The sequence below is a fragment of the Melanerpes formicivorus genome, unplaced genomic scaffold, assembly GCF_026170545.1.
Source record: "Melanerpes formicivorus ecotype bairdi unplaced genomic scaffold, bMelFor1.0.p_v2 SCAF_3, whole genome shotgun sequence".
NCBI lineage: Eukaryota > Metazoa > Chordata > Aves > Piciformes > Picidae > Melanerpes > Melanerpes formicivorus.
In genome coordinates, this window is record NW_027142355.1 from 38309155 (window position 1) to 38428223 (window position 119069).

At 46.7% G+C, this 119069-nt stretch overlaps 1 protein-coding gene across 2 annotated transcripts; it reads left to right on the top strand.

Moving 5' to 3' along the window:
- The first annotated feature begins 884 nt into the window (after positions 1-884).
- RASSF3 (Ras association domain family member 3) lies at positions 885-107138 on the top strand. Of its 2 annotated transcripts, none has more exons than XM_068170498.1 (5): positions 885-953; positions 98814-98921; positions 101345-101612; positions 102735-102850; positions 104079-107138. In XM_068170498.1, the coding sequence occupies exons 1-5, from the start codon at positions 900-902 to the stop codon at positions 104226-104228; spliced, it is 696 nt and encodes a 231-aa protein (XP_068026599.1). In that variant the 5' UTR covers positions 885-899; the 3' UTR covers positions 104229-107138. The 2 variants fall into 2 exon arrangements, with proteins under 2 accessions (XP_068026599.1, XP_068026592.1); XM_068170491.1 differs by lacking the exon at positions 885-953 and adding an exon at positions 31578-31901.
- The last annotated feature ends 11931 nt before the right edge of the window (positions 107139-119069 follow it).

The following is a 119069-nucleotide window of genomic DNA, read 5'->3' on the forward strand; positions in this document are numbered from 1 at the left end:
GTTGGATGTTAGGAAAAAGTTCTCTACAGAGAGAGTGATTGCCCATTGGAATGGGCTGCCTAGGGAGGTGGTGGAGTCACCATCACTGGAGGTGTTCAGGAGGAGACTTGATGGGGTGCTTGGTGCCATGGGTTAGTTGTTTAGGTGGGTTGGATTGGTTGATGGGTTGGACACAATGATCTTGAATGAAGGTCTCTTCCAACCTGGTTGTTTATTATTATTATTATTATTATTATTATTACCATCCCTGGATGTTTTTAAGCCCAGGCTGGTGTGGTTCTGAGCAACCTGATCTAGTGTGAGGTGTCCCTGCCCATGGCAGGGGGGTTGGAACTAAATGATCTGTGGGGTCCCTTCCAACCCTGACAACTCTATGATTCTAAAACCATGTAGCAATGGTTGTAGGTGGGTAGAATTTTGTATCTGTAAACCAGGGTCTTTTCTGGGAGCAACTCCTTTCATATTTGCATTAAATCAGCTAATACCTAGCTTGTGGCACGGACCTTTTGCAAAAACATCTCAATGAGGCAGCCCTGACCTAGCTAGCAAACTGCATTGCTGCAGCCATGCCACTGTGACACTGGGATGTGTGTGCTGCACTGTCACCTTCACTCCAGTGAATTTACATCTCCAATACTGTGTGACTATTATTATCTTTACGGGCGGGTAGGGAGACTCAGTTGAGAGGTGGTGGTTTCTCTGAGGCCATGTAGCAAAATGAGGATGTGTCTCACTCCTAGCTTCTGCCTGCAGCAACTTCCTTTCTAAACATTGCTCCTGTTTCTGGTTTCTCTTGTGTGTGTGTGTGTGTCTGTGTGTGTTTTTCAGATTGCAAGTACACCTGCCATGCTCACTGCCGAGATCTGGTGCACCTGGGCTGCCGGCAGAATGGAAAATTGATGGACTGCCTCACTCCATACGACACCTTAGATTCACCTTGCAACAATGGTCAGGTAATAGATCTCATGTTCATGTAATAGATCTCATGTTCATGTAATTGCTACATTCTGTTGTCAGCTCTGTAATGAAGTGTGGTCTGCTTGCCTCACCTGGCTGCTCGGGAAGAATGTGTCGCTGAGGCATGGCGAGCAAAGCTAAATTTCCCACCCAGAGCTGTGATTTTACAGTACAGCTGGCTTGAGCTGCAACTGCCTCCTGCCATCTATGGCTCTCCTGCTCCAATTAAATTTCAGCTAAACTGGCTGAAAAATAGTTCCACAAGATGGTATTTTTCCTGTTGTTTTGGGTCAATGTGGTGTCAGAGCAGGCATGATCAGTAAGACCAAGTGCAGGGTCCTGCATCTGGGTTGGGGCAATCCCAGGCACCAATATAGTCTGGGCAATGACTGGCTTGAGAGCAGCCCTGAAGAAAAGCACTTGGGGGTGCTGGTGGATGGGAAGCTCAATATGAGCCATCAGTGTACACTTGCAGTGCAGACAGTCAGCCTTATCCTGGCTTGCATCAAGGGAAATTCTAAAATGTGGCCAGCAGGTGGAGGGAAGTGATTCTGTCTCTCTACACTCCTCTTTGAGACTCCACCTGGAGTACTGTGTCCAGTTCTGCAGCCCCTATTACAAGAAAGATGTGCACATTCTGGAGTGTGTCTAGAGAAGGGCCATGAGGATGCCCAGAGGCCTGGAGCATCTCTCCTATGAGGACAGGCTGAGAGAGTTGGGGTTGTTCAGTTTGGAGAAGAGACAGCTCTAAGGAGACCTTACTGTGGCCTTCTGGTATCTGAAGGGGGCCTATGAGAAAGCTGGTGAGGGACTTTTTAGGATGTCTGGTAGTGATAGGACTAGGGGGAATTGTTCCAAGCTAGAGGAGAGAAAATTTAGATTAGATGTTAGGAAGAAGTTCTTCCCCGTGAGGGTGGTGAGACACTGGCACAGGTTGCCCAGGGAGGTGGTGGAAGCCTCATCCCTGGATGTTTTTAAGGCCAGGCTGGATGTGGCTCTGGACAACCTGATCTAGTTGTGTATATTGCTCAGGCTACCTTTAGGGAAATCTACTTGGCAAAAAGAAAAGCTTTGATAGATTATGTAAGCTAAAAATTAGCCCTAAGCTTTCAAATAACAATTTGAGAATTTCCATAGCAGATCTTGGGGCACTGCCATCTGCAGCCTTCCTTCACAGGCAAGGGATGTTTGCAGGGGTATTATTCAGATGAGCTTTGCACAGTAAGGACTTTAAGATGTATAAATTATAAATTAATTGCAACTTTTTAAAGAAGTCTAATTTACTATCTGAAGGGGGCCTACAGGAAGGCTGGGGAGGGACTTCTCAGGATCTCAGGTAGTGATAGGACTAGGGGGAATGGAATGAAGCTGGAGGTCGGGAGATTCAGGCTGGAGGTGAGGAGGAAGTTCTTCACCATGAGAGTGGTGAAGCCCTGGAATGGGTTGTCCAGGGAGGTGGTTGGGGCCCAATCCCTGGAGGTGTTTAAGCCCAGGCTGGATGAGGCTCTGGGCAGCCTGATCTAGTGTGGGGTGTCCCTGCCCATGTCAGGGGGGTTGGAACTAAATGATCCTTGTGGTCCCTTCCAACCCTGACTGATACTATGATACTATGGCAGATACTTGTACTTCTTTAGTACTCCCTGGCATAGTTGTCATGGAATAGTCTGGTTTGCTAGACCAAATAAATTCTTGGGCTACAGTATCACAGTATAACTAAGGTTGGAAGAGACCTTGAGGATCATCGAGTCCAACCTATCAACACAGACCCCATGACTAGACCATGGCACCAAGTGCCACGTCCAATCTCCTCTTGAACACCTCCCGGGACGGTGACTCCACCACCTCCCTGGGCAGCACATTCCAGTGACGAACGACTCGCTCGGTGAAGAACTTCCTCCTCACCTCTAGTGGTGACTGAGGTGGTAGTAGTTGGATATTACAAATAGGGTGATTTCAAAAGATGTATGCAAACAAGGAAGTGTGTGGGTTTTTTTTTTTGGGGGGTTTGTTTGGTTGTTGTTGTTGTTTTGTTTGTTTGTTTGTTAATTAAAAGTGGATCTTAAAGCCCAGTAAGTAAAGACTGGGTGAGACACATGGTGAAGTGACCTGTACCATTGTACCACCAAGTAACATAATACCAGAACTAATATTTTTAACATTGTGGACTTCAGCTTGTTGGCACCTGGGGGGAATTCTCAGCCTGCAGAAGCAATCAGTGCCACTTGGTTACACCACTGTGGGTTTTAAAGGGTATTAGAAAAAAATTGTACTGGTTAGGCCACGCCTTGAGTACTGTGTCCAGTTCTGGGCCTCTCAATTTAAGGACACTGAGACACTTGAACATGTCCAGAGAAGGGCAACAAGGCTGGGGAGAGGCCTCAAGCACAAGCCCTATGAGGAGAGGCTGAGGGAGCTGGGATTGTTTAGCCTGGAGAAGAGGAGGCTCAGGGATGACCTTATGCTCTCTACAACTACCTGGAGGGTGGTTGTAGCCAGGAGGGGCTTGGTCTCTTCTCCAAGGCAACCAGCACCAGAACAAGGGGGCACAGTCTCAAGCTGCGCCAGGGCTTGAGGTGAGGAGAAAGTTCTTCACCGAGAGAGTTGTTAGCCATTGGAATGTGCTGCCCAGGGAGGTGGTGGAGTCACCGTCCCTGGAGGTGTTCAAGAGGGGATTGGACGTGGCACTTGGTGCCATGGTCTAGTAGGCATGAGGTCTGTGGTGACAGGTTGGACTTGATGGTCTTTGAGGTCTTTTCCAACCTTATTGATTCTATGATTCTCTGATCACTAAATCTATCTTTTAAGCATTTTTTTCTTATGTTGGAATTGCTCAGGTTGTGGGTGGGTTTGTGTTGTGGTTTTTTGTTTTCCATTTAAAGTACTTAGATAATATAGAGGTCTGACCTTTCGAACAGAAAGGAAGCAAGCTCACTGCCTACAGAACACATTGCTGAAACCCAGAGAAGAGTGATTAGCAGTTGTTTAGCAACCTGAGCAACTACAGTCAAAGGGTTTCAAATTGTGGGGAAACATTGCTGTTAGGTGAGGGGAACATTTAAAATGCACTTTTGATTTCTGCAGTTTGTAGAGAGGTTTCCACAGTCTCCCTAGAAAACTGTATGTATTTCCCTGGTAATGTGGCCACATTCAACCTGTCATTGTAAGATCAATGTTCTTCCACCATTCACTACTAAATACAAACTATTTTTACCAGGTGCATTTATTCCACAATTCTTTCCAGTTTCTGCTCTCTGTGTTGTGCCAGGCATAGTATGTAAAATGCCTACTGCATTTTTGTCCTGTGGCTGTTTTCTTACTAATTCAAAGTTCACAGAGTTGTCAGGGTTGGAAGATACCTCAAAGGTAGCTAGTTCCAACCCCCCTGCATGGGCAGGGACTAGATCACGTCGCCCAGAGCCACAGCCAGCCCAGAGCCACAGCCAGTCCGGCCCTAAAAACTTCCAGGGATGTTGCTTCCACCACCTCCCTGGGCAACCTGTTCCAGTGTCTCACCACCCTCATGGGGACAAACTGCTTCCTTATGTCTAATCTAAATCTCCCCTCCTCTAGATTGGGACCATTTCCCCTAGCTCTATCACTCCCTGACACCCTAAAAAGTCCCTCACCAGCTTTCTTGTAGGCCCCCTTCAGATACTGGAAGGCCACAATAAGGTCTCCTTGGAGCCTTCTCTTTTCCAAGCTGAACAACCCCAACTCTCTCAGCCTGTCCTCATAGGAAAGGAGCTCCAGCCCTCTGATCCTCCTCGTGGCTGTTTTCTGGACATGTTCTAGCACATCCAGATCTTTCCTGTAATAGGAGTTCCAGAACTGGACACAGTACTCCAGGTGGGGTCTCATGAAAGCAGTGTAGAGGAAGAGAATCACCTCTCTCAACCTGCTGGCCACACTTCTCTTGATGCAGCCCAGTGTACAATTGGCTTTCTGAGCTGCAAGTGCGCACTGCTGGCTCCTGTTGAGCTTCTCATCCACCAGCATCCCGAAGTCCTTTTCTTCAGGGCTGCTCTCAAGCCAGTCACTGCCCAGCCTCTATCAGTGTCAGTGCTTGGGATTGCCCCAACCCAGATGCAGGAGCCTGCACTTGGTCTGGTTGAACTTCATGAGGTTGGCTTGGGCCCACCTCTCCATCCTGCTACAGTCTGTATGGATGGATCCCTTCCCTCCAGCTTGTCAGCTGCACCACACAGCTTGGTGTCATCAGCAAACTTGCTGAGGGTGCACTCAATGCCACTGTCCATGTCGCCAACAAAGGTGTTAAACAAGACAGGTCCCATTACTGATCCCTGAGGGACTCCACTTGTCACTGGCCTCCACTTGGACATGGACCCATTGACAGCCACTCTTTGGGTGCAGCCATCAAGCCAGTTCTTTATCCACCAAGTGGTCCATGCATGAAGCCCATATTTTGCCAGCTTGGAGATCAGGATGTGGTGTGGGACAGTGTTGAAGTTATTAATATCTTCCCAGTATCTCAGCGGGCTCAGCAGAGCACAGATGATCACACTGCAAATTTGATACAAGTAACACAGGCTGGCACGTCCTGTGCACGCCAGGCAGTTCTCCAATCTTCAGATAGCATTGCCTGATCGTGTTGGAGAAAAAGTTCATGGAGAGCTGATCCTCTGAAATGTGAAGTTGAATGTATTGTGGAGGTTATGAAGTGTTGATATAGCTGCACACGGATGTGGGGGGCGGCAGGCTCTGCCTGAGCAAGCAGAGGTGGGACTGGCAGCCGGCCAGGGTCCCAAGGGTTGGGCTTGTGATAAGTTTGCAGTGAAGAGATCAGAGCCTGGTTTCTTTCTTATCTTTGGGGTGGATTTTCAACACACAGATCAGAACAATGATCGCTAGAAGGATTGGTTTGGATGGAGCGTGTGCAGGCAGAGGGATGTTGGCTGCCTGCATCAAAACTGACATGCTAACAGAGGGGTCTTTTACTGTTTTGTGTTGTGGATGATGAATTCTACATGGATGTTGCCCAGTTGCTGGGTGCTAAATCACTAGCTATGGTAACCTCTTGAGTGCCTTACTCAACCCTCTGAACATACAAAGAAAATGAACACTAGCTTGCAAACTGGTAAGGGGGGCTGAAGTTGGGGGGTTGTCCTGGAGGGTGGTTGGGGCCCCATCCCTGGAGGTGTTTAAGCCTAGGCTGGATGAGGCTCTGGCTAGCCTGATCTAGTGTGGGGTGTCCCTGCCCATGGCAGGGGGGTTGGAAGTAGATGATCCTTGTGGTCCCTTCCAACCCTGACTGATACTACTATGAAGTCTGGCCCCTGCAGACCTGCTCCAGAGTGATCCTAACAGTGTTTTCTCTCAAAAAGTCACGTACTGTAGTTGACAGATGGGCAACTAAAAGTTACCTCTCTGTGAGAGTTAGGCTGGTAAACAGGGTGACAGTGTTTTTTACTTCTTCCCTTCATAGGCTGCCTGATTCTTTACTTTATATCCATAAACCACTTTGACCTAAATGGAGTTACCAGCAGCCACATCTGCTCTGTCCTAATCTGTTAATCCACAGGGGTGGCTGGTTTCCAAGTGGTATGAGGGTCCAAAGAAATCTGTAATATCACATGCTTATGCACCAGGCTGATCTTACTTTGCATTTGAATGTTGAGGAGGGTAGCTGGGATGGTGACATGACTGCAGACTTAATTCACTTCACATAGACCTGCCCTAAGCAAATAACAAGATGGCAGTGAGAGCCGATCAGAAAAGGAAGTCAGAACTGTTGTGAGACTTGCATCCTATTTTCTAATCCAGGTTGCCTAAAATATTCTCTGCTGTGACTTGCATGTTTGCCTGTTTGTTTGGGGGTTGGAGGCGAGTTCTTTACAATATCAGGCTTCTTTTCTTGGCTTATGGCATTAGCAGCTGTTGGAAATGTGCAGAGAAGGGATTGCCGCTGCCATTTGACTCCGTGCAGGAAGGGCATGATGCAAAACCTTCCCTGGTGGGGAAGGAAGGTGGGGAGTGGCTTTTGATTATTTTTAATGATAACATTGCTGGGTGAAGATATGAAAATATTTGTTCCCACTCTTTGATCCAAGTAACTTGCCAACTAGCATCTCCACAGACAGCTGTTAGGAAAACAGGTAGAGAACAGAGCCCTGTGTTGTTCTGATGCAGTCCTGTTTATCTTTTAGGAATGTAAAGCTTTATTTCCCAGAGAAGAGGAATCAAACAACAGGAGGTAGTGTTTTTCCTTACTGATTCATGGCTTCCTCTAACTGGGAATGCTGCCTAAAAGCTGCCCTCCAGACTCTTCCTCAGTGCAGAGGTGCCTGCCCGTTTACTTAAGCTCAGTTTCTCCCCAGCTCCACGTGTGCTCTGTGGTGGTGGTTCCTTTTCTCCCAGGGGATCTTGTTCTACAGTGAAGCTCCACTCTTGTATGTGTTGTATTGAGTCAGTCTGCTCTACAGGAAGTGTGGATAAGAACTTACATGTTCCCCATTTACTCTGCAAATTGTGTGTGGAAGCATGTAGAAATGCAGCTATGTAGTGTTAATGCTGCAATACACTTACTGTAAAGGAGCAGACTGTCACCAGTTATAGAATAGAATAGGATAAACCAGGTTGGAAGAGACCTTCAAGATCATCGCGTCCAAACTATCATCCAACACCACCTAATCAACTAACCCATGTAACCAAGCACCCTGTCAAGTCTCCTCCTGAACACCTCCAGCGATGGCGATTCCACCACCTCCCCAGGCAGCCCATTCCAGTGGGCAATCACTCTCTCTGTGTAAAACTTCCTCCTGACCTCCAGCCTGAACCTCCCCTGGCGCAGCCTGAGACTGTGTCCTCTTGTTCTGGTGCTGGCTGCCTGGGAGAAGAGACCAACCTCTGCCTGTCTACAACCTCTCTTCAGGTAGTTGTAGAGAGCAATAAGGTCACCCCTGAGTCTCCTCTTCTCCAGGCTAAGCAGCCCCAGCTCCCTCAGCCTCTCCTCACAGGGCTGTGTTCCAAGCCCCTGACCAACTTCGTTGCCCTTCTCTGGACTCATTCCAGCAAGTCAACCTCCTTCCTAAACTGAGGGGCCCAGAACTGGACACAGTACTCAAGGTGTGGCCTAACCAGTGCAGTGTACAGGGGCAGAATGACCTCCCTGCTCCTGCTGGCCACACTGTTCTTGATGCAGGCCAGGATGCCATTGGCCCTCCTGGCCACCTGGGCACACTGCAGGCTCATGTTCAGCCTACCATCAACCAGCACCCCCAGGTCCCTCTCTGCCTGGCTGCTCTCCAGCCACTCTGACCCCAGCCTGTAGCACTGCATGGGGTTGTTGTGGCCGATATGCAGAACCCGGCACTTGGATGTATTCAATCTCCTGCCCTTGGACTCTGCCCATCTGTCCAGCCTGTCGAGCTCCCTCTGCAGAGCCTCTCTACCCTCCAGCAGATCAACTCCTGCCCCCAGCTTGGTGTCATCAGCAAATTTACTGATGATGGACTCAATGCCCTCATCCAGATCATCAATAAAGATATGTTATATGTGATTTAAAAGCAGTATCAATGAGGTCACCCTAGCTAAACTTCTGGGGAGTAGTGCTCTTGTTTCTGCTCAAAGCTTAAAGAACTATCTAACTCGCCCAGGATCAAAACTTACTGAATTCTCATGGCACTTGTGAGAGATCTCAAGCAATAGGCACTTTGTTGTGTTTTCTTCTCCCTTCCTTTAAGCTGTTGTAAGCCTTCTGTCCTGCAGCACAGCGCCCAGTGGCGATCCTGCACCTCTGGTTCCTGTGACCTTCTGATCCTTTACTGCCAAGCAAAAGAAGCTGCCCAGATTCAAAAGTCTGTCACGTTGTTTCTTCTGAATGCAGAGTCAGAGCTACAAAATGTAGGCTCCTACATGGTTTTAGATCTGGTATGTTCTACAGAGAATATGCTGGTGACCAGTTGGGTGTTTCTTTTTATTTACATGCATTTTTATTTCACAAATGATGTAACAACAATTTCAAACATCAGCTAAAATCCCTTCATCACTCCATTCAAGATACACACCTTATATTATGGTTGAGGTAATCCAGATAAGATTTTTGATCCAGAGGTAGTTTGGCATCTTGATCACCTTTTACCTCTGACCTTTAGATTTCTTATGGTGTGGTTCTTGATCCAGAGGCCTCTCCTAAGGAGGAGTTTTGAATCAGCTTCTGGCCCAAATGGTCTGTGAGCCATGCTGCTTGGAAGCTGGACAGTGCCCTGAGAACACAGAATCACAGAATTGTTTTGGTTGGAGGAGGCCTTTCAAACCATCATGCCCATCCATCAACTGAGCACTAAACCCAGCTGCTTGTCTGCATTCCTGCCCTATGTGGATAATCCCTGGAGAAAATTTACTTTCCAGAAGAAAACTTTTATCATGGGACTCCAAGAGATCTTCAAACACATGCTAGTCTCATGAACCAACAGAGAGCTGCAGGATGTCCATTTCAAGTATTTTGCCTGCTGATGTGCTGCAGTCAGCTGGATAACTGGGTACAATTATTTGCTTTGCCTAAATCATATCCTATACTTCTCCATCTTTTTCTCTGCCAAGGCTTGCAAGTGTGGACGTAGCCATGGTCAATCCCATTTTAAGGCTTTGTCTCCTCTGACAGAGTGTTTGTTTATAGCAAGATAAATACCATCATTGATTATTTTGCTTTACAATCCTAAGTGGGAACAAAGCAGTGGTGATAGTTACCATGGGGCAGCAGGATGAGGTCAGCACTGTGCATCCTGCCTGGGGCTGACCTCACCTAGCTGACTCCAGCATAGAATTATGTTGTCTTGATTTCACTAAGTTTTTCTGCCACAATGACCTTATTAGAGGATTCTGCAGCATTATCCTCTGTGGAAAGAAGACCAGCATATAGCAGGGCTGAGCACTGCTTTTAGATTTCCCAACGCTCATCAAATTTAGAGGAGCGCTGCTCAGTCCACACTACCTTCCATTTGCACTCTCCTCTCCCAACCTTCCTTTTTTTGCCATCCTGAGTAACATTTTCCTTTACAGTAACCTTGAAGAGAGGTTTCCTTATCTGCATATATGACTAATCAGCAAGGTCTTACAGTTATTATAAAGCAATTTGTTGGAGGTAGGAATTAGAGCGTGAAACTGGGACTGAGGAAGCCAGATTTGCAGTCCTTGCTCTGCTAATGACTGATTAGATATGGCCTTCAGCAAGTCAGTTTGGCCTTGGTTTTCAGATGTGCTGATTTAATTTTTAGTCTTTTGCCTCCAGCTTTCTTTTCTTCCTTCTTCTATGGAGAGGGAGGTACCTACAGCATGCAAACCTGCTATTTCACCTCAGATTTGTCTGGGGAGTCAGAAGCAGAAGTTTTTCATCTGGCAGCGTCCTGAATAATGTTTGCCTATCTGCTGCTCATTGTCATATGGAGGATGAGTTCTTTCTTCCAAATGATTGCAGGCAACTCAATGCACTGTGTGGCACAGAGTTATATTGTGAGAACTTAATGTCACAGAATAATTTTAGTTGCAAAAGACCTTTAAGATCATGCAGTCCAACCATCATCTAACTCAGTGAAGTCTCATGCTAAACCATTCCCTTACCACCATCTATGCATCTGTTAAACACCTCTGGGGATGGTGATTCAACCACCTCCTTGGGGAGCCTATTCCAGTATTTGACAACCCTTTCACTGAAGAATTTTCTTCTAATATCCAATCTAAACCTCCCCTGGTGCAACTTGAGGCCATTTCCTCTCATCCTATCACTTGCTACTAGGGAGAAGAGACCAACACCCTCCTCACTACAGCCTTCTTTCACGTAGTTGTAGAAAGCAATAAGGTCTCCCCTGAGTCTCCTCTTCTCTAGACTAAATAACCTTAGTTTCCTCAGCCACTCCTCATTGGACTTGATCTTCAGACCCTTCACCAGCTTTTTTGTGCTTCTCTGGACTCACTCCAGGACCTCAAGGCCTTTCTTGTGTTGGCAACCCCAAAACTGAACTTAGCACTCAGGGTGTGACCTTACCAGTGCTGAGTAGAGGGGAACTGCCTTGGCCATGTTTATCATACCATTGCTGATACAGGGCAGGATGCTGTTTGCCTTCTTGGCCACCTGAGCACACTGCTGGCTTATGTTTAGTCGACTGTCAATCAACACCCCCAGGTCTTCAGCTGCTGGGAGGCTTTCCAGCCACTCTTCCCCAAGCCTGTAGCATTGCATGGGGTTGTTGTGACCCAGGTGCAGGACCCAGCACTTGGACTTTCTGAATCAAAAACAATTGACCACAGTCCATTGATCTAGCCTGCCTAGGTCCCTCTGTAGAGCCTTCCTACTTTTGAGCAGATCAACACTCCCTCCCAGCTTAGCATCATCTGCAGACTTCCTGGGGATGCACTCAATTCCCTTGTCCATATCACTGATAAAGAAGTGGCTCCAAAACTAAGCCCTGTGGAACACCACTTGTGACTGGCCACCAGGTGGATTTAACTCCATTCACCACCACTCTTTGGGCCTGGCCATCCAGATAGGTTTTAACCCAGTGTAGTATCCACCCACCCAAGCCATGAGCAGCCAGTTTCTTCAGAAGGATGTTGTGGGAGACAGTGTCAAATGCTGTACTAACATCCAGGTAAACAACATCCACAGCCAAACTTGATTGTTTCTTCCTGCAGATCTTTGTTTAAAGATCTGTAATCCAGGGATGGAAAGCAAGGATGAGTTCTTAAAACTGAAGACTACAGATAGGGTAAATTCAGAAGTAACTCAATATTAGAGTGGAAGGAATAAAATCTCTTGACAGCTCCATTTGATTTCACTGAGTTCTTTATAGTCTTTCCCCCACAATTAGATGATACAGCCAGAGACAAGAATGATTGATTGGATTGAATGAATACAAGAAACAAGAGCTTTGGAAATACCTAAGATCCATATTTCCAGTTGTAATTGGGCAGCTGCTCTCTGCCTGAGAAGTGTCCCTAGCATTTTCTGGGGGTAGGTCAGGAGCCCTCTTCTTTGACTGAACCATCTCTCTGAGATCCTGTGCTCTGTCTCCTAGGAGGAACCTCCCAAGCTGTGCCAGGCTGCACAGCTCCCACATCTTCTCCCACATGAACCTGCACCGCTAGAGCTGCTGGGATTCACCCCCTTGCTGTCAGCTCCTTCTGCCCTTGTCACACATACATCTCCCCCCATGGTGAAGCTAGAGTGAGGAGAGACTTTCACTGAGAGGAAGAAAGAAACAGAAAAGGGACAAGAAGGGCTGACAGGAGCCATCTGAAATTTTTTATTCTTGTCTTCCTGTCTTCTGTCATGCAGTCTTGACTTCCCAGAGTAGCCCAACTCTCGTGTTTGAGAATCATTGCATGAGGTTAGACTGTGAAAAAGCAGAGTTTAAGTGCAGCAGATCCAGTTTCACTAACAGTTTGTAAACATCTATTGACCATCTTCTTTTTTATTTAAAGTGTCCTCCTCTGGCAGTTCTGAGCCTTCTTTGAACTGAGATTGCCTACTGGGGAGTTAGTGCAGCAGGTCCCAGAGCTGGTGGCAGGAACTGTCCCACATTCTGATTCAGAAAGAGAATTTAGCTGACAGGCCTTGGATGTGAGGGAAGTGTTCATGCCTCCATCTCACCCACCCCTAGGCTGCCCGAATTTTAAGATGAGTTGGCCATGGTACAACTGTTGGCAGCATTTCACAGGCAAGTCCTCTAGACTGTGCTAAAGCGCTGTGCGTAAGAGCAATCTTTCCTGGTCATTCCACAGCCTTCCCCACACTTTCTTTTAAGTCACCTGTGGTTTTTGGCTGCAAGTAAAGGAAAAAATTTCTGGCAGTTCTGCTGGAGTTGGATTTGGCAGTTTCACCAGTTACTTCCAGTAATTATCTCCATGTCACTGATATGCCCTTGGTGCCAGTTTCAGGAAAACCTTCCACCTTTCTGCTGTTCAAGTAAGGAAATGGATTCCTTAGGAAATTGCTTTCCTCTGAGAACAGCCCCTCCTTTACAAATGCTCTTGCTGTGGTCTTTTGGAAAAGGCTGCATTTGAAATTTGAAATATGCTGATGTGCAAATCATTTCAATAGCTGACCTGCAGAATCTCTTGGCAGGCCTGATGGAGGCAGTTTGCTCTGCTTCCAGCCGCCTGCTTCATTTTGGCAGCTGCATGCCTTCTGGCCCAGATGCCTGCAGCCTCTTGCCCAAGTTAGGAGCTAGATGAATTTTACACGCTGTCCTGTAAATTCACCTCAGCTTATTATCTATGCAAAGAATTAGAACTAAAGCTTAGGCTGCCTTTTGCCTCCTAAAGTTATTTTAAATGGACCCAGTGAAAGGTGGATGATGGATTTATAGTGGTGGACGTGCCAGCCTTAGTCCCACCGAGCAGGGGAGCAAATCAGTGTGTTTCCTTGTAAGGGTATCTGCCTGAATGCAGAACGATGGTGAATCCTGCCAGCCAGCCAGAGCAATAGCAGGCAGGCCTTTGAGAGCAGCAAAGCACATAGAGATAGATTCTCCTGAAAGAGCAGATGCTAAAGCAGATGTTAAGGCAACACTGAAGACTGCTGAGTGCAGCGTGGTGGAGTTGTAGCAGGAGATTGATTCCAGGATGCTGATGTCAAATTCCTAGGTACAGCTCACAGTGTTGGTGTCCTCTGTTTCAAGTCCTCACAGCCCTGCCACAAACCTCCTTTAAAACGTTTTGCAGAGCTTTTCTAAGTCAACTTAAAAACAGGTCTTTGAAACAGGTAGTTTTAAAAAGACTTTCAGACTGAAACAAAATGCAGGTGGATGTCCTAATGCATACAGCAGAAAGGGTGAGCTCTTCTGCATTGCTCTGTTGTGATGTTACCTTCAGTGATGTTTCTGACACCTTTTGATGTCTGCAAATAGACTGCAAGTTCACTGATTGTTTTCTGACCTTGAGATGCACCCCATCCTCCAATTACCCCGTGGCTCTGCTCATTTGGGTGCATGTCAGGGCAGGGGAGGAGCACCCGCAGTGTTAAGTTACCGGCACATATGGACACATCTGTACATCTGTTGAGTCAGACATAACCTTTCTTTGTCAGGGTGCTGCTGCAGTTTCCTTCCAGGCCTGGCATGCCAGATACTGAGTGCAGGGAGGAAGACATGGTGCTGACACACAGTTATGTGGGAGCTCTGGTACTGCCCCTATGGGCAAGGAGGTAGAGGGTAAAGGAGACAACGTACAACTGATTAGAATAAGCACTGATAAGCACAACTTGAAAAGAAGATGTGAGGATCAAAGACCATCTCTTTTAAAATAAAAGTTGTGCACTGGTTTTGGTAGATGCAGCTTTTTAAGAGTGAGAGTTGGTAGGATTGCTTTTGTGATAGCAGCTTCCCAGAGAGATCTGAGGCCCAGTGGGTACACTGCACAAAAGAACGTGCTTGTGCGCAGGCCAGTGCTGTGTGCCCCAGAGTACTTTGTGTTCCTCTCCTGTGCGGAGCTGTCTAACCTCTGATCAGTGACATATTACCTTGGTATTACTACAGTAGTCCCCGTCTGCCCTGGTGCCCTATTTCCCTCTTGGGGAGCTCCATTTCGCCTGGAGGGATGGCTCAGCTAATGAAGCAGCTGCTGTAGTATGGCAGATTTCAGCTTAGTGCTACTGGAGAAAAAAAAAAAAAGAGATAGAGAAAAGGAAGAAAGGAAGAAAGAGAGAGAAAGAGAAAGAGAGAGAGAGAGAGAGAGAGAGAAAGAAAGAAAGAAAGAAAGAAAGAAAGAAAGAAAGAAAGAAAGAAAGAAAGAAAGGAAGAAAGAAAGAAAGGAAGAAAGAAAGAAAGAAAGAAAGAAAGAAAGAAAGAAAGAAAGAAAGAAAGAAAGAAAGAAAGAAAGAAAGAAAGAAAGAAAGAAAGAAAGAAAGAAAGAAAGAAAGAAAGAAAGAGAGAGAAAGAAAGAAAGGAAGAAAGAAAAAGGAATGAAGAAAGAAAGAAAGGAAGAAAGAGAAAGGAAGGAAGGAAGGAAGGAAGGAAGGAAGGAAGGAAGGAAGGAAGGAAGGAAGGAAGGAAGGAATAAAAGATTGGTTCCAGTTCATCCTAACCATCTAAGACCTAAATTGAGGCAGTTCAGCAGCTACTTCATGAACAGCTGATCCACCTGTGCAGAGGGACAAGGAACCTCTGGGAGAGGTGCAGCTTAGACTAATAGCTAAAGGCAAAAGCAACGACTTGTGTCCAACCGAGGTGCAGTGCCTGTGTGGCACATCTCCACTCAGCAAAGAAGATCAGAGTTGTGAGAGATGTTTTCCTGAGTCTGTAATAGAGTGGTTTTATGACAGTGACAGAAACGAGAACATGTTGAACCAAAGTGTTCAAATGTTGTAGGAAATCAGCTATATTTAGCTGCTCTAAAAATTGCTTAGTGGGAAATGCGAGGGAAATGGCTGTGGCAGCCTACACTCCTCCAGTTTCACCTGCTGAAGTGTTTCTTAAACCTAGAAATAAGTATAAAATAAGGAAGAAGGCAGTTAAAACTTCCCCAGAAGGGGCATAAACAAAGTAAATTCACTTGCTGTAGCAGCTATTGCTGAACTGTGAATTGACCTTGAGCTGTGTCGATTTGCTGTAATGCAAACCATCTGCACGCTGAAACAATTAAAGCCTTCAGATCTCCTGGAAGTTTCCTTCCTCTGATTATAACTTATGTGCTGTGGTAAAAGCAGAGAGGTAAACAGCTAGTTAGCATGGAACTCTGTGTCTGTGTAATTTTATGCTGCAGCACATACAAAACTATTTTTCATTTGAAGTGGCTGTTGGCTTTCAAGTAGAAAATAGAGCATATGCTTGGTACTAAACATTGGAGTCATAGCTTGTAAACCAGCCCAAGTTAGACACATCTGCTTCACCTCCTCTGCTTCCTTCCCCTACCTTCTCCTTCCATTTACTCTGATTTTTAACCAGGTTTCTGTAGAGCACAGGGCTTGCTGGGGAAGCAGGACTTAAACACTGACCTTTCTTGTGCAATGCCCCTGTGCATGTGCCTAGCTTAAAAGCTAACTTAAAGCTGCCTACCTGCTCAAACAGCAGTATGTAACTAGTGCTGCTGTGCAGAGTGTCTTGAGGACAGGCTGAGAGAGTTGGGGCTGTTCAGTCTGGAGAAGAGAAGGCTCTGAGGAGACCTTATAGTGGCCTTCCAATATCTGAAGGGGACACAAGAAAGGTGGTGAGGGACTTTTTAGGGTGTCAGGTAGTGATAGGACTGGGGGGAATGAAACAAAACTAGAAATGGTTGGATTCAGATTGGATGTTAGGAAGAAGTTCTTGCTCATGAGGGTGGTGAGACACTGGAACAGGTTGCCCAGGGAGGTGGTGAGAGCCCCATCCCTGGAATTTTTTAAGGCTAGGCTATATGGGGCTCTGAGCAACCTGATCTAGTGGAAAGTGTTCCTTCCCATGGCAGGGAGGGTTGACACTAGATGATCCTTGAGTTCCCTTCCAGCCCTGACAATTCTGTGATTCTGTGTGATTCTGTCTGATGAGAAAGGATTGGATAAGAATTGCAGGCAGTTTTATAAAAGTCTTGCTTGACACTGAAATTGGTTTCCAGAAGCTCAGAGTTTACACTTCCTTAAAGCCTTAAAAAATCAATCTACAGCCCTGGCATCAGAGTTTGGCCATTGCGGCGGTGGGAAAATACCAAACATTGTTTCTGTACAATTTAGTATATCCCACAACTGGCAACATTTCCTAACAAAAGGTCTTCAGTGTGGAACATCTTTTTACATATTCTTCCACCATTTCTGTCCATCCAGATGATAAAAGCACTCAAATCTCAGGTCATTCCTTTTCCAATCACAGGGAAGAGTAATCATGCAATCTTGCTGAAGTAAGAATTGGAGTGTGTGTGTGTTTGGGGTTTTTCCTCATTTTAGAAACAAACTTGTTTATAGAAAGCAAGCTTAGCATTATAAACAATGTGAACATAAGCAATTGCTGTAAAATTAAATCAAGTATTTTGCTTTTAAAGTTAAGACTGAAAAATAATGAGTAGATGCAGCACAGCTTCGGAGCCAGTCATGACTGCTTGTCTCTGGGGCTAAATGTCTCCATCCTGGGCAGTTACCCTTGGGCCTCAGGACGGGTAGTGCAAGGCAGCTCAGGTCAACATTTCTCAGAGCAGGCTGTCCCCTACACCCCCACACCCCTTGATTCAAGACAGGGACTCGTTCTTTGCTATGTTTTTGTGTGGTTTATTGGTTCAATTGGCCTGGAAATCGTGAGGAGAGGCTGAGGAGTGTGACATCGGCTGCTATAGTGTAAGAAGTTTGTGAAGAGCAGAGGAAGTCGGGGGGGTGGGGCCCATGCTGGCCAGATGGTGTGATTTCTGGTGCTAACTAGTCCTGGAATCACCTCTGAGATTTGTTTTAAGGGAAATGCACTGACTTGCTGTAGAAGAGACCCACAAATGAACCAGCATGTAAAATAAGACTATTGCAGCACCAGACCCTGGGACTGAGATGAGAAGATGAATTATTTGTCAGCGTATGTCCAAGTCCTGTAAATTCTAGGTCACAGACATGTTATATATAAAAGGCTATCTATAACAAATGGAGGAAAGTATACCAAATACCAGATTTACAATTTCCTGACCTGAATAGTGACCCATGTGTGACCTGTGCTGCAGGCTAGAGAAGTAACAAGGGTCTTGGTCATGCCCAGCACGCAGGGCTGGGGGGGTCATGTTAAGCTTGAGGCAGTCAGTCATATAAAAGAGGCATTTCCCAGCTTACAAGTACATGCCTTTGAGACCCAAATATATCCCCTTTGTGGTGTGGTGTGGGCTTCTTGTTTGGTTTGGTTTGAATAAAATCAGGGGGGTTTCATTAATGATACAGATAAAAATAAGTAACATCAACTTCCTTGCATCACATCATCCCCGGGGCACGGGCTCTGACCTCCTCACCCACCACAGGACCAGACAAGGCAGCAGGCAGACGCATAAATAGCTTCTTTCCCTCAGGGTGTGATGGGGCTCATCCCACATCTGAGTGCAAATGTTGCTTTTTTTACCTCTGGTCGTCTCTGTTTTTTTTCCCCCCAAAGTGCTGTTGCTACATCTGATTGATAAAACATAGGCAGAGGAGAGCAAAAGTCATATGGAAGCAGGACGCCAATGAAAGGCTGCAGCCCCATGGGGCGTGGAGCTCTGCTGGACTTCCCATTGATGTAAGGCATCTGCTCCTTCCCTTACTCATCCCTCCATATGTGAAGCCAGGAGGCCGACTTTAAATCTCCTAAATTGAGAATTTGAGATGCTGTGTGTACATCATTCCACAATCTGGAAAGGAGAAAAAAAGGCAGCACCATATTTTCTCTTTTTTTTTGGTTTTGTTTTCCCTTCTCTAGTTCTCCAGTACCTTCTCAGCCTGGACACATAGCCTTTCTTTAGCTTTTCTTTCACACACAATACTTTCCCCATGATTTTCCTTTTCTGATTGTTCAGTGTATTTCTTCTCTCCATCTTCCTTCCTAATCAGAAACATTCCTCTCAGCTTTCCTAGACATACACCCTTTCTCCACCCAGAAATCTCCCTTGTCATTCATTTTGAGATTTTTCAGGAATTCTGGAGAGAAAAATCCAATTCTTATTTCAAAATATTACTTGTGTTCTTTGGTTCTTACTTTGCCAGTTTGCCTGTTTCTCACTTCTGTTTTTTCCTGCTCCTTGCACTCCTGTCTCCTTGAAACTGTGCTCTACAACTACCTGAAAGGTGGGTGTAGCCAGGAAGGGGTTGGTCTCTTCTCCCAGGCAACCAGCACCAGAACAAGGGGACACAGTCTCAAGCTGTGCCAGGGGAAGTTTAGGCTCGAGGTGAGGAGAAGGTTCTTCATGGAGAGAGTCATTCATCATTGGAATGTGCTGCCCAGGGAGGTGGTGGAGTCACCATCCCTGGAGGTGTTCAAGAGGGGATTGGATGTGACACTTGGTGCCACGGTCTAGTCATGAGGTCTGTGGTGACAGTTTGGACTCGATGATCTTTGAGGTCTCCTCCAACCTTTGTGATACTGTGATACTTTCCCCCCACCCTGCATCAGTGCTCTCACATCAGGGAAGGAACAGCATGACAGGGAAAGTGGGAATCGGGAAGCTCTTGGGCCAGGGAATGGGACAAAGAGCAAATGTGAAAGGAGTTAGTGACATAGAATCATAGAATCAATACATTTGGAAGGGACCTCAAAGATCAACAAGTCCAACCTGTCACTCAACACCTCATGACTACTAAACCATGGCACCAAGTGCCACATCCAGTCCCCTCTTGAACACCTCCAGGGATAGGGACTCCACCACCTCCCTGGGCAGCACATTCCAGTGGCTAACAACTCTCTCCGGGAAGAACTTTCTCCTCACTTCCAGCCTAAACTTCCCCTGGCAGAGCTTGAGACTGTGTCCTCTTGTTCTGGTACATTTAGCTAAAAGAAAGACTGATTCAGAGCAAAATTTTTAAAGGTGGTCACATCCTTCTTAAAATGTGAAAAATGTCCATCTGGAGCAGCACTGCAGAACTACAGGGGGTAAGAGAATAACCTTTGCATTAATAACTGACATCCCCTCTGTTGCCTGCTGGACCTACATGTGGGCAGGCATGAAGGTGCAGGGACCCCCAGCATTTCAGCTGGCAGGGCTGCCTCAGCAGACATAGGGCACTGCATTTCAAGGGCAATTATTTCAGATTTTTCCAGCTAAGGGTGGACTGGAAGGATTAGACAGACATTTCAGCAACAAGTTGTGAGATCTGTTGTCCTGCCAAACAGCACTGTCTTCCTGGGACACTTGTCTTCATAGACTCTTGTAAAGATGATTTACTAGGAAGCCCAAAGCCTGTGCAGACAGTTTTCTAGGGAGTTTCTACTGTCTGTCACAATCAGACTTATCAAACAGATCAAAATGTCACCTCATACACAGTATGACAGGACAGTTTTTTGTTCTTTGTCAAGGAAATTACAACATGCTTGTGATTCCCTGCCCCAAAGGCCCCTTCCCCCCACCAACTCATTTGTTTGAGGACAGATGCTGGGAATCAGATTGCAGCTCCAGTGTATTAGGGCTCACAGTTTCATGTTATCCACAAAGCACGCTGAGCTTCCACAGTTGTGGTTTCTATACTTAAACCAGAAGGTCCTAGTTAATTTTACTGCCCCGAGTATTTTTACATACTGTTAGCAATTAGGAACAGAGCTGGAAGTAGGAGAATGTCTGTTTTCTGTACACTTTATTATAGAATATTTCCTCAAGATTATGTTTTCCTGTATAATCACTCTCCTGCTTACCCTGGCAAGGCGTGGAAGCTTACAGAGCATTACACGACCGCACTCCCAAGCCTCTGAGCTTCCCATATGCCAACCTCAGCTTATCCTTATGTCCAACTATTCACATCAATGGGTCTGTGTGAGTAAGGATGAATCCCTCACCTGTTTATTGAGTCAGGGTTTTGGGACTACATCTGGGTGCTGGCAGACTTGTGATCTGGCGTTGTTAGGGCTAGCTACAGCATAAGGTAAAGAGGCCATTGCTGCAGGGAAGGGATTGCCAGATGTAACATGGCTCTCAGCTTTCAACTCCTGCCTGGCACACCCACTGATGTATGCCATGGAAATCCAGCCTTTGAAACAAGAGTGAGGGGCAGGGCAAGACTCTCTTGGTTCAGTACATTTGCACAGCTCTCTGAAACCTTCTGATTAAATGTGACAGACACACAGAATATTTGTTCATCATCTGTGTTATAACATATACCTTTTATATGTATGACAAGGAAGTACTTGTTTAATAATACTGTTTACAGTCAACAGGAGAGGCAGAAAGGAAAATTATTAGCATGGGTGTCTATTATCCCTAACAGGGGTGCAAATAACCAGAAGGAAAGATGCACACAAACACAGTAGAAGGTTGCTTTTTGAGCTTTACCAAAATCCTTTCAAAGGCAATGGGAGTCTTTCAGTTGGCCCTGGTGGATTTTGGGGTAGGGCAGTAGGTAAGAAGGTTCATGCTTGCATCACATGATGAGTCCAGTGCCCTCAAACCACAGAAATACTCCCTTAGTGAAGGTTGTACTTACAGTCTTACACTGGCAAATCTTGAGTCATCTTGCTAAGCTGGACTGACAACACATCTCTTTGAGGTAAAAAGGAGCGTTTCTTAAATATTCTGAGACACTGTCAAACTCTAACACAAGGGTGATGGCCACTCCAAAACTGTCAGGAAGGTATAGTTTTATCTTTATAGCTTTAGGTGGCAATCAAAATAAAGTCCCCACTCCTCCAAACTATGTGCATGTTTTAAAACTATGAGTAGCCCTTATTGTGGCCTTGCGATATCTGATGATATCTGGCTGTTGGCTTTCCAGTAGAAAATAGAGCATATGCTTGGTACTAAACATTGGAGTCATAGCTTGTAAACCAGCCTGAGTTAGACACATCTGCTTCACCACCTCCACCTATCTTTTCCTTCCATTTACTCTGATTTTTAACCAGGTTTCTGTAGAGCACATGGCTTGCTGAGGAAGCAGGACTCAAACACAGAGCTTTCTTGTGCAATGCCCCTGTGCATGTGCCTAGCTTAAAAGCTAACTTAAAGCTGCCTACCAGCTCAAACAGCAGTATGTAACTAGTGCTGCTGTGCAGAGTGTCTTGAGGACAGGCTGAGAGAGTTGGGGCTGTTCAGTCTGGAGAAGAGAAGGCTCTGAGGAGACCTTATAGTGGCCTTCCAATATCTGAAGGGGACACAAGAAAGGTGGTGAGGGACTTTTTAGCATGTCAGGTAGTGATAGGACTGGGGGGAATGAAACAAAACTAGAAATGGTTGGATTCAGATTGGATGTTAGGAAGAAGTTCTTCATCATGAGGGTGGTGAGACACTGGAGCAGGTTGCCCAGGGAGGTGGTGAGAGCCCCATCCCTGGAATTTTTTAAGGCTAGGCTATATGGGGCTCTGAGCAACCTGATCTAGTGGAAAGTGTTCCTTCCCATGTCAGGGGGGTTGGAACTGGATGATTTTTGAGGTCCCTTCCAACCCTGACAGTTCTGTGATTTCAGTAAGACTTTGCATCTGGGCAGATGGACACATGTATGCAGCACTGTAAAAATGGGGACAAGTGCAATCTCCTCATTCCATCCCCTTTCTGTCCCTCTTCAAAATAATGGACATCTGACTGCTTCAAGCACAACAGCTAGATGGCACAGGGGAGGTGAACTTGCTCTGAGGTCTGTTTTCTTTTGACCAGGCCACGTGTGGTAGATGACGAAGACCACAGGTCTGGTGTGTGACTGCAGCTGTGAGAACACAGAAGTAAGAAAGCAGTTGCATGGGTTATTTCTAGTTTCCAAACATCTTTTTTGTTTTGAGGACTTTGGACCAAAGATTCACACCAGGGGGACTTAAGAGTTGGGCAGATCTAAGAATTTTAGAAGCTGTAAAAGGGTTCCTGACAATGCTGTCTAAGGTTGGCATTTCTTCATCAGGAGGTGGAGAGAAGCTGTTTAGTTGGCTCCTGTTTGTTTTCAGTCTGCACTCGTGTGCCTGTGTGGCTGGAATGACTGAATTAACAAGTCACTGAGTATGAATCAAAGGATAATTGTCATTGCTGCCAGTGGTACTAAACAGACCTGAGCTATTAATTCCAGACAAACAGGAGAAATGAGTAAACAGAAAGTTTACTGGTGTAGGGAAACTGGAGGCTTGAGTGGATGTTCTGTGTTGGTTGTACTTCGACTTCATTGCTTTGATCATTTGAATTACTGCTGTTTTCAGCTAGAATGTAGAAAAAAATAAGACCAGATAATTTTGGAATCATTTATTCTGCTTTTAAGGGACAGACTGTTACAAACTGTCTTCCCTCCCTTGCAACTTGTTTTTGGGTAGCCTTTGCTGTAACAGCTACAATTTACATAATGAACATAATGGAGTAATTGTATTTCCCTGTAAATATGTTACAAAGAAACCAAATCAAACCTGTTATTAGCTAGGAACCCTTTTCGATTTGAGTCCTAAGCACATCTTAAGATTTAGTAGGTACCAATGGGACCAATCATCAATAAAGCTACGTCTGTGGCCGAGGGCTGGAGCACCTCTCCTGTGAGGACAGACTGAAGGAGTTGGGGCTGTTCAGTCTGGAGAAGAGAAGGCTCCCAGGTGACCTAATTGTGGCTTTCCAGTATCTAAAGGGGGCCTACAGGAAGGCTGGGGAGGGACTTCTCAGGATCTCAAGTAGTGATAGGACTAGGGGGAATGGAATGAAGCTGGAGGTGGGGAGATTCAGGCTGGATGTGAGGAGGAGGTTCTTCACCATGAGAGTGGTGAAGCCCTGGAATGGGTTGTCCAGGGAGGTGGTTGGGGCCCCGTCCCTGGAGGTGTTTAAGCCCAGGCTGGATGGGGCTCTGGCCAGGCTGATCTAGTGTGGGGTGTCCCTGCCCATGGCAGGGGGGTTGGAACTAGATGATCCTTGCGGTCCCTTCCAACCCTGACTGATACTATGATACTATGATCAGGGCCAGAGCTTGCAAAGACACATGAAGGCAAAGAATGAGAGGGAGAGACCTGCAGGACTCTAGAAGTTACCAAAAGGGATCCTGAAGCAGCTAGGGGCTGGGGGCATCTTGCAAATCCATAGCAATTATGATTATAAATAATGCCAGGGTCATTCATGAAACTTTCTGCAAATCACTGGTGAATACAGGGGAATGCTAATGCAAGTTTAGAGAGGTGTCAGGAAGTTTAGTTCCTGCACTGACCATTCCTCTCCCACAGGACTGGTCCTGCTTCCCTTCACTGTTCCTGCCTTGCTGGAGGCTGCAGCTTGTGACTGCAGGTGGCCTATAGGTCCTGCTTGCTGGAGCATATAGGAATTCTTGAAGGGTTTCACCAGGGTGTGTGTGTGTCTCTGAAGTAAAGGAGGGATCTGTAGACTCTTTTCTTGAGATCTCCACACTACTGCTTTTGTTTTAATAGAAATACAGTCTTAAATGCTACAGGGCTCTCCAAGCCCATGCCCTATCCTCCTTTTAGCTTTCCTGTTCCTTTGACCCAGTGTTTGTTGATGTAGCCTGATTAAAAATATCTGGAGAAAAGACCTAGGCTTGTGTGCAGAAGTGAGCATCTTGGTCCTGCAGCTCAAAGCAGCATTACTAACCCAGTGAATGCTTAGTAATTTCCCCATTTTAATGAGTCCTCCCAGTTTCTATGTTGGAGGGCTGAGGGGAGGTTTTAGAAACATATAAACAACATGCAGTTGCTGATGGACTTAATGTAAACTCTATAGGATGTTTTATCAGTTGTCCCTTTGTTTAGTCTGGGAAGCAGAAGGATGGGGGGAACAAAAAGAGTCCTCAAATACCCAAAAAGTTGCTGTAAAACCCAGCAGTGGACTGTTCTCTCTTTCTTCTGAACCTAGCAGTTGACTGTTCTCCCTATCTTTCTTTTGCTAAGAAGCAAATGAGCAAGATGAAGGATTTAAAATGAGATACTAAGAAAAACTTTCTAACTCAAATAGCCTAAACACTGGAAAGGGGAGGTGCTGCACTACTGTACTATGGTTCAAGAAAGGATTAGTTAAAAGTCTGTAGGAATGGGGTAAAGCCCTTGGATCTTCTTCAGAGAAGGAGATGAATTTACTGAACTAACCCTTGTAATTGTAATATCATAGAATCATAGTATCAGTCAGGGTTGGAAGGGACCACAAAGATCATCTAGTTCCAACCCCCCTGCCATGGGCAGGGACACCCCACACTAGATCAGCCTGGCCAGAGCCTCATCCAGCCTGGGCTTAAACACCTCCAGGGACGGGGCCTCGACCACCTCCCTGGACAACCCATTCCAGGGCTTCACCACTCTCATGGGGAAGAACCTCCTCCTCACATCCAGCCTGAATCTCCCGACCTCCAGCTTCATTCCATTCTCCCTAGTCCTATCACTACCTGAGATCCTGAGAAGTCCTTCCCCAGCCTTCCTGTAGCCCCCTTCAGATACTGGAAGGCCACAATGAGGTCACCTCGGAGCCTTCTCTTCTGCAGACTGAACAGCCCCAACTCCTTCAGTCTGTCCTCACAGGAGAGGTGCTCCAGCCCTCTGATCATCCTTGTGGCCCTTCTCTGGACACCTTCCAGCACCTCCATATCCCTCTTGTAATAGGGGCTCCAGAACTGGAGGCAGTACTCCAGGTGGGGTCTCACCAGAGCTGAGTAGAGGGGGAGGATCACCTCCCTCAACCTGCTGGCCACACTTCTCCTGATGCAGCCCAGGATCTGATTGGCTTTGCGGGCTGGAAGTGCACACTGAGAGCTCCTGTTGAGCTTTTTGTCCACCAGCACCCCCAAGTCTCTCTCCTCAGGGCTGCTTTCCAGCCAGTCACTGCCCAGCCTGGATTTGTGCCTGGGATTGCCTCGACCCAGCTGCAGGACCCTGCACTTGCTCTTGTTGAACCTCATGAGGTTGGCTTGTGCCCAGCTCTCCAGCCTGTCCAGGTCCCTCTGGATGGCCTCCCTTCCCTCCAGCGTGTCTGCTGCACCACACAGCTTGGTGTCATCAGCAAACTTGCTGAGGGTGCACTCAATGCCACTGTCCATGGCACCCACAAAGATGTTGAACAAGACAGGTCCCAGGACTGATCCCTGAGGGACTCTGCTTGTCCCTGGCCTCCACTGGGACATGGAGCCATTGACAGCCACTCTTTGGGTGCGGCCATCAAGCCAGTTCCTTATCCATCTAGTGGTCCACCCATCAAACCCATGTGTCACCAGTTTGGAGACCAGGATGTGGTGCGGGACAGTGTTGAAGTCTTTGCTCAGCTCCAGGTAAATGACATTTTTGTTCATAATTTTGTTCAACCATACTTAACTGTGGTATTGTGATCACTTAATACAAGTAAACAAACGAAGCTGCAGGACCTTGTGAAACAGTCCAGCTTCATGCAAGTCAGTGTTTGGTCCTAAGGGTTATTTCAGTTATGGTAGTTGAAAGCCCTAATCCTTTCCAGGTTCCTAAAATTATTCACACCTGTTCTGCCATTTAGGAAGTTGAGCTTTCATTTCTGCCTTTCTGGAAGCTATGCTTGATGTTTCATTTCCCTAAACTGGCTCTCCAAAACCACAGAGGGGTTTGAAGCTGCAGTTTATCCTTGAATGTAATAGTGACTTTAAATATACAAAAAAATAACTGTGCTTCTGATTGCTTATTATTATTATTATTATTATTACTATTTTGAATTCAGAAGGCTCTTGGTTTGGAGCACAGTGCACCCAATACTGGTTTTGGTTTTGTTACTTAAGTCACCACTTCTAATTGGCTTGAATGGGCTTGAATGGGCTTTAGTTTAAATATGTTCTGAAATCTATCTGTGTCATCAAGTTTTAATAAATATAATAAGAAGACAAGGAACAACAGTTACAAACTTGAACACAGAAGGTTTCACTTCAGCATGAGGAGAAACTTCTTTACAGTGAGGGTGATGGAACACTGGAACTGGCTGCCCAGAGAGGTTGTGGAGTCTCCTTCTCTGGAGACTTTCAAAACCTGCCCGGATGCATTCCTGTGTGGACTGCCCTAGGTGATCCTGCTTAGGCAGAGGGGTTGGACTTGATCTCTGGAGATCCCTTCCAACCTCTAATGTTCTATGATTCTATGAATAATAAAAAGACAACAAAAGAGTTCATTCTTTTATTCACAGGTGCATTCATAGCACTACTTGCTGCTTGAACTTATTTGTGATTAAAAAAAACCCTGCAAACATCTTGCTCCTCTTGTCAGTTGCCTGTATGATAACTGATTGCCAGCTCATTTTCTCACTGAACTGAATAATTTCTTGGAAGGATGGACTGAGAGTCTCAGTGCTCATCTATGTTTTAAATCTCTCTCCTGTGCCACATTTCTTGGCTTTTAACTTCCTTATTCTTGCCTAATGCTTCAATAATTCTCTTTAAGAACAAGTATGCCTTCAGAAGGCTTTATTCACTTTATCTTGAGATGTGGCTGGCTTTGTTTTTATTATGCAGTGTTGGGGTATTATTTTTTGTTGTTGTTGACTTTTTAAGAGGCCTGTCAGTGTGAACCAAAAATAAAGCGAGGCTGGTAGTGTTTGCTGCCAGTTGTAGCCATTGTGAGTTAAGAGCTTACTGAGGAAAACTAAAGTGACATTTAAGTTGGAGCTGATGTAGTTCAGGTTTGGAGCATGAGCCCTCTGAGGAGAGGCTGAAGTTGCTTAGCGTGGTGAAGAGAAGGCTCAGAGGAGACCTTATTGCTGTCTACAACTACCTTAAGGGAGATTGTAGCCAGGTGGATGTTAGTCTCTTCTCCCAGGCCACCAGCACCAGAACAAGAGGACACAGTCTCAAGCTGTGCCAGGGGAAGTTTAGGCTGGATGTTAGGAAGATGTTCTTCATAGAGAGAGTTGTTAGCCATTGGAATAGGCTGCCCAGGGAGGTGGTGGAGTCACCATCCCTGGAGGTGTTTAGGAAGAGACTGGATGGGGTGCTTGGTGCCATGGTTTAGTTGATTAGATAGTGTTGGATGATAGGTTGGACTCGATGATCTTGAAGGTCTCTTCCAACCTGGTTAATTCTATTCTATTCTATTCTATTCTATTCTATTCTATTCTATTCTATTCTATTCTATTCTATTCTATTCTATTCTATTCTATTCTATTCTATTCCATTCCATTCCATTCCATTCCATTCCATTCCATTCCATTCCATTCCATTCCATTCCATTCCATTCCATTCCATTCCATGTGTAGAGATTTCAATGCAGCACTTAACAAAGAGGCTTAGATAAATTTTCCACAGGTAAGATCAAGAAGCCAGTTTGAGAAGGTGGAAAAATAGTTGTCTGGAGATGGAGACCTTAGAAATCTGAATAGAGTGTAGCCTGGGAATAGTGAAATCCACAGCAGTGCCAATTAATCTTTAAGTATCAGCCTTGCAAAATGTTCGATAGGTTTTGGATGCGCTATTTGCAAGCATCAAGCGAATCAGCATTGGAGGGCGTCACATCTGTTTGTGCCTTCATAAGAACTGTCTGATTCGGTTTCACATCTGAAATAAAAGTGAAAAAAAACAAACCACTGTCCAATTAAAAATTAAATATCAAACTAGAAAACAGCTGTCAAAATTAGCAGGCATACAACCAGCGCTATAGCTGAGGGGGGAACTAATATAGGAAGACAGGTGGCAAAGAATACAGTCATATTTTCCCCATCATTTTTTGTTGTAGCAGGAGAAAAACGACACTGTAAATTTTTTGGTGTTACCAATCTAAATGATGCTTTGCAGACAAGGTGAATGCCATGCCTTGGTGACTGAAGGAGTTGGGGCTGTTCAGTCTGAAGAAGAGAAGGCTCCGAGGTGACCTCATTGTGGCCTTCCAGTATCTGAAGGGGGCCTACAGGAAGGCTGGGGAGGGACTTCTCAGGATCTCAGGTAGTGATAGGACTAGGGGGAATGGAATGAAGCTGGAGGTGGGGAGATTCAGGCTGGATGTGAGGAGGAAGTTCTTCACCATGAGAGTGGTGAAGCCCTGGAATGGGTTGTCCAGGGAGGTGGTTGGGGCCCCGTCCGTGGAGGTGTTTAAGCCCAGGCTGGATGAGGCCTCTGGCCTCCGGCCAGGCTGATCTAGTGTGGGGTGTCCCTGCCCATGGCAGGGGGGTTGGAACTAGATGATCCTTGTGGTCCCTTCCAACCCTGACTGATTCTATGATACTATGATACTATAAAACTCAAGCCCAGGACTTGCAACTGATCTTGCACAGATGTACTCGAGTTCATTTGAAGCAGCTTATTGGATCAATAATCCTCTTTGCCAGCTTGACGGTCCACCTACGCACTATCAGGTTTGAAGCTGCAGCCAAGCAAATGAGTTATACACACCTTGTCTTTTGTTGCTGGGAAGTCCATCAAGTGTGCCAGTGGATAGCTGTTAAAAACACCTTTGTCGTTTGAAAACACAAACCCCATTTTGTAGCACTCCAGAGTCACTTAAAATCCATCACCTTTACCACGCTCACATCAGGGGCATTTCGTCCAACACCTGTCTAAACTGAGGTTACTAGGTCTTGGCAGTGTCCAGAGGCAAGCCCAGCAGATCTTTGGTGGGACTTTCCTTCTGGCATGGGACTAGTCTTGGCAAGCCATCTAACACAATGCTCATTTGCCTAAAGCAAGCATTTTAATACATTTCAGTCACATACATTTGCATCTGGGAAAGAACAACCTCATGTACCAGTATAGGTTGGAGACTGACCTGCTGGAGAGCAGCTCTGGAGAAAGGGACCTGGGAGTCCTGGTGGACAACAGGATGACCATGAGCGAGCTGTGTGCCCTTGTAGCCAAGAAGGCCAATGGCATCCCAGGGTGTATTAGAAAGGGTGTGGAAAATAGGTGGAAAGAGGTTCTCCTCCCCCTCTACTCTGCCCTAGTGAGGCTGCATCTGGAATATTGTGTTCAGTTCTGGGTCCCTCAGTTTGAGAAGGACAAAGAACTGCTTGAAAGATTCCAGAGCAGAGCCACAAAGATGCTGAAGGGGGTGGAACATCTCCCGTAAGAGGGAAGGGTGAGGGAGCTGGGTCTCATTAGCTTGAAGAAGAGGAAACTGAGAAGTGACCTCATTCATATTTTATAAATATGTGAAGGGCACGTGTCAGGAGGATGGAGCCAGGCTCTTCTCAGTGATGTCCTATGACAGTACAAGGGGCAATGGGTGCAAACTGGAGCAGAGGATCTCCCATGTGAACACAGGGAAAAAACTTTTCACTGTGAGGGTGACAGAGCACTGGAACAGGCTGCCCAGGGGGGTTGTGGAGTCTCCTTTGGAGACATTCAAAAGCCATCTTGATGCGTTCCTGTGTGACCTACTCTAGGGTGATCCTGCTGTGGCAGGGGGGCTTAAACTAGATGATCTTTTAGGTCCCTTCCAACCCCTAACATTTTGTGATTCTGTATGATTCTGATTCAAGTAACTTTGGCTGTCTTTAGTACTATGATGCTTTGCAGTGCCAACAAGTAGGCTCAGATCTGACACATTCACATCTACACTGTTAGACTAAATTATTTGTTTTAAAAGCTATCTAACCTTCCAATCTTTCACATGCCAAACTCCATACAAAACTCTAGGAAGAATCAGAGTTGATGGGAAAGTAATGATTTGACACCTCCCAAACTGGTTAACTGGTTTTAGTTCTCAATGTGAGTTGTTTTGCTGGTGTTGAGGTGACTTTATCAATATGTACGGCATACAGGCATGAGACCAGCATCTAACAGGCAAACAGACCCAGCTCCACTTGAGTAGGGGGATAGGAGCAGCTGCACATAGCAGATGAGGAGTTTATGAGGAGCCAGCAAGATGGGGATAGGGAAGAGGTGAAGGAGATGTCAGCTAATGGTGGTGTCCTAGATACATCTGTGGCTGAGTACAGAGGCTATAGGAACTGATGTATCGGTTCAGACTGTGACTTGGTAAACATGCAGCTTTAAATCTGTTTAATCTAAATCTGTGCAAGTGCTGAAAGGTGTAGCCTGCCCTCCTTCCTGATCCCCACAGCGCTGTCTCCAGGGGTTTGCTCCGGCAGTGATGTGACTCACTTCCTCTGGTGGGACCACAGCCGTGGCACAAGGGGACGACAAGAACGCCAAGCTGAGGGCGTTCAGGAAAGGCGAGTCTGCTTTTTTTTGAGGCAGCTGCGTAGCCTTAGGAAGCCCTACCTTAAACCCAGTATCCTGTCTATGACAGTGACCAGCCCCAGATTAATTAAGGGAAGACATGAGAAACTCTGAAGCAGGTAATTATGGAGTGACTCGGCCATCGGACACCGCCTGTAATTTCCCCCATTAATGAGTTTGATGTACGCCCTGTGTCTTATCAGAACTTTTGTGCCTTTAAACATGTTTCCCCGTTGCAGCTCTGAATATCCTTGCTATCTGTACACGTATCTAATCTCTGCTGAGTCTTGGAAAGCTTGGCTCCTCGCTACATCCTGGGGCAATGAATTCCACTGATCTAATAGTCGGTGGGCCTGATGGTGCGAGGAGCGGGCAGGGCCAGCCGCTCACAGCAGCTGCGGGAATGCCAGGTTTTTATCGCTCAGCATGACTGGGTTTGCCACCAGTTGCAAAGCTTAAATTCAAAAAAGAAATACAGGAGAGGCTTGCAATTATTTTGCCATCGGTTATTTTTTAATAACTTTTTTCTTACAGGCACGGGAGTGAAATCCGGGAATTATTAGGGGAAGTTTGGGAGCTTCTTTCTTTAGGAACTTCTTTCTTTAGGCACTTCTTTCTTTAGGCTGATCTTTGAGATCTCTTCCAACCTTGGTGATACTGTGATAGTGTGACACACCACCGCCACCCCCCGCCACCCCCTCTTATACCTCCTTGCTGTAATTCGCGAGCGGGGGGTGCTGAAGTCTCTGCACAGAGCCGGCAGAGAGTCAGTAACTCCAGCCCACGCCCGTGCTTTGATCTTCCCCCTCCTTCCCCCCACGCTGCCGTCGGGTCCTGGCACTCGGTGGCGGGGCTGGCCGTGCCGGCAGGATTCCTGGCTCGCACAGGCCGGTGTTTCGGGGGCGGGAAGTCGTCGGCCCCCGCCCCCTCACCTGCCGCCCGGGGCGGGCGTCCCGCGGGGCGGGCGGGGTGTCGCTGCCCGGCCGAGTTCGGAGCGGCGCTGCCCGCGGAGATTTGTGCGGCAGGAAGGGAGCGGAGGGCGGGAGCGGAGCCGCCAGAGCAGCAGCTCCTCCTCCTGCGCGCCGGGAGAGGAGCGGCAGCGGCGGGGCCCCATGCGGCGGCCGGGACGGCGCTCTCCGCCGCCCGGCCCCAGCACCATCGCCACTGGCAACCGTCGCCGCTGATGACCTGGACCAGCAGTATGAGCAGCGGCTACAGCAGCTTGGAGGAGGAGGAGTCCGAAGAGTTCTTCTTCACCGCCCGCACCTCCTTCTTCAGGAGGCCGCCGGGCAAGACCCGGGCCACCCCACAAGTGAGTACTGTGCGCGGGGCTGAGGGGCGGCCTCGCCCTGTGGGGCAGCAGCCGCCGTGCCCGGCTTTGCCGCCTTCCTCCGGCTTCGGTCTCCACGTGTCCGCCGCCCCCTCCCCCACGGGGACGAGCCCGCGGGCGCCGCCCGGGTCCCGTATCGGAGCAGGAAGGAGGTGGCGGCGGAGGGCTCCCCTCCCGGGGCTTCGAGCGGGGCTCCTGCACGGGCCGAGAGCCTCTCTGCAGTGGGCTCGCCAGCGCCAAGGGCTCGCCGGGGTGCCCTGCTCGGCAGCCGGGCTGAGTGAGCCAGACTGTAGGGCTGGTCCCGCAGAGTCCGAGGAGGGGGCTGGGGATGTGTTCAAAAATCACATGCTTCAGTAGTGAGTAGTCGTGCTGTCAGCCCTGCTATCGGCTCTACTGCAGCTCTCTGCTGGGGTATGGCAGGGTCTGCCACTCCACTGCTCTTGGAGCTCGTTTCGAGATGAATGACAGCCTCTTCAGCTGTTTTGTTGGCAGAGGGAGGCCTTCAGAAGTGCTCGAGTGTCTTGGTTTAAGCATTCAGGCTCGGGAAGTCGCCTGCAAGTGGCCTTTGAAGCGGAGAACTGATAAAAAAGCAAGCCCCTCATTTTTGTGGGGGACCTACAGTGATGCAGACAGAATGAGAAGTATTGGTGTGTCGAGGGAACCTTGCCACAGCGAAATCGCCCCCCTTCACCTAGGTCTAAAACTCGTGTTCAGGGATACAAAATGGAACAGTGCCTGGCCCATCCAGAGCAATCATTAAATCATGTAGGGTAAACGTCACGTTTCTTTAGCAAGGCAGTCCAGCTGCACTCTGTTCCCCAAGTGCAGGATACTTTTCTAGAGGTGGTTTATATCTTTGGAAACTGGTGAGCCTGCTTTGTTTATGCTAGCACTTCTTCCCCTGCTCACACCAGCATCTGTGGCCTCTCTCTGGTCACTGCCTGTTTCCTTTGTACAAGCGTTTGGTGCTTTTTCCCCACTGGACTTTGGTGTCGATATTACTGCTGCTATGGAGACCTCGTTATACACTTGCTTCTCAAAGTCTGGATACCTCGTTGGTGCCCTCTGCTCCCTCCCCAGCAAGCCCCACCGTTCGTTGCCGTCGGCTGTTCTAGGCTGTGTTGTGCTGCAGAAAGCCAACCTTGGTTTCAGTTTCTTTGAGGTTCTCCATCCGTTGTGCCCCGTTTGTGATTTCCTTAAAACTTAAGCCCTCTAACGGCCCCTCAGGAAACTCCTGCTTCTGTTCAAGGAAGTGCATGGAGCTTTCTTAAGCTTTATCTTCCTTCGCAAAATTTGGCAGAGAGCCTGGGCGCACCCTCTCCTTACACCTGAGCTCAGGCATCTTGTGTAAATAGGCTGGGACCAGCGTTTTATCAGGTTATGGCTGCTTCCCCAGGGTGGTTCTCATGGCACCCCCTCCTCAGGGGTTGTCTTTTTCTCATCCATCTCGAGTTTCAGCCTCCCGCTAACCTGAGAGACCCTGGGGAACTTGGTAAGGCTTGCTGGGTGACCTAGATCTTCATCTGCTAACCTATTTGGTCAGCACTGGCTGCCACTTGACCATTACAGAGGAGGGCTGCAGAGTGACAATACTGTGGGACCAGACACCCCGCTGCTGTCTGGCTGCTGTGACATGAGATGTGAGAAGGCCTAAGCCTTGATTCAGATCCTAGAAACACGTGTCTTTATAATGCTGTTGTATGAGTTATCTTACTAAATAGTAGTCATCTAAGTAGTAAATTGTGCCAGCATGTAAATTGCTGTACGTGATGCTAATGTTACCAAGCAAGGGTGGGTGGAAAGAAAAAGCCAATTCAAATCCTAACATTTGTTACTGTGCTGTAGTAATGTTTCCCTAAAGAATACTGCAGTGAGGTGCTCAGGGTACGTGTTTAAGTATGTATTGAGTAGCCCGGAACAGATTCATCTGTATTGCTGACTCTGCAGCGTCAGAAATGCTCAGCTAAATGTTTCTAACCATGAAGCCATTACCAGTTGCTCTGAGCTGCTGAGATAGGGGGTGAGGGGAGGAAACAATCCTCAACAGTCATGTGGCCAGTAAGAGTGAGTTTCCCCTTCCAGCAATAACAATTATAATAAGCCTCTTTGTACAGATGAGGATGTTACTTTTGGTTTGTATTTGAGGTTTAGGCAAAAAAATGCACACTATGTCCCCTTGAGCAAAAAGAGGGGAGCTGTTAGTTATTGTTTCTGTGTCCTTCTCAACTATACAGATACTCAGTTGTACAGCATGTATTTTCTCTCTTTTTTGTTGTCTTTTCTCTCTTTTAGAAGAGTTATGTGCTGGCAATTGTTGTCTTTGGTCCCTCTGTCATGGGGAAGAAATGGGTTAGAGCATTTGACTTGCAGCTGTGCCTGCAGAAACACTCAGCAGTAGTATGTGGACTTACTTTGCATGCATTTCTAAAGAAAATAAAATGTAAAAAGGCAGTTTTTAAGCTGGGTGAAGTTTTGGCTTCCATGTAACGGGGCAGGGATAGACTTAGTTATGTACCTCAGCTTCTTGCAGCTAAACCAGGATCCAAATGAATTCTGCTATAAAAATCTTGTGATAGTGCCTGTGGGCTCTAAGATGGCTCATCTGTAGGGTGGTTAAAGGTTTGTCTCTTAATCTCTCTTTAACCACTTCTAAAATACAGAAGCATGAACACCATTACAGTGTATGACACACAGCATGGTGTTCTGGGGCCAACCAGTGACCCCAAAGCAATTTCCTAAGCAAGGAATACTTTAATCTGTGGGCAATGTGCATAAAATGCAGACTGCTTTGTGCTCTGGGGGTGTTCATGGAAGTTTAGCTTTATGCTCTGGGGGTGTTCATGGAAGTTCAGCTTTACTTAAGATTTTCTTCTGTGGCTGTTGTAAAAGTTAAGTGTCAAAAGCTAGATGCAGCTCATTGTGGCCCTGTTGCATGTTTGCAGTGACTCATTTCATAAATGAAAAAGGAGGAACTGGAAATATTTGTATCCTGCCAGTGTGACTGCTCATGTGGTAAAGTTATCCATGTGCATAGGCTTTTGCAAGATGAGGCCTGTGCTTCTGGATGATCAAGCCTTTGGCAATTTCCCACTCCTTGTAGACAAAATAACAGAATAAGATGTTTTGCAAACTTTTGAACGGTGACTCCTTTCTCTCCCTCTTTGCTCCCACTGACCCCCATCATTTCAGCAGAAGAGAAGGCAGTCATGCCTGCTGCAGCAAGCCATACCATATGTTGGAAGGATACACATCTTCCTGCATATGTTTTCTGTGCTTCTTCCTTTCCATGTGTCAGTTCCTTGTTTTCTCCCACTTTGAACAGGGTTGGTTCAAATCCTCACAGTACTTCTCCCTCTCAGGCAGCTTGATGGACAGTGGCTTTTCAACCATTGTGACTGGTGGCTGTATTAGCTTCCTGTCTTGCTCAGCTTATGTCTTCTGGGAGGATCACTGCAAACACTTGGAGAAATCTCTGTTCTTGGTTCTGCCTGCTCTGTGTTTTGACATCCTCTTCCATTGTAACTGTAAGGGTGAGAAATGTGAGAAGAGGCCATGGGCAAGATCTCTTTGTCTGCCCTTGTGTGAGGGATCTGAGAGGGGATGCTATTGTGCTTTGAGAAACACTCCTTCAGAAGCTGGTGGTGCTCTGAAGATCACGGATCCCAGCTGTTAGGGTAAATCTTGCAGCTTGTATGAGGCATCTGAAGCATGAAAGATTTGTGTTCAAAATGTGAGGGAGCTCTGGACTTCTAATGAAAAAGAGCTTGGAGATGGGAAGTTTGGTGCTTCTGTGCAGCGCTAGCGCTTCTCTTTAAAGAAACTGTGTTTTTGCTCTCTTTCTCACCATTTCATATAGGACACTGTAAAACAAACAAACAAAACCCCCAAAAACCCAAAGAAAAAGTCCTCTGCTTGCAAGAAAAACACGAGGATGATCAGAGGGCTGGAGCACCTCTCCTGTGAGGACAGACTGAAGGAGTTGGGGCTGTTCAGTCTGGAGAAGAGAAGGCTCTGAGGTGACCTCATTGTGGCCTTCCAGTATCTGAAGGGGGCCTACAGGAAGGCTGGGGAGGGACTTCTCAGGATGTCAGGTAGTGATAGGACTAGGGGGAATGGAATAAAGCTGGAGGTGGGGAGATTCAGGCTGGATGTGAGGAGGAGGTTCTTCCCCATGAGAGTGGTGAAACCCTGGAATGGGTTGTCCAGGGAGGTGGTTGGGGCCCCGTCCCTGGAGGTGTTTAAGCCCAGGCTGGACGAGGCTCTGACCAGGCTGATCTAGTGTGGGGTGTCCCTGCCCATGGCAGGGGGGATTGGAACTTGATGATCCTTGTGGTCCCTTCCAACCCTGACTGATACTATGATACTATGAAAAATGCAGTTGCTTCTCTTGGCAGTTTCCAGAAGTGCACACTTTCCTCCAGCACCTGAGAACGTGCTTGTTGCTCCACTGTCAGTGCAGGGCCTGCTGTGTCTAAAGTCTGATTTCTCCTTCTTTCTTCCTCTTACTGGTCTTGATCTTCATGGCTTTCAGACCCACTGTCTAAGTTCCTTCCCCTGTACCCTTACCCAGTGCCTCCTGCCATGACATTGTTTGTGTGGCCATATTTTCTGCACATTAGTGGAATTTGCAGGTGTGTGTCGGGGGTGGGGGGAGTGTGGGAAAGGAAATTCATGAAAAAGCTGGGAATGAAAATCAGATATAAAAGAGCAGGGGAGGTATGAAGGAGAGAGGCAAAAGGCACAGAGTGAAAAGTCTCAACCCTAGTTATTTGTGGCAGGGTAACCAGCTATCACGTTCCGCTGTTGGAGGAGGAGGTTTGCAGGGAAGGCTTTGGGAGTTTGTTGTGTTTTGTTTTGTTAACAAGTAAACTGCTGCAAGGGTGAAAAAGTAGACAGACTTTTGAGTGTAGAAGCCCTTCTTCAGGTCTGTTCCATATGAATTTGCACAGTGGCTTGAGGAATTTCATTGAGAGGAATAGAGAGAGACAAAAAAAAAAAGAGGGATTTTATTTGGGAAGAAAATGGTTTCTAGGCATAGAATGGAATTTGTAACTGCTCAGGTCTAGTTAGTATCTTGGTGTCATAGTATCAGTCAGGGTTGGAAGGGACCACAAGGATCATCTAGTTCCAACCCCCCTGCCATGGGCAGGGACACCCCACACTAGATCAGGCTGCCCAGAGCCTCAGCCAGCCTGGTCTTGAACACCTCTAGGGATGGGGCCCCAACCACCTCCCCGGACAACCCATTCCAGGGCTTCACCACTCTCATGGTCAAGAACCTCCTCCTCACATCTAGCCTGAATCTCCCCACCTCCAGCTTCATTCCATTCCCCCTAGTCCTATCACTCCCTGAGATCCTGAGAAGTCCCTCCCCAGCCTTCTTGTAGGCCCCCTTCAGATCCTGGAAGGCCTCAATTAGGTCACCTTGAAGCCTTCTCTTCTCCAGACTGAACAGCCACAGCTCCTTCAGTCTGTCCTCGTAAGGGAGGTGCTCCAGCCCTCCGCTCATCCTCCATGTTACCAGTGTCCGTTGTTAAGAAGTTCCACGCTGTTTGGCCAGTGCAGCTCTTCCTGGGTTTCCTCTCAGTAACATTCCCTCGGGAAAATGGCTCTCCTGACTAGCAGAACAAATGAGATTTCTAATTATAGGCTTGCTTTGGAGCCAAAAAGTTTAGGTTTGTGTTTGACGTGGAATTTATTTAAAAGAAAACACAACTCCAAACAACTAAAAATATCCACAAATATTTCATTCTTTTTTAAAAAAATCCTCTTGGCAGTCAGTGGATACTATGGGGTAAACACTGTCACAGCTAAAATACTTGAAAGTTAAGAGCTGAGGGAATGAGCAGGGTAGAGATTGTGTCTATTTTAAGCCTGTGTCACTGTCAGAGCGAGCTGGCCATCCTTATTTTATGGTTCTGCCTTGCTCTTGGGGCACTGGCTGTGCTGTGTGCACCTCAGTAGCCTGAGGGAGTGTGGTGGCCGTTTTGGGGTCAGCTCTGAGTTCCCTTCTGATGTTTCTCAGCCTCTGGAGGTGAGATAAGATTCATGCTCTGTGCAGAGGACACTGATTGCCATGCGCTGCTGTTGGTTCTTAGAGTCATCAGTTCAGAGTTTGGGGACTTAGCTACGTGAAAGGGTAACTACTAGCACACACAAATTTAAGAAACAAGTTTTGAGAAATAGAATAGAATAAACCAGGTTGGAAGAGACCTTCAACCTATTGTCCAACCCACCTAATCAACTAAACCATGCAGCCAAGCACCCTGTCAAGTCTCCTCCTGAACACCTCCAATGATGGTGACTCCACCACCTCCCCAGGCAGCCCATTCCAATGGGCAATCACTCTCTCTGTATAGAACTTCTTCCTAACATCCAACCTAAACCTCCCCTGGCACAGCCTGAGACTGTGTCCTCTTGTTCTGGTGCTGGTTGCCTGGGAGAAGAGACCAACCTCTGCCTGTCTACAACCTCCCTTCAGGTAGTTGTAGAGAGCAAGAAGGTCTCCCCAGAGCCTCCTCTTCTCCAGGTTAAGCAACCCCAGCTCCCTCAGCCTCTCCTCATAGGGCTTGTGCTCCAAACCCCTCACCAACTTTGTTGCCCTTCTCTGGACATGTTCCAGCAAGTACTGTCCCAAGAAGAGTTTAAGTCACTAAAACATCTGAGTGCTGTTTTATTCAGCATTTTAGGTGTCATGTGTGCAGCAACAGCAGCAGATTGTATTCAGACTGCTTGACTAACTCTTACTTTATAACTCTTCTTCAGTCTGGTTTGCAGTTGCTTCTCTGTGAGCATAAACACTCGGACCACCAGCAGTATCTAATTAGCTTTATGACTGGCATTTGGTTGAACATTGCCAGGTAAACACTGGATTTTTAATTTTTATTTCAAGTTGGAGGAAAAAACTACTCTGATTTGTGTCTCTGAGTAATGGAGTGTGGTACCTAGGTTTTTCACTGGTACAATCAGGAGTACCTAGTATGTATGGGTGCTCTGTGATTTAAGTGATGCAATAACCCTGTGGTTTTAAGTGCGGCAGCAGAACTGCTGGAGCTTTGGGCTTTCACTGAAGCCAGAGAGTATTGGTCATCTATAGCCTTATGGTCCAAAGGGCTTAGACTTAAGCTTCAGATACAAGTCATGAAGACACAAGGAATTTTAATTGAGGAGTCTGGTGAATTCAGGGAAGTGCTTTACAGAGCCACTGAGCTCAGGATCATCTGAATACACTGAGACTGGAAAAACCCCCAGACATAAACAGTTACTTAAGGAAGGAGAGAATTTGGTACTCTATTTTCCTGATTTCTTTATTCAGCTATAGACCTGTGTATAAAAACAGTGTCAGAGTAACACTTTTGGAAGAAGGTCTTGCTGGCTAACATTTAGCCACTGCTAAAGTGCAAGTAATGAAGAAATACTGAAGTAAAAACTGATCCTGCAGTTTGTCTCTTGTGTAAAAAGCCTGCAGCACCAGTGATGGATTAACAGTTGCAAATAAACTGATTAATAGAGGATTTTAGATTAGGTGGTAGATCTGTAATGCAGTGCTGTGGCAGTAAACTTGTGAGCCAAGACAAGCAGTATAAGCATCAGGAAGAGAGAAGTGAGAGTGACAGACCTCTGTCTTTCAGCTCTCCTCCAGGACAGAGCTTACAGCTCAGGCCCTTGGGACTTGTGCAGGCAGGACGCTAGAATTACTATTCAGTGTGTACTGCACTTTCCTCCCAGGCAGAGGTAGTAGGGGGTTGATGTATGCCTGTGTACATTCACATGGAAAAAAGTGTGTGTGTGTGTATATTATATATATTATATATATATATATATAAACAAACAGCCCAAACACACACACAAACCCAACCAACAACAAACTGAAAAACACACACAGAGATTTGTACCTTTTGAGATCAGCATTCAGGAAAGGTCTTAAAACCAGCCCATACCACAGACTTTGGGGATGTGCCTTGATGGGACAAGCTAGCACTACATGCTGTCATGCCCACCAGTTTCAGTACAGTGCTTACCAGACTACAGTAGTGCCAGGCTCTTGTACGTGTTTAGGTGCCTGTGAAAAAAGCCCATACATTTCTGAAGGCAGGTATGAATTTACTTGGGATGAGTAATTGCTGCTTCCCTTCTGTTTTTTGGCACACTTGGTGTTTTGTGAGGTGGATGAAATACTGCAGACACTTTTGAGGAGAGTGCTTCCTATGCAGACACCTATTTGGCTATGCTAAGCAACCATATGTGATTTATGTAGCAATTAAGATCACTTTCTAGTTACTCATCTCTGTGTGTGCTGGAAAGGAATTTGTGTTCCCGTAGACAGAGGAGTCTGTGGTGTGCTCAAAATAATAGTAAAAGCAGGAGTGGTTGATCTGCCTCAGAGGAAGCACCAAGTGTTAGTGCTGGGTACGTAGGAGTACTTGGTGTGCTGCTTCTCAGCTTCTCCGTCTCGCTCTTTACCCACAAAGTAATTGTGGAAAAATGCTGTTTGCAAGTGCATTTCTTTTAGAAATTATACACAGTAATGCAGTAGGAGCAAATGACAAAGGCTGTCATCTGTAATCTTTTATAGTTACCCCTGTTGTCTGTAATTAGAATAGAATAAACCAGGTTGGAAGAGACCTTCAAGATCATCGTGTCCAACCTATCATCCAACACCACCTAACCAACTAACCCATGCAACCAAGCACCCTGTCAAGTCTCCTCCTGAACATCTCCAATGATGGTGACTCCACCACCTCCCCAGGCAGCCCATTCCAATGGGCTCTCTGTGTAAAACTTCCTCCTGACCTCCAGCCTGAACCTCCCCTGGCGCAGCCTGAGACTGTGTCCTCTTGTTCTGGTACTGACTGCCTGGGAGAAGAGACCAACCCCCGCCTGTCTATAACCCCCCTTCAGGTAGTTGTAGAGAGCAATAAGGTCACCCCTGAGTCTCCTCTTCTCCAGGCTAAGCAGCCCCAGCTCCCTCAGTCTCTCCTCATAGGGCTTGTGTTCCAAGCCCCTCACCAACTTTGTTGCTCTTCTCTGGACTCGTTCCAGCAAGTCAACCTCCTTCCTAAACTGAGGGGCCCAGAACTGGACACAGGACTCGAGGTGTGGCCTAACCAGTGCAGTGTACAGGGGCAGAATGACCTCCCTGCTCCTGCTGGCCACACTCTTCCTGATGCAGGCCAGGATGCCATTGGCCCTCTTGGCTGCCTGGGCACACTGCAGGCTCATGTTCAGCCTACCATCAACCAGCACCCCCAGGTCCCTCTCTGCCTGGCTGCTCTCCAGCCACTCTGACCCCAGCCTGTAGCACTGCATGGGGTTGTTGTGGCCGATGTGCAGAACCTGGCACTTGGATGTGTTCAGTCTCCTGCCCTTGGACTCTGCCCATCTGTCCAGCCTGTCGAGGTCCCTCTGCAGAGCCTCTCTACCCTCCAGCAGATCAACTCCTGCCCCCAGCTTGGTGTCATCAGCAAATTTACTGATGATGGACTCAATGCCCTCATCCAGAATATCAATAAAGATGTTAAAGAGGATGGGGCCCAGCACTGATCCCTGGGGGACTCCACTACTGACTGGCCGCCAGGACTGCTTGTCTTGTGTTCTGTTTAATTGATCCAAGGTGTGATCAAGTGTATGGCTGTGCAGTCTAACTCTTCCTCATAGTGCACAGCCATTGTGTCTTGCTTGCAGTACCCAGTCAATATGGTCCTTCTAAAGCCATTTTATTTTTACTAATTAGTAATAATAAAAACTGAAGACCAAGTTCTGTTCTGAGTGAAGATAATCTGGGTCACAACAACCCCATGGCAAACTCCAGACTTGTGGGCACGTGGTTGGAAAGCTGCAACTTGGAGAGGGAGCTGGGGGTATTGGTTGATAGCTCACTGAGTATGAGTCAGCACTGTGCCCAGGTGGTGAAGAAAGCCTGTGACATCCTGGCCCGTATTAGAAACACTGTGGCCGGCAGGAAAAGGGAGGTGATCATCCTCCTGTGCTCAGCACTGATGAGGCCAAACCATTGTGTTTGGTTCTGGGCATCTCACTACAGGAAGGATATTGAGGCGCTGGAGTGTGTTCAGAGAAGGGCAACAGGGCTCATGAAGAGCCTATAGCACATGACCTACAAAGAGCATCTGAGGGAGATGGGGGTGTTCAGTGGGAGAAGAGGAGGCTGAGGGGAGACCTCATCAGTCTCTACAACTACCTGAAGGGAGGTTGGAGTGACGAGGGGCTAGCCTTGTCTGCTTGATGACAGGTGACAGGACTAGAGGTAATGGTCTCAAGCTGTGCCAGGGGAGGTTTAGGCTGGATGTTAGGAAATATTTCTTCACTGAAAGGGTTATCAAACACTGGAATAGCCTGCCCAGGGCAGTGTTGGAGTCACCATCCCTGGGGGGTGTTCAAGCAGCCTGTGCATCTGGCGCTTAGGGACATGGTTTAGTATTGATCTTTCAGTGCTGGGTCGAAGGTTGAACTGGATAATCCTTCAGGTTTCTTCCAACCAGACATATTCTGTGATTCTGTGAATAGTTTGACAAATAATTAAGTGCTTAATCTTATTTCTATTGAAGCAGGAATCCCATGACTTACCTTGTTATCCTTGAAGAAAAGTTTGTGACAGATCAGATTGGTTAATACTGCAAAAGTAGCATAAAGCCGTCATTGATGACAAATAAGCTCTATTATAGAGGACTTCTCAGTGACTTCTTACACATGGTTGTGCCTAGGATCATACTAGCCTGTAAACCTGGAAGAGTTTAGTTCAGACATTTCACTTGGAGCATTACTTTTGCTGCTTTATTATCTTCTGAAGAATTTTACTCCTCAGGAACAAAACCTGTTCATCTGGCTGGTCAGTCCACCAGCAGCTTACATAAGCAAAGAGTATGAAAGTCTTTTTGTTCAGAGCTACTGGTTTCATTGTGAAATATCTTCATGGTTCATCTGAGAAGCATGCAGTGAAGCTATATAAACTAGCAACTGCACTGGGGATTTCAGCATGACCCATAGTGCTTACGTGTACAGAAACTGGCATAGTTTTTGGCACTGCTTAAAAGATGAAGAATATGGTGGTTGCCTGTTGCATAATGGGGGAATTGACTTCCATTGTTTGTCCTAACATCTGAAATGACTAAGTTCAAGGTTCAGTGGTGTGAGAATAGCCTAAGAGTCAGTGCATATTTTTTTTGGTAATAGATGTAATTTGAACTATTGTATTATGACTTTATTGATGTGTGCAAAGATTATATAGTCTAGACATAGACAGGCATCTTATGTTACCCTTTATGAGGTAAAGAGTGAGAAAAATCATTTCCTTTCTTTGTGTCTCTGGTTAGCTTGCTAGCAGTAGAAAAGTTGGCATGTGGCAAGTGACCTAAACTATGCCTAAAGTGCACAGCAGATACATCCTGTACCCAGCTGCAGGAGCTGAGCCCCAAACTGCCCTGACTGGTCAGCCCTTTTGCTTTATTACTGTGTCTGGGTGTTCTGCTTTGAAAAGCAATGGGGAGAGAAGCGTTTCTGGGTCTGTCAGGCTGAACTGTTCCAGCTAGGCATTAAAGACCAAAGAACAGAAATATGAGCAGGAGAAAAGTTCATTTTAATCCTGTCAGATGCACAGGCAGGAATACTTGAGATGCATGGGATGACTCTTATTTTGTATATAGTACAGGAGTAAATTCCTCAGTAGGTAGTGCCCCTGAAAACTGCTGAAATCCTTAACTCTCTGAGACATGGACCTGGCAGCTGATGGCTTCAATTTTTGTCTTGCTTTCATATTTAATGGAGAAGAAGGAAGGAATCTTCATGTAGAAGACTTGCTCCATCTGTTGCAGAATGGTAGATAAGAACACTTGTCTGCTGCTGAGAGCAAATTGGAGCTAATTGTCCTGGGTGGATGTGAGGCACAGTGAAAGGTGCATTTGAGATGTGGAATTCAGTTGTGACTTGGTTGCCTGTCAGGAGCTCTAACTGAAAGAAGGAAGTAAAAGTATTATATCTATCCAGGCTGAAAAATAGGTCTGTTCCTATTTCTATACTGGGGAGTGATGCTTTGTGTCTTGTTCAAAAGTGGACAGTTTAATTGAAAGTGTGCTCTTGGAGCAGTTGATGCATCAGGTCCCCATGTACAAACACTGGCAGTGGGAGAACACCAGAGCCAGGGAAACATCACTTGTGCAGGGCAGTAACCAGACTCCTACATAATATGCACAACAGGAATCTGCTTCACTAAGAAGAACTTGATCTTTCATTAAAGAAGTCTTCCTCTGATCACGGTGCTGTAACCAGCTTTCATAGCGCCTCACATAGCACATTACCTTTCTTATGCAGTGTGACAATGCTACATAAGCTGTAGCTTAGAAGTTTTTCTAGCTCTTTAAGCTAATTTTGATGTAAAATGCAATATTAAGGACAGTTTGCATTTTTCACAGGGGCTAGCAGGTCAGGTTAAAATAAACAAAATCCTGGGAGTATTTCACTGGATATTCAGGGCCTCTTTAGTTGTTGGATTGTGGGAACACCTTTTTCCCCTTCAAAGAACATGCAGTGCAGGATAATGACTGACAAGAAGCTTTATCAACTCTTTCTGCAATGAAAACCATTTAGCTGCTCTAACAGAGCCCAGTAGCTGGATCTCAGAATCTTAACTGGATGGATTCACAGTTGCTAGACAAGATATTCTCATGGAGTAAGCCCATTGTAGAGTTCAAAGTCTGGAGTATCTTTCTCTATTTGCTAACCTAATGTAGTTATTTCCCGGGGAATTGACTCTTCCATTGAATCACTTTAGTTGCCTTTTAATTTGTTGTAATGGTAAGAGATTGCTGTATGTATGTATGGCTGGCTGAGGAGACAAGAAGTGCCTCTAGACATCAGTCAGATAAAGTTCTTAATAGGATCATCACATTAGCTTCAGATTTCATGACAATAGAAGAATGCAGTCAGAGCTAAACTAATTTATGTAAGGAGTTGCCCTTCTTCAGTTTGTTTCTTTGAGTTCTGTGGCTGGCAGTATGTAAGGAATTATTCTAAACAGAATGATTGGGTGTGTTGGGTTTTTTCCACTCCTTGCTTTTTATTTCTTCAAAGTCTGCCTTCTCCTTTCAGTCTGCACCACTGTGTTGAAATTGCTGACAAACCAGAGTACCTTCTTTTAACACTCTCTAAATCAGCTGCAAAGAATGGGTTGGGGTCTGGTTTGGCCTTGATGGGAACATGTTTGTTGTCATAGAGTTTGAAAAACGGTATTAGTGTTCAGCTGACCATGTGATCCACTTCTCTGAACTCTTGTTGGTCCCTTGCTTGCCCAGAAGGTATTTGTACAGCTTTTTTTTTCTAAAGTATAATAATATAAAAATTCAATTCACTAAAGCCCTACATGTTTTAATTGAAGTGTATTAAAGAAAATCTCTTCCACAAGATCAATTCTGTCCTCGAAGTTGCAACTTCCTCCTCACATCTAGCCTGAATCTCCCCACCTCCAGCTTCATTCCATTCCCCCTAGTCCTATCACTACCTGAGATCCTGAGCAGTCCCTCCCCAGCCTTCTTGTAGGCCCCCTTCAGATACTGGAAGGCCACAATTAGGTCACCTTGGAGCCTTCTCTTCTCCAGACTGAACAGCCCCAACTCCTTCAGTCTGTCCTCATAGGAGAGGTGCTCCAGCCCTCTGATCATCCTCGTGGCCCTTCTCTGGACACCTTCCAGCCCCTCCACATCCCTCTTGTAATAGGGGCTCCAGAACTGGAGGCAGTACTCCAGGAGGGGTCTCACCAGAGCTGAGTAGAGGGGGAGGATCACCTCCCTCGACTAGCTCAAACCTGTGTGCATGGAGACTTCATGAGATGGATTTGGCTCTGGGATTCATGGCTTTTTGTCACCCTGGTCAGAGTTCTTGATCATCTCTGAAAATGAAGCAGTGCTTCGTATGGTGAATATTTTACATTCTGGATTAGGCTGGGTGCTAGTTAGCCAGCACACAGAGCATACACAATTCCTTGGATCTGATTGCAGCATACCTGACATTATCCCAAATTAAATGCAGAGTGTTTAGGTGGGTAGGAGAACCAGTGAGTTTTGAGTTGATGGCTATCAAATCAAAGTGATTCTCTTGCTAGTGGAGCATATTCCACCAGGATTTCCATATTGGTTTATTAAACCATAGAGCATTTGTGGTTGCTCTGATATTATGTATTGTGATGGCAGGTCTGTTTGTAAAGCACAGGAGAAATAATCCCTGGTACACACCTTCTGTGAGTTCTGAATAGGAATGGAACTGTTAAGTAAAACAATAACCCTACAGAAGTGCCCAGCTGTCAGAAAGCCAAGTAGGTTGGCTTGAAGCAGGGCAGGTGGTGTAATGCAAATTAGTTTGACTTTTCTTTGATCACCAAATCACAATGAGCTTCCTGGGAGGTTAATCTTGCATTTTGTCACAAAACCCCACCTTTGTGCTCACCTGTGCCTGAGAGGAACTTGTGAAGTGTATTTTGTGGGTCGTTGAAAGTCATTGGCAACACCCTCTTGATTTGGCTCGCTTGGGTGTCCTTTGTTCTCTAGTTGCTCTTACCATGTTCCCCAGTGTTGGGGGGCATAGAAGCTTTTCAGAGGAGTGTTCCACCTGCTGAGCTGAATCCTGGGTGTTGTTTAACCCCAGCCAGCAGGTAAACACCACGCAGCTGGCTGGTTCACTCCTCCCCAGTGGGACGGGGAGGAGAATGAAAAAACCAAACAGTGAAACTGGTGGGTTGAAATAAGGATAATTTAATAATTAAAATGTAATGAAAGTAGTACAAAGGAACATAACAAAAAGAGACATAAAACGATGCACAACGCACTTGTTCACCACCCGCTGACTGATGCCTAAGCAGCAATTGGCCCCTCCTGGCCAACTGCCCCCAGCCTGTATACTAAGCCTGACATTCTGTGTTATGGAATATCCCTCTGTCTGGTTTGGGTCAGCTGTCCTGGCCATCCTTCCTCACAGCTTCTTGTGCACCTGCTCAATGGCAGAGCATGGGAAACTGAAAAAAACCTTGTCTTAGGGTAAGGGCTAATTAGCAACTGCAGTGTGTTATCACCATTATTCTCACATGAAGTCCAAAACTGTAACAGCTACTAGCAAGAAGATTAACTCTACCCGAGCCAGAGTCAGGGCACTGGAACACATCCAAGTGCCGGGTTCTGCACATCAGCCACAACAACCCCATGCAGAGCTACAGGCTGGGGTCAGAGTGGCTGAGAGCAGCCAGGCAGAGAGGGACTTGGGGGTACTGGTCGATGGTAGGCTGAACATGAGCCTGCAGTGTGCCCAGCTGGACAAGAAGGTCAATGACATCCTGGCCTGCATCAGGAAGAGTGTGGCCAGCAGGAGCAGGGAGGTCATTCTGCCCCTGTACACTGCACTGGTTAGGCCACACCTCGAGTCCTGTGTCCAGTTCTGGGCCCCTCAGTTTAGGAAGGAGGTTGACTTGCTGGAACAAGTCCAGAGAAGGGCAAAAAAGTTGGTGAGGGGCTTGGAACACAAGCCCTATGAGGAGAGGCTGAGGGAGCTGGGGCTACTTAGCCTGGAGAAGAGGAGACTCAGGGGTGACCTTACCACTCTGTACAACTACCTGAAGGGAGGTTGTAGACAGGCAGAGGTTGGTCTCTTCTCCCAGGCAGCCAGCACCAGAACAAGAGGACACAGTCTCAGGCTGCGCCAGGGGAAGTTCAGGCTGGAGGTCAGGAGGAAGTTTTACACAGAGAGAGTGATTGCCCATTGGAATGGGCTGCCCGGGGAGGTGGTGGAATCGCCATTACTGGAGGTGTTCAGGAGGAGACTTGACAGGGTGCTTGGTGCCATGGTTTAGTTGATTAGGTGGTGTTGGATGATAGGTTGGACGCGATGATCTTGAAGGTCTCTTCCAACCTGGTTTATTCTATTCTAAAAGAATTAATGTTCTCCTCTTAGTATGCTACCCTGGAAGGTTATGTCACAGACTCCTTTGTTTTATGGATAGAGTTGATGGGTTTGTCTAAGTTGACAGCTGCTTTTGATTCAGTTACATGTTCACACAGTGTGAAGCTTACTTCAAGATGGGGAAACATGATTGTTTATACTGCACTAAAAAGCTGATATGTCAAGTGACACATCAAAGCAGTTTCTAATGCTCTGAACTTTAAAACTCACAGCTGATTTAATTAAAACATAATTAAAAGGCATATCTTGCCCCACCCCTAAATACTGACCCCAAATATTCTTCAAAGCATATTTTGGTGGTTTCCTCCTTCCTTTCTTAAGTTACCATTGGAATATGAAGAGGTAGCTTGTAATTGGGACAGTAATAGATCTTTAGTGAGGTAAATGTTTGCCTTACAAGCTGTTGAAATGCCATGGTCTGTGAAAATAATTTGGTATTGGAAACAGCAACAACCAAAGTTGTGAACCTAGTGGTTTTTCTTGTAACAGCTAAAGTGGATGGCAGACTTGGGTGAGGTTTCTTTAGTGATTCATAGCTCCAAACAGCACCTGAAGCTCCTGGTAAGGATGCTGGAATGCCACCATTACCCCCACCCCCCTTTCTTTTTATCTTTCCTTTTGTTTTTCTTTTTCCATTCCCCCTCCCTGATCCTCCTATCACATTTTAATCAAAGGTCCTGTATTAAGATGAGTTTGGGTTTAGCTGGGCCTTTACAACCAATGCTGGACAAATCTTGTTACATATAATACAGCTTTTACTGAACTGTAGTTGTGAAAACTTTATGTGGAGAATTCAAGATAGGAGCTTGTGAGAGACTAAATCTTGTTTCTCTTGATGTGACTCAACAAAGATAAAATCACCTTTGCTGATTGCCCAGACAATGGATGATGTGTGTTGGGAAGAGCCACTGGAACGACTCTGGGAAGGTGCATAGATAAGGATTGCTCAGGAGACTGCAGCTGTCCTGGAAATAATGGGCAGAGGCCAATCGATACTCTCTGGAATATACATACCTAAAAACAGCATAAAAGATCTGAGCAACTACTGGCTCAGGAGAAGAAAAACTCAGGAGAAGGAAAACACAGAAAGAAAAAACCTGGACAATGCTGCTGAGAAGGAAAGCACGAGAGAAGGAAAAGCCCGGGGCAATGCTGCTCTGAAGAAAAATGGAGAGAATACCAGGAGAGGAAAAACATGAGAGAGACATCACCATGGAGCCTGGAAGAAGCAGACCAAGAAGAACCCTCTCTCTGTGTCCTAAGTTCTGCCTGCTTCAACTCATGGAGCTGAAGAGGCTGCTCAGAGGACAACATCTCAGGCTCAGGGGTGACCTCATTGCTGTCTACAACTAACTGAAGGGTGGTTGTAGCCAGGAGGGGCTTGGTCTCTTCTCCCAGGCAACCAGCACCAGAACAAGGGGACACAGTCTCAAGCTGTGCCAGGGGAAGTTTAGACTCGAGGTGAGGAGAAAGTTCTTCACTGAGAGAGTAATTTGTCATTGGAATGTGCTGCCCAGGGAGGTGGTGGAGTCGCCGTCCCTGGAGGTGTTCAAGAGGGGATTGGACGTGGCACTTGGTGCCATGGTCTAGTCATGAGGTCTGTGGTGACAGGTTGGACTCGATCTTTGAGGTCTCTTCCAACCTTAGTGATACTGTGACATCTCTTCTACAGCCAAAGCTACAGCACCCTTCCTCTACAGACCTGACATCTCTACATCCAAAGCTGCTGCAGCCTTCCTCCACAGACTCAAACTGTCTTGAGGGGTGAGGGGTGTGGTAATATAATTCCTTTCCTCTTCTCTCTCTCCCTCTCTTATTTTCTTTCTCCTTCTGATCCATCCACTTTATTTGTGTAATAAATAGCCTAGCTGTTGATGTTTTGGCCTCGTTTGTGCCTCTGATTTCCCAACACAGGAATATTCAAAAGAACTGAGTCTCTTTCCCTCTTCGGGCTGAGACAGAGCTCCATGCAGTATGTCTGGACTTAACCTCTTCTACAAGTAGCAACCTCTATGTTTTCATTTGCAGAGAAAATACAGGAAAAATAAACCAAACCATCTTTCCGAAGGCATTTTCACATTTGGTAGTGATTGTGTTAGAAACAAAAGGCAGCAGAGGAGTGTTTGTAAGGCTTATAGAAGCAGTATTATTAGTACTAGCAATGGCATTTCATTATCTTGTAGATAGGAGCGTGACAGTGTGCTATGCACATTCATTAGAAATGTGATGCCTTTCCCTCAATATGGGAAGGAGATGCTGCTTTTAGGTACTTCCAGAGATCCTCTTTCATTCTTCCCTGTTCCCTCGCTGTGTGTTCCCACCTGAACCTTAATACTGCTCTCCCTGAGAAATTCAAACTTTGATCTGACTGTTCTGAAAGCAAGAAAGTCTGCAATAGGTTAGGGATGTTCTACTGCATCTCCAAGCTAGAATTGGAATCCATTCTCTTTCAGACATCACAGAATGTTAGGGATTGGAAGGGACCTCAAAAGGTCCTTTAGTCCAACCCCCCCTACCAGAACAGAATCACCTGGAGTAGGTCACACAGGAATACATCCAGGCGGGTTTTGAATGTCTCCAGTGAAGCAGGCTCCACAACCCTCCTGGGCAGCCTGTCCCAGTGCTCACAGTGAAAAGTTTATCCCTATGTTCACATGGAGTGTCCTGTGCTCCAGCTTATAGCTGTTGCCCCTGGTCCTATCATTGGACATTGCTGAGAAAGAACCTGGCTCTGTTCTCCTGTTTAAACATTAATGAGGTCACCTCTCAGTCTCCTCCAAGCTCAAGAGGCCCAGATCCCTCAGCCTTTCCTCATAAGGGAGGTGTTCCACTCCCTTCAGCATCTTTGTAGCTCTGTGCTGGACTCTTTCAAGCAGATTCCTGTCTTTGAACTGAGGGGCCCAGAACTGGATGCAATATTCCAGATGTGGTCTCACCAGGGCAGAGTAGAGGGGGAGGAGAACCTCTCTCGCCCTACTACCCAATCCCCAGGATGCCATTGGCCTTCTTGGCCAAAAGAGCAGATTGCTGGCTCATGGTCATCCTTCTGTCCACCAGGATCCCCAGAGCCCTTTCTCCTACGCTGCTCTCCAACCTGTACTAATCCATGGAGTTATTCTTTGCCAGATGCAAGACTTCACGCTTGCCCTTGTTGAATTCATTCAATTTCTCCTTGCCTAACATTCCAGCCTCTCTGTCTCTCAACCTTCAGGTGTGTCAGCCAGTCCACCCAGTTTTGTCAGCAAACTTGCTGACAGTGCACTCTGTTCCCTCACCCAGGTTGTTGATGAATATATTGAATTGAGAGTGGTGAAGCCCTGGAATGGGTTGTCCAGGGAGGTGGTTGAGGCCCCATCCCTGGAGGTGTTTAAGCCCAGGCTGGATGAGGCTCTGGCCAGCCTGATCTAGTGTGGGATGTCCTTGCCTATGGCAGGGGGGTTGGAACTAGATGATTCTTGTGGTCCCTATAAAACCCTGACTGATACTATGATACTATACTATGAATTGTACTGGTGCCAGTACCAAGCCCTGCACTAGATAAAGACCTCCAACCAGATTCTGTCCTGGTGACCACAACTCTCTCTACCAGGACATACTCCCTTGGGCAGCGCTTGCTCTGCTCCCTCTTTGTTGCAGTCAGTGCTGTTTCGTGACTGCATACTCACAAAGACATCTTTTAGCTGTAGCCTAAGTTGTTACCCACATTGGTTACAGGATTACTGATCTACGCAGGCTATCTGTAAATAGAGGGTAGTGTTTTCTTTTGGGTTCATACCTTCACCATACTCCACGTTTGTTGATGCATGTGTACACAAAACATTTTGGTGAAAACATTGTAGAACAAACAGAAATTGGTTCCCAGGATGTAACTTCAGACAAAACACAAGCCTGGTGCAACTCACAGTACTTGTTATAGAATTATAGAATAAACCAGGTTGGAAGAGACCTTCAAGATCATCGTGTCCAACCCATCAACCAATCCAACCCACCAAAACAACTAACCCATGGCACCAAGCACCCCATCAAGTCTCCTTCTGAACACCTCCAATGATGGCAACTCCACCACCCCCCCAGGAAGCCGATTCCAATGGGCAATCACTCTCTCTGTGTAGAACTTCTTCCTAACATCCAACCTAAACCTCCCCTGGTGCAGCCTGAGACTGTGTCCTCTTGTTCTGGTACTGGCTGCCTGGGAGAAGAGACCAACCTCTGCCTGTCTACAACCTCCCTTCAGGTAGTTGTAGAGAGTGATAAGGTCACCCCTGAGTCTCCTCTTCTCTAGGCTAAGCAAGTGCAACCAGGTTAATAGTCCCCTAAGCTTATCCTGTGAACCAGGAGGAGCATGTGATACCTCCCTTTGTGTTCTACAAGCCAGCAGTTCATGCTGCTTCAGTTGGTTGTGCACCGTGACATCTCGGCCACACACCTACCAGGTGGATGCTGCAGGCCTAAGGCTGTTTGAGAGCGTGGCTGCCACTGCTCGAGCAGTGGGTGTGGTGCCACTGCAGCTTCAATTTAATGAAGTTAGCTTTTTTGCCAGGTGCCTGCCTTGAACCAGATTTCTGTTGCAGGAGGAACAGTTCTGGTGCTAGAGCAGACAGAGGAATGTGCAGGTGGGGAGGCTGATGGGGAGGACTTGGTGTACTTTCTGAAGCTGTGCATTAGGAGGGAGAGCCTCAGTAGATGGGGCAGTGAAGACATGCCTTAGAGTGGACATACCTCTTAACTGGATAGAGATGCTGCGGGTAAGCAGAGGTGGAAAAATGTGGAGGGTTTGGGTTTGTGCAGTTTGGGGGTTTTGGTTTTGTGTTTTGTTTGTTTGTATGGGGTTTTTTAATAATGCTTCTGAAAGGAGAGAAGAAAGCAGCAGACCTCACTGAATGGGGAAATCAGTTTGTGCTTTAGTATCTGACAAAAAGCAGCATACCAAACAGGACTGTGCTGTAAACCTGGGCTTTCTTTGCAGATGTCTGATTTTGCAAATGGATGTGTTTGTGCATTTCTAGCTCTTCATCTCTTCTGTGGCTTTGGAAGCCTCCCTTATGGTTGCCTGTAACAGGTTTTACGGGCCAGTTAATCCATTAAAGAATAAAGTTGAGGGCACGATTTCAACCTGCTGGAATGTATTTTGAGTGTTATGCCACACCAAAAGGTAACTGCACTCTTTTTCTGTGCCTTAACTAACTTCAGTCTCTTCAGTCTCAAGCAGTTATGAAAATTTTCCACTGCAAGTGTGACTGTTAATGGAAATAGAGTCTTTGATCCTTTTGCTTGCCTTTGAAAACTGCAGGCAAGTTCCCCTGCTTGCCAGTTTTGAGAGGAGATTGGGAAGGATTTACTGAACTGTTTGACAAAGGTATCATCAGGATCTATTTTCGTGGTGCCTGGTAAAATGTTTCACAACTGAAACTCTCTGCCTGTGGTAATTATTGCAGTAAGCAACTTTGTGCCATGGTTTTACTTTGCTGGGTTTGGCTTTGTTGGCTATGGCATGGCAGTTGCTGCTGCTCTCACGAGTGTAAATATAGGCAACTTTTTGAACACCAGAACTGCTGGAGGGGAAGAAAGTGTCTTTTAGTGAGCTGAAGACAGAGAGAGATGTAGGTGAAAAGGAGCCTGCAGCAAGATAATAGGGATCTCCTTATGGCAGAAGGTCTTGCTTTGCTGTTGGACCACTGGAAGGAAAGAAGGCTGGGCTGTGTACTCCACCTGCCTTTCTCTAATCACAAAATGGGAATGTTTCAGTATCTTGACTCCTGGCCATTTCATAACTTCTTTCAATCATTTCAAGAAGGGAGATCATCCCCTCATAAGTTTCTGGACAAACTGGCAGGCAGTTATTTTCAACCTCCCTCTTCTCCCACCACCTCATTTACCCCCTGCCCCCTCCTCTTCCTGAAAAATAGGATTGGATGTTAGGAAGAAATTCTTCATGAAGGTGGTGAGACACTGGAACAGTCTGCCCAGGGAGGTGTTAGAAGCCCGATCCTTGGAGGTTTTTAAGGCCAGGCTGGATGTGGCTCTGAGCAACCTGCTGTAGTGTGAGGTGTCCCTGCCCATGGCAGGGGGGTTGGAAGTGGATGATCCTAGAGGCTCCTTCTAACCCAAACAATTCTATGATTCTAAAACAATTTTGCAGTTTAGGCTGGATGTTAGGAAGAAGTTCTTCTCAGAAAGAGTGATTTGCCATTGGAATGTGCTGCCCAGATAGGTGGTGGAGTCACCGTCACTGGAGATGTTTAAAATTAGACTGGATGAGGCACTTAGTGCACGGTTTAGTTGATTAGATGGTGCTGGGTGATAGGTTGGACTTGATGATCTTGGAGGTCTTTTCCTGGTTAATTATGTGACTCTGTGACTTGAACAGGTTGCCCAGAGAGGTGCTGGATACCTCATCCCTGGAGGTTTTTATGGCCAGGCTAGATGTGGCTCTGAGCAACCTGATGTAGTGTGAGGGGTCCCTGCCCATGGCAGGGGGGTTGGAACTGGGTGATCATTGAGGTCCTTTCCAACCCTAGCAATTCTGTGAGTAAGACACTAACGTAGTCAGGATTGTGGTAAATAGCAGAGCTGTGCATGCTGTTAATGTAAGAAAACTGCCAAGTTTAAAGAAGCACATCAAATGGTGCCTCCTTATTTGGCAGATTAGATCTATTTTATTTCTTTTTAACCTTGCTTGTTTTTATTGTGGGAGACACTGAGACATTTCCTCCCTTCCCTGTTCCCTTAGATCTCTCTCATGAATGTCTGAATCTGCTTTGGGTTCTTTGTTAAAACAAACATGGGACAAGTATGGACAGCTACCAGTGGACAGGGTGACATTAGCAGGAGTAGAAGGACCTGACTGACACTGCTGAGACCTGAATGCATTTGGCAGTTTGAAGTCTCTCTCTGAACTCAGGTCTTAGATGAATGTAATGCAGGGGAATGTTGAAAAATGAGTATAAATACTTAGATTTACATACAATAAAGTTTGGTTCTGCCAGTGAGTAATATCCTTTAGGAATTAATTGCAAAGTCCCTGATGTTTTATGAAGAGCTGAAAAATGACCATAAGCAGCCATCAGCCTGGAAGAGCACCTGTGTGCCCAGCCATCCGAGGACATAGTGTGTGTCCTGTTCAGGGAAGGAAGACCAAGGGAAACTGCACAGCCTGTGTCTCTTCACTGGCTGAAAGCTTCTCTGTACAAGCACCTACATAAAGAGTTAAAACTCTCTACTCTGAGCAAAGGGAATGGTGTGAGCAGAGGTGAGAACCTTCATGTGTGCTCCAGCCTTCCTGTGCCACTGTAGCTGAACCTCTGTTCCCAGCCCCTCTGTACAAGCACTTACATAAAGAGTTAAAACTCTCTACCCTGAGCAAAGGGAATGGTGTGAGCAGAGGTGAGAACCTTCATGTGTGCTCCAGCCTTCCTGTGCCACTGTAGCTGAACCTCTGTTCCCAGTGGGCATTTCCCCTGTGTTGATGCAGTGTGCCAGCATTAACTGGGGAGAGACTGGGGCAGGGCCACAGCCATGGGGAAAAGGCCACTTGCCCTGCTCTCCAGAGGGCTATGGCACGAGCTGGGTGGGGGATGAGGCATTTGTGTGACCAAGCCTGTCTAGAAAGAAGCTCCAGTTCAGCTTCTGTGTGAGCAAGGGATGCTGGGGCTAGGAGGAGGACATGAGCCTCGTAGTTTGGATGTTCAGTGCATTCTGTTAGTGGTGCAGAGAGCTGGGCAGGCAGCCTGTCAGGCCTATCTCCTCTGTGAGACATGTCCAGAGAGCTGAACAGCAAGGAGAAGGATGGCTTGGAGAGCTCCTGCTTGGGAACTGGAGTGGTTTGCACAGAAAATGGGTGCTGTGAGTAGCTTTACCTCACTGGGGCTGGTGGCTGGGTGGAGGTGATGGTGTATGTTGCAGTGATGCAAGTGATGGGTTGGTGGGAGATCTGAAAATTAAATAATGACCTTATTTGGAAGGAGCACTGAGTCTGTGCTGTTCAAACCAGGATCCCTGTGAGTGCAGGAGGGGTTTTGTCATCTTATCTTCCACTGCCTGTTCTCTTTTCTTTGTCAGGACTGGCTAGACTGGCTTGGAGCTGATACCATCAATTCAACCTTCAGTATTTTCTGTGTTCTTTTAAACTTCTTCCTTCATGGTTGTGATGCCCAAAGAGATCACAAAACAATACCTGGCTGCATACAAGTGCTTTTCAGGTGATGTTTATCAATATCACTTACCAGACCTCTGTTGAGCAAATCCATTTGTAAGGACTGGTACATTGGGTAATTATTAATTGGAAACCTCCCCCTTCTAGCTACTGTTCTGTTGGAGATTTGAAGATGGGTGCTGCTAATGGACAGATGGTTTAAATATTTGCCCAAGCTGAGCTGTAGCAACCACAGCCTAATGCTAGTCCATTGCAGGATGAAGCAGATAGCCTTCAGAGTTTAGATGTAGTTTAGACTGAATGTGAGGCTCCTTTTATCAGAGTGTGCCTGCGCTGGAACTCCACCTGACTTTCTCTGGTGGACCCCAGGGTGCTTTGGCAGCTCTCTGGAGACCTTGTCTGAAAGCAAATGTAGAAAGCAGGATTTTTCTTTTTCTTTCTTTGTTTTCTTCCCCCCCCCTGAATTACCAGATACTGTTAAACTTAGTATATGCCTCATGTATTGAAAATTTGGCTGTTGACGTGGAGCGATGTTGGGTGAAAGTGGGCAACAGACTGAAATTTGCTGTCAACTCGTTGCACTCTGGTACTGCATGCTTGCCAATACAAAGAATAAAGTGCATCATTTAATTTTTGGCTAGACAGGCAAATACAGACCAGTTGCAGGGAAGTGTTTGCTCTGGCACCCTTTGTTGCTTATGAGAGTCTTTGCCTGTGACCTGAATTCTGGGAAGGTATCCAAGCCCTGTGCAGGCTGAAGTGCTTATCTCTTGAGGATTTTTTTCATTATGTGCACAACAGAATACACAGACCTACTGAGCAAATGAAGACCTACTTAGGAAATGCCCATGCATGTATAGTTTTGTGTGCCATTCCAAATCCCCCCCGCCCCACTTCAGAGGCTATGCAATTAAAGCTCTGAGAGAGCTGGGGTTATTCAGTCTGGAGAAGAGATGGCTCCGAGGAGTCCTTATTGTGGCCTTCCAGCGTCTGAAGGGGGCCTACCAGAAAGCTGGTGAGGGACTTTTAGGGCATTAGGTAGTAATAGGACTAGGAGGGATGGAGCTAAAACTAGGAGTGGGTAGATTCAGATTGGATGTTAGGAAGAAGTTCTTCCCCATGAGGGTGGTGAGGCACTGTAACAGGTTGCCCAGGGAGGTGGTAGAAGCCCCATCCCTATAAGTTTTTAAGGCCAGACTGGATTCATTCAATGGAATGAAGCTGGAGGTGGGGAGATTCAGGCTGGAGGTGAGGAGGAAGTTCTTCACTGTGAGAGTGGTGAAGCCCTGAAATGGGTTGTCCAGGGAGGTGGTTGAGGCCCTGTCCCTGGAGGTGTTTAAGCCCAGGCTGGACGAGGCTCTGGCCAGCCTGATGTAGTGTGGAGTGTCCCTGCCCATGGCAAGGGGGTTGGACCTAGATGATCCTTGTGGTCCCTTCCAACCCTGACTGATACTATGATACTATGATATTATGATGTGGCCCTGAGCAACCTGTTTTAGTGTGAGGTGTCCTTGCCCATGGCAGGGAGGGTTGGAACTGGATGATCTTTGGGGTTCTTCCAACCCTGACAATTCTGTGATTCTTCTTCCAAGGAGATACTGTTCTTTAGTTCCAGTTTGTTCTTTTGCCTTGAACCTTGATGGTGTCTCTTTTTTTCCCCTCTTAATTTGAAAATGTTCTGTGTTAATGCTCAGACCAGTCACATGTCATTTTATGTTTGTCTCTAGAGGAAAAATTTATCCTCTCAGCAAAATCAGTTGTCTTCTGCTTTTATTTGAGTGCTTACACAATTAGAAATTCCTTGTGCATATTTGTGAGGTTTTGCTGCTGTGTCCACATCACTGATGTAAGAGTGGCCTCTTGGAAGAAGCTTCTACCAGAGTGGTATTTCTGAGACCCTTAAGCTCCTTTTTCATTGCAGTAAGAGTCATGTGGCTCAACAGGTCTGTAGCATTTGTGTAGAGTCCTCAGCTGGTACCTGGAGAGGCTGAAAGCTGCTTGTGCATGGCACAAGTGGAAGCATGGGTGCCAGAAATACGAGTGGGTTTGTGCTGCCTCTCAGCTATTTCAGAATCAGTTGCGCTGGTGGAGACACAGTGGAACACAAAAACCTATCGTGGCTTGCTGGTAGAATCTCAAAACTAGCCTGGCTGCCCATTTGTAGCTCTTTCCCACAGAAAAAAGACTTCTTGTAATCATTCATCCCTTCTTCTAAGCTTAGGTAACATGGGATGGAAGCATGCAGGTACTGCAGCTTCTGCAGCTCTTTAGTGAAGCTGTGTGAGTGGGTTTTGCGGTGAGACCGTGCTGGTGCTCTGGCTGAAAGAAAGGTAGCAGGGGGAGCAGATGCCACGTGAGGGCATCTACTCAAAAAAGGAAGCTGTGTAATCCATGCAAAGGAAAAGAGCTTCAGTCACAACTTGCCCCTCTGTAGCCATCCACGTGAAAGTCTTGTGCAGTTCAGTTTACAAGCAGGCTGTGTGCTAGCCTGTAGGAAACCAAGGCTTCGCTAGCTCCTTTGCACGCAAGCCACTCGGGGTTTCTTGTTGTTCTTTCAGAGGCTACTGAAAGAATTTCCAGTATTAAATGGAGCTGATGCTGTCCCTGACCTTGGGTCATTTGAGTCAGAAAATGTTTTTAGAACAGCCTTGCTTTTTAGAACAAAGGAGAACCTGGACATTTGGAAAGGTTGTGTAAACAAGGCTGTGTTTGTATGGCCTGCAGCAGCTTGGACTCTTTCTAGTAGGGACTATAGCAGGCACATTGTTTTGCATTTCTGTTCTGGCTTGCACCTCCTGCCCCCTTCCTCTGCTTTCCCTCTGGCACTGGTGGCAGGCACCCTGTGAGTGCTCTGCAAGGGGAGAGGAAATGGGTCGTGTCCGTTGCTGCTGACTGAAGCTGTGCTGTTGTCAGCTCTGTGTGTTTATCTAGAGAAGAGTAAGCATCCTCTGCGTGTTTACTCTTACACAATTGCTTGGCGTAGCTTAGTTTTTGCCCTAGACAGTCCAGGATCTGCCTAGTTAGAGAAGAGAGCTTGATTTTAACTCAAAACAGTGGAGAGCTGTGAATGCTCCCAGTGAAGGAGACTGGGCATTACCTTTTCCCTGGTCTTTTGTGTATTCATTGCAGTGCAGAGGTCACCCCTGTACTTGCTTTCCCTTTGCAGTGGCAGATACTTGAGCTTCCTTCCCATCCCCTAGTTGTGCCTCTCAGTGCTTGCTTTTCTGGGGATGAAGTGCTGCAGACCAGCCTTCAAAGGGCTTTTTTGCAGGGAAGTTCTGGGGTGGGCTGGCTGTCCTGAGCAGCAGGCCTGTTCTGGATTCTGGCAGGGTTACGAATGCCTGCTTTCCACTAACTGTTCCTATCACAAGATGCAGATAAAACCAGACAGATACATCTTCAATGAATTTATAAACCTCAAAGGATTTGGCTTTCTTTTAAAGCAGGCATCTGGCTTTCCATCCCATGCTTTCCCTTCCCTTAGTTACTTCAGAATCACTGCATGCTCCTTCCCTGACTCAATGCACAAACGTTTTGCATGCTATTGGAGATTATTTCCACTGAGGGTTGGTATGATTTTGTTAGAAACAAGGTGAGTTGTTTCTCTAGAATTGATTTTCTGGGACAGCTCAATCTGTTGGTCATCAGTGCTCTTTGTGAAAGATCTGCCTGTAGGTCCATTTTCCAGCATATGGCAGAAACCAAAGGACTCTTCACCAGGCTAGATACCTCCAGATGAAGCAAACCATGGCAAAATCTATTGTTAGGAAGAGCAAATCAAACCTGTCTTCATCCTAATCATCTCTTGTCATTTCTAGAATAAAGCAAGGGCAACAGCATGTCTTGGCCTTTTCAATTATCTGACCTGAATAAGCCTTTTTTTTTGTTTTAATTAAGTGAGGAGGACAAGGTTGAGAACTGGAAAATGGACCTACAGGCAAGTGACACCAAGCTGTGTGGTGCAGCAGGCACACTGGAGGGAAGGGAGGCCATCCAGAGGGACCTGGACAGGCTGGAGAGGTGGGCACAAGCCAACCTCATGAGGTTCAACAAGACCAAGTGCAGGGTCCTGCAGCTGGGTCGAGGCAATGCCAGGCACAAATCCAGGCTGGGCAGTGAGCGGCTGGAAAGCAGCCCTGAGGAGAGAGACTTGGGGGTGCTGGTGGACAAAAAGCTCAACATGAGCTCTCAATGTGCACTTGCCCAGAAAGCAAATCAGGTCCTGGGCTGCATCAGGAGAAGTGTGGCCAGCAGGTCGAGGGCGGTGATCCTCCCCCTCTGCTCAGCTCTGGTGAGACCCCACCTGGAGTACTGTGTCCAGTTCTGGAGCCCCTATGACAAGAGGGATCTGGAAGTGCTGGGATGTGTCCAGAGAAGGGCCAGCAGGATGATCAGAGGGCTGGAGCACCTCTGCTATGAGGACAGACTGAAGCTGGAGGTGGGGAGATTCAGGCTGGAGGTGAGGAGGAGGTTCTTCACCATGAGAGTGGTGAGACCCTGGAATGGGTTGTCCAGGGAGGTGGTTGGGGCCCCGTCCCTGGAGGTGTTTAAGCCCAGGCTGGATGAGGCTCTGGCCAGGCTGATCTAGTGTGGGGTGTCCCTGCCCATGGCAGGGGGGTTGGAACTAGATGATCCTTGTGGTCCCTTCCAACCCTGGCTGATACTATGATACTATGATACTTCACACAAGGTATTGTTGAGTAAAGTCAGAGTGCTGATGTCCACCAGATTAAGCTGTTCCAGAAAATCAGTTCTGTAGAACCAAACCACCTTGTTTCTAAAAAAATCATCAAGCATATATTTTTCTAAGTGAGTGTGAGAAAGTTTCATGTGCTCCAAAACCTGTCTCAGTGACCTTTTCACACCAAAAAGGCCATGTGGTGATTTGTGTCATTTCAAGTAGCATTTTCCCATGCTAATGCTTTTCCTGGCAAGCCCCAAGTCAAAATGTGAATGGTGCCTATCTAATAGACATCACAGCTGTCCTTTGTTGGAGAGCTGACAGTTCACTCTGCTTGCAGAGGAAATGTCTTGCCCTATTACAGATTAGAATGGGTAAAACCACACAGGTTTGACTCCACTCTGGTGCAGAGGTAAGTTGTGAGGTTGTCCATCAGCTTCTGGTGGGAAAAAACCTCAACCAGAGAGGTTTGTCAGGTTTGAAGGTGCATGTTGAATTTCTAAGGCTGTTGAGTGTCTGCTTAAGCATGCCTAATAGCTCTGGCCTCAGTAGTTCTCCTGTTTTGGGTTTGCAGATCTGGATGAGGAATATCCATGCACAGGGGCTGTTGCAGCCAGTGTCATTTTCTGTTGCTGTTTGGGCTGTCTCCTGTGGATGAGAGGAGCAGCTGCAGCCCAGATGTTCACTTTTAGCACTATTCTTTGAGACCTTCAATCTCTTGAAAAGTTGAGGGGGATAAAATAAAGCAAGAGAATAAATTCTGTGTGTAGTCAGTGTGATAGACTTTCCTCAGTGGCTTCACTGACAGTCAACAGATCCTTTCAAAACCCATATTAATATCATAGTATCAGTCAGGGTTGGAAGGGACCACAAGGATCATCTAGTTCCAACCCCCCTGCCATGGGCAGGGACACCCCACACTAGATCAGGCTGCCCAGAGCCTCATCCAGCCTGCTCTTAAACACCTCCAGGGACAGGGCCTCAACCACCTCCCTGGACAACCCATTCCAGGGTTTCACCACTCTCATGGTGAAGAACTTCCTCCTCACATCTAGCCTGAATCTCCCCGCCTCCAGCTTCATTCCATTCCCCCTAGTCCTATCACTACCTGAGATCCTGAAAAGTCCTTCCCCAGCCTTCCTGTAGGCCCCCTTCAGATACTGGAAGGCCACAATGAGGTCACCTGGGAGCCTTCTCTTCTGCAGACTGAACAGCCCCAACTCCTTCAGTCTGTCCTCATAGGAGAGGTGCTCCAGCCCTCTGATCATCCTCCTGGCCCTTCTCTGGACACCTTCCAGCACCTCCAGATCCCTCTTGTAATAGGGGCTCCAGAACTGGAGGCAGTACTCCAGGTGGGGTCTCACCAGAGCTGAGTAGAGAGGGAGGATCACCTCCCTTGCCCTGCTGGCCACACTTCTCCTGATGCAGCCCAGGATCTGATTGGCTTTGCAGGCTGCAAGTGCACATTGAGAGCTCCTGTTGAGCTTTTTGTCCACCAGCACCCCCAAGTCTCTCTCCTCAGGGCTGCTTTCCAGCCAGTCCCTGCCCAGCCTGGATTTGTGCCTGGGATTGCCTCGACCCAGCTGCAGGACCCTGCACTTGGTCTTGTTGAACCTCATGAGGTTGGCTTGTGCCCACCTCTCCAGCCTGTCAAGGTATATGCCTGAAGTGTGAATTCCTTGCTGGATCAGATGAGTCCACATCCTCACACTTAAACCTGCTCAGACAGCATTTCAAACTCTTCTCCAAGGGAATTACACTCTTCAAAGAAGAGAGCAATGTAAAGGATTCCAGTGAAGACTTGGATATGTTACCTGCAGGTTTGAATGGAACTGCCTTTAATTTCTTTGTCAGAAGTGGCCAACCCGAACCCTAGAAACCTCCATAAGACATTTGGCTTGCATGGTGTGAATGGGTGAGGAAGCTGTTGACTGGGTAGGGCAGCTTGAAGCTGCTGGAGAAAAACCTTATACACTTTGTCCATACACTGCCTCCTGTGCTGCTTGGGTCTTGTTTTTCTAGTTTAACTTTTATGTCAGAGTCAGTTTCATAACAGGTTACTGAGCTTAGTTTCTCTAGCCCAGGGTTTACACCCAGGGAGGCAGCGAGACCTCACAGCTCTAGGAAAGGGTTGTGAAATCCCCTATTTGTCTCTGAGAGCAGCAAGTTGTTGGGTTGTGTCACACCTAGGAAAACTTAACACTTGAGTTTGACAAAGTCTGGGTGATAATGTTGTAGTGTTTGCTCCGTAGAGCAAATCAAAGTCGTAAGGGTATGGTGTGATGTGACTCAGTGGCTGTGCTGCCCAGTCTAACACTGATTCCTTCTATCCCTCACTTATGCCAATACAGCTTTTGGTGGGGCTGTACTATATAATATGATCAGGGAACTCCACTAAAATGACTCAGCTAGGCAAGAGGAGGGAGTGGGGCTGCTTGCGTATGTCTGCCAGCACAGAAGAATGTGTTTCCATTTGGAGCTTTAACCTTGCCAGTCAAGATGCCTGGGGTGTGAGAGGGCTGGATGGGGTGTGGAGATTTTGGCAACTTGTGGACTAGATCCTGCACTGTAGCTCATTGCAGTGAGGTGTGTTGCAGACATGTCTTAGTGTCTGTGGAGGAGCTGGCTTAGGTTCAGCAGAGGTTACTGACTGACTTCACTGACAGTCAGTAACCTGAGGTGCTTTTTGCATCATACTGTTCACTACTTGTGCTTTGCCTCTCCCCAGGTTTGCATTCCAGCTACCTAAAGTAGAAGATTGCCAATACAATACTTTCTGGGGAAATGTGGGGAGGTGGTGGAGTCACCATCATTGGAGGTGTTCAGGAGGAGACTTGATAAATAAATTTAGTTAGAATAAATAAACCAAACCAGGTTGGAAGAGACCTTCAAGATCATCGTGTCCAACCCATCAACCATTCCAACCCACCTAAACAACTAACCCATGGCACCAAGCACCCCATGGGTTAGCTGTTTGGGTGGGTTGGATTGGTTGATGGGTTGGACATGATGATCTTGAAGGTCTCTTCCAACCTGGTTTATTCTATTAAATTCTATTGTTGTTTTCTTTGCTTTGTTTGGGGTTTTGTGTGTGTTGTTTATTTGTCTTTTAACGATTGATTTCGTAATGTTTCTTTAAAGTGATGCACCATGTAGTGCTGCTACCTACTGCATGTAAGTTCTTGCCATTAAGAAAACAAATGGTAGTATCAGTTTTGAGTTGCTGTTGGGAAATCTTAAATGCATGGCTTCAAATCTGAAAGAGTTCTCTGTCTTGTGGAATAATCTAATGAAGAGTTGTCTCTTTTCCAGAAGTAACTTCCACTACTAGGCTGAACTGATACTTTGATACATAACTAATAGGTCCTTCAAAGCATTTGTCATCTCCTTTCAGGTCAACTCCCTTCAGGTAGTTGTAGAGAGTGATAAGGTCACCCCTGAAGAGGAGACTCAGGGGTGACCTTATCACTCTCTACAACTACCTGAAGGGAGGTTGTAGACAGGCAGAGGTTGGTCTCTTCTCCCAGGCAGCCAGTACCAGAACAAGAGGACACAGTCTCAGGCTGCGCCAGGGGAGGTTCAGGTTGGATATTAGGAAGAAGTTCTATACAGAGAGAGTGATTGCCCATTGGAATGGGCTGCCTGGGGAGGTGGTGGAGTCACCATCATTGGAGGTGTTCAGCAGGAAACGTGCTGGGGTGCTTGGTGCCATGGGTTAGCTGTTTGGGTGGGTTGGATTGGTTGATGGGTTGGACACAATGATCTTGAAGGTCTCTTCCAACCTGGTTTGGTTTATTCTAAAAAATGTTTATCTCATAAACAACTCTGGCAAGTGCTCTCCAACTTCTTTCTTGGTGTCCAAGTGACAGACTGAAGAAGAATCTTCTTTTTAGCAAAACTAACCTGGCAATGGATAAAGGCATAAAAATGGCAGGAAATCTATCTCTTTATTTCCAGGCATAAAATATTGGGTCAAAACTACCATGTGGTCTTTTTCAATGTATTCAGATTTCACTTTTGCCAGTGCAAGTGGCAGCTATTCAGGAAAAAAACAAACTACTTCATTGTTGAAGTCTAAACATTCATTGCTTAGTAGTTAGAAAATAGCTATCAGCAAGTAATCTACACTCAGCAGAAGTAATTTGTAAAGCATAGTAAGTCTGGCTGCCAAAGCTGGCTTAAAAATGTTTTGAGAAATATGAAACATGCGCTGAGATCAAGCTTGCAGCAAGTCATGAGGGGTGCTTGGTTTTCAGAGTTTTTGCAGGCACACTGTAGTATGAGGAGGAGGAGACGGCAACCCCATGCAGAGCTACAAGCTGGGGTCAGAGTGGCTGAGAGCTCACAAACAGAGAGGGACCTGGGGGTGCTGATCAACAGCCGCCTGAATATGAGCCAGCAGTGTGCCCAGGTGGCCAAGAGGGCCAATGGCATCCTGGCCTGCATTAGGAATAGTGTGGCCAGCAGGAGCAGGGAAGTCATTCTGCCCCTGTACTCTGCTTTGGTTAGGCCACACCTTGAGTCCTGTGTCCAGTTCCGGGCCCCTCAGTTTAAGAAGGACATTGAGACACTTGAATGTGTCCAGAGAAGGGCAACAAGGCTGGGGAGAGGTCTTGAACACAAGCCCTATGAGGAGAGGCTGAGGGAGCTGGGATTGTTTGGCCTTTAGAAGAGGAGGCTCAGGGGTGACCTCATTGCCCTCTACTGCTACCTGAAAGATGGTTGTAGCCGGGAGGGGTTGGTCTCTTCTCCCAGGCAACCAGCACCAGAACAAGGGGACACAGTCTCAAGCTGCCCAGGGGAGGTTTAGACTCGAGGTGAGGAGGAAGTTCTTCACCGAGTGAGTCGTTCGTCATTGGAATGTGCTGCCCAGGGAGGTGGTGGAGTCACCGTCCCTGGAGGTGTTCAAGAGGGGATTGGACGTGGCCCTTGGTGCCATGGTCTAGTCATGGGGTCTGTGTTGATAGGGTGGACTCAATGATCCTCGAGGTCTCTTCCAACCTTGGTTATACTGTGATACTGTGATTACTTATTAAATTCATATTCCTTGTGCACTTGACTGTGCAAGTAAGTATTGTAACTACAAAATAAACTGCTTGGTCTTCTATGGAGAAGATGAAAGGATTTTTTTTTATAGTTTAATTTTATTTAGTGCAATTGGCAGCTCTTTGACCTGCACCTTCAGAAAAGCTGATGACAACTGCAAGCACTTAACACCTGTGAAAATCAAGCTTCAAGCTCTTGAAGTCCAGAAAAAACCTCCCCCTATTCTGACCTGTTCAATGTGATACTGAAATGAAAGGCAATTTGGAAAAAGCACTTGAGGTCTGCAAGCCTCAAATTTAGCACACTAGATTTAGCTGTTTGGGGTTGTTTTTTTTAAGCACCTGTCACCTTATAGGAAGTGTTTAAAACAGAAGGCTTGACAGCGCTTTCTTAGAAGCTTGCTTTATTCTGTTCTATTTTTTATGTGCAGCAATAGGAACAACCTTGCTTTCTGACTTCTCGTGCTTTAATGTGATGTTAGTCAGTGACAGGCAGGCAGCTTCCTTCAGGACACTTAGATGCATTATGTGTGTGCTAGGAGTAGTAGCTGCCTCTGGGTATTTGAGACTTTGAGTGAGTTAAAGTGCACCTCTGTAGGAAAGAAATCGCCTTTCCATTTCCTTTTTAACATGTGCTGCAAATCCCTTTAGCTTTTTAACTGACAAAAAAATGAAGTGCTCCTTTTCCCTCCCCCCCTTAGCTTTCACAGTGAGGAGAGACAGACACCTCCACCCTCATTATTAGCAGCAACCAAGTTTGCTGTTCTTTTTGGTACCCCTAGGTCAGCAAGCTGTACTCCCTCCAGTTTTCTTGTTACTTTACTCCATTGTGTAACCCAGCAAACTATACTACTACACTTACAAGTCTGTTGACCAACTGCAGTCAGCTCCTCTTTATCTCTGTTTTCTTCTGTGCTTGTTATGCAGTGTGAATAGTATCTTTAAAGAAAGGAGGACTGAAGTGATGTGTGTGTAGGCCAGGCAGCTATAGCTTACCTTCTGTGCTCTCTCAGAGAGTGGCCCAGGAAGGGCAGGGAGACAGCAGCTGCTGTAGGGAGATCAAACCATATTTGTTATGCTAAACTAGACAGCAGGGTAAATTGCAAGTCAAGGCAGACCCTTCCCTGTGAAGGAATTGGTTTTTGGAGAGCTGGAAGTTATAAGTGTAGCACTCAGTTTCCTGGCCTCCTATAGTAAATGGGTAGCCTGAGTTTGAGGAGAAGTCTTGGATCACTGAGCATTTATACTGGGTTACAATGTAGATGTTTTTTTGACTGCTTCTTTAATGTGTTTTCTCCCTTGGGCATGGAGGCTGTGGTGATGTGACTTTGCTAGAAGACATGTCTGACGTGGTGGAGCATTGTTGTGTCCAAAGAGCACCCTGATGCTGAGGCATTTGTGGTGCTGGGAGGTGCTTAAGATGCAGAAACAGTGACCATTCACTTTCCACTCACACCAGTGTCCTGTACCTTCTCTTGGGTCCTCTTCCCCAGCTCTGCCCTGGCTGGTTCTTCTGCTCCCTGTGATGACTTTGTTTGCATGTCTCCTGGGTGCAGCAGGACTCCCTTTTCCACCAGGGTTTGAGCTCTCCCTGGTCTTTTCCATGCTCTTGTACTGACTCAGCCTGGGTTGGGTGGATGTCTGCAGCTCAATGCTTTCATCTCTTTCCTGCTCTAATTACTGTGTCTTTGATCTCTGGTACTTCCTACAGCCACTCCTTTCCCTTGTCAGGTGACCAGCTGTTTACCTTCTCCCCATGCAGGTACTTGCTGCCCTGGGTATTTACCCTCTTCAGCTGCTTCCTTTCCCCAAATGCTAATGTTTCCCTCTTAATCCCTGTGGGATAGGTCATATAATCTACACTTTCTTTCTAACCCACTTTCTTTTTAGGACAGCAGTGAATTTACATTCATGTCTTTCAGAAACTCTACATGGGAGGCCACTGGTTTTTTACAACTAGATGAATTTACAGGAGTCTTCACACCTTTACTGTGTCTGTGCAGCCACATCATAGCTTGAGACACATGCACTTGGGCTTCCTGGCATCTCCAAATCTGCTCCAGAGAAGTGGGCACAGAGCCAGCTGCTCTGTGGGTGGGTGTGAGATGTCCTTCAGAGCTCTGCTCCTGCAAACAAGATGTGGCAGGTGAAACCTGTCCTGTGGAGAGGCTGTCAGAGACTTTCACTCCCCTTCCTGCTGTGGGAGAGAAGATGTATTAGGCATTCACTGTGCATGTCTTTCTGTGTCTGCCATCACTGGAGTAGTCTTTCAGTTTACTCTGTCTCCAGGTAGTATATAGCCCTTCAGGCAGCTGCTTGGAGCTGGCTGCTCTTCCTTTCAGGAGAAGATAATATTCCATCATATCTCCATGCATACCTCAGCTCAAGGGTTTCTGCTGGAGAGCTACACAACTTGGACTGTAGAGAAATGTACAAAATGCGGAGAGTGAAGGACTGACTTCAGATCAAGTGGAGGGTACAGTATCTCCTCATGGCCTGGGGTGTAGCTATGTGCTGGTGCTACTCGAGGCAGAATTCTATGAATCATACAAGAGGGGCCAGTGAGAGGAGCAGCATGCCTCAGGGGACTGCATGATTTAAAATACGTCTCTGCTGTAAATCACATCAGATGATGGTGGGATTCCTTGAGGGGGATTTTTATTCAAAGAGTACTTTCAAACTTTCCCTTCCTTCCAGCTTCCTCATCAATGCAAATTTCTGGAAAAAAGTGTGAAAATTAACAAAACAAAGGTTGACTTTTGTTTTGCAGCTTCAAGGAAAAGGTTGCAGGATCCTACACTTTGGCCACAATAAGCCAATGCAGCACTACAGACTGGGGATGAGTGGCTGGAGAGAGTGACCTGCCAGAGAGTGACCTGGGAGTGCTGGGTGACAAGTGGCTGAACACAAGCCAGCAGTGTGCCCAGCTGGCACAGAAGGCCAGTGGCATCTTGGCTTGTATCAGGAATAGTGTGGCCAGCAGGACTAGGGATGGGATTCTGCCCCTGTTCTCAGCACTGGTGAGGCCTTACTTCGAGTGCTGTGTGCAGTTCTGGGCCTCTCACTGCAAGAAAGATACTGAGGTGCTGGAGCAGGTCTGGAGGACAGCGGAGGTGGTGGAGTCACCGTCCCTGGAGGCGTTCAAGAGGAGATTGGACGTGGCACTTGGTGCCATGGTCTAGTCATGAGGTGTGTGTTGATAGGTTGGACTCAATGATCCTTGAGGTCTGTTCCAACCTTTGTGATACTGTGATACTGTAACTCTGCTGATAATTAGCTGCAGGCTGAGTTTGAAGAATTGGCTGAGGATTGCCTTGTGAACACCACATTTTGGTCCTCCTGATACCCAAGAACAAAGAAGCTGTCTTGTTGGTTTCCAACCCATCATTTTGTGTTTGTTGAAGAAGGTCATCTCCTTGTGTTGGCTTCCATGCCGTAGCCCGTTACCCCATGGAATTTGAATGCGGTCTTGAGCTCTTCACCGGATGCCCTATCTGCTCATACTTTTCTTGAAGTGTTTTGTTGGTGAGGGTTTTTTATTTGGTGGTGGGTTGTTTTGGGTTTGCTTTGTTGCTTTTTGGTTTAATACCCTTTGCAGCAAGATGAATGGTAGTTCAACCAGTTCTTCTCGTAGGTCACTCTTTATATGGTTGTCCCTACTTCGATAAGGTCATACATGTTATGGGCTTAAATTCCCACATTTCTCCTTCTGTTATTTTTTTCCCTCTGCCTGCATTTAGGCAGAAATGATGCTCTGGGTTGGTTTTTTTTTTTGTCTTTGCTTTGTTTTTCATTTCTTTTCTCGTGGTGTTTTAATGCTGTTTATAGAAGGCTTTAATGCTTGCTGCAGTTGAAAGGCAGACCTTGGGAAATATGCCTCTGTACGCCTTGAAGGTTGTAAACAGAAGGAGCAATTCTTGCTTTTCATTTTGCCCTGGCCGGATAAATTAACTCTCTTGTGCTGTAAGAGTGGAGGATTTGCAGGTCCCTCTTGACCTGTCAAAATTAAAGCCAGCTGTAACAATTTCATATCTGCCTCTGGGGTTGAAACACGAGCTGGCTTCTGTGAAGCTTGCCCTGGAGTGCCATGCTTTCTTTGGGAGTGAGAGTCTCTGGCAGTTATTTCTTTATTTGTCTGTTTATTTCTTTTCTTCTCTGAAATGTTTTCTGTACATGTGGTGGGTTAAAAACTTTCTCCAGACAGGGCAACAGAAAATTTGTCCTACTGCTCTGAACGAGCTGAGCTCTGACATAAGCCGAGGGGCTTTTTAGTAGTAAAACTCTGACTTCAGATTGAAGACCTGTGCTTGAACATTTTTCATGCAACTCAAACAGGAGAGGGAAGGATGTCTTGCTAAACTTGAGATAGTGCCCATCTGGTGGCTGGACAACACACTAATGTAGTGCTGAGAAGGGACAGAGGAGAGCATCAGTAACAAGACCAGAGCAATTACTATAACACTGTTTCATTGGAAGCAATAATGTAAGTAATAACTAACTAAAACAGCTATAAAAAAGCAACTAAATGTCTTAAAGGCAGTTTGTGCAACAGCTAAATAACCTCTTCCCCCAAGAGAGGAGCTCTTGAGTGAAGTCTGTTTAAAAGTGTTAGGTGTGCTGCAGTCTATTTTAATAAGAAGAGAATCAAGAAAACATGATCACTTGTTTGCAATATTTTATCTCTTCTTTCATTCAAGCCCAACTTCCACATCTTTTAGTTTAGCATAAACCCTTTAAAAATAAGTAGTTGTCTAGGAGAGTTCTTCTTGAGCTATGGGACTACACATGCACACACATATACTATTTATATGTGCAGTACAGTATATATATTTATATGCACCAGTACAGGTTAGGAGGTGATCTGCTAGGGAACACACATATACTATTTATATGTACAGTACAGTATATATATATTCATATACACCAGTACAGCTTAGGAGGTGATCTGCTAGGGATCAGCCCTGTGGAGAAAGACCTGGGAGTCCTGCTGTGTCATTTGGGCCTGGGTAGGGAGGTATGGTGGGGGGAGGCATTGGGTTTTGGCCTTGTTTGGGGGAAGGTTGTGGAAAGCTTTGGGCTTAATAATAATAAACTAGGTTGGAAGAGGCCTTCACGATCATCGCGTCCAACCCATCAACCAATCCAACCCACCCAAACAGCTAACCCATGGCACCAAGCACCCCATCAAGTCTCCTCCTGAACACCTCCAATGATGACTCCACCACCTCCCCGGGCAGCCCATTCCAATGGGCAATCACTCTCTCTGTATAGAACTTTTTCCTAACATCCAACCTAAACTTCCCCTGGCGCAGCCTGAGACTGTGTCCTCTTGTTCTGGTACTGGCTGCCTGGGAGAAGAGACCAACCTCTGCCTGTCTACATCTTCCCTTCAGGTAGTTGTAGAGAGCAATAAGATCACCCCTGAGTCTCCTCCTCTCCAGGCTAAGCAGCCCCAGCTCCCTCAGCCTCTCCTCATAGGGCTTGTGTTCCAAGCCCCTCACCAACTTCGTTGCCCTTCTCTGGACTCGTTCCAGCAAGTCAACCTCCTTCCTAAACTGAGAGGCCCAGAACTGGACACAGGACTCGAGGTGCAGCCTAACCACTACAGTGTGGGCTGTGGTATTTTGTATGGTGTATGGTTTTGTACTGTGACACAGAGTTGTGCATAGTGCTTCCACTTAAATTTTCTAAATCTTTCCAATCCTGTGTGGAATGTTTTCTTTGACTCCTTTGGTCAGGGGTCTTTGTCTTGCTCCCTAAAATCCCAAGACAGCCCACGTTCAGAAGCAGGGTCGTCTAGGCCAGTATCCCATCTGGCAGTTGGTAATGGTGTGTGCCAGGCAAGAGTACAGAGACAGGGCAAATACAGTGGTGTTTTGCCAGAAGGTTTTTCTGGCCTCGTTCATTGGTAGTTAGGGTATAGTTTGCTGTAAGTTATCTAGTTGCTTTGGCAGCCATGTAAGAGCCCCCAGAGTACTGTGAGAGGCTACTTGCAAAACCACTCTTTCTGTGTTTGTCAGATCTACCTCTAGCTGATGTCGTTGGGGTAGGATTCAGCTCTGGAGTAAAACACCTAAATGCAGGTGTGTGAATGCAGGTGGCTCACTGGCAGTGCTGGCAGCAGAACAGAGGGCAATTTAGCTCACCAAATCATTGTTTAGGTTGGTGCTCAGTTTTGTAAACAAGAGGTATCTGGTGTCATTTGGGTACTGTGGGATGTTGTAAGCGATGTGTATCCTGCCTTGTCTGCTCTTGCCGCTCGATGGCTTACAAGCATCCACAGTGTTCCATCATTTCAGCAGATGACAGTCCCCATTTCACAGAAATAGTCTCAATATACTATTTCCCCTGGGTTTGAGATGCAGCAGCACAAACTGTGCCCTCAGAGAACATGGCAACATTCTTTACAATGAGGGTGGTGAGACACTGGAAGGAGTTGCTCAGGGAGATTGTGGATACTCCCTTCCTGCAAGTTTTCAGGGCCAGATTGGATGAGGCCTTGAGTGACCTGTCCAGTGGAAGGTGTCCCTGCCCATGGTCTTTAAGGGCCCTTCCAACCCAAACCATTCTATGAATCTCTGAGTCCTACTAAACCTCTGACATACTTGCCAGCCCTCTGCAGGCATCATGGATGCTCAGGATTTCTCAAATATGGCATTTGGTTTATCTAGTGGAATGGGTTCCTCCTGTCTTCCTGTATCACCTAGCATGGGAATGACACTTTGCAGGTGTTTTGATCCAGATCAGTGTCTCATGACCTATCCTGTCCCCTGTCTTTGCTCCCTCTTCTATGTCGTAAGAAATGTCTTCTGATCTAGTTAGATCTACAGCTGCAACAGATTTCTGCACATACCTTACGGTGCAGAGAATGCACAGATCCTGTACATTGTTGCTTCCCCTGCAGATGTGAATGCTCATGACTCAGCAAATTATAATTCCTTTCAAGTCTCAGGTCAGTTACCCTAAAAGCAAAGAACCTGCCATTAGGGATCATCTGTGGATATTTTTGTTCTTACAACTCCTTTTCAGGGTAGGAGTGGAAGCCATTCCTGCCAAGACAAAATCTCTGGAGAGGCTGCTCCTGCTGTTCCTGCTTCCTTTGCTGGGCTCCTTCTGGTTTCTGCAGCATGAAATCCTGCATGCCCAGCCTGACAGTTGCAGTTGCTTGATGATAATGCTACCACTTGTTTGCAAGTGCAAGGAAAATAGTACTGTGTGGAGAAAAATGTACTGATGATAAAGCTATACCTCAGTTTGTTCTAAGGTTTTATTTGCTTGCTGATGAGAACAAGTATAATGATGTTGCTTAAAGGGTTGGATGTACCTCTCCTATGAGGACAGACTGAAGGAGTTGGGGCTGTTCAGTCTGGAGAAGAGAAGGCTCCGAGGTGACCTCATTGTGGCCTTCCAGTATCTGAAGGGGGCCTACAGGAAGGCTGGGGAGGGACTTCTCAGGATGTCAGGTAGTGATAGGACTAGGGGGAACGGAATGAAGCTGGAGGTGGGGAGATTCAGGCTGGATGTGAGGAGGAAGTTCTTCCCCATGAGAGTGGTGAAGCCCTGGAATGGGTTGTCCAGGGAGGTGGTTGAGGCCCCGTCCGTGGAGGTGTTTAAGCCCAGGCTGGATGAGGCTCTGGCCAGGCTGATGTAGTGTGAGGTGTCCCTGCCCATGGCAGGGGGATTGGAACTAGATGATCCTTGTGGTCCCTTCCAACCCTGACTGATACTATGATACTTACACTATGATACTATATAAGTAGCCTATAACCTGCATGTGCTCTGTGTTTCACTTCCAAGGCACACAATTAAAAACTCCTCGATTCAACCTCATCTCCTTTCAAGCTACATGTGTATTCATGGCAAAATCTGAAATGGCTCTTCATTCCTGATGTGAATGCAGAAGTGACAAATAGACTTTTCCCATTATCCAGCTGCAGAGAAAGTAAATGAGAGGCCTCTTCAGGGGCCAGGTGTCCCTTGGCAGCGTTTTGATGGCTCTTGTTTCTAACAAGCAAGCTGGATGTTGGGGGTTTCTAAGTCTGGGTGTGGGAAGAGCTCTGTTCTGTTATTTATTTAAAGTCTAAATGAGGATTACTGTGCCTTTTTGGCTTTCCTTTCTCATGTTAATTCTTAGTTTTTAATCCTGCTGTATTGGGTCTGTTCAGTGCTTTTTCTGCTCCACAGCTACCAGCAGCATCCAGTCACTTGAACAGCTTGAATCAAGCCAGCAAATAACATTGAGGTTTTGGACTCGGGCAGAGATCACGTTTTGCAAACAGCTGTTGTGGTGGAAGGCTGCAGCAGTAGCTGTTTCAGTGGGAGTGCTCTTTCTGAACTGAAGCAGTCAGATCTGGAAGATCTCAGAATGTTAGAGCAGTTAAAGTGAAAATCTACTCTCCTAGTGCCAGTATTCCTGATAACTTGATATTTCAAGCGTCCTGCTGAACAGCTATATGGGGCTTGCTGTAAAGTGAAACTGAGGAATGCTGAGATTATGGGTGCAGAAATGATGTTTCCATGTTACATGTAATGTTTAGAAAGGGTTTGCTAAGCCTCCTGTTTACAGCTGATGAGCAAAATGTTCCCAGGAATTACCAGTTGTGCTGGCAAATTACTCTCTTAACGAGTAGTAGTTTGCAAAGAGATCCCTGAGGGAGTAGTATTGCAGGTTATGAGCAGTCCTAATACACAGGGGTGTGTTTGATGTCCCCAGTTCATGGTCAAGACATCACAAAGGGCTGGTACTCCAGCACCTGCCAGCAGAGAGCCTCTCTCCACCCACCAGCTCTGAGTGCATCCCCAGTTACAGCAGTCAATTGGTTATCTACCTATCATGTATTACTAGCTTATAAAACAATCTACTTCTGTGGTGAAACTTACTGATACCCATTTTATTGGCAACATCTGAGCTAATGAAAGCAAGAGCATAACTCTTTGATGGCAGTGCTCCTGCTTGTTTGCATGCTCATGAATTCCCTTCACACTGTTTTGAAACCAGGTGGAGTGCAGGTGTCCAGTGTGGGTAGGAAAAGCAAATAGTGGTGGCTATTGGACTCCCAACATGTGCCATGCAGGAAAGGAATGCAGCTCCATAACTGATACTTAGGAGGGTTAATTCTGTCAGAAAAGATAAGTATTTCTTGCCCAGCTTCATCCTTTGCAGCTTGGGCCATGGAGCTTGTGCTCAGATTGTAGGAAGGGACTGTGGTTCGGGGTGCCTGCCCCGCAGTAGGTGTTGGAGTGTTTGGGGAAGCTGTATCCCGGGGCAGGCTCCTTGGCTGTCCTACATGTGGGCTGTGTGACTTGAAACACCATGTCCATGTGGGAGGGTGGCTGGAAGCAGGTGTGCTTCATTTCTAGTGTAATTATGTGACCATGTAAAACTGCTTAGAGTACAAAGAGGGGAGAGCACACTCTCCTCCTGTTACCAGTAATATTAAGATGTTGCTGGCTTCGATCAGTGTCTTTCCTTAGGATAGTACTAGACTTAGTAGAAATGTGGTGTTTCCTAGTCTGATTAGGCCTGTAAGATGTTGGGAGCTCTTGTTACTTTTGCAGGAATGTAAATTATTAAGAGATGCTAGACTGAGAAATGACAAACAAAATGCAGCTTACGAAGGCAAAACTGGGAGGTGTGGTGGCGACTCAGGTAGTACCCTGCACAGCATTATCTTGTCTTAGGATCACTTGCATCCTTTGTAGTTTGTTTTGGTTAGATTGCCTCTGCTTGTTGGGTGTTTGGTTGGGTTTTGGTTGTTGTTTGTTTGTTTATTTTTTATGGTGGATTTTACAATAGTGCAGCTGGCCGTGGTTGGCTTCTTCCCACTTTGCATTGTAAAAACCATTTGATTAAAAGCATGGGCTGAACTCCCTCTAAGTGTTTGCTTAAGCTGTCTTTCCACACTCTGATGTTGCTGTGGGTTTTTGTGAGAAACATCTGTAATAATCAGGTGTGCACACGTGCAGGGGTGTCACCTGGGTAAGTGTATGGAGCCTATCCAAGTAACTAACTTAGCTGAATTTCATTAAGATTTACCAACTAATTAGTAGATGTCTGCATGAATAAGTCTGCTGGTTTTATTACCACTTGCTGATGAATGGCTGTCCTGAAGGGACAGCTCATCCTGTGCTTGTCCATAAGGTGACCTCTCCTTTTTAAGGCATTCTGCTTCCTGAGAGTTTTTTCAGGTATGGTGCATACTGATGCTCCCTATTATCCATTAACAAGGGTGCTTGGTTTTATGAAGCATGCTGGTAAGCTCTCTTCTCCTTCTACCTGAAATGAAATCAGGTCTAGCAGATCTCATGCCTTCGTGAGCTTCATGATTACATTTCCTGGAGGAGAAGCTGGGTGTAAGGAAAGGTGGAGTAGCAGCAGTGTTTCCTTCTTCCTGTAACATCCTGCCCATAAAAGCAGGAAAATAGCTGTTTAGAAAGAAGAAGGGAAAAAAAATACTAACTTTTGAACTTTTTGTTATAAAATCAACACATTCTCCCATTTGCTGCTTAAGAACAAAGCTTGTAATCTTTTCCCCCCTTCCCGGGTTTCCTGGTGGCCATTCTCCAGCATGGCAAAATGACTTGTGTTTGGAGTTGGGCCATGGCCTCAGGTTGTAAGCAATCAAGCCCTGTTCTCCAGTGCAGCCTAATTGCTGTTCTCTTGACCTTTCCTCAGAAGAAAAGTTTGTTTATCTTTTCCAGTGGGAAATTCATTAACTAACTGTGTTTTAAAGTCTTCTGTTCACACCTCCTGTGAAAGCCTACCCATTGTGACCTCCTGCTCCATTCTCCTTTCTCCACTGTGTAACGCCGGTGTTGATCGGAATAGCACTGATACCATATCACCCCACTCTTTTATTGATGGCATTTAAAAACCAGTCTGATTGTACCAATTGCTCTGTAATTCTGGAGTGACTCACTACTGCAGAATTGTCTGCCCCAGGGCAGAAACTGTGAGTTGAGCAGGAGTGTTCCCATTGGAGGTGATAGAGGTGCAAACTACTGATACACGGCACTAGGCATTGCAGTTCTGTGGCAGACCTGTTTAATGATTGTCTCAGGTAGTGATAGGAGTAGGGGGAATGGAATGAAGCTGGAGGCGGGGAGATTCAGGCTGGATGTGAGGAGGAGGTTCTTCCCCATGAGAGTGGTGAAGCCCTGGAATGGGTTGTCCAGGGAGGTAGTTGGGGTGCCGTCCCTGGAGGTGTTTAAGCCCAGGCTGGCTGAGGCTCTGGCCAGGCTGATGTAGTGTGGGGTGTCCCTGCCCATGGCAGGGGGGTTGGAACTAGATGATCCTTGTGGTCCCTTCCAACCCTGAATGATACTATGATACTATGTGGCCTCTTTTTTCTCCTGTCTTTAAACCTGTACAAAAATAAAGCAGTACCCCCATACACTTTCTTTTGCCTTTTTTCCCCCCCAGTTTGTTTCTCCTACCCTTTTTGACCTGTAAAAATAACTTCATTCTAATTAAGAAAGGAACCTCTTGGGTTTGTAGAGTTTGTCTGCAGTTCCATAGAAGTTCTGGTTAATGGGCCAGCACTGTGAGAGGTGACACTGATTTCTGAGGCAGCAGCATGCCACCATCAATGGGACAGAGTCAGCTTGGAGGCCTGTGGCCTGTGGTGTTCCCCAGGGATCAGTTTTGGTCGATATCTTTATCAACGACCTGGATGAGGGGACTGAGTATACTGTCAGCAAGTTTGCTGATGATGCAAAACTAGGGGGGGTTGGCTGACACCCCATGAGGCTGTACAGCCATCCAATGAGATCTGGACAAGCTAGAGAGCTGGGTGCAGGCAAACCACATGAAGTTCAATAAGGACAAATGCAGGGTCCTGCATCTGGGGAGAAATAACAACAGGCACCTGTGCAGGTTAGGGGCTGCCCTGCTGGAAAGCAGCTCCATGGAGAAAGACTTTGGAGTCCTCGTGGACAGCAAGTTCTCCATAGGACAACAATGTGCCCTTGTGGCCAAGAGGGACAATGGTATCCTGGGGTGCATTAAGAAAAGTGTGTCCAGCAGGTCTAGGGAGGTTCTTCTCCCATTCTACTCTGCCCTGGTGAGGCCACACCTGGAATATTGTGTCCAGTTTTTGGCTCCCAATTCACGAGAGACAGGGACCTGCTGGAGAGAATCCAGCAGATGGCCATGAGGATGATTAGGTGACTTGAGCACTTCCACTATGAAGAGAGGCTGAGAAACCTGGGGCTGTTAAGTCCTGAGGAGACTGAGAGGGGATCTGAACAAAGTGTACAAATATCTGAGGGTGGGTGTCAAGTGGAGGGGGCCAATCTGGTTTTGGAGGTGCACAGTAATAAGACAGGGAACAATGGGTGCAAGCTTGACCATAGAAGACTTCGTGTCAACATGAGAAATTCTTCACAGTGAGGGTGACAGAGCACTGGAACAGGCTGCCCAGGGAGATTGTGGAGTCTTCTTCTCTGGAGGCTTTCACCACCTGCCTGGATGCATTCCTGTGCAGACTACCCTAGGTGATCCTGCTTTTGGCAGGGGGATTGGACCCGATGATCTCTGCAAGTCACTTCCAGCCTCTAATGTGCCGTGATACTATGGTAGCATCTAGCAGAGGAGCAGGCATACAGCTAGAAGCAATCATCTTTTAAATTGTCCCAGCATGGATGCAGCTTCAAGCATCTGGATTCGTTTGTGAGAATAAAATGTGTCTGTGTGTTTTGGAAAACAAGTTCTTACTGAAACTAGGCAGCAAGTGTATTTTTGCAAGAGAGTCAAACAAGTTGGTGGCAGTTTTCCATTTTCATAATGGTGGGAGTGTGTTGTGGAGGCAACTTGTCCTTTTGTCAGTCCCTCTCTGCTTGCAGCTGAAATCCTTGGTAACTTGTTTAAAATGTTTGTGTGAGTAGTACAAACAGGGTGTAGAGAAAAGCAGGCGATTCAAACTCCTCAGCAAGCAGGTTATCCTTGCCATGCTGCTGTGTGTATTCAAGACATCATCTTGCTGAATCAGTTGGTCAGCTTTCTTACAATGCAGAGACCAAGTGAGCTTGAGGCCAGTAGTGAGCTTGGGGACTTCAGTGGGTGGTGGCATAGGGCTGGATGGCTCAGGTCCAACGGCCAGCTGCCTTTGCCAGTTTCTTCTCTTGCAAGCTGGTCAACTGCATTCATCATCTGCAAGCTGAGAAGAGTAACTTAAACCAGGGAGTTGCAGCCTATCTGTATCCAGGACTTTCCTTTCTTTGCTGGATCCAGCCTTTTATTTTCCTTCTTACTGGAACAGCAGTCAAATCTGAGCTCTGAAGCTTTAGTAATTTCAAACTGGAACTCCAGGAAAATTGAGAAAAAGGAGAGGGAGAACTGAAAGAAAATAAATAAATCCTTTTTGCTGAAGCAAACAGAGGATTGACTAAAGGACTCTGCTATTTATCTTTGAGCACTTGACCTCTTAGTGCCGAAGATATTAAACAGGGGTAAAACCCTACTATAAAGGTCAGTGTAAATTTATGCTGTAGTAGTACAGAGTGATGGTGCTGAGATGGTCACCTAGTTTGCCCACTCTCCTTTTTACTTTCCTGAAGTACTGAATTGAATTTTTGCCAGGGCAGATCTGGTAAAGCTAATGACTGTAGTGTGCTGCCTCAAAAATGTCTTTTGGATGCTACCTTGTTTTCAATAAAACATGCTAATAGGTCCTACAGAAGGGTGCAGTCATTGCAGCCATCACCTGTGCCAGGTGATATAAATTGTCTGGAGCATAAAAGAAGTCTTTCATGCAGGCTAGACTGCAGAGGTGCCTCCTTTTGTCTGCACGGTGTGAAATCTCATTTGGATGCCTCTTTGAGGAGGCTGGTTCCTTTTTTAGTGTTCTTGTGGAAGTTGTGTAGAGTATTAAATGAAATGCAATGAGAAAAGGTGGGGTTGACATAAACAACTTTCATGATTGGGTGTTAGGAAAATGTTCTTTACAATGAGGGTGGTTGAGCACTGAAAGAGGTTGCCCAGAGAGGTGATTGAGGCCCCAACCCTGGAGATACAATCTAGCACAGGTCACACAGGAACACATCCAAATGGGTCTTGAAAGTCTTCAGAGAAGGAGACTCCACAGCCTCTCTGGGGAGCCTGTTCCAATGCTCTGGTTTAAGGCCAGACAGATCCTCTGTTGCCCTGAGAGGACAAAAGACTGACACTCACGCAAGTGGATTAGAAAATGATGGAAAGTTTAAATGGAAAAGCAGTTAGTGTTTTACAGAAACTACAAAGCATAGTGGCAGAGAATCCCAAAGTGTACAGAGTCCCTTACACTGCACCCAAAGGCCCCCAACACTTCCCTTCTCCCCACCTGAGGGTCTACCCAAAAACCCACAGGGCTCTTTCTTCCCCCCCATACTGCTAGGCTAGTCTCAGGCTGGCCAGGTCTGAGACTGTGTCCCTCTTCTTCTCCTGGCATTAGGCCTAGGCAGACCTAAGAAGCCTTGAGATACTCCCCCACCATTACCCAATAGGGAGCATCTCCCACAGGAGCAGAGAGGGAAGAAAGAGGAAGAGAATAGCTTTGCAGATGAATTCTAGGGTGCAGGATTTATGGGTAGAAGTAGGCTGTTTCCTGTGTACACCTACTGGGTTGGACAGTTGGGACACTGGAGGTGTAGCTTATGTGGCAGTAACAGGAGACACCCAGCCTAAACTGCCACAGTGACCCTTACAGTAAAGTTCCATGTTGAGGTGGAACTTCCTGTGCTGTAGTTTACATCCATTGCCCCTTGTCCTGTCACAGGGCACAAGTGCAAAGAGTCTGTCCCTCCCTTCCTGACACCCAGCCCTCAGATACTGATATACATTTATTAGATCCCCTCTCAGTCTTCTCCTCTCCAGACTAAACAGCCCCAGGTCTCTCAGCCTTTCCTCAAAAGGCAGTGCTCCAGTCCCTTCACCATCCTTGTAGCCCTCCATTGGACTCTCTCAGGTAGATCCCTGTCCCTCTTGAACTGGGCAGCCCAGAACTGGATGCAGTATTCCAGGTGAGGCCTCACTAGGGCAGAGTAGAGCGGGAGGAAAACCTCTCTTGATCTGCTAGAGATGACCATCAGAGATTCCTTCCAACCTGGGTGATGCTCTGATTCTATGAAAACCTAGCTTGCTGTGTTGCAAGAGAGCTGCAGTCACTGAAAACTCTATTAGGTTCTTAATGGAGAGGATTTTATAGCTCTGCCCTCTGGATATGTGTGTATATAAGGCAGCTGTTATGTAAGCTGACTGTAAATGCATGTGATGGTTTTATCATGAACATACTCAACATGCTAAGATGATGCTTTGGGTTCTTTGGCTTAGAGGGTGTGTAATTTACTGAAGTTACCAGTGACTGATTACAACTTTTAACATCTTGCCCTGTCCTGCACAAGGACGTTTGAGGCCTTTTCAAATAAAACCTGTATTTTAAAATAGTTTCACTTCTGTCTTGATGCAGAGGTTGGGAAGGAGAGGTGGTTCTTTTTCTGAACATTCCCATGAGTGACATTAAGACACAAACAAGGTCATATATCACAATGAGACTACTAAATAGAGAGAGAAAATGGTGCAAACAAAACAGAGAAAGGAGAGGAAGGGAAGGAATGGAAAGGAAGGGAAGGGAAGGAAGGGAAGGGGGGGAAGGGAAGGGGAGGAAGGGAAAGGAAGGGAAGGGAAGGAAGGGAAGGGAAGGAAGGGAAGGGAAGGAAGGGAAGGGAAGGAAGGGAAGGGAAGGAAGGGAAGGGAAGGAAGGGAAGGGAAGGGGAGGAAGGGAAAGGAAGGGGAGGAAGGGAAAGGAAGGGGAGGAAGGGAAAGGAAGGGGAGGAAGGGAAAGGAAGGGGAGGAAGGGAAAGGAAGGGGAGAAAGGGAAAGGAAGGGGAGAAAGGGAAAGGAAGGGGAGAAAGGGAAAGGAAGGGAAGGAGGGAAAGGAAGGGAAGGAAGGAAAGGAAGGGAAGGAAGGAAAGGAAGGCAAGGGAAGGAAGGGAAGGGAAGGAAGGAAAGGGAGGGAGGGAAGGAAGGGAAGGGAAGGAAGGGGAAGGGAAGGAAGGGGAAGGGAAGGAAGGGGAAGGGAAGGAAGGGGAAGGGAAGGGAAGGAAGGGGAAGGGAAGGAAGGGGAAGGAAGGGAAAGGAAGGAAGGGAAGGAAGGAAAGGAAGGCAAGGGAAGGAAGGGAAGGGAAGGAAGGAAAGGGGGGAAGGAAAGGGAGGGAGGGAAGGAAGGAAAGGAAGGGAAGGGAAGGAAGGGGAAGGGAAGGAAGGGGAAGGGAAGGAAGGGAAAGGGAAGGGAAGGAAGGGGAAGGGAAGGAAGGGGAAGGAAGGGAAAGGAAGGAAGGGAAGGAAGGAAAGGAAAGGGAAGGAAGGAAAGGGAGAGAGAGAATGGAGAAAAAGAGAGCAGGAGCAATAGTTACCACCCTGTGGTCCTTCTTTGTTGGAGGTGGGGTACGAGAAACTAAATGTCCTGGGCTGCTCCCTCTAGCCTCAGATGTCCCCAGTGATGTTTCCCCCAGTAAGCTGACATAGCCCAGGGCTTTTATTATATTCCTGGTTCATTCATCATAGCTCCCCCTGGCTCACATCAACAATGCCCAAGTGGATTTCCAGGGATGTCTTCCGTGTGTCTGCAGGGGTTGGCACCAAGCGGCCTCTGCTCCTCTTTGCCATCCACTGTCCACCACACCCCCTGGGCAGTTGCTGTCTCAGTGATCAGAGATGGCACATCAGGTGGGTCATTCAGGATGATCTTATCTGTGCTGAGACATTTCTCAGTTCTTAATGCAATGAAGACATCACCAGGTGATTTACATGTTCAAGAGAGGATTCTCTCAACTTCCCAAATTTTGTAGGGCATTGAGATGCATGTGTGGTGGATGTGTGTGGGGGGGGCTTTTTCCCTTCAGAAAGGTAAAATATGAGATCAGCACCAGGTTGACCAAGAGAAATGTAGTAACAGTAACTTCTTGGGGGTCTTTTGGGGGAGAATTGGATGTTCCTCAAAGAAGGAACTTCCCTGCATGACCAGTGTTGGCTTGAGAAGACAGTGCATCTTTTGGAACAGCATCGCTTGCATTGTAGCGCCTGTGATAGGGGAAGAACTGTCACAGTTGAGCAGTATCCAAAGAGCCAGTGCACCACATAGTGTTTCCTAGGTGACAACTGTTACTGTGCAGTTTTTAAGAGGTTTGGGGTTTCTGTTATTGTCTCAAAAACTCTTCAAAATTCAAAAATTACTGGCTTGGTGAAAGTGTGACCCTGTGCAGCCCATCACAGAATTGTCAGGGCTGGAAGGGACCTCAAAGATCATCTAGTTCCAACCCCCCAGCCATGGGCAGGGACACCTTCTCCTAGACCAGGTTGCCCAGAGCCACATCCAGCCTGGCCTTAAAAGTTTTCAGGGATGGGTCTTCCACCACCTCCCTGGGCAGCCAGTTCTGTCTAATACCACCCACGAAGCTGGACTTGGTCAGAAAATTGTTGCCTTTCCTGAATGCAGGCAGGTTTTGTCACAAGGCTTAAAGAATAGTTGGATGACATTATCTTTCCCTTCCTGGGTTTGGCCAGGTAGTTTTAATGTTGCTCTAAAGATAAAAAGGTGTTTGACACGTGGTGAAGGCCAACACAGCACCCAGCAAGTTCTGAGACAAGGTCTGTGATTGGGCATGTCTCAGACTTGAGAAGTGCCAGCAGTAACTGTAGGGAGAAGACTGTCCACCTTGGCCTGGCACAGGACTTGCTCTTCCCACACTGCACTTCCCCAGGAATGGCAAGTTGAGTTCCAGTACCAATTTTAATGTAAACTGTAGATAACTGCATTTGAAGACCTGTGGAGGTGTTACTGCAAACCATCTCTTCCAGCTTTCTGTTAGATGGAACGTGTCAGGTTCATGTATTGCAAGATTACTGTGATGTAATGACCCAGGGTTATATTACTTAATTGTCTGATTGCTAACTGTATTAATAGCTCAGGGTCCAGACCATACTGAACCTTCTTTTCAAGATACACTAATTGGTTTTCTTTACAGTATCTTGTATAAGCTTGTTTCCTAGCTGTCTGCTGAAAGCTAGATGGTGGTGTAGAGGTCACAAAGAGGTTGGTAATCCACTTTACTTCATTAAACCCCTTAGCTGCTTAAATAGCCAGCAGTCAAAGCTCACATGCTTTCTGGAGAGGAGACCTGAAGGTGGTTAGTTGCTTTTTGTGATGTTTCTTACATCTAGTTTCGCTGAAAATTGCCATATTGAAACAGCTGTGAAATGTTACTTAAATCCTGTAATATATTGCTTTAAAAATGTCATAATGGGGGTGGAGGAGAACTAGGGAAGTACAAATCTGCATAAAACCTGCTGTGTCTTTGATTCATAGAATTCATAGATTCATAGAATGGATTAGGTTGGAAGGTACCTTGAGGATCATCTGTTTGCAACCCCCTTGCCACAGGCAGGGACACCTTCCACTAGACCAGGTTGCTCAAGGCCTCACCCATCCTGACCTGCAACATCTCCTGGGAAGGGCATCCACAACCACCCTGGGCAACCTGCTCCAATGTCTCACCACCCTCAATGTAAAGAATTTCTTCCTAATATCTAAATTTACCTTCCTCAAGCTTAAAGCCATTCCCTCTTATCCTATCTCTACAAGTCCTTGTAAAAAGTTCCTTCCCATCTTTCTTGTAGGCCCCCTTCAGGTACTGGAAGGCTGCTCTAAGGTCTCCCTGGAGCCTTCTTTTCTCCAGGAAGGAGGACAGAATCTAATGCCAAGCCTCAGACACTCTTCTTTGTACAGTTGGTTTTCACTTTAAACAGATGACTGGCTTTTCAAAACTGGGTTGCATGCCTGTAGTTCAAGTACAGCCATATAGGGTATGACAGAGTTTCTAACTAGGGGTTTTCAGAGGTGAGGTCATGATAAAGTTACAGAAACTTAAGCAGCAATGTTAATGTCACCAACAAATAGATCCTTCTTCTAGCCTTCCTTTCACAATGTCCCAAACATTAACTGTTTACATTGCCTCTGTCTGAAGGAAAGTAATTTGTTCAAAGAAATCAAGGGACGTTGGGGTTCTTGTTTTGTTTCTCTGCTGATTAAAATATTCACCATATAAACATCTTGAGTGTTTACATCAGAGAGGTCAGATAGGAGCCATAAAGTTTTTCTTTGGCCTTTATCACTCCGTGTGTTTTGTTACCATGCCAAGCCACACAATGTGATGATGCTTAGGAAAAACTGGAAATGGTCTGAAAGTAACAAGTGTTTACTTACTGACTGGAATGCCTGTACCTTGTATAATTATGCTAAAATCATAAGCTGCAGAGAGACTTCTGTAACCACTACGTAGGTGGCCTGGAAGAGAGACCATGTCTCATCACAGGTAGCTTAGGTAAAGATTTTTCATAGACCCATAGTGTACAGATTAATAAACAGAGAGCATCCTAAGCTTTGGTGCACCTATGTCTTGAGTTTTCTATGCAGTAATAGTCACCTCAGGAAGGGCTTATTGCAGCTAATCACTCCTCTCTAAAATGATTGAGAAGCTGGAGCAGCTACCTCAGGAAGGATTAAGGAGCCCAGGGCTCTAGTCTGGAGAAAAGATGTGTGATCATAGTTTACTAAATCACAAAGGTGGTGTACAAACTGTGAACTCAGGTTTGCCACATCCTGCCATGTTAGGATTAAGGGCCACTCACTATCTTTAACAGAAGCCTTTTCTGCCTTAATAAAAGATCAGCTGAAAGCAGGTGGTGGTACTTCTTCAGTCTGCCCTCACAAATTTCTGGAGCTTGCTGCCATGGGAGGTGTAGAGTCAGGCAGTATTGGCAGGTTCAGAAAGGGTTTATGTGCCTGCATCCTTACCATGTCCTTAAATGGACACTGAACAGACTGGGAAGGGAGGTGCCCTCTGAATTCCTGCTACAACACTTGTGGATGCCAGCAGAGAAAGCTCACATGCTCGCTCAAAATAGTCTTTGGTTTTGCTGCTGTCAGAAGTGGAATGCCAGGCTGGATACACTGCACACCTGACCTGGGAGGTCTCTTGCTACCTTCAGGAGGGCATGATGCAAGCTGTTCTTGAACTCCCTGGGTCAGGATAATTATTTAAGGCTTGGGCCAGCCAAACCCACTTAGAAAAATAAAATCTCTTCCCTAAAAAGAATAAATACTTCTTTAGAAAAGACTTTCCTTGACCTGTGTGCCACTGACAGGATGGGAACTGGATCTCACTAATGCAGGAAGCAAAAGCTACTAGAGGCAAAGGGAGATTATTCTGCCCACATCCATGTGATACTGTGATTGTGCCAGAAAATTCCCCTTTCCCTGACCTGGAGAGCAACCTCTCTCCATTCAGGGGGACACCAACATTTCAAGGTGCAGCTATGTCAGAAAGCAAGAAGCTTGGAGCTGCTTGGATGCTAATACTTCTCCCTGGGCACCATGCCCCTGTTTGGTTTTCTGGCTCCTGGTCTCACTGACCCTCTGGACATGACCAGTAGCTCTACCTGGTGATTCTCAGGCTTTCAAAGGAAGAAGGAGCACCTCTGAGTGCAGGCTTGGCCCAGGATGGGAGGAGAAATTATTGTGGCCGGCAAAACCTCTCTCCTCTTGGGAGACTTAGAATGAGAAAGAAGCAAGATTTTTGTTTCAAAGTAATTTAATTTCAAGCTTTCAATTTCTTCCTTTCCTGTGGGAATGCTGACAGGGTGTAGGAAAGAGTGTTCTTGCTCACAGAAGTAGCAACAACTGAACTCAGAAGTCCCTTTCTCTGTTTCCTTTCCTGTATTCTCTACTGGGCTTTTTCTTGTTGTATGATATCACTGTTGGTTAAATCTTGTTTTTAATGTAAGCATAGTGTAAGTAGGAAACAGCTGCAAGTGTAAGTAGGAAACATTAGCTGCAGTTTTTATGAGTAAACCAGAATTGGATCTTTCTTTAGTTATTTATTTGAACCTGTAGATTAGGCTGCATTTCACATTTGTCAAAGCATCAGTGCTTTACTTCAAAAATGATTCCTGGCCACAATTTGCAGCAAGGTCAGGACACCTTCATCACTGAATCAAGAGTCACTGTTTGTGTGAGAGCAGAGGATAGGGACTGGTGTGCTTTAAAAGTTGGCTTAGGCTCCCACAGGTTTTTGGTTCTTTGGAGTTCTTAAGAACATACTTTAATGTGTTCCTGAGATAGCTTGGTTCCCCAGTGTTATGAATAAGGGGCGGGGGGGGAAAGGTGAGAAATTAGTAATAACATTTATTTATTCACTTGGCTCTGGCTCCCAGGTAATGTGATACAGGGGCCATAAAGGTTCAGTAGTTGGATTGAGGGCTACCTTCACAACAGGAATGGTTACAAATAGTTTGAGAATAGTATTTGGAATAGAATAGCATAGAATAGAATAGAATAGACCAGACCAGGTTGGAAGAGACCTTCAAGATCATTGTGTCCAACCTATCATCCAACACCACCTAATCAACTAACCCATGTAACCAAGCACCCTGTCAAGTCTCCTCCTGAACACCTCCAGCGATGGCGATTCCACCACCTCCCCAGGCAGCCCATTCCAATGGGCAATCTCTCTCTCTGTGTAAAACTTCTTCCTGACCTCCAGCCTGAACTGTGTCCTCTTGTTCTGGTGCTGGCTGCCTGGGAGAAGAGACCAACCTCAGCCTGAGACTGTGTCCTCTTGTTCTGGTGCTGGCTGCCTGGGAGAAGAGACCAACCTTAGCCTGTCTACAACCCCCCTTCAGGTAGTTGTAGAGAGCAATAAGGTCACCCCTGAGTCTCCTCTTCTCCAGGCTAAGCAGCCTCAGCTCCCTCAGCCTCTCCTCACAGGGCTTGTGTTCCAAGCCCCTCACCAACTTTGTTGCCCTTCTCTGGACTCGTTCCAGCAAGTCAACCTCCTTCCTAAACTGAGGGGCCCAGAACTGGACACAGTACTCAAGGTGTGGCCTAACCAGTGCAGTGTACAGGGGCAGAATGACCTCCCTGCTCCCCCCCTTAGAAAAGGAAGGAACTTCCTGGAGACTTTAGGACTATATATCGAATACTCACAATGTTGTTTGCTGGTTGTGGGAATTCCTCTCTGTCCCTTTTTGTTGGAAAATCCTTCTGAACTGCCCCAGCTGCCTTGTCCACCTGTGTGGTGTGAGAGAAAGAGCTCACTCGCTGTTCAGCTCACCCGTTTTATCAAAGCCACCTAACTTGTGTCCCAGGAGAGCGTTCCAAAGACAAACAAATGAAGCAGGCGCCAGGAACAGATAAGCATCTGTCCTGCTCAAACATGCCCCAGTCCAGGGGTCTGTGTCTTCACCATGCCTGGCAGGGCACGTGGCTTAGTGGAAGGCCTCACATGAATCCACCAACCCACAGTCCTGGGTGGGGGGAGGTGTCGTGTGGTCCGTCCTCTCACACACCACCCCCACCCCTCCCTGCCTCTCTTTCCTGCCCCCCTGCCCGGGCTCCCTCTGTCCCAGCTTCTCTGTTTCTCCCCATCCCGTCTTTGCAGGGTGAAGGTGGGGAGGCAGAAGGGGCTTTGGGTGTACTGCCATACCCATTCTTTGAGTGATGCTAATTTCTAGAAGTTTTGTGAAAATGGGAGATTTCACAGAAGAGACTTTCTTGTCTCCCTCCACAAACAGGAGCCTGTAGTAACTGTTTGGAGAAGCCATTCCATCATCAGTAAATTTGCTGACGACACCAAGCTGGGGACAGGAGTTGATCTGCTGGAGGGTAGAGAGGCTCTGCAGAGAGACCTCGACAGGCTGGACAGATGGGCAGAGTCCAAGGGCAGGAGATTGAACACATCCAAGTGCCGGGTTCTGCACATTGGCCACAACAACCCCATGCAGTGCTACAGGCTGGGGTCAGAGTGGCTGAGAGCAGCCAGGCAGAGAGGGACCTGGGGGTGCTGGTCGATGGTAGGCTGAACATGAGCCTGCAGTGTGCCCAGGCGGCCAGGAGGGCCAATGGCATCCTGGCCTGCATCAGGAAGAGTGTGGCCAGCAGGAGCAGGGAGGTCATTGTGCCCCTGTACACTGCACTGGTTAGGCCACACCTCGAGTCCTGTGTCCAGTTCTGGGCCCCTCAGTTTAGGAAGGAGGTTGACTTGCTGGAACAAGTCCAGAGAAGGGCAACAAAGTTGGTGAGGGGTTTGGAACACAGCCCTATGAGGAAAGACTGAGGGAGCTGGGGTTGCTCAGCCTGGAGAAGAGGAGACTCAGGGGTGACCTTATTGCTCTCTACAACTACCTGAAGGGAGGTTGTAGACAGGCAGAGGTTGGTCTCTTCTCCCAGGCACCCAGTACCAGAGCAAGAGGACACAGTCTCAGGCTGTGCCAGGGGAGGTTCAGGTTGGAGGTCAGGAGGAAGTTTTACACAGAGAGAGTGATTGCCCATTGGAATGGGCTGCCCAAGGAGGTGGTGGAGTCGCTGTCATTGGAGGTGTTCAGGAGGAGACTTGACAGGGTGCTTGGTGCCATGGGTTAGCTGTTTGGGTGGGTTGGATTGGTTGATGGGTTGGACACGATGATCTTGAAGGTCTCTTCCAACCTGGTTTGGTTTATTCTAAATAAATGGTTATTCTAAATCTGCCTCAAGGCAGGGATTCAGAGGAAACAAGCTCCAGGATTTGGGGCTCCTCTTTGTTTATAGAACTTTTTCTTAGCCTCATCCCATAGCAGCATGTTAGCTGTTGAGCTTAGCATTTTCTTACAGCATGCAAGGCTAAGGTTTGGCAGCAACTGTGAGATTTGGACGTTACGGAAGTCCCAGCTGTGAGGTGATTCTTCTTTTTGGGGACCAGATCTTGATTTGTGGTTCATTTTAATTGTAATCCCTGCCTTTTTAGTTGTGTTCCTCGAGGTTCCACGCTGAGCTGGTCTCCGGGGGGGTTTGCACAGAGCATAAACGTTGAAAAGAGAGCGCTGCTTCTCTAAACATCTGCAATACAATAAATGAGATGTACATGGGGGGTGGAGGTGATAAAGAAAATACATTTTCTGCCCTTTTTGTTGAGAGGAAGCTCAACTGTGAAGAGGCATTGCATCACGAGTTCTAATGAAAGACCAGCTATTCCCCTGGGAAAATGAAAGCACTTGCCTCATTTCCCTTCTCTATGGCAGCTGTTGCTTAGGAATTTCATTTAAGAATGAAATGCTGCCTTGGTTGACATTAGGAATGGCTTTAGTACAACTGGCCACCAATGGTGTACACTGTACTTACCAACACAGAAGTTAATAGCTTGGACTAGAAGCGTTCTGGACTCAGAGATGATATCTGTATGGATCCTGACTGCTTTGGATAAACTTTTATCTTTGACACCTGTGCTGGGCTGAGGAAGTAGTGAGTAACATGAGAAGCTGGGAATGGAGGGAGACCAGGAACTCTGAGGAGAAAACACTTGATTTGGCTGGGAGGAGGAAGGGGTGGTGACATGGCAGCCATTACTGAGAATAATGTTGGGTTGAGTGATGGAGGAGTCACACCTAACTCAGGCTTGCTTGATTTTTTAGTGCAAGTAACACTGAAATGTTTGTGCATTGTTTGAATGCTAGCACCCAGGAGTATGGTTGTTAAGCTCAGCAACATCTAGGTCTTGGCTGACAGATGAAGACAGTGTAAATTGCTCTGCTGACTGCACTTGTACTTCACTCTCTGCTGTGACACAGGCAATGATCTGTGGTTGGGAAACTCACCACCAGGCCTAACTTTTGAAGAAAAGCAGTTTCCCAATTCCCAACATAAAGATTTTGCAAGGTGCCCATGCTGGGCGTTTTGTAGGGAGCTGGAGATGAATCAGCTGCATCTGAATCAGCCTGGAGATGAATTGTCTGGCTGGGGTGTGCTGCCCCTCACGCCTCAGCAATGTGCTGGCTCGGAGGAGCTGTGCCCGGTGTTGCAGAGCATGACTTGGGGGCATGGGAGTGCCACAGTGGGAAAAGCAGCTGTTGTCCTGGCCTGAATGAGCCACCAGGTGTAGCATCTCCCCTCACCAGACTGGGCAGAACTGTCACAGGACCTGGTGATAGATACTTGGTTGTAACATCTCACCTCTAAAATTTCATTTCTGCAACCCTCATGCTCTTTTGTTGGAGTAATTGCTTTCCAGGTAGTACCACCCTGAGAAGGCTTGGCTTCACCCACTTGGTGGTCATTTCAGAGCAAGAGGAAACAAGCATATGATAAAGCATGGTAGAGATGACTGAATTATTGCTCTTACTCTGCTGTCAGGTAACTTGACTTCTTCTACAGGTAATAAATTCACCTGCTGAGATAACAAGGTGGAATTTGATCTGCTGGACCTAAGCAGAGTTATCAGAGGACTTTTCTTTTAGTGGACCCTGTTATGAGGTGACAAGTACAGAAGGAAATAAGAGAATTGTGGGAAATGAGCTTGCTAAGTCTTCCTCCAACTGCCTAAGTACACTGGTCAGAGAAAAGTAACTTCAGCATGGCTAGACAAAGCTGTATGACAAAAGTTGAGTCATACTGTATACTGAGAGCAATTCAGCTCCAGGAAAGTTGGGGGTGAAAACTGCATGCTATCAGTGATGCCCAAGGACAGGACAAGGGGCAATGGGTGGAAGCTGAGGCACAGGAAGTTCCATGGAAACACGAGGAAAAATGTTTTCCCTGTGAGGGTGCCAGAATACTGGAACAGGCTGCCCAGGGTGGGTTGTGGAGTCTCCCTCTCTGGAGGTATTCAAGAACTACCTGGATGTGTTCCTGTGTGACCTTGTATAGGTGATCCTGCTCTGGCAGGAAGGTTGGACTTGGATGATCTTTCGAGGTCCCTTCCAGCCCCTGACAATCTCTGATTCTGTGAGCTTCTGTCGGCATGTTGGTTAAGTACAGCTGGGAAAATAAGAATATACAGGTGCTTCAAATCTGAGTGCTCTTTAGTGACACTGAGAGCAGCTGACTCAGTGAATTGTAGTGAGCTGAGGCTCTCTTGTTCAGAATAAACTCAGTGAGGTATTCCTTTGTTGGTTTTCTCCTGACAGCAGCCCTGTGGGATTCACTGTCTTTGCAGGCTGTGTGACAGCAGTGTGATTTTTCTATAGGCACTAATGTCTGGCTACTGAGGTGTTTTTTTGCTTGGTTGAAGTAATAGGTCCAGATGTATGTGCACTTGGAATGTTGTGAGCTTTTGTTTGGAAGCAGGAGAGTGCCTCCAGATCAGTTCATGCAGATTTGGGGCTTAGGTTTGTAATGGGATAGAGTTATGCTTCCCTTCTGTGATGATTGTCATCTGCTGCTCACTGTCTGTAATCCTGATGGTCAGGGATGGTGGACTGGAGTGAAAAGAGTGGTTAAAGTAAACATTTCTGTCTATTGTGTATTGCATTTTTCTTGAATGCATTTGGGGTCTATTCTTTAATATTTTAATCCTAATACTTCTTTTTATCCAGTTAATTTTTGTGTTCAGTTGGCGTAATCTGCATGCTGTTCAAATCAATTGAGGCGCGGGCTTTGGTCGTTTGGAAAATGAGTTCTAGCTGCACATTGGCAGTGTGTTGCAGAAGGAGGCTATCTCAGACTTTCTATAAAGAGGACTCTCTGTTTTGTGTGTGCTTAATTAAACTTTGCCAGAATTGCCTGGCCTCTGGTACCAATGCAGGAAGGTGGAATTTTCAATGTAGGCAATTCTAAGTACAAAATTATAACTCAGTTGAGGGAATGAGGTGACGCCCAGTGACCAATAGCGCTGTGGCAGAGCCATGCCTGAGAAGACTGGCATTACTCTGAGTGAGCATCAGTTCTTTCACTGTCCCCCTCACCACCAGCCTGATGGAGCTCCAACCTCTAGCTCATCACCAACACATGCAGCCACCCCTTTCCCATTTTTCCCCATCAGTTCCATTAACCTGAAGTCCACTCTTGTAAACACATTTGGCTCTATCAAGAGCTGTTTCAGTGTTTGGTTCTGGTTTCTCCAGTACCCTTTACAGACCTGGAACTGGTTGGAGGGCTGAGCCCAGAGAGTGGTGGTGAATGGTGCCACATCCAGCTGGCAGCCAGTCAACAGTGGCATCCCCCAGGGATCAGTGCTGGGCCCTGTGCTCTTTAACATCTTCATTGATGATCTGGATGAGGGGGGTTGAGTCAGTCATCAGCAAGTTTGCAGATGACACCAAGTTAGGAGCAGATGTTGGTCAGTTAGAGGGTAGAAAGGCTCTGCAGAGGGACCTCGACCGACTGCACAGATGGGCAGAGTCCAATGGGATGGCATTCAACAAGTCCAAGTGCTGAGTGCTGCACTTTGGCTACGGCAATCCCATGCAGAGCTACAGGCTGGGGTCAGAGTGGCTGGAGAGCTCCCAAATAGAGAAGGACCTGGGGGTGCTGATTGACAGCTGCCTAAACATGAGCCAGCAGTGTGCCCAGGTGGCCAAGAAGGCCAACAGCATCCTGGCTTGCATTAGGAATAGTGTGGCCAGCAGGAGCAGGGAAGTCATTGTGCCCCTGTACTCTGCATTGGTTAGGCTGCACCTTGAGTCCTGTGTCCAGTTCTGGGCCCCTCAGTTCAAGAAGGACATCGAAACACTTGAATGTGTCCAGAGAAGGGCAACAAGGCTGGGGAGAGGCCTTGAGCACAGCCCTGTGAGGAGAGGCTGAGGGAGCTGGGATTGTTTAGCCTGGAGAAGAGGAGGCTCAGGGGTGACCTCATTGCTCTCTACAACTACCTGAAAGGTGGTTGTAGCCAGGAAGGGGTTGGTCTCTTCTCCCAGGCAAGCAGCACCAGAACAAGAGGACACAGTCTCAAGCTGTGCCAGGGGAGGTTTAGGCTCGAGGTGAGGAGAAAGTTCTTCACCGAGCGAGTCGTTCGTCATTGGAATGTGCTGCCCAGGGAGGTGGTGGAGTCACCGTCCCTGGAGGTGTTCAAGAGGGGATTGGACGTGGCACTTGGTGCCATGGTCTAGTCATGGGGTCTGTGTTGATAGGTTGGACTCGATGATCCTCGAGGTCTCTTCCAACCTTAGTGATACTGTGACCTGAGTCCAAGGCACCAGCAGAGTGAATCTATCAGATGCTATGCTTTGGTTTTGCTTCTCATGCCCAATTCCATGGCAGTCCCCAGCACTAGAGTGATCTGCTGGGGCTGTGTCCTTTCTAACCTCACCACGTTTGTGTCAGTTTGCTGGAAAGATGTGTCACCTTGGGAGAGCAGAAACCTATAGAAAAACTCTCCCAGATGCAAACAAGCTTCTTGCTCATGCTTACTAATTTGTTTACCAAGAGCTTTTTCTCTCTGTTTGGGTTTTGTTTTCTTGGTGGTGTTTTTGTTTGTTTCTTTGGGGTGGGAAGTGTATGTGTTTGGTGGTGTTTGGTTATTGGTTGGTTTTGTGCTTTGTGTGGTGTGTTTTTTATTTGTTTGGGGGTGTGGGGTTTTGTTTTTACAATGCATGCAGGTTGTTTTCTAGCTGTCAGCCTTGTGAACTTAACCCTGTGCCATACTGAAGGCAGTAGGGTTTGGGTTTTTTCCTCATCCACAGTTATTCAAAGTATTTTTTGCCAAATTAAACCTCTTGAGGTGCACAGCACTTAATGTGAAATGGGGTGGGGGGTTTTGGTTGGTTTTTTGTTGTTGCTTTTTGAACAAAGGTTGAGGTTTGACCACAGGAAAGGTAGTGGGGGCATTTCTCTTCTAGTGTTTTCTGTTAATGATAATGGGTATTGTGGTTGACTTCAGTAATCATGGTGACAGGTCCCACAGTCTAGATGAGAGGTACCTGCTTAATCAGCAGTGGGAAAATGATAAATACGAAAACTGAGTTGTCCATTAGAGGTTCAGTATCAGGAATGTTGGGAGATTGGAGAGGAATGAACTCCACAACATGCTTGTCTCTCAGAGAGGTGGGTCTTGGCTGGTATCCATGTGAAGGGGCTTGTCTGCAGCTGGGAGACTTCCAAGTTAAAACTTGGGTTCTTGAAATTAGTCATACAGATGGCAAGTGCTCTGTCAGACCCTTATGGCCAGAAACCTGCAGACTGTTCCCTGGTCCTTCAGTATCCACTATGAAGGTTGTCTCTGTCCACTCCCACAGAGTTATTTGAAGTCAGAACTTAGGAGTACCTACATTTCCAGGCTGACTGTGGGTCATTGCTTTTGATACTTGTTTTAAGCTTGAAAACATCAATAATGTTTACTTTGATTTCAGAGGAAAAAAGTTACTACTTAGATACTATTCTCTTTTCTGTGCCTGCTTTGTTATTTGACTATTCATTGGCCCCCAACCAGAACCCTAGCTGTAAGAGCCTCTGGGGAGATGAATGTGGTGAGACTTCACCTGCAGTACTGTGTGTAGCTCTGGGGCCCCCAACACTAGAGGGACATGGACCTGCTAGACCAGGTCTGGCCAAGGGCCACAAAGATGATCAGGGGGCTGGAGAAGAGAAGGCCCTGGAGAGACCCTTGTAAGTACATTTCTATATCTGAAGGGGACCTACAAGAAGGCTGGGGAAGGACTGTTTAGAAGGGCCTGCAACAATAGGACAAGGGACAATGGTTTGAAACTGGAGCAGGGTAGGCTTAGGTTGGACATGAGGAAGAAATTCTTACAATGAGAGTAAAATACTGGAACAGTTTGCCTAGGTTTGTGGTTGAGGCCCTGGCCCTGGGGATGTTCTAGATCAGCCTGATCTAGTTGGAGGTGTCCCTGCTGACTGCAGGGTGCTTGCACAAGATGACCTTTGAGGGTCCCTTCCAACCCAGTGCAATCTGTGAGTTTGTGAATTAAGCAGCTTAGATGAAGCTTCATCTATCATTATGGCAGATGAAAAAGAAAAAAGGGGCAAGAAGCTGAATTTCCTCAGTGAGAAGAGAGACTTGAAGTTTGAAAATATTTAGTAAGATGGGTTCCAGCCACTGTAGAAGGTGCTGCACAATCTTAGAGTTTCATAGTTTCATAGTTTCATTCAGGGTTGGAAGGGACCACAAGGATCATCTAGTTCCAACCCCCCTGCCATGGGCAGGGACACCCCACACTAGATCAGGCTGGCCAGAGCCTCAGCCAGCCTGGGCTTAAAACACCTCTGGGGACAGGGCCTCGACTACCTCCCTGGACAACCCATTCCAGGGCTTCACCACTCTCATGGTGAAGATCCTCCTCCTCACACCTAGCCTGAATCTCCCCACCTCCAGCTTCATTCCATTCCCCCCAGTCCTATCACTACCTGAGATCCTGAGAAGTCCCTCCCCAGCCTTCCTGTAGGCCCCCTTCAGATACTGGAAGGCCACAATGAGGTCACCTGGGAGCCTTCTCTTCTGCAGACTGAACAGCCCCAACTCCCTCAGTCTGTCCTCATAGGAGAGGTGCTCCAGCCCTCTGATCATCCTTGTGGCCCTTCTCTGGACACCTTCCAGCACCTTCACATCCCTCTTGTAATAGGGGCTCCAGAACTGGACACAGTACTCCAGGTGGGGTCTCACCAGGGCTGAGTAGAGGGGGAGGATCACCTCCCTCGACCTGCTGGCCACACTTCTCCTGATGCAGCCCAGGATCTGATTGGCTTTGCGGGCTGCAAGTGCACACTGAGAGCTCATGTTGAGCTTTTTGTCCACCAACACCCCCAAGTCTCTCTCCTCAGGGCTACTTTCCAGCCGCTCACTGCCCAGCCTGGATTTGTGCCTGGGATTGCCTCGACCCAGATGCAGGACCCTGCACTTGCTCTTATTGAACTTCATGAGGTTGGCTTGTGCCCACCTCTCCAGCCTGTCAAGGTCCATCTGGAGTTGCTCTTGAGGAGCTAAGAGGAGAGTTGTATTTTACTGGTGTTCTTTTTTTGCCTTAGCTTACTGATCTGTGAAATAAAAGTGTGTTCTCTTGTGTCACGCAGGAAAATCAGTATCTGAGCCCAGATCAGAATTCAAGATCTCTGGTTTCCAGTTCTCCATTCAGACCACACCTTTCTTTTTATAGCTATGGGGCAAAAGTCCAGTTCAGCATGTCATTTAGTAAAATACCACATAGGAAAAGGAACACTAAGCCCCAAAGAGCTAAAACTGGATGGGTTTAAATTAGGAGACAGGAAAAAGTGCTGCAGATTCTTTCTGGCAAATGGAAATTAGCAGTTCCACACCAGATGTGCTCATCTTTGGGGTTGTTTCTGGGAAACTGAAGCGCCTGCAAAGGTGTGTGCAGGGTGGTGTCCCAGAGGCTGTGATACAGGACTGGCCACTGAAGTCAGGGAAGTCCTTTCCTGGGATAAACTCTGCTCGTGAGGATGAATTGGAACACTGTGGTTTGGCAGTTTGTCCGTACAGTGACTGTATATTCCTGTGTTCAGATGTATCCTGAACTGCTGTGTTCAGATGTATCCTGAACTGCTGTGTTCAGATGTATCCTGAACTGCTGTCTACAACTACCTGAAGGGGGGTTGTAGACAGGCAGAGGTTGGTCTCTTCTCCCAGGCAACCAGCACCAGAACTAGAGGACACAGTCTCAGGCTGTGCCAGGGGAGGTTCAGGCTGGTGGTCAGGAGGAAGTTTTACACAGAGAGAGTGATTGCCCATTGGAATGGGCTGCCTGGGGAGGTGGTGGAGTCGCCATCACTGGAGGTGTTCAGGAGGAGACTTGACAGGGTAATTGGTTGCATGGGTTAGTTGATTAGGTGGTGTTGGATGATAGGTTGGACGTGATGATCTTGAAGGTCTCTTCCAACCTGGTCTGGTCTGGTCTACTCTGCTCCTACTCTACTCTACTCTACTCTACTCTACTCTACTCTACTCTACCCTACCCTACCCTACCCTACCCTACCCTACCCTACCCTACCCTACCCTACCGTACCCTACCCTACCCTACTCTACTCTACTCTACTCTACTCTATCCTGAAAGCTTTGGGCTTCTTCAAAGCTTCTCTAAGTGAAGTCTTAAATCATTAAAGCTGAGAGCTGAAACTCTTTCATACTATATATGGCATTTGTGCTGGTGATAGAAACCGGAGCGTATTTATAACGCTAGTTTGCTGCAGGAATAGGGATGGAGAACAAATGTTTGTTTGGATAAAAGCCAGCTCCAGGGATTGTTTTTAGTGCTGCATGTAGAATCTGTAGCAAGGTCAGACAAGCAGCAGATGAAAAATCAGATAGGGCCTTCCTCATTAAAAACAACCAAAACCAAACCCACACATGAATTTGGTGCGATGTTATATAGCCAAGAGAGTTAATTGTGGTGCTTCCCGTGGTAGTCAGTGACCCTGTGTATGGCATGCCATCTGCCATAGTGGAATGCAGGGGATGCTCTTGTGTTGTCAGCAAGTTACTTTCTAGTAACTGCTTTATGGGGCTGCTAGTTTCATGTATATTCATTTGTTCAGAAATACTCATTGGTGCTCTAAGTAATGTCTCATGACAATGGCAAGTGTATACCCAACAATGCTGCATAGCACTGACATCATTTCACAGCTTGATTTGCCTTAACTGAGTTGTTTTACATACTGCTGATAAATACATGAATGAAAAGTTGGCAAAAAAAGGACACACACATCTTTGGCTGTGTTGATTTAACTGTCTCCATTCAGTCCACGTGTTCTGCTTGATTTGTCTAACATGTTCATCCCTTTGATTGCTGTGCAGCTGATTAGTGTTCATTGAGCCTCTGTGAATGACAAAGAGTGCTCACACAGAATCACACAATTGTCAGGGCTGGAAGGGACTTCTAGGATCATCTATTTCCAACCCTCCTGCCATGGGCAGGGACACCTCACACTAGATCAGGTTGCTCAGAGCCACGTCCAGCCTGGCCTTAAAAACTTCCAGGGATGAGGCTTCCACCACCTCCCTGGGCAACCTGTTCCAGTGTCTCACCACTCTCATGGGGAAGAATTTCTTCCTAACATCCAATCTGAATCTACCCATGTCTATTTTTGTTCCATTCCTCCCAGTCCTATCACTACCTGACACCCTAAAATGTCCCTCCCCAGCTTTGGAGGTCCCCATAAGATACTGGAAGGCCCCAGTAAGGTCTCCTCAGAACCTTCTCATCTCCAGACTGAATAGCCCCAACTCTCAGTCTGTCTCCATAGAGAGAGGTCCAAAAGTCATAAAAAGATCTGGATTTCAATTTGTTTTCTAAACTGCTGTCTCTGTTGCAGGATGTCCAGAAAGAGAGCGAACCTCATGTTTATCTCAGTAAAGAAGAAGTTAAAGAGAAGATACAAAGCTATAATTCATCTGTCACTGATAAACTAAAGATGACCTTGGTAAGTTATGTGTAGGATTTCTGTAACTTTTAATAAGAGCAATTGAACTGTCACTTTGTAGTGTTATTTGTGAATCATTTTATTCTCAACACCTTACATATGAAACTATTTAATGACTTTATCAGAGGCTCTTTCTTAGATTTGCAAATTAAGTCTCACAGCTGAAATATTTTCATCCTTGTAGCTCTTCTATGGATTGAAACTGTAATAGAAACAAATGACACACTGGAGGGAAGGGAGGCCATCCAGAGGGACCTTGACAGGCTGGAGAGGTGGGCACAAGCCAACCTCATGAGGTTCAACAAGAGCAAGTGCAGGGTCCTGCATCTGGATCGAGGCAATCCCAGGCACAAATCCAGGCTGGGCAGGGACTGGCTGGAAAGCAGCCCTGAGGAGAGAGACTTGGGGGTGCTGGTGGACGAGAAGCTCAACAGGCGCTCTCAGTGTGCACTTGCAGCCCGCAAAGCCAATCAGATCCTGGGCTGCATCAGGAGAAGTGTGGCCAGCAGGGCAAGGGAGGTGATTCTCCCCCTCTGCTCAGCTCTGGTGAGACCCCACCTGGAGTACTGCCTCCAGTTCTGGAACCCCTGTTACAAGAGGGATGTGGAGGTGCTGGAAGGTGTCCAGAGAAGGGCCATGAGGATGATCAGAGGGCTGGAGCACCTCTCCTATGAGGACAGACTGAAGGAGTTGGGGCTGTTCAGTCTGGAGAAGAGAAGGCTCCGAGGTGACCTAATTGTGGCCTTCCAGTCTCTGAAGGGGGCCTACAGGAAGGCTGGGGAGGGACTTCTCAGGATGTCAGGTAGTGATAGGACTAGGGGGAATGGAGTGAAGCTGGAGGTGGGGAGATTCAGGGTAGATGTGAGGAGGAGGTTCTTCCCCATGAGAGTGGTGAAGCCCTGGAATGGGTTGTCCAGGGAGGTGGTCAGGGCCCTGTCCCTGGAGGTGTTTAAGAGCAGGCTGGATGAGGCTCTGGCCAGGCTGATCTAGTGTGGGGTGTCCCTGCCCATGGCAGGGGGGTTGGAACTAGATGATCCTTGTGGTCCCTTCCAACCCTGACTGATACTATGATACTATGATATGTCAGTTGAAACACGTTTAAGGTAAACTCTCAGTTGATGTCAAGATGTAGATTTGTCAGATGAAACTCCTCAGCTGGTAAAGATGAAGATAAAAATATCTTGTTTGTTTAGATGAGTTTTTGTCAGGTATCTCTCTGGCAGAGATGCTCAACCACTGAGGCAAGTTAAAATATGCAATATTTATTGTTGTAGACGTGATTTTCAGTGTAGTCAGGCAGGTTTTCAGCATGAGGAGGCTTCCTTCCCCCTGCTCCTGTAACACAGATGGGACAGATGATGGAATGCAGATAGACTTTTTTATTCCCAAGGACTGTGGACCAGGTCTGAGACTCAGTCCAACCTACTGCAAACTATGCTGATAAAATTCACATCTATCTGCCTGGCAAGCTGTTACTCAGCTGTTGTGCTGTCCAGATTTTCTGATGCATTATGTATTCCTGTGGGTGTTTAGCATATGGAAAATGTGAAATTCTGTTGTATCTCACACCATGGAAGTATGACTGTGTGCTGAAAGGATGTTTGCTATGTGTTTGCCTGCGGGTCAGGACTTGCTGTGCCTTAAACTACATGACCTAAAGCTTTCTATCTCAGTAAGGTTTGATAAATTTTGCCATTTTGTCTTTTAGAAGCAGCTGGAATAGATAACTTGAAATATTGATTACATTGGCATTGATATTTGCCATGGGTTAGTTGTTTGGGGGGGCTGGATTGGTTGATGGGTTGGACGCGATGATCTTGAAGGTCTCTTCCAACCTGGTTTGGTTTATTCTAAATAAAGGTTTTATTCTAAATATTCTGGTTGTTTTTAAACTGAATTTGAGCATCCAAATGCCTTAGGCCTCTTCCAGGAGCATGGCTAAAATGTGGGAGACCACTTCTGTGTTTCTGCATAAAATCCTTTAAGTTGTCTTTTTCATGTCCTACTTCTAACGTGAGAACTTGCCACTAGTTTGTGGAATCCTTTGCTTGATGAGGTCCCAGTAATCCTAGAATTCAGGAGTTAGCAGATCTGCCAGAAGATCTGAATTACTGAAACAAAGTCATTCCAACAAATTGCCATATCATAGTATCAGTCAGGGTTGGAAGGGACCACAAGGATCATCTAGTTCCAACCCCCCTGCCATGGGCAGGGACACCCCACACTAGATCAGGCTGGCCAGAGCCTCATCCAGCCTGCTCTTAAACACCTCCAGGGACGGGGCCTCAACCACCTCCCTGGACAACCCATTCCAGTGGCATTTAAATGGTGTTCACTGTGACCATTTTCATCTGCTCCCTCCACTCCTCTGCCACAAGCAGCATCGTTAATTGTAACCATCCGACCCTTTCTTCCCGCTGCAGAACGCCAACGGGATTTACACTGGCTTCATCAAAGTCCAGATGGAACTATGCAGACCAATCACTGTGCAGTCTTCCCAGAGCCAGGGGAGGTGTGCTCACAGCAATAACGAAACTGCTTTCTACTTGCCGGATGGCTGCGTGAATACCCTGCACATCAGCAGCACCAACACTGTCCGTGAAGTTATCGAGGCCTTGCTCAAGAAGTTTTTTGTAGCTGACAACCCTGCCAAGTTTGCACTTTATAAACGCTGTCACAAGGAAGACCAAGGTATAAGCTACGCTTCTGTTGCGTTTTGGTAGTGAAGGGCCTTGGGGAAGGAGTTGTAGGAATGCTTGAGATAAGCAGAGAGAATACTTGAGGGAAGTATTAATCAGTTAATGCAAAAAAAGTGCAGGGTCCTGCACTTTGGCCACAAAAACCTCATCCAGTGCTACAGACTGGGGGATGAGTGGCTGGAGAGCAGCCTGGCAGAGAGGGACCTGGCAGTGCTGGGTGACCCGGCTGGACATGATACAGCAGTGTGCCCAGCTAGCACGGAAGGCCAGTGGCATCTTGGCTTGTGTCAGGAATAGTGTGGCCAGCAGGACTAGGGATGGAATTCTGCCCCTGTACTCCGCACTGGTGAGGCCTCACCTCGAGTGCGGTGTGCAGTTCTGGTCCTCTCACTTCAAGAAAGATAGTGAGGTGCTGGAGCAGGTCCAGAGGAGAGTGAAGAGACTGGTGAAGGGATGGACTGGAGGGAAAGTCTGATGAGGAGAGGCTGAGGGAGCTGGGGGTGTTTAGCCTGGAGGACACTCAGAGGGGAACCTTATCACTCTTTACAACTACTTGAAGGGAAGTTGTAGTAAGGTGGGGGTCAGGCTCTTCTGCCAGCCAATTTGTGACAAGAAGAGAGGGCATGGCCTGAAGCTGTGCCAGGGGAGGTTTAGGTTGGATGTTAGGAAGCAATTCCTCAAGGAAAGGGTAATTAGAGACTGGAATGGTCTGCCCAGGGAGGTGGTGGAGTTGCTCTCCCTGGAGATGTGTAAGGAAAGATTGGGTGTGGCACTTAGTGCCGTGGTCTGGTCGATGTGGTGATGTTAGGTCATAGGCTGGACTTGATGAGTTCAGGGGTCTGTTCCAGCACAATAGTTCTGTGGCCCTGTGAACAAAGGTGTGACACTTCACTCTGTTGTGAATATAGTGCTGCACTGTTACCATCAGTCATCTGTTCAGCCCCTCCTTAAAACTCATGCTCATACCCAGTATGTAGACTAATATGTAGACAGCATGTAGGATGGCTGCACATTCACATCTGAAATTTTCTAACACTAGCTTGTATTACTTATTCAGAGTGTTTGGAACATCATCAGTACAGGTGGTAATTGCTGTGATTTCTTTCTCCTGCAGTTTATACATGCAAGCTGTCAGACCGGGAACATCCCCTCTACCTGCGCTTGGTGGCAGGCCCCAGAACAGAGATGCTGAGTTTTGTTCTACGTGAGCATGAAACTGGAGAAGTCATGGTATGTTACACTTGTGCTGGCTTTGTGTGTGTCTTCAGCTTCGAGGATGAGTGAGCCTCTGATCTGTGCTGATGAAACAATGCACTTTCTGGAAGCAGAACTTTTTTAGTTGTTGTTATATTTACAGTGTGACTTCTGTAAACATTTCATTTGTGGTTAGCCTGACCGTTGCTACTTGCAGAGCAAAAAAAGACCAAGCAACAGTTTAAAAGAAGCATAGAATGGTCTGGGTTGGAAGGGACCTCCAGAGGTCATCTAGTCCAACCCCCTCTGCAGTCAGCAGGGGAATCCTCAAATAGATCAGGCTTTCCAGAGCCCTGTCGAGCCTCACTTTGAATATCTCCAGGGACAGGGCCCCAACCACCTCCACAGGCAACCTGTTCCAGGATTCTGCTCCCCTCGTGGTAAAGAGCCTGTTCCTAACATCCAATCTAACCCTGCTCTTCTCTAGTTTGAAGCTGTTTGTGGTGGGTGCCATACCATTGCCCCTCATCCTATCCCCACAAGCCTTTGTAAACAGTCTCTCTTCATCCTTGTAGGCTCCCTTCAGGTACTGGTTGGACTGGTACTGGTTTACAGGTTGGACTTGATGGTCCTTGAGGTCTCTTCCAACCTTGGTGATTCTGTGATTTTGTGGATGGCTGCTATTAGGTCTCCTGGCACCTCCTCTTCTCCAGGCTGAACAACCACAGCTCCCCTGGCCTCTCCCTGTAGCAGAGGTGTTCCAACCCCCTGATCATTCTTGTGCCCTCCTCTGGACCTGCTCCATCAGGTCCATGTCCTTCCTATATTGAAGGCTCCAGAGCTGGACACAGTACTCCAGATGAGGTCTCACCAGAGCAAGATCTGCTGGCAATGCATCATTTGATACAGCTCAGGATGTGATTTGCCTTCTGGGCTGTGAGCTCATGTCCAGCTTCTCATCCATCAGCACCCCCTTTTCCACAGGACTGCTTTCTATCACCTCATTCCCTAGTCTGTATTGATAGCGAGGATAGCTCTGGGCCAGGTGCAGAACCCTGCACTTGCTCTTGTTGAAGAGTAAAAGGTTTTCATATCCTTAAGATTTGCAAGGAAGGTGCCTGGAACTGTTTCTGTACGGAATTGTTTGGCGTGCCTGAGGTTTTGTTTAAAACTACTCTCTGTGTACATTACTTGTGGATTTTCTGTTCATCTCATCCACCCTTTTCTCTGTTTTTGTCTGTTTGTTGGTTTGTTTGTTTCCCAGTGGGAAGCTTTTACTATTCCTGAACTGCAAAACTTCTTACGTATACTGGACAAGGAGGAGAACGAGCAACTGCAACTCTTAAAGAAGCGTTATGCAGCTTACAGAGACAAACTTGAAGAAGCCCTTAGCGGGGTCTGGAAACCTGGTTAAAAGGGGGGGGGCCAAAAGACACTCAGGAAAAACGCACGCTACCAAATGTCAGTATAGCATGCCAAACCCAACCTACAGACAGCAGCAGAGAGTAGTTTTCTTTATTCAGAAGACTGTTTTTGTGATGCCCAGGGTACCTGAATTTTGCTATAGACTTAGTTTTGTAAGCCAGGTCACTTAACATCTTGCGCCCGTGAGTAAGGGATTCTGCATGTTTGTACATCAGTTTGCAACCCTCTGTGTGCCTAGAGAGTTTTCCAAGTTATCTTGGTGCAAGCTGTGAAACTGTAATCCATTTTCTAGGATGTTACAGAATAAGGGTTTTGTTTTTTTTTTAAATTGTTCTATTTGTTTGTTTGTTTTTCTTCTTTGCTTTAATGGTAGCTTTACAAGTAAGGATGTGCAAATTGATAGGTTAAAAGAAAAGAAGTGATTATTAAAACCTCTCGGACAAGAATTAGTTGGAGCACTATCTTTGAGATTGAAATTGATTTGCACTACCTTTCTGTTCTCAAATAGTTACTGTATAACTTGTGAGAGAAATGTTATAGGTGGAAGGCACATGAGATCTTGTGGTGTGTTCTGTGGAATTTATGGAAGACTTTATGGTAGTCTGGAGAAAGTCGAGAGAAAGTTGAAAAGAAGGTAAAAGAGTTGAGGGAGAACTCTTAACAGCTGGCAGAGGAGGACTGGTTTGAAATGGAAACGGTATTGATGCAGAGGAACGTTAAGATACTAATTTCACAGGATTAAAAAGTTTTAGGATGTTATAATATTGTGAATAAGTTTTATGGTTTAAACTGTACAAATCCACACTGGAAACGAAATCGAGATAATAGGAATAGTGGGAAGGAATGAGAGGCAAAAGCAAAGTAAGAATGGAAGTGGAGCTGCACATAGAAGTCATTATTGGAGAAGTCGGTCCCGTAAATGTGTAATGGGAGGGGGGGGGTTAAAAAGTGCAGTAAAGGAAAAACATGGCTGCTTACTTGAATTCTGAAAAGTGGACATTGTCTCAGATGAATCTGTGAGAAATGCCCATCTAGAAGTGTTTAGACATAAGCTATTTAACTACAGATGCGTTTGGTCTTTATTGTAAGTCAGATTTTTTTTTCCTCTGGCTTCGCGAGCCGTTTTTAGGCTGGATGGTTCTGAATTACCATATCTGAGAGACGAAAATAGCTTCCTCTGCTTCTTTGTTAAAGGCTCGGTCAGGCAAAGAAAGGAGACTTTCTGATTCATGTTCCCACTTGAGGAGGAAAATAACATTTATTGGCTGTGCTGGTGACTGAGCTGAGCAACTCTTGCTTTTAGTCATTCAGAAGATTTTTTCCATATGGGTTTTAAAATCCTTAATTGAAACAAAAAACCAATTGACTACCAAATTCTGCAGACTGCTGATTTACTTGATTATAAACATAGAAAGAGAAATGTAGCAAGAAAACTACTGTAAATATAACTTGCAGAGTTATGTACCTTAAAGAAAAAAAAGGAGAAGTGTGTTCAAATGAAACCAAAGAAAAGGGTGTGCAATAGAAGCATGAGGCAGATTTGAGTAATCGATGCTTTAAGTCATCATCATGCCAGAGAGGAAATGAGTTATCTGCTTGGGGAAGGGGAGGGGGGGGGAAGGAGTGCCGATGATTTCAGAAGTTGTTGGGGTGGGGTTTTTTTCCCCTCCGTTCTTAAGGTGCTCGTTTTAAATTCCCAAGGAATTGTTGAAACCGTGGTGACATCTAATGGATACTGTGTGAAACTCCAAGATGCTTCTGTTCTTCCCCCTCAGTTCGATGCAATTGTGCCTTTGTTTCCTTTCCTTAGTAAGACTTTTTTTTTGGTCAACTCTTCACAGGTTGTTTTGGTTAAGAGAACTTGCAAGCTTCATGAGACAATCATAATGTTTTAAAGTGTTAAGAGAAATTAAGAGTAGGACTAACTATAAAAGTATATATAAGGCATATCTTGTTTGTTTTCTTGATTTCACATGTAACATTATAATGCATGTGTTGAGTTAGGAACATTATCCTCAAGTGAGTCACTTTATAATGGTTCAGGGAATGCTTTTATGTTAATGTTGCCATTTGATTTTTCTCTGAATGCAGCAGCATGTCGGTGGGTATTCTGTTAACATCTACTTCATTTATCTATCTGCCCAGAGCTACGTAATCATTACATAATTGCTGTCGGTGTTGAACCATTTGTTGCTCAGATTTAAACACTGTTTGAGTTGAAAAGTGGAGTATAAAACAAAAAATATATAGATGTGAATTTTGGGGTTGTTTTATTTTTACTTGAACTAAACTATCAGTCTTTTAAGCAGGTGCATCTGCATTTACTTCAGCCAAAAACCTCAATCAGTGTTGTGTGCACTAAGAGTCTTGATTTTGGGGTGAAGGGGGTGGGGGACCAAAAATTAAAATGTCAGTTTATTTTGTGGTAGTCCTCAGTTATCTTAAGATGTTGTGTGTGGGGTTAATATTTTTCTTTTCTCCTTGGTTTTTGGTTGGTTTTGATGACTTTATTTTTACACACTGGCAATTTTAACAGTTTTAATTTAAAAGAAGTGGGTCACGCCTAGCCAGTTTTTTAATCTCTGTTTTTAAGCATCAAATTGAACTGTCAAAGCTTTTGTTGCAAATCTGTTTTAATTTCACGATGTGATGGTACCAGAATGATTAAATGAGATGGGGGTGGGCAGGGGAAGGGGGGTGGGGGGAAATGCAGGGAAACATGAAAATGTATTTGTCTTTAAAAAAAAAACAAACACTTAAACTATTTATAATTTTGACAAGCTTAGTTTTATTTTTGTAGGGAAACTTTTATTCCCCATAAAGTTATTAATGAAATGGAAGGGGAAAAAAAAACTAAAAAGAAGTGATGGTTACATTATTAAAGTTGAAGTTGGCAATACTTCGTGATGTGAAGTGTGGTGATTTCCCCCTCCCCTTTACCTTTATCTCCTGGTGTGGTCGTTTAGTACCAGACTTCCTCATAGCAATAAAGGATGCAGGGAGATGCAGCTTGCCTTGAGCATCAAATAGGTTTGCCTAGAACAACACAGCCTTTGCAATGTGAGTGTCACAGTCATACCTATTTTTGTCTCCTGCTTTTGGTAAAGAAGAATCAAGGGAAAACTACATCATCTCATCATTAGTCATTGGAATGGGCTGCCCGGGGAGGTGGTGGAGTCACCATCCCTGGAGGCGTTCAAGAGGAGATTGGACGTGGCACTTGGTGCCATGGTCTGGTCATGGGGTCTGTGTTGATAGGTTGGACTCGATGATCCTCGAGGTCTCTTCCAACCTTGGCGATACTGTGATACTGTAAAGCAATCCATTTGCCCCACAAAAACCCCAACACCACAAACACCCCAAACCCCCCGACCACCATCCCCCAAAACAATCCCCCCCAAAAAAAAAAAACCACAGAAAAACCCAAACCACAACAAAAAAAAACCCCAGCAACCACCCAAAAACAATCAACGAACAAAACCAAATCAATTAATAACATCACCAAAAAAAAAAATCAAATTAAACCAAAAATTCAAAGCAACCACCCTACCCGGAGAAAACAAACAAACAAACAAACTCCCAACCCACTGAAATTTACAGACGCACCTTGAAATCTACGGTTTATTGCCTACAATTTACCTCACGCTCCGCCCCCGCCGCTCCCCCCTGACGGTTCCCGCTCGGGCGCTGTGGAAGCGAGCATTGGTGCCGGCAGGGCTGTCCCCGCCCGGGCGCTGTTTGAGGCGAGCGTTGGTGCCGGCAGGGCTGTCCCCGCCTCGGAGGAGGGCTCGGCGCTGGGCGGGCGAATGGACGTTCTCCGAGGCGGGGAGCCCTGGCGGCGTCGACGTGTAAGCCCCTGGGCGCGGTGTGAGGGAGGAGAGGGGTGGCGACCGTCCCGCCCCCGTGAGGGCGGGCGGAGGGGCGGGAGGAGAGGCGTGGCGCGGGCGGGGCGCGGCGCGGCGGGGCGTGCGGAGAGAGCCGAGAGCGGCGGGGCCGCCATGTTTTGCCTCACGAAGATGGCGGGGAGGGTTGGAGCGGGGCTTTGCTCTCACCTCCCTTCGCCGCAGAGGGAGTGCAGCTGCGGCCTTGCAGTGGGTGCTGTCCCGCCGTGGTTGGGTGGGAGAGCCCACGGGCGAGGTGTTTCTCCCGATAAATACTTGCGGAAACGCGAGGCGAGCGCTGAGAGGAAGGTGCCCTGTGCGGGAGGCGAACCCCAGCACCTCTTCCTCCGGAAATCCCTTTTGTCTCTCGCTAAAGCTTTTTTAGCGGTTTCCTCTGTAAATGTGTATGCTTCATTTTAGGGGTATTTATTTTTGTGTTTCTCAAAAGCAGCTTAATAGTCCCCGGCTCGGTCGATAGAATTGAGCTACTTCGCTGTTGGCTTAGTTCTCCCTCGCTCTTCCCTGGGCGGCGCAGCCCTGCAGCGGAGGAGCTGATGATGCTTTGACCAGTGCCTGCAAGGCTGATTCGTGCAAAACCTCCTAGCAGCCACATGCCTACCTGTGCTCTTGGTAACACTTGTTGATAGCAAGTACTCCACCATTCAGATGGGGTCGGGTTGGCCTTTAAAGATACTAGACTGAGCAAAAATGCTCACCACGCAAGTAAGCAGGCATGTGTCCCCACATAGAGCAGGTATATGCTACTGCTCTTCTTAGCCTGGAGAAGAGGAGGCTCAGGGCAGACCTTATTGCCCTCTACAACTACCTGAAGGGGGGCTGTAGCCAGGTAGGGGCTGGTCTCTTCTCCCAGGCAATCAGCACCAGAACAAGAGGACACAGTCTCAAGCTGCACCAGGGGAGGTTTAGGCTGGGTGTTAGGAAGAAGTTGTTCATAGAAAGACTTGTTGACCATTGGAATGTGCTGCCCAGGGAGGTGATGGAGTCACCATCACTGGAGGTGTTTAGGAAGAGACTGGATGGGGCTCTTGATGCTGTTGATTAGTGTTGGATGATAGGTTGGACTTGATGATCTCAAAGGTCTTTTCCAACATGGTTAATTCTGTTCTGTTCTGTTCTGTTCTGTTCTATTCTATTCTATTCTATTCTATTCTATTCTATTCTATTCTATTCTATTCTATTCTATTCTATTCTTTCTCTATTCTTTCTTTCTCTATTCTTTCTTTTCCTATCCTATCCTATCCTATCCTATCCTATCCTATCCTATCCTATCCTATCCTATCCTATCCTATCCTATAGTATAAGTCAGAAAAAAGAAACCTTGTGGGGTTTGGCCATTTCAGGGGCTGGATCAAATGTCTTGGAGACCAGAGGAGCTGCAGTGTGGAGCTGCAGCAGGACAGCAATACTGCCTGGGGAGCTGCTGGGCCGCTCCTCTCCATGGTATGGATTGCCAGGTTGTTGCAGCCTTTGTCTTCTTTCAGTCTTAATTTTTAGCATTGAAATTTGTTAACTTTTGGAGAAAAAATTGACTAAAATGACTCTTCTTACTCCCCTCTTCACCTAAGTGTGCAACTCTTTTCTCATACTCCCAGGTGCCCTGAATGGGGTTTTCTGGCAGCAGTCTTTGCAACTTTTGCTAGCATTTAATTTTTACCATCTCCTATTGATCCAGAATCATTCATGTATGTTCCTCTGCTTCATCTTGAAGTTCAATAGCATGCTTCTGTTTGTTGGGAAATGCTTGTGCTTTCAAAACTTCTCCCATGCTTTTTATTCTGCAAGAGCATATAAAGCCTGCTACTTAAGTTCATATGCAGGAGAAATGATGTTTGTTGTTAAACTGCAAGATAAAACCCCTTTTTTAAACAGCTGAATTGAAAGCAAAACAATGATGGCCAATGCAGTACTCATACCTATGTGTAGAGAGATTATCAGTAAATCTCAGACTAATGTTAGGGAAGGGAGACCATCTGGAGGGACCTTGACAGGCTGGAGAGGTGGGGCCATGCCTACCTCGTGAGGGTCAACAGGACCAAGTGCAGGATCCTGCATCTGGGTCAGGGCAATCCCAGGCACTGATACAGGCTGGGCAGGGACTGTCTTGAAAGCAGCCCTGAAGAACAGGACTTGGGGGTATTGGTGGACAAGAAGCTCAGTTTGAACTGCCAGTGTGCACTTGCAGCTCAGAAAGCAAATTGTATCCTGGGCTGCATCAAGAGAATTGTGGCCAGCAAGTAGAGAGAGGAGATTCTAACCCTCTACACTGCTCTTGTGAGACCCCACCTGGAGTACCATGTCCAGTTGTGGAGCCTCTGTTGCAGGAAAGATACAGAGGTGCTGGAATGCGATCATCCTGGCCATGAGGATGATCAGAGGGCTGGAGCTCCTCTCCTATGAGGACAGGCTGAGAGAGTTAGGAATGTTCAGTTTGTAGAAGAGAAGGCTCTGAGGAGACCTTATTGTGGCCTTCCAGTATCTGAAAGGGGACCTACAAGAAAGCTGGTGAGGGAATTTAGAGGGTGTCAGGTAGTGTTAGGACTAGAGGAAATGGATCCAAGACACAGGAGGGGAGATTAGGATGTTAGGAAGAATTTCTTCACCATGAGGGTGGTGAGACACTGGAACAGGTTGCCCAGGGAGGTGATGGAAGCCCCATCCCTGGAAGTTTTTAAGGCCAGGCTGGCTGTGGCTCTGGGCAACTTGATGTAGTGTGAGGTGTCCATGCCCATGGCAGAGGGGTTGGAACTCCGATCATCCTTGTGGCCTTTCTCTAGACACCTCCCAGCAGGTCCATATACATCTGGTACATCTTTTTGGTCGAGTTACTAAAGGAGAAGACTTAAGAAGTTAGATCTAAGACTTTTAAATGTTGCTAAATGATTGCTCTGCAGATACTAAGATAATTGTGTGCTCTTCCATACCTTCACATTTGTAAATGGTTTGCTGGAAATACTTCAGAGCTTTTGGTTACCTGCTCCCAAGTACACAGCAGATCTCCTACTGCTAAAACACAGGCCCAAAATTGAATTAGAATAAATAAACTTTAGAATTAGAATAAACCAAACCAGGTTGGAAGAGACCTTCAAGATCATCGTGTCCAACCCATCAACCAATCCAACCCACCCAAACAGCTAACCCATGGCACCAAGCACCCCATCAAGTCTCCTTCTGAACACCTTCAATGACGGCGACTCCACCACCTCCCCAGGCAGCCCATTCCAATGGGCAATCACTCGCTCTGTATAGAGCTTCTTCCTAACATCCAGCCTAAACCTCCCCTGGCGCAGCCTGAGACTGTGTCCTCTTGTTCTGGTACTGGCTGCCTGGGAGAAGAGACCAACATCCGCCTGTCTACAACTTCCCTTCAGGTAGGTGTAGAGAGTGATAAGGTCACCCCTGAGTCTCCTCTTCTCCAGGCTGAGCAACCCCAGCTCCCTCAGTCTCTCCTCATAGGGCTTGTGTTCCAAGCCCCTCACCAACTTTGTTGCTCTTCTCTGGACTCGTTCCAGCAACTCAACCTCCTTCCTAAACTGAGGGGCCCAGAACTGGACACAGGACTCGAGGTGTGGCCTAACCAGTGCAGTGTACAGGGGCAGAATGACCTCCCTGCTCCTGCTGGCCACACTGTTCCTGATGCAGGCCAGGATGCCATTGGCCCTCTTGGCTGCCTGGGCACACTGCAGGCTCATGTTCATCCTACCATCAACCAGCACCCCCAGGTCCCTCTCTGCCTGGCTGCTCTCCAGCCACTCTGACCCTAGCCTGTAGCACTGCATGGGGTTGTTGTGGCCAATGTGCAGAACCTGGCACTTGGATGTGTTAAATCTCATGCCCTTGGACTCTGCCCATCTGTCCAGCCTGTCAAGGTCCCTCTGCAGAGCATATAAAAGTCTTACTACAGTACCATTTAAAAAAGGTATAAAAATGGGTTATTCTTTGAAAGTAACATGCAAAACATTTTTGTGGGAGTTCTAAATAGGAGTCTGGGGGGTTTTGACATAGAAGTAGTGATAAGCTTGCTTTGTGTTTTGTGTTGTTTTTTGTGTGGGTTTTTTTCTCCTGTTTCAGGGCTGCTTTGCTGTCTGAGCTCAGTCACAGAGTTCAGCACACTCTTACTTCAAAACCTGTTACTGAGCACAGAGCTAGAGAGAAAGGCAATTTGCATAGCCCTCAAACATTTTTAGAGCAGCTTGACATGCAAAAGAACTTTTCACTGTAATAGAAGACTTCCTCTTACCTATCCATGTGATCCATCTTAGTTGTCTGGCAGCTGTGAGGAGGCAGAAGGGTAGGTGCAGGAGGAAATTTACAGACAGTGGAAAGCAGAGGGCTGCAGTGGTGTCAGTAGCACATTTTGCATCTTTCCAACAGCTGTCTTACCCAGAGTGTGATCAAAGTATAGACTGTGTCAAAAGTTCAGGCCAAGGAAAGACACTGTGATCTGCTCAGGACACAGGTTTAGTGCTGTGGACTCTGGAGTCTCCTGTTTGGGAGGAATTGTTTCCCTCTTGGTGTGTAAGTGGCTAAATAGCCAGTACAAAATAAGCAACTCCCAGCCCAGAGCAGTTTGAGCCAGGCAGTTCAGACACTCTCCCTGGTGCTAGCTTTATGGTATTTTTCAGGGGAATACTGAATAGCTTGGGACATGTTTGTCTGACAGATACTGTCTTGTCTTGTGTGATACAGAAGTGAGAACTGGAACAATGTCATTTGCCATTCTGCAAGCTGAAATTGGAAGTGTTTTCAGCTGTAGCAGCAAAGGCCTAGAAGGCTCAGCCTAGTGTGTGATAGGACAAGGGCAGTGGTTTTAATTGGAGCAGGGCAGATACAGATTGGACAATGGGAAGCTCTTTACTCTGAGGTTAGTGAGACACTGAAACAGGTTGCTCAGAGAGGTTGTGGATGCCTCATCCCTCTAAGTGTTTTAAGACCAGGCTGGATGAGGATTTAAGCAGACTGGTCTAGTGGGAGGTGTCCCTGCTCATGGCAGGGGAGTTGGAACTAGATCTTTAAGACCCCTTCCAGCTCCCCCATTCTATAATTTGACACCTTGCACTGAGGCACCCATTTCTAGTAAATGTCTTCTCAAAGCTGCTTCCTTCCCACCTTCCTCATAGGTGCTGTTATAAATTGTCTTTTTAAGTCTCACTCTTTTGTCCTCCACTTCTTTCTTTGCTGCATTCAGAAAGGGTGGCATTCACAACTGGAGTTTTGCAGAGTGTATTTTAAATCTGAGGACCAATCCTGCAGACACTCTGTGTTGCTAATCTAACCTTTTTCCTGATGCTGTGTAAAATACTGCTTTGGTTCTGTTTTCCTGGAGTGTGTTGATACTGCCATGGATCTTCTCTGAGGATATTTTTAGAGACTGGATTCGGTCAGCTGAAATCTTGCAACATGAACAAGGCTGTAGTAAGTGTTGTGGGTGATGATGCCTGATTTAGGTAAATGCTGTTTTCCATATGAGGTGGCCAGGAGGGCCAATGGCATCCTGGCCTGCATTAAGAACAGTGTGGCCAGCAGGAGCAGGGAGGTCATTCTGCCCCTGTACACTGCACTGGTTATGCCACACCTCGAGTCCTGTGTCCAGTTCTGGGCCCCTCAGTTTAGGAAGGAGGTTGACTTGCTGGAAGGTGTCCAGAGAAGGGCAACAAAGTTGGTGAGGGGCTTGGAACACAAGCCCTATGAGGAGAGGCTGAGGGAGCTGGGGCTGCTTAGCCTGGAGGAGACTCAGGGGTGACCTTATTGCTCTCTACAACTACCTGAAGGGAGGTTGTAGACAGGCAGAGGTTGGTCTCTTCTCCCAGGCAGCCAGCACCAGAACAAGAGGACACAGTCTCAGGCTGTGCCAGGGGAAGTTCAGGCTGGAGGTCAGGAGGAAGTTTTACACAGAGTGATTGCCCATTGGAATGGACTGCCTGGGGAGGTGGTGGAGTCACCATCGCTGGAGGTGTTCAGGAGGAGACTTGACAGGGTGCTTGATGCCATGGGTTAGTTGATTAGGTGGTGTTGGATGATAGGTTGGACACAATGATCTTGAAGGTCTCTTCCAACCTGGTCTGGTCTGGTCTATCTATTCTATTCTATGCTATTCTATTCTATGCTATGCTATTCTATTCTATTCTATTCTATTCTATTCTATTCTATTCTATTCTATTCTATTCTATTCTATTCTATTCTATTCTATTCTATTCTATTCTATTCTAGGTAACTAGAGCACTCCTGTTGCCTTCACTTTACTACAAACAGACATGAGAGAAGTCTAGTGCAGAAGACACTTGCATTAGCTATCTGCATCTACATACAGCTTTATAGCCTAGTGCATAGCACGATAGAAAATAGCTTTACAAGTCTAAGATTTCTCTCTTTAAATACAGAATCTGGTATGTGATCAGAAATTTCAGCTGTTTCCAGCATGCCTTGGGAGGCATTGGAATGTCAGTATATTTTATGACAGCAAAGTTCAGCCTCTGCTTTCTTCCCAGGCTGAGTTGTTGCACTGAGCAGCGGCTCCAAGGTTCCCCCTTTGGATAAACAGGTGCTTTCTGTACACCAGTAATCCTAGGCAATTCTTTAGGTCTGACAGCTGATACTTTGAGAATCCATCCTGTTTGCTCGTTACATTTTTCCATAGATGTGAGTGAGCAGATGCTGGACATTTTTGTATCTGTTTAGCTATGCTCTGTCTGAATGCTCAATAAACAAAGTCAGAATCCAGGGGGCTCTTAGTGATACTGGCAGAGGAGGGTAGCTTAACTTTTATGGAGTATCTTTTAACACCCATCCCCAAGTGGCAGTGCACATTTTCAAATGGAAAGGCTAGAGTGAAAATGCAGCTCACGTGTAAAGAACATGTCTGTTGGTGGGGGGTCTGTTGGTGAGGGTTTGGAACACAAGCCCTATGAGGAGAGGCTGAGGGAGCTGGGGTTGCTTAGCCTGGAGAAGAGGAGACTCAGGGGTGACCTTATTGCTCTCTACAACTACCTGAAGGGAGGTTGTAGACAGGTGGGGGTTAGTCTCTTCTCCCAGGCAGCCAGCACCAGAACAAGAGGACACAGTCTCAGGCTGCCCCAGGGGAGGTTCAGGCTGGTGGTCAGGAGGAAGTTTTACACAGAGAGAGTGATTGCCCACTGGAATGGGCTGCCCAGGGAGGTGGTGGAGTCACCGTCACTGGAGGTGATCAGGAGGAGACTTGACAGGGTGCTTGGTGCCATGGTTTAATTGATTAGGTGGTGTTGGATGATAGGTTGGACATGATCTTGAAGGTCTCTTCCAACCTGGTTTATTCTATTCTATTCTATTTTAGTAAATAAAAGACAGAGGAATGTTTCTAGGCAGATAACCAACTTTGCAGTGTTTCCTTAAACAGTGGGTCTATGATGGGTCATGTCCATTGCACTACATCAGAGCCTGGACCAGTCAAAAAGTAGGAGGATGCTGTTTTTCCAAGGTGGGGCTTAATCACTGCTAGTGTTTCTCCTTTGATACCCTACACAGGAGTTCCTGGAGTTCCAATGTCAAAAGAGCTGAAGACTTCACCTGAGGATTTTGCCTTGTTAAAGGCTTTCAAAACAGAGGAGAAAGAAACTGCTAAGCAGGTATCCAATTAAAAAAAAAAGTCCTGAGTCCTTTAGAATCATTTAGGCTGGAAAAGACCTTTAAGATTATTGAGCCTAACCACTACCCTAACACAACTAAGTTTACTGCTGAACCATGTCCCCTAAGGCATAATGGCACACTTCTCTGGTCCTTGAGACTGACTCGCCATGGATTGCTGTTTAACTAATGAAAAACATCTGATAGATGTCCTTCTGTGCAAACCTTTTTGAAGGAGGCAAATGTACAATTTACCCAATTATTTTTCTGCCTCAAGATCAAAATGTATTTAAGAAATGGTTCACAGCTTACAAAGGAATTAGAGACTCTTCATAGTGTGTCCTGGTACCATCACCAGGAACTGAACTGCAAGGTTGCATTTTCTTTCCTTACGCCACTACTGACATGTTTTTATCCTGTTCCTTTTTGATGAATAAAGGGGTGTATTAGAAGGGGTGTGGTTGAGAAAGGTTCTCCTCCCCCTTGATTCTGCCCTGGTAAAGCTGCATCTGGAATATTGTGTCCAGTTCTGGGCCCCTGAGTTCAAGAAAGACCTCAGGGAACTGCTTGAAAGAGTCCAGCACAGAGCCACAAAATGGTGGGGTGGAACATCTGCCTTAGGAGGAGAGCCTGAGGGAGCTGGTGCTCTTTAGCTTGGAGGAGACTAAGGGGTGACCTCATTCATGTTTATAAAGTTGTAAAGGGTGAGTGCCAAGAGGATGGATCCAGGCTCTGTGGTGATGCCCAATGACAGGACAAGGGGCAGTGGGTGGAAGCTGAGGCATAGGAAGTTCCATGGAAACATGAGGAAAAATGTTTTCACTGTGAGTGTGCCAGAACACTGGAACAGGCTGCTCAGGGGGGTTGTGGAGTCTCCCTCCTGGAGCTATTCAGAACCCACCTGGATGTGTTCCTTTGTGATCCTGCTCTGGCAGGGGGGGTTGGTCTGGATGATCTTTCATGGTTCCTTCTAGCCCCTAATATCCTGTCATTCCATGTAATGGCCTTTCAGGCCAGCCTGATTTAGCCAGGTTTCCTAGATGTGGCAGTTCTGTAGGTGCTCTTCCTGTTCCAAAAGTTCCAAGTGCTAGAGGCTAGTCCCAACTGAATTACAAAGAATTCTCAAATATTACTGAACATTTTTTAGTCTTACATAAATAACTATGTGTAAACTAAAAAAGAATAAATGAGACCAGAATGATCAATCCATTCAGAGTGAGACCAGAATTCAGCTCTTAACTTTTTGTCAGCTGTCAGCCAGTCACAGCCTGTGTTACAGCCAGTGAGCTGTAAGGGATGCTCTCGCTTGCATAATGGAGTACTGGAGAATAGAATAGAAAAATAGAATAAACCAGGTTGGAAGAGACCTTCAAGATCATCGTGTCCAACCTATCATCCAACACCACCTAATCAACTAACCCATGGCACCAGGCACCCTGTCAAGTCTCCTCCTGAACACCTCCAGTGATGGTGACTCCACCACCTCCCCAGGCAGCCCATTCCAATGGGCAATCACTCTCTCTGTATAGAACTTCTTAACATCCAACCTAAACCTCCCCTGGTGCAGCCTGAGACTGTGTCCCCTTGTTCTGGTGCTGGCTGCCTGGGAGAAGAGACCAACCTCTGCCTGTCTACAACCCCCCTTCAGGTAGTTGTAGAGAGTAATGAGGTCACCCCTGAGCCTCCTCTTCTCCAGGCTAAGCAGCCCCAGCTCCCTCAGTCTCTCCTCATAGGGCTTGTGTTCCAAACCCCTTACCAACCCACTCCACAGAATCCAATGGGATGGCATTTAACAAGTCCAAGTGCTGCACTTTGGCTACAGCAGTCCCATGCAGAGCTACAGGCTGGGGTCAGAGTGGCTGAGAGCTCCCAAACAGAGAGGGACCTGGGGGTACTGGTCGACAGCCACCTAAACATGAGCCAGCAGTGTGCCCAGGTGGCCAAGAGGGCCAATGGCATCCTGGCCTCATTACGAATAGTGTGGCCAGCAGGAGCAGGGAAGTCATTGTGCCCCTGGACTCTGCATTGGTTAGGCTGCACCTTGAGTACTGTGTCCAGTTCTGGGCCCCTCAGTTTAAGAAGGACATCGAAACACTTGAACGTGTCCAGAGAAGGGCAACAAGGCTGGGGAGAGGCCTTGAGCACAGCCCTGTGAGGAGAGGCTGAGGGAGCTGGGATTGTTCAGCCTGGAGAAGAGGAGGCTCAGGGGTGACCTCATTGTCCTCTACAACTACCTGGAAGGTGGTTGTAGCCAGGAAGGGGTTGGTCTCTTCTCCCAGGCAACCAGCACCAGAACAAGGGGACACAGTCTCAAGCTGTGCCAGGGGAGGTTTAGACTCGAGGTGAGAAAGTTCTTCCCCGAGCGAGTCGTTCGTCATTGGAATGTGCTGCCCAGGGAGGTGGTGGAGTCATTGTCCCTGGAGGTGTTCAAGAGGGGATTGGATATGGCACTTGGTGCCATGGTCTAGTCATGGGGTCTGTGTTGATAGGTTGGACTCGATGATCCTTGAGGTCCTTTCCAACCTTAGTTATACTGTGAACCCCAAACCAAATCACACCACCACCAAACAACCCAAACCAAAACTCAAGCAAAAAGCCCAAACCAAACCCCAACCCCACCCCAAGAAATTGCCTTGCAATACACTACCATCAGCAATGTTCCAGCACAATAGTTTCTGTCTGGTATCTGCTGGTGTACTTGAAGGGATCTTTTCTGTGTAGTCATAGCCTTTGAATAAGACATTATCTAGAACAAGCTGTTTGTGAAGATGAAATTCAGTAAGGCCACAAACAGAATTAACACTGAGTTTTGTCTGTGGTAGCAGAACTGTGGATAAAATTAAGCAAGGAGAAAAATCACTTGAACAGAGACATTTTTCATGTATGGGGTGGGATTCAAGATCTGTGTTATTAAAGCTCAAAAGGAATAAGAATGCCTTAAGTGTCACTTGCTCTTCCTTAAAGCTATCAGAGTCATTGTTTGGTAGTACGTCATCTTTGCCATTTAGTATTTCAGACTTGACAAATGGGTGCTAGTACAAATGACAATGGGAATGGAATGAAGCTGGAGGTGGGGAGATGCAGGCTGGATGTGAGGAGGAGGTTCTTCACCATGAGAGTGGTGAAGCCCTGGAATGGGTTGTCCAGGGAGGTGGTTGGGGCCCCGTCCCTGGAGGTGTTTAAGCCCAGGCTGGATGAGGCTGTGGCCAGCCTGATCTAGTGTGGGGTGTCCCTGGCCATGGCAGGGGGGTTGGAACTAGATGAGCCTTGTGGTCCCTTCCAACCCTGACTGATACTATGATACTACTATGATATGATCCCTTTTCCCTAGA

Bases quoted from the DNA above. Each gene is read 5' to 3' on its own strand.
- RASSF3 (XM_068170491.1), top strand. From the start codon at position 31,773: ATGACCTGGACCAGCAGTATGAGCAGCGGCTACAGCAGCTTGGAGGAG. The intron at 31,902-98,813 runs GTGAGTACTGTG...TCTCTGTTGCAG, and splicing joins AGACCCGGGCCACCCCACAA to GATGTCCAGAAAGAGAGCGA. The intron at 101,613-102,734 runs GTATAAGCTACG...TTTCTCCTGCAG, and splicing joins CTGTCACAAGGAAGACCAAG to TTTATACATGCAAGCTGTCA.